General features: G+C 42.0%; 1 protein-coding gene and 1 pseudogene across 3 annotated transcripts; one reads left to right on the top strand and one right to left on the bottom strand.

The window, feature by feature from the left end:
• Nucleotides 1-65,632: 65,632 nt before the first annotated feature.
• On the bottom strand, nucleotides 65,633-72,588 carry FST (follistatin). Of its 3 annotated transcripts, none has more exons than XM_075541028.1 (6): nucleotides 72,093-72,586; nucleotides 70,028-70,219; nucleotides 69,406-69,624; nucleotides 68,624-68,848; nucleotides 67,626-67,853; nucleotides 65,633-66,844 (listed from the first exon to the last, which is right to left on the bottom strand). In XM_075541028.1, exons 1-6 carry the CDS (start codon nucleotides 72,175-72,177, stop codon nucleotides 66,762-66,764), a joined length of 1,032 nt encoding a protein of 343 aa, XP_075397143.1. In that variant the 5' UTR covers nucleotides 72,178-72,586; the 3' UTR covers nucleotides 65,633-66,761. The 3 variants fall into 3 exon arrangements, with proteins under 3 accessions (XP_075397143.1, XP_075397142.1, XP_075397144.1); XM_075541027.1 differs by having other exon boundaries at nucleotides 67,626-67,856; nucleotides 72,093-72,581; XM_075541029.1 differs by lacking the exon at nucleotides 65,633-66,844 and adding an exon at nucleotides 66,851-67,134 and having other exon boundaries at nucleotides 67,626-67,856; nucleotides 72,093-72,588.
• On the top strand, nucleotides 72,335-120,708 carry LOC142439975 (ribosomal biogenesis protein LAS1L-like; annotated as a pseudogene).
• The last annotated feature ends 23,471 nt before the right edge of the window (nucleotides 120,709-144,179 follow it).

The following is a 144,179-nucleotide window of genomic DNA, read 5'->3' as shown; positions in this document are numbered from 1 at the left end:
AGAACTGAACATATGTTTCTTGTAAGAAACCATGGAAAACCAAATCATTGGTTTCAAGGCCCCAAAATGACACTTGCAGTATCACTGTGGAGGTGTTTAGCCTTGTCTTATATCGCTGCCTCAGACACACCACCACCATCCAGTTGTTTCGGATTTATCCAAAGAAATGCCAACTTTCAACTTCTTCCATGATCGGAATTCTTTGTTTAATGGTTAATGATCTCACACCTTTTGATAGATTAGCCTCTTTGAACACGCCTCCCCACCCCCCAAATGTTGATAATGTCGATTTAGCCATAGACTTGCCAACTCAGACAAGTGCCAACCTGATTGCAATTTCTCCGTGATTTCTTGCTTTAACCCCATCGTGGCTCTCACAGTTTCCCTCGCAGCTTTATTGCTGGCATCGCGAACTTTCCTTGGAACCATGGTTACGATGTTTCACGCAAACAAAGCACACAAAACAGGCATAATTATGAACGTTTTAATGCACTAACATAATCACTATATGTTATCTTAGCGAAAGCAGTGCTTAGACTGAAGAGTCACCCCTTTGTGTCCTTGGCAAGATGCCACGTGTGACTCACACGATTTTTCAAGTCAGAATTTTGGTAGACTTTCAAGCAAAATTATGAACACCAAGCAGATTTTTTTCCCAAACTTTGCTGTTCAACTAGTGGAAAGTTCAAGCTTGGAGCCCTTTGACAACTGAGATTTCTGTGTGTGTGTGTGTGTGTGTGTGTGTGTGTGTGTGTGTGTGTGTGTGGCATGAAATGATCACTTACATGAAATATATGTCACAAATTTACCAAGTCCAAAACCGATTTCCTGATCTTCTTTTCAAATCTGTCCAACCAATAGCCTTCCCACCAAACCGGATAGAAACAATCATTTTACTGCTTCAAGGGAAAATCTCTGGACTCATCTCTGATTCCTCTTCGTCACAGTGGAGGACTAAATCTAAAATATATTGGGGACATTTCTAAAAACAATCCCATGGTACAGAGTGACCCCAAAACTTTGCTTCAATAATTTTTTACTGTAAACTTTGGAAAGACTTAAGAGAAAATCCTAAGATGTAAGCAAAGATTAGAGAAGCATTCGGAGAACAGTAAGTTAGTTCCTTCTTGTTGTCAGGTGTCACGGCGGACCCTGACTCGCAGAGACCTTCTGTACAACGGGGGAAGCGCTGCTTGCTGTCCATTGCTGTGGTGAAACTCCCTGCTGCAGGCCCTGGGTCAAATAGTGTTTAACGCCTGTCTCTTCTTCTCTGACTACCGACCAGCAAATCCTTTCCTAGGGATTGGTCTGTCCTGCTAACCAGTCCCAAGTACATGACATGAAGTCTCATCATCTTCCCTTCGATGGATCATCTTGACTGTATTTCTCTCCGACTGATTTGTTCATTGTTTTGGCAATCCGTGGTAAATTCCGTTCTTTCACACACCACAAGGGAAAGGCATCAATTCTTTCCCGGTCTTCTTCATCCATTCTCTAGCTTTCACATGCATATAAGGTGATTGGAAATATCATGGTCAGTCTTCAGAGTGAGATCTTTTTCTTTTAACATTTGGAAGAAGCCTTCTGCAGCATGTTTCTCCCTAGGTAACATTGTTGCTGGTAGATGCCATTGAGTTGATTCCAATATACTTAGGGATCCTTTGTTCAACAGAACGAAACACTCTTGTGTGCGGTCCTTACAACTGCTGTTATGTTCAAGTCCATTGGGAGTTAGTCACTGTGCCAAGACAGCTTGTTGAGAGCCTTCCTCTTTTCCTCTGCCCCTCTACTTTACCAAGCATCATGTCCCTTTTCTGGACCTGGTCCTGGAAATTCAAGTCTTCCAGTTGTTACTTTGATTATCGCCGGCGCCTTCAGGGCAGCTTAGACTTCTTCCTCCAGTACCATCAGTCCTTGTCCACATACTTTATTTTGAAATCATTGACTATCAAGCAAGTCTTTTTTTTGGGGGGGAGGGGGGTACACACAGTGTCTCTATGTATTATATTCCTGCCACTGTTTATTGATGATTCCCAAGGGTGATGCTTTGGGCTGCTAACTGCAAAGGCAGCAGAGGGAAACTGCTCATGGGTTGGGAGGAGAGAGATGAGGTTTTCTACTCCTGTAAAGATTTACATTCTCAGAGATCCACAGGGATAGTTTTATGCTGTTCTATGGGGTTGCTTTGAGTGGGAATCCCCTCTATGATGGTGAGGCTATTTTTGTTGTTGTTGTTTCTGTTAAACAGTGGCATGGTTAGCAAGGGAAGCAAAGCAATGAATACCAAAAATAGGCTTTCTGGCCAGGGCGCGGCACCTAATCAGACTCAACTGGAACAGCATACTCACATACTCCCTCAATGCAAAAACACGTGTTCTAATAACCTGGCATTCTGTGATGCTTGCCTTCCCTGACAATATCACTGAAGACAAAATGGGTGCATAAGCTGAAGAAAGCTGATGGTGCCTAGCTATCAAAAGATGTAGTGTCTGGGGTCTTAAAGGTTTGAAGATAAACAAGTGGTCATCTAGCTAAGAATCAACAAAATCCACAAGAAAGAAGCACACCATTAGGTGTGATCATGAGGTGTCAATGATATCAGGTATCAGGCATGAAAGACTGAGAACAGAAAATCATATCAATGTGTATGAGGGGGAGTGTGGAGTGGAGACCCAAAGCCAATCATCTGTAGACAATTAGACATCCACTTACAGAAGGGACACAAGGAAGAGGCAAGTCAATCAGAGTACAGTATAACACCAATGAAATATACAACATTCCTCTAGTTCCTAAATGCTTCCTCCCTCTCCTCGCCACTATCATGAACCCAATTCTACCTTACAGATGTGGCTAAACCAGAGCATATTCACAGGTACAGATAAGTGCTTGAAACACAGAGAATCCAGGACAGATAAACCCCTCTGGACCAATAATAAGAGCAGTGATATCAGGAGGGGAAGGAGAAGATGGGTGGAGAAAAGAGGAACTGATCACAACGATCTATATATATAAAACCCCCTCCCAGGGGTCCAGACAACAAAAAAGTCGGTGAATGGAGACATCGGTCAAGGTAAAACATGAAAAAAATAATAGTAATTTATCAATTATCGAGGATTTATGAGGGAGAGAGGGTGAGAAGCGGATACCCAGGGCTCAAGTAGAAAAAATGTTTTGAAAATGATGATGGCAACATATGTACAAATGTGCCTGACAGAGGATGGGCATATGAATTGTGATAAGAGCTGCACGAGCCCCCAATAAAATGATAGAAAAAGAAGGGAGAAAGACCCGTTAATACCCTAAAAAGAAGGTGGCGCTGTTGGGTAAGCATTACACTGCTATCTGCAACCAAACCAAACTTACTGCCATCGAATTCATAGATTCTCTAGGACAAGGTAGAACTGCCCCTGCGAGTTTCCAAAACTGTAACTCTTTATGGGAGCAGGAAGCTGCGTCTGAATCTTGTAGAGCCAGCTGGTGGTTTGAAACTGCTGACCGCTGACCGTTCACATGACAGCCTGATTCATAAGCACTATGCCCTCAGGGCTCCGCTAGCTGCAAAGGCCCCTGGTCAAACTGCAGCTCTTCCTTGGGAGAAAGATGAAGGTGTCTGCCCCGGTAAAGATTTACAGCCGAGGAACACGATAGGGTTGCTCTGAACTGGAACCAGCTCAGTAGCAGGCTGTGTTTGGGTTAAATCGTTTAAACATTTCACCCATCAAAATTCCAAATCACTGTCACTGAAGTCTGATCTTTTTTTTTCCCTTCAGATTTTTTGTTTTTAACTTGACAAATGGGGAGCATGGTCTTCCTGGTCTTTGCACATTTCACGATGATACTTAAGTCTCCTCAAGCTGCACTTTAAAGTCTTCTGTTCCATTCTTTTACTTTGTCATTTCTTCTCTAGGTTCAAGAACAAGTTTCAAAGCCTCTTCTGACATCCATTCTGAGTTTTTCTTTCATTCTTGTCTATTTAGAGGACCTTGATGTAGGATGTCTTTGATGTCATCTCACAACTTGTCTGGTATTTCGTTATTAGTGTTCAATGTAACAAACTATTCATGAGATAGTCTCTACATTCAGGAGAGGTATACTCAGAAAATATACTTTGGATCTTAGGAACTTGTTTTTAATATTCGTCAACTCCAACTGAAACTCGCCTATAAACATAAATGGTTAATACCAGAGTATTGCCTTTGTTCTGACTGATGATATTCAACTTTCTTCACTATTTCCATAGATGTAGTAGATTTGTTTCTTGCCAAGGTTCATATGTAAGTGCAGTCCCATTTATTTTGGTGAAGTAGGTAGTTTCATACATGATCTTAGCCAAAAGGCTGAGAAGCGATGAAGTAGATATTTTCAATGAATATAGATAATTGGTCTTGCACAATTCCATCATCTGACCTACAATGTCCTTTCTATCAGAAAAGTCATAGTTTCCGACTTCACTACATGTGTGACCAACGTCATATGGCAGAAGGTGAGAAAAAGCTTTAATACCTTGGACTATTGCATTAGTGGTTGGCACTAAATTTGAAAAATAGTCACATTAATGGGTTCTTCCTTGTAGGTGTATGCATATCATCATATTATTGACAACACTGTACTTCAAGGCAGTTCTTATGATGCTCTCTCTTTAAAGAAAAAATATGTTGGTGACATTAATTTTCCCTTTGCCATTCCTTATATATAGTAGACCGCCTGATTGTCTGATTCAAAATGGTCATACCAGTCCATTTGAGTGTGTTAATGCCTAGGACAAGGAGCCTTGGTTATGAGTGGGACCATAAGGTCAATAGTTCAAAATCACCAGCCATTACACGGAAGATAAAACCAAAACCCAAACTCACTGCCATCAAGTTGATGCTGACTCAAAGCAACCCTATAGGACAGGACAGAACTAAAGCCACAACGTGTAACCACACTGCCACCAAGGCGCCTGCACGGGACATAAGGGAGGCTTTTTGCTCCTGTGAGATGGAATTACTTGATGGTACTAAATTTGGAGTTTTTGGAATGCCTAGAGTATCGATTTTCAAGTGGCCCATTTCATGTTTTCCAACTTCCAATTTCAGATCCATCCTTTGTATATTCTCACTGTGAACATTAATGAACAGTTACAGCTGTTTCTTCTAATTTGCATCACTCCATATCAACAAATTAAGGTTCTGAAAGCTTTACTCTATGTATGTTGTTAAGGTCAATGCTTTTGAGGAGGCAACTTCTCCATCTTCTTTTGAGTGCCTTTGAACCTGAAGGGCTCCCGTCTCAGTCCTGTATTAGACAGGTGGATCGTAACAAACTATGGATAACTTTGGGAAGAATGGGAATTCCTGGATACTTCATTGTGTTCACGAGGAACTTGTACATGGATCAACAAGCGGTTGTGAGAACAGGAAAAGGGAATGCTACATGGTTTAAAATCAGGAAAGGTATGCGTCAGGGTGGTGTCCTCTCACCATACTTATTCAAACTCTATGCAAAGCAAATAATCAGAGAAGTTTCATTATATGAATTAGAAGGTGTTATCAGGAGGGGAGGATGGCTGATTACAACCTGATATACGCAGATGACACAACCTTGCTTTCCTAAAGTCAGGAGGGCTGGAAACACTTGCTTGTGAAGGTCAATGACTGCCGCACTAGTCCTCCCCAGGGTATTAAAAAGCCAGGGCGTTACTTTGAGGTCTGAGATATGCCTGACCCAAGCCATGCTACTTTCAATCACCTCATGTGCATGCAAATGTTGGGCATTGAAAGGGGAAAGCTGAATGGTGGTGCTGGAGAAGAAGATCGAAAATGTCACGAACTGCTAAAAGGACAAACAAATCTGTGTTAGAAGAAATACAGCCAGGGGGCTCCTTAGAGGCAAGAATGGTGCGACTTCGTTTTACATGCTTTGGACATGTTTTCAGGAAAGACAGGTCCCCGGAGAAGGACATGATGTTTGGAAGGGTAGAAGGGCCGTGAAAGAGAGGTAGACCGTCAACGAGCTGGATTGACGCCACGGCTGCAACAGCGAGCTCATGGATGCAAACAATTGTGAGCAGGGCTCAGATGTGGCAGTGTTGTGTTCTGTTGCGCACAGGGTCACTATGGGTTGGAACTGACTGGATGGCACCTAACAACAACGACATATCAGGCAGCGTTTTGTTGCTAGTCATAAGGTTTTCACTGGCCAATTATTGTATAAGTAGATTTCTAGGTCTTCTGAATTCTGTCTGTTTTGGTCTGGAAGCTACCCTGAAACCTGTCCAGCTGGTATTTGAAAGACCAGTGACATAGCTGTAGAATCACCACAACAGCAAACCACTGCAGTACAACAAATAGACAGATGCGGGCTGGAAATGTCTTACTATTACGCTAAGACACTTTGGATTACTAGATATATTCCCAGTTGGCTATTCACAGCATCATTGATGTCCTCCTTAACATTCTCTCTTCCTTGTCCCAATAAACTCATTTGATCTTAACTTTGAAGTATAAATAGAAGATGTTCCCTTCGTACCTCCACTTCTGCTAGGTCACTGGTCTCTGTAACCTTCTACTCTTGCTGGAATTACTGTAAGGATCTCTTAACATGTCTTCCTCCTTCCACTCTGGTCCTCTACAGTATATTCTCAATACAACTTTCAAATTGGTTGTTTTACAACATATTTCCTGCCACGCCTTGCTCCAAATCCTTCAGCATATCAGAGGGGATCTGCCCTCATTACCTCTGTTCCTTTATCTGCTTCTATGCTCTCCATCCTTCCCCTGTTTTCTTAAAAAGGCCAGGGATGGTCTTGTATTAGTGTCTTTAGATTGTTGGTTCCCTCTGTCTGGGAGACACTTCCCCCTAGATATCAACACGGACACTTCCTCCCCTGCTAAGTCTTTGATCAAGTGCCACCTTTTCAATGCGGCTTTTCCTGACATATATATCAGTCAATGTCCTGTCAGGAAAACAGAAACCACTTTAGCTATTTCACACAGAGGAAATTTAATTTAGGCACTTGTTTACACAGGTGATAGGATTGCCCAGGAGCCACACCAGGGAGATGGTGCAGATAGTAGGATCAGCAGGAAGCTGCTCTCACGCCCAGGGCTGGCGAGCCCCAGGGAGTAAGTGGTGTTTCCAGTGCCCCTACACTGGGTTTGTCCAGTGGGATCTAAAGCCACAGCACAGGCTCCTCAGTGGGGGCTGGAATCATGAAGAAAATGCAACAATGGTCAGAGCTTATTCTTGGAAGTCCTGAAAGAGGGGTGCACGGGTACCCCGACTTGCCTGCTACTCTGTCAATGTCATCCACAGCTTAACCCTATTCGGAAGTCGGCAGTCACAGGGACTCGGGAGATGCTAGTCTTTACTAAATGCAACAATAGAGGAGACGCAGGGACAGGAAAGACTGGAAATGGCTCTGAGAGGAAAACGACACAAATTAACATTGCAAGCTCCTAACCTCCATAGCCACCATCTATTTCCAACTCCAACATCATACTGTTCTTCATATCCACTATTTTGGGTTCTTTCCATCATATTGTGACATTCACTTATGCACTAAGTCAATCACCTTTGGTCCGACAGAGCTCGTGGCGAGCTTTCTCCTCTTGTCTTCATCCCAAACACCAGGAACAGTGTCTGGCACCGAATAGGTGCTGAATACGGAATGAATCTTTGAGGGCTATGATGAAGTTTGCCTTGGGACTTGTTTTACAAGAGAAAGAAATAAGCCTTTATCTTTCTGTAACCCATTTTGCTTTCCATTTTTCAACTCATGTGCGATCTAGCTGATGTTCCGCGCTCAGGGACTCAGTGGGATGTCCTCCTATCACCTGTTCTCCTTCTCGCTCCCCATTCACTTTTCACGCGTTGTTCTTATGGACTCTATTCCTTTTTTAAAAATCATTTTATTGGGGCTCATACAACTCTTATCACAATTCATACGTACATCAGTTGTGTAAAGCACATTTGTACATTTGTTGCCTCATCATTCTCAAAACATTTGCTCTCCACTTAAGCCCCTGGCATCAGGTCCTCATTTTTCCCCTCCCTCCCCACTGACCCCTCCCTCATGAGCCTTGATAATTTAAAAATTATTATTTTGCCATATCTTGCACTGTTCGACATCTCCCTTCACCACTTTTCTGTTGTCCATCCCCCGGGGAGGAAGTTATATGTAGATCCTTGTAATTGGTTCCCCTTTCCCCTCACCCTCCCTCCACCCTCCTGGCATCAACACTCACCACTGGTCCTGAAGGGATCATCGGTCCTGAATTCCCTGTGTTATTATGGACTCTTTTCTAAATTGCCCTAACTTTGGATTCTAAACCCAAGGGCAAGAGTTTAGCGTATCTCTAAGGTGGACATATGAGCACCCAAACCAAGTCACTGCCATCCCAACTCCAGCGACCCCTAAGGTGAACATATAGCATGGATTTTTTTCCTTTGATTTAATTTCTGTTACTTTGAAAATTGTCTATAAAGTAATATTGAAGTGTTGTATTACAACAACAAGTATAAGCTCCCTCAAAGGATTTTTTTTCAAAACCACGTATTTAAATTTTTAAAAAAGAAAACAACATTATCACATTCAAAGTACAGTCCATTACAATTAATACGTTTGTCAAATCTGAGATTTCATTCTTGGAAACATTTTTCAAGTTCATCTGTTTGGATGGTTGACAGCACCGCCCTCATTTTTTTTTTCTTTACCTCTTTTTTGTCATCAAATTGCTGTCCTCTCATGCCCCTCTTCATTTGTGGAAACAAAAAAGAAGGTGCACCGTGAGGCAAGAGAGGCAGGCTGCTTTTTGCTCAACACTGGCGCATTGAGATGGCTGCGTGAGCATGTGCATTGTCATGGTGGCAAAATCTGTCCTTCGTCTGCCACCCATCAGGCGGTTTCTGTTGCACATGGTTACTCAATCTTTTCAGAACCTCTAATAGAAAGCTGGATTAGCAGTCTGACCTCAGGGTGGAACAACTCCAAATGCACTGTGAGTTGACATTTTCATCCATTGATGAATGTTCAGAATGAGGCTTGTCATTAATCAATATTTCATCTGTTTTGAAATGAGAAAACCACTCATACACTTGAGTTTTTCCCATAGTGGTGTCCTTGTAAACTGTGTTCAACATTATAACAGTTTCTGTGGCATTTTTCCTGAACAGGAAACGAAATTTCACAGCCACATGTTGTTCTCTTAAATTGGCCATCACGCACAAAAAATAGAGGTTGGAGTTAAAAGTGCTTTTATGAAAAAATTCACTGTGACCACAGAACCTTCGCAGGTGACACCACTGGGTGCACTGACTCAGAGCGATTTCGTCACTGCTAACCTAGCCAGAACACTGCGCACTACGAAAGCCCTCCCAGCAGAGCTTCTTTCCATTTTGTTGTTGTTTTGGTATCTCTCGGATAATGTGGGGTGTTGTGTCAATTGTGATGTTTGGCTGCAGGAGACAAAAGACTCAAAGCAAAGGGCTCAATTTTAAGGAAGACATCATCCTATATGCAAAAAGCCACCATATAAGAGTGTTATGAGGTTGACTTACAAGATATCTAGTAAGAATGATTGTGCTGAGATTGCCAAACACGGTCACCAGGTAGATGGTTTGAAGACTGAGAAGAGGAAGACATGTGAGACTGTTAAACCCAGTCAAATAAACGCTCTCATTGCAGTGTGGTTTCTCTCTACCGGGAAATCCAGGAGACAATGTATGCAGATGACTTACAAAGCACCTGTGATGAAAAAGAGCAGTCAAGAAGTTATGAATGAAAAAAAAAGAGACATCCTCAAAGATCCAAATACTTTCCTATCTTCTGCTAATTTTTAGCTAGCAGACTTTATCTTGTATATCTTTTGCATAAAGGTAACAAGTAATAAAAAGGACACAGTCTACCTTTGAGGCCTGTGTTGTGTTGTTGTTCTTTGGTTCCTTGAAGCAATTGAGGGGTGTGTAAACAAAGAAACAAAAGACAGTGGAACAAGAAACACAAACAGAAATCCAAGCACAGGATCCTGATTGTGAAGGGGTAGTTGTGGCTGGCCAGGCATAAAATGGAGAGGAATATAGAGGTAGACCAAGAGATATATATTATTAGAAATGTTCTACATCTTGTGTTGGGTGATCAGTCACCATTTATTATTATATTGTTATAAGTAAGAAAAAATATACAGACTGATTGAAGTATGACTATAAAAGATGATCCTGCATAGATAAATAATGACGATGGATTTTAAACCAAGGATTGTGGTTCATCTAACGTATAAAAATTTTAAGAGGAAATAAAATAATAGATATAGAAGAATTTCTAGAATTTGACTTTTTAAATTATTTGGTTTTGAGGAGTACATTTAATTTATAATCTTCTGGATTATCAGCTCTTGGGCATAATCAGGAATTCTTATAAAATGAAAAAAATATTGTTACAATTATTTGTAAATATTAGTTTTAATGAGTAGTAAAGGAATCCTTGTGGCTTAGTGGTTACATGCTGGGTTGTTAACTGCAAGGTCAGCAGTTTGAAGCCACCAGCTGTGTGAAGGGAGAATCATGAGACTTTCTACTCCTGTAAAGAGCTACGGTCTTGGAGACCTTCCGAAGCAGTGCTGCCCTGTTCTATAGAGTTACTTGCTATGAGTTGAAATCTACTCAATGGCAGTGACTTTGGAGTTGGAACAAGTAGTAAATATAACATGTCACCAAGCTGATATGTTGTAAAAATTTAATTTAGTATTGATTAATTTGGATCTTCCTCTCTTTTGCTTCATAATTTGGCATGTCATTATTCTTGCTTTTGAAATTTTCTATGTTTCTGGAAAACTTATTGTTGTTAGGTGCCATCAAATCAGGTCAGACCCATAGTGACCGTATGCCCAACAGAAGGAAACACTGACCCCGGTGGTCATGCACCATCCACACAATGGTTCCTAAGTTTGAACCCATTGTTGCAGCCTCTGTGTCAGTCCATCTCCTTGAGGACCGCCTTCTTTGTTGCTGCCCCTCTACCAAGGATGAGGCCCTTCTCCCGGAGCGGACCTCTCCTGACAACATGTCCAAAGTATTGAGATGAAGGCTTGCCATCTTGCCTCTCAGGAGCACTCTGGCCGTCCTTCTGAGCAGATTTGTTTGTCCTTTTAGCTGTCCATGGCACTCCAAGAGTCTTTGCCATCATTATTACGCCTATAGAGAGTAATGGGAAACAAGCTGCCCAGACAGTGCAGCTCTTTCTCATGAGAAACTCTACTTTAACAAATGAATGAAAGAATGGACAATTTTATAAATTGGGAGAATTTTGTAAGCTGTGTAATTTTCTGTGCCATTTCTGTATCCAAACTGTCTGGTGATGTTGACTTCTGTAACTTCTTGTGATTTCAAAGTAGGCTGATGATGATGTCGGGCAGTAAAAAAAACTTAAAAGGATAAATGAATGGAGAGGAACACGAGTTTAAACACACTGAAGGCAGCCCTTCTAGACAAAGAAACTCCACGGTTATATTGCTAGGTGACTGGGAAAGCCCTGTGGTCAAAGAGGTGAAGGAATCCCAACCTATCTCCCCTGGAAACACAGCCAAGATGCAAGTGAGATGCACAGGAAAATACACTCTAAGAACATAATATAAAAATACAGATATGTGCTGAGTTCAGGACTTTGCCATCCCACATTGCTGTTGGTCATTTCTGACTCATAACCACAAGGTACAGCTACCCAGTAGGTTTGTCAACACAGTGATGGAAGCAGACTGCTACACCTCAGAGTGACGAGTGAGTCCTTGACCTTTTACTTAGAATCTGAGCGCTTTAGCTACAGCACATCTGGGCTCTAGGGATGATACAACAATCTCCTAATTGCCCACCCTAGTGCCTCTGGAATCCATCTTCTACGGTGCTATTACTCTAGTTATATCTCTGTACATAGGCCAAGAACAGGGTTTCGAACAGAACTAAGGGCTACTACTGCATGGTTTAAAAATCAAGCACGAGGTGCCTAAAGGTTGCATCCTTGCACCATACTTCTTTAATCTGCACACTGAGCAGATGATTTGAGAAGCTGGTCTATATGCAGAAAAAGGCAGCACCACTACTGGAGGAAGGCTTATTAACAGCCTGCAATATGCAGATGACACAATCTTGCTAGCTGAAAGTGACAAGTTTTTGAAGCACTTACTGATGAAGATTCAGGATGGTAAACTTCGATGTGGATTACAACTCGGTGGTAAGAAAACTAAAATCATTACAACTGGACAATAGATAATATCATGATAAAAGGAGAAAAGATTGAAGCTGTCAAGCATTTTATCTTGTTTGTAGCCCCAATCACTGTTTATGGAAGCAGCAGTCAAGAGACGAAGCGAGTCGATCCGGTCTGCACAAATGTCTTTAAAGTGTTGAAGAACGAGGATGTCACTTTGAGGACAGGTGTGTGCCTGACCCAGGCACTGGAAGTTTTAATCACTCTGTATACATTTCAAAGTTGTCAGTAATTGGGAAGAGCAACGAAGCATCCATCTTTTTTTTTTTTTTACATTTTATTAGGGGCTCATACAACTCTTATCACAATCCATACATATACATACATCAATTGTATAAAGCACATCCGTATATTCTTTGCCATAATCACTCTCAAAGCATTTGCTCTCCACTTAAGCCCTTTGCATCAGGTCCTCTTTTTTTCTCACTCCCTCATGAGCCCTTGATAATTTATAGATTGTCATTTTGTCATTTCTTGCCCTATCCGGAGTCTCCCTTCCCCCCCTTCTCTGCCGTCCCTCTCCCAGGGAGGAGGTCACATGTGGATCCTTGTAATCAGTTCCCCCTTTCCAACCCACTCACCCTCCACTCTTCCAGCATCGTCCCTCACACCCCTGGCCCTGAAGGTATCATCCACCCTGGATTCCCTGTGCCTCCAGCCCTCATATGTACCAGTGTACAACCTCTGCCCTATCCAGCCCTGCAAGGTAGAATATGGATCATGGTAGTTGGGGGGAGGAAGCATCCAGGATCTGGGGGAAAGCTGTGTTCTTCATCGGTACTACATCGCACCCTGACTGACCCATATCCTCTCCTAAACCCCTCTATGAGGGGATCTCCAGAGGCCGACAAATGGGCCTTGGGTCTCCATTCTGCATTTCCCCCTTTTTTCACTATGGTATATATATATATATTTTGCATGATGCCTTATACCTGGTCCCTTTGGCGCCTTGTGATCACACAGGCTGGTGTGCTTCTTCCATGTGGGCTTTATTGCTTCTGAGCTAGATGGCTGCTTGTTTACCTTCAAGCCTTTAAGACCCCAGACGCTGTCTCTTTTGATAGCTGGGCACCATCAGCTTTCTTCACCACATTTACTTGTTCACCCGCTTTGGCTTCAGCATCCATCATATTAATTGTGGCACTGGAGAAGAATATTGAAAGTATCATGGACTACCCAAAGAAAAATCATATCTGTTTCGGCGGAAGAAGAGCCAGAATGCTCTTAGAAGTCAGGATAGCCAGACTTACCTTCACATATTTTGGACATGTTACCGGGATCAACCAGTCAGTCTCTGGAAAATGATATCATGCTGGATAGAAGAGTAGGGGACAGGGGGAGAGGAATACATCAAACAGTTGCATCAACATAGTGGCTACAATAATGGGCTTAACTATGACAACAGTGAAGCTGGACCATAACCAGGCAGTGTTTCATCCTGTTGTACATCGGGAGCTTATATGTGGGAACTGACTAGGTGGCATCTAACAACAGCAACAACATTGGAAAACAAGGAGGCCAGGTGGTGCTGTAGTAGTGGCCTGCTGAAAGAAACCTGGCCATTCAAACCCACTCATCACTCTGGTGGAGAAAGAGGTTGTCCTTTGCTTCTGTAAAGATTTAGTCTTGGAAACTAAGTGTACCACTGCTATGAATCAAAATCCACTTGATGGCATTCAGATAAGTTGGAATGAATTCAGTGGCAGCAAGATTTTGGTTTGATATTGAAAAAATACACACATAATCTGAAAGTTATTGCCTAAAAATTTCTGTAAGGGTTTTTAATCTAATCGATCTTGGAATTTTTGATAGTTTCAGAATATATTGCATTTTTTAAAAAAAATCAGCATCACTAACTTTTATTAGTTCTGCATTTCAAGAGACTTTTCTTTTTAAATAAGGACTTCCAGGGATGAGTATTGACTATCTAAAGCCCAAACCCACTGCCATTTATGAAATATAACTCATAGTAACCCAATATAGTTTGTTGTCATTGTTAGGTGCCAGCGAGTTGGCTCCAACCCATAGCTACTGTATGCACAACAGAACAAAATACTGCATGGTCCTGTACCAACCTCACTATTGTTCCTGTGCCTGAGCCCATTGATGTAGCTGCTGTGTCTGCCTTATTGAGGGCTTTCTTCTTTTTCACCACTGTGTTAGTCTGGGTTGACTCATATGTGTATAAGAGAGAACTTTATATCAAAGAGCAATTGTACACTCAAAAAACATCCCGGCCCAGTCCAGATCAAGTCCATAAGTTTGATAATACTTCATATGTTGATACTAGTCTGTAAATCCCTCTTCAGATGCCTGTAGCCATGCAGTTTTGGCAAATGCAGGAAGAGCACAGGCCGGTCGGTGGAAAGTCTTGTGGATCCAGTGATGGTGGAAGCATTTCAGTGCAGGTGTGGGTCTCCATGTGTCTCCTCCAGCTCCAGGAGTCAAAGCAGAGCGAGAGTGTATTTGGCCTCCAGCCAGTGGTAAGGATTTTAATTTTCTTAACACTGAGTTATAATCCATAGTGAAGGTTGATCTTCATCATCGGATGCTTCAAATCCTCTTCACGTTCAGCAAGTAAGATTGTGTCATCTGCACACCACAGGTTATTAATAAGTTTCCCTCCCATCCTGATGTCGCATTTTATCATCTTACTCAATTTCTCTGATGATTCGCTCAGCATACAGATTGAACCATCATGATAATAGGATACAACGCTGACGTGCCCCTCCCCTGATTTTAAACGAGGCAGTATTCCCTGGTCTTATTTAAAGTAGAGTTTACAAGATTGCAAAGCTTTACGGGAACAGCTTCATTTTTCACTCTTGCAGTAGTTGGTGGGCTGGCAGTACTGACTCTTTGGTTAGCAACCCGGTGTCTAGTCCTCAGCATCCCCAGGGGTCCTTAAGAATGACTGGCATTTAAATATGTAAAGCAGTGGTGCTCTTAGTTTCTCTTTGCTCATCTTTCCTGAGACTCACCTTACTCAGTTATGCATTCTATGCAGTCATTAGGACATTAAAATGGCTAAGTCAGTAGAAGAATAAGATCAGCATTCATACCATCTAGTCTACACATCTCTGCGTTTGGAAATTCTACTATTGGTAAACCACCATATTTTTAACATCACAATTTACCCATCTTTGAATATATGAAAAACCAAATAACAAAACTGGAAACTCAGGGGTCTTGTAGAAACTTGGTTCATCACGAAAGGATACTTCAGTATTGGTGGGTAAACCCTTGTCTTCTAATAGTTAAGGCATAGCATTTCTTTTTCAAATTAGGAAAATGGTGTTTGTGAATTCAAGTGTTCTTAGGAAAATGCGTTTTAAGGAAAACTACATTAAGAAATTCAGGATCTGAAAGATTATTTTCTTAAAACTATGTTCTCTTTCACCTTGGAAAGTATTTTTTCAAAAATGTTTGTGATTTAGTATGAAGACCATTTACTTTTAGGTATATCTACTTTGGACATTTTGTCGGGAGAGACCAGTTCCCGGAGAAGGACTTCGTGCTTGGTAAAGGAGAGTGGCAGCAGAAAGAGCCTCCCGTCCCCAGTGAGATGGATGGACACAATGACTGCCACGGTGGACTTGCGCATACTTGTGAGGGTGGGGCAGGGCTGGACAGCTTTCATTCGGCTATGCATAGAGTTGCTGTAGGTTACAACTGACTCGCTAGCACTTTAACAAGATGCATTTCATAACAAGACATCAAAGTTCACTGTACTGTTTCCGCTGCCTATGCTAGCCACAAGGTTAGCAGTTCAAAACCACCAGCTGCTCCTTGGAAGAAAGGCTAGGTTTTCTATTCCCATAAAGACTTGCAGTCTTAGAAATCCCCAGCATCAGTTCTGCCCTACCCTACAGAGTGGCTCTGAATTGGAATTCACTTGATGGCAGTGGGGGGAGGTCTCTATACTCACGCCTAGCTGCTCTGTTCTCTTTCTCAGAGAAGCCAGTCAAAAGGTCTCTAGACATTGCAAAGCATCCCCATGGGTATCAGTATTGCCGCCACAAGCTCCAACCCCCAGTTGAGAACCATAGAGTTTCACCAAACTATCTTAAGCTCCCCAAACATACAGTATCTCTCAGCATGTTGTGATGTAAACAATAGAAAATCCCACTGTCTGATTTCTTGTCTACTAGCCTACCTAAGTACAAGTAACAGAAACCAACTGTAACTGCAGACAAGGAGTTTTTTGAAAATACATTGTGTAAGACATAAAATCACAGAATGCTGTAGAATGAAGTTTAAAAAAATGGAGAGGTTCAGTAAGAGGGGAAACTAGGCAGTAATCAAGACCAAAGCCAATTGAAGCTCTTGTGTATTTCTGTGATTAAGACACAATGCCCAATTGTTTTGTAAGATGAAGTCTCGCCATCTTTCCTTCTAAGGAGCACTTTGGACATACTTCGTCCAGGACAGCTAAATGTATCCTTTTAGCAGTCCATGGTACTTTCAAAGACGTCATCTTTCATACTTAGGACGTGTTGTCAAAAGAGATTTTGGCATGTTTGGAAAAGTCCAGGGGCAGAGTAAAGGAGGAAGCCCCTCAGTGACACAGATCGATACTGTGGCTGCAACAATACGTCAAACACAGGAACAGTTGTGAAGATGGGGAGGACAGGGCAGTGTTTCTTTCAGCCGTGCATAGCGATGGTCGGAACTGACTCAAGCCACAACTACTGCCGGCCCAGCCCATAGCGGTTTCTCCAGGGCCCTGTTTCTTGGATCAACTACGCCCTGTCAAAGTAGAGAAGAAAAGTATGTCCGATGGGCCTGGATCGCATGCCGATATCCTGGTGTCACAGGACGTTGGCAAGATATAAGTGTTATTTTCAGATTTTGTGGTCAGAGGCAATCTCATCAATATTTATTAGATGGAATCTCCCAAAATGTGAGACTACACATGCTAGGAAGCCAAATATTATACATGTTACCTGTATCATATATTTACTGAAAATGTCATCATCATTCCCACTTTGATACACTCTCTTATCCTGTTAGGGAATTCTAACATTCGCGACTCAGCTAGAGTGTTTCTTGTTTTACTTAATATCTTGCGGTGTTTTGGGAATGTGGGCTCTTTCTCATGGCTCTGCCTTCTTCCTGATTGACCTTTGAGGTTACAGACTTGCAGATGAGAAAAGCTTACTAACCCCCCTCTGACCCCCCCCCCCAAAAAAAAAACACAGAGAGGGAAATAGAGACAGACAGGGAAGCCTTTATGGGCCAGGCCTGGCAAGGAAGTACTGTACTTTTATTGACATTCAATCACAATTTTGGAAACCACATAGAATCTAGCTGTGTGTGGGGAAGAGGGAGCAGCTTTTTTGAAAGCCAGCTCCTCTCTGCTGTCCTAGGTCACAGATCTGACCAAGATTACACTCAGTTTTCGGTTATCCACCCATTAGTTTTCAGTTATGCACCCATTAGAAATAAAAGCAAAAATCGTGGATCATGTTAATGTCTCTAAATATCAAACTCAATGCGATTGAATAATGGTTATGCATTAGACTGCTAACCATAAGGACCGCAGTTGGAAACTACCAGCCACTTTGTGAGAGAAAGACGGGGCTTTCTGCTCTCATGAAGATCTACAGTCTCAGAAACCCACAGAGACAGTTCTACCTGGTCCAATAAGATTCCTATGGATGTTAAAGTTAGTTATCAAGAAAACATTGTGTATTCGATTTCAGTAGGTATTTTCTCTCTACCTATGAATATGTATACATATCTATTTTTAGAATAGCCCCGTGTTGTGGCGCAAGGAAGCGGTGGTTATACCAGATTGCTCTTCATCGGTTAATGTCAACAGGCCTCCGCAACTATAACCAAGTATCATGCACTATGGGAGACCTCCAGGAGACCTAGCGGCACAGTGGTTACAGTGCTCACTGGCTAACTGAAAGTTGGGCAATCTGAACCCAAAATCCCTTCTGTGGGGCAAAGACTTGGCTATCTTCTTCCATAAAGATATACCGTCTTGAAAACGCTGGGGCCAGTTCTACCCTGCCCTACAGAGTTATGCTAGTCTGATTCCACTCAATGGCAGGAAGTATTTTTTAGCGTATAGATCTCCTTTCTCCACTGAGTTCCTCCTTTGAAATCATTTTCAGATGAATCTAAAATCTTTCACCGATTCCTTGGAGCCAAATGTGCTGCTTCAGTAAATTTCCTTATCAGTTTTTGAGTTAAATGTAGGGTAAGAAGAAACAGAAATAAAGTAAATAATTAATCAGTACAGAATAAGAAATCATCTGGCCCACTTCCTTTAAATTACAAATGATTGTTTGGTACTTATTCCTATACCACAGATACTGGTAGTTCATAGGCATGGAAATAATGTTTTCAGGAAATGCAAAAGAAATATCAGTGCTGGGTAATAAAAAACTGACTGAAACAACCCAAAAGAGGACTAAACCTTTTTATAGGTAATTCAATTTTAAAATATTGTTTTCAAAATGTCATTCTTTGCCAATTTATTTTTAAAAGAAAAACAGGATAAATGCTGTCTGTCGGTTCTCCAAACTGACTAGACTTGCCTTTTTGTAAATACTTAAAACCTAATTAGAAATGAGTCATTCTGTCTGCTGCGTCCTTTTGTTTCTCCTTAGTCAGTAGCTCCACTAAGACTGTACCTTTTTTCAGGCGTTAAGGCATTGAGCAAAGGAGGCCATAGGTTATATTACCAAAAGGATTATTAATTTCTAGAAGACATCAAGATTCCACAGCTTGCCTTGAAATCATCAGTCCCTCACGTGACTCAATTGCAACAATTGAGGAAGGCGGGACGCAGCTATCTATGGGGCCACTAAACGGCTTAGCATACTACTGGCCCTTTGACAGGAGCAGCCATTCAGAAATCAGACTTGGTCATGCTGAAGAATAGACCACTCGCCCCCAACAGGAAGCATTGGGGAGGCAAACGTGACAGTAATTCCCTGTCAGATAAAAACTAAGCTATTGTTTTGGATTCCATCATATGTGAAAAGAATTACCCAGTCATAAACCTGAAATATTCTTTCTTTACCTTTTAGTCACCCCATGTTAGAAATAAGTATATGTGACAGGTTAAGTTCAACAATTTTTAGAATCTAGGTGTTTTTGAACAGATCACAAAAATCAGAATATGGCCACACACCATTTTTTGAATAATCTTAAGTATGGTTTAAGATGGAAAATACAGCTATGAGAGGGGAAAATCCAATCAAAATTCAAGTATGTTCTACCTTTATTAGCTAGTACATGACAGAGGTAATGTAAAGAAATAAACACAGCATTTAATAACAAATCCAGAGTTATTTTTCTCTCTATTTGCATAGCTGTAAATGACCTTGTCTTAACGTGCTGCAGAACATAGAAATAATTCAGGGAAACCCAGCATAAAAAACTCAGTAACAGTCCATGGGAAATTTTTTTAAAACCCAACTCAGTACTAGTCCATGGAAACTGGAGGGGGTGGGGGGAGGGAGGGGGAAGGGCAGGGGAGGGGAAAAGGAAGGGGTAGGGCTCACATTAACACATCAAAACTAATTTGAAGAGGATTTAATTGATCCATGTGTTGTCAAAAGAAGACTTCAGCCTGTGAATTACAAGTGGTTGTCTACTCATAATCTTTTTATTTAATTTTCCCCCTTCGAAAATCCAGTTGGAAGTAGCTTAGAGCTTTATCTGCTTCGCGTTACTTAACTTCCCACCTTAACTGTGTTTGGTACTTCCTTCTGCCCAACAAGCTTTTGTTTGTTTCATTTTTCAAAGAGGAAAATATTTATTTCAGGGAGATTGTCTCTTGCTCCATGACAGAGGAAAGAACAGGTTCAAGTCAAGGCGACGTCATCAAAGCAATTTGTAATCCCTATTGTGTCGGCGATATTCTTCCCATCAGTTCTGAGGATGTGATAAATATCTCTTTGTATCAAGCATTGGCACTTGGGTTTTTTAGGCTCCAACAATTTAAATGTGAAACAATAACTGGATATGCCGTTACAGTAACTGACTGCCAGAGTGGCTTTTTCATACCCTAAATGAGCTGTGCTGCTTTTGGAACCACCCCTGTCTGCTACCAATAGATTAAGCTTTTCTATCACTTTTATTGTACAACACTATGTTCCTTTGGGAAAATAAACATAAAACCAGACCACATTGATTGGTAACTCAACATATTTCATTGAAAGAAATTTGCGAAAGGAAAAGAAGTTGCACTGAACCTGCAGTCCTGCCCGCGGCCTTGCTTTCCAAGCGTCTTCCCTGAAAGCACAAGCGCTGCTGGGTAGGTTCCTGAGCAGCAACAGGTGGACAGCAGCCCGGCACGGTTGTTCACTTCCTCAAGATTCAAAGGTTCTTTTTTTTTTTTTTAAATTGCCATTTAGTTGTCTGGATGCTCTTGCCAACCTTCCACCTGGTTTTCATTCAATGTTCCTCGGTTGGTATCTTTATTACTCCATGCCTTCCACTTCTTAAGATGTTCTGGGTAATTTTTACCCCTTGTCTGAACAAGAAGTGTGATAAAAGACATGGCTAGGCTTTGACTTATCTAAATGCTTTAATAAACTTTTAATCCAAATTGATTGTGAGTATTGTGAGAAAAATTTCCTTAGAGAACCGCTTTAACAGATGACGTTTGGAGGGCAGATACACATAATGAATTCAGTTTTGTCGTCCTGGAAGGGGTGAAGGGAATTCTTCTTTAAAACCGAAGTTCAGTATCAAAAGTGATTTATGTACTTGTGGTGTTTCTTAATTTGCTAATAACCATTTGTACGCATTTTCATGTTTATAAAAACCCACCCCGTAGTAAAAGTATAATATTGGCATAATAAATACCAATAGGATCTGCACACATACATCATGTTCGAAAATAAAATTTAAAAACTTATTTCAGCTTTATCCCGGGTTTTCTTTTTGAAGTGCTGAAGTGCATACCTAATGATTCTTTTACTTATTCTACCAGTCCATATATGACTTTTAAAAACTGTTGTTTTCATTTTAATTGAAGAAGTGGTGTGAAATAAACAATATTTTAAAGAGACAATAAGCATCAATCAAACACTTATCCACACTTCCTTTTTCAGTTCCCTAATCTTCAGGAGTTTTCATCCACGTTGACTGTCGTAGGTTTTGAATGTGGTGACAGGCACACAGGTCACTGACACATCGAGCTTGTTTGGGGACTCTTCATCCTCAGTCCATGTTCTGGACATCTGTACACGATGCTACACATTCAGGTCCTGAGGGCTTCAGCCCAAACAGCTCTGTTTAGCCTCGAGTTGGTTCATACACTGGGTGTTCCCATCTCCTTCACGGCAACGCCTGACCCTCCTTGAGTACCCCAGGGGTACGCATCTTGAAGCTGAGCCATGGAGGCGCTTGTGGACGTTGATAGCGCCCCTGTGGGCATGACTTCGTTGAGAGCCCTGATTTGTGGGAACCCTGGTTTGCAGGGACCGGGCTGGAAAGCCCATTCACATTTTCTGCACGTGTTTTCCTTTCCTAGTCTCTGATTTCCATCAAATGCCAAGATGCCTTGTGGCAAAGTTGGAACTTATTTCACAAGAGCAAATGGTCTGAGGTACAGGCTGTGGATTTACCTTCCAAGTGTTGGAGGTTGACATGCTTCCCCACCAGCCACTCAGTACCACAGCAGCAAAGATGATCAGCTTCCTCGGATTATCATTATCGTTCTCGTTCCACAAGTAATTGTAAACTTCACTGTGGTTAAAGGTGTGCTGTAGGATAGAATGTAAAATTCTCCCAACTTTTGGATCAACTATAAGACTAAATGCAATTTGAGACTGTGGAGGCCTAGGACAGCATCTCGCAGTTAGGGGCCTCAAGCAGGAGTGTAGGAAGGGTTTCTCTCTCTCTCTCTCTCTCTCTCTCTCTCTCTCTCTCTCTCTCTGTCTCTCTCACCTAGGTAGTTCATATACCCATATCTTCAATGAGTTTTCCTCATTCACATTTTTCTTCCTCTATAAAACCACCAGGTTTGAAGCCAGAGCTTTTGAATGAGAGAAAATCTGCAACAGTTGAAATCCTAATTGAGTGATGAATTGTATTTCGAAGCTTTGCATTACTGAGCCAACTTGTAGATAGTAATTTGTGTTGATTTTTGTCCTTTTATGAAACAATGGAAGTGGTTTGTTTCCCTGTTTCCAAAATACTAAATGTAAGGTTGAGAGAAGACGCAATTCAGTCAGGTGGGTTGCAAACATCAGAGTGTATTGTTCTCCTGAGTGCAGAGGGACTGAGCCCAGGCTGAGGCCACACTAAGCATCAGCCCCGAGCTCTGGGACTGGTGCCCTTAGATCGCGTACAGAAATGGAGAATGGGCTTGGCCCCTCTGGCATGGAAAAAACAGAACATCATAAAAGCTCCACATAGTCATTTTCAGTCATCATTGTTCGTGGTTCGCTGATTCCTACATGGTCATCATTGTCCTATGTCCTCTGGTTTCGGACAAAGACAGATCCTTTCCTGTTTGTGCAGAACTTTTTACAGGTTTATAGGTCGGTTTGGGAGCAAACCTGGAGGAACGTTGTTTCTTTGCAGACTTGGTAGATTAAACCGTACGCTGAAGTTACTCATAGGGACCCTACAGGACAGGGTAGAACTGCCCCTGTGAGTTTCAGAGACTGTAACTCTTTACAGGAGTAGAAAGCCTTATTTTTCTCCCTTGGAGCACTAGTGGCTCCAAACTGCTGACCTTGCACTTAGCAGCCCACGCATAACCATTGACCATTCACTCTATAATGCCAAGTGCGACGTTTTTGTAACATTTAATGAAATGTAGATATTAATATATATACAAATATGCAAGTAAAGAATAATTTTTTCCTGAAATTAAAAATTAGGCCTCCTGATTAATAATAGAAAACACCATAGTAAAAATGGAACTAAAATTCATCTCCAATCTTATCACTCTAAGATTAACCCTCTTTGTTTAACAAAATATTCATTGAGTGTTATGTTCACTGACAAAGGCTATATATTTCAGTATTATTGATTTTTATATACCAGGGGGTAGCCCTCAAAAATAAACCAGATTTTTTTTCAAAGCTATGTATTTAATTTTTTTTTAAGAATACAGTACTATCACCTTTAACATACTCTCCATTACACTGAATACATTTTTCAAATCTGCTATTCAATTCTTGGAAATATTTTTCTTTTTTTATTTAAAATATCATTTTATTGGAGGCTCTTACAATTCTTATACATCAATCCATACATCAATAGAGTTCCTCATGTTGTGGTGACCCCCAAACATTCGTTGCTATTTCCTAACTGTAATTTTGTTACTGCTATCAATCGTCATGTAAATATCTGATATGCAGGATGTATTTTCATTGTTACAAATTAAACATCATGAAAGTGTAGTGATTCATCACAGAAAAAATATGTAATTATATAGTAAAATATTTATTTCTAATGACAAATAAGTGAAATTTTGTCTTGAAGCATGGTGTGGCATGGTTAACTGTCTTCATGCCGGGTACTAGTGTGTGGGCATATCTGCATGTGGAGGGACCTGCCTGGTGCTGGATAGAGGAGTGGGGTCTTGGTTCCTAAGACCATTGGAAATATGTGTTTGCAGATGGTCTTAGGTGACCCCTGTGAAAGGGTTCATGACCCACAGGTTGAGCACTGTTGTCCTAGCATGTAAACATACATTCTATAAAAGTAATATTAAGAGAATTATTTAAAATTCTGACAAGATCCAGACTGAAAGATACTCAAACTCACAGAATGAAGATGGTCATTCCGCTAGACAATAGATAAGAGAATTTTCTTTTACAGCAACACAAGAACTGAAACTCTAACATTATAATTGGTTGAAAGACCACCAGGAGGTCTCTAGAAGCAAGGATCTAGCTGAGGATGGTGACTCACATCGGTGGGATTTTATGATTGGTTAAGGGTGCATGCTCTTCGCTGTATTACAGGTCACGGCAGCGGCGGGACAGGTCTTTCTGGAAACCTGCTATGAAAACTCTGTCCTCAATCATGTCCATTCTGAGGGGTCCACTTTAAAGACACATCAATAATGTAGTACATCAAGAAACTTTACCTTGCATCTGGGAGTAGATTGTGAAATCCTATGTCTCCCAGACCTTAAAGAAAATGAATAGTTCCTTTACAGCTTAGTTAGTTAGAAAAGACAGCTTTAAAATGTAACATGGCTTCTAAATTCATGTCAAGATTTTAACATGGAGTTAAGGCTCTGCTTTCAGACTGCTATATTTACACACACCAAGTGCCTCTAATTTTAGACTCTCTTACAGTGCATTCGTAGATTATCTGCTTAACTATTGTCTTTAATGTTTTCGTAACTTATTATTTTTACACCATGCTCCTGAGGCTGAAGCCTTCTCAGATTTCCTTCAAGAAGGAAAATTTCATACTGTTTCAACGGAACAATGCAGAAGACAGCCTTTGTAAGCATCGATGAGTTCATCTCCCTATTTACTTAGCAGCTAGGTTAGAAATATGTATATATTTATTTTTGCCATGCTCATTCTTAAATCTAACTCTCCATTTAAAAAGAAAACCTAAATTTCTTTACCAACCCCATTAAATAAGTTATTTGTAATTCAAACCTACCTAAGTTCTCTGCTTATACTATAATATACTATTTAGAAATCAAACCTGCATCCCTGCTTTTCCCCCTGAAAGATGTCTTTTCGAGCTGTAACCACTGTCTTGAGGATGAATATGACGTTACTGGATTTTAATTCTTATCATACGTGCACAACTTCAGCACATTTCCCTGGGACATTCTAGTCCCTTTCATTGTGCTGCATCTTCTCATGGAGTTAGTCACCCAAACTGAATTTCCTCTGGGGAAACTGTATGCAAATATTCTGCATAATCTCTTGAAGTTAAAGGCTTTGAGGATCTTGGTACATAATGGAAGAGAAGAGTCCTTTGACTACAATTGTTTTAATCCTTAAGATGTTTTGTGTGTCATGAATGGGGAGCCATCATTTCTTCTAAGGCTTCTTGAGACAGGATCTGCAAGACATTTGCTCGGTAGTGCTTTTATTGAGTAATGCATTAAATAGATGAAGTTAATAATTACTAAATAAGCACATGTTAAATAAATTCTCTGTAATATTTTTAAGTTAATTGATGCCCCGTGGTTATATTTAACCATATGTGCTAACATCTCATAATGAAAATGGCATTTAAATATCCTGAACTAAGTGATTTTTTTTTTACTAAGTGATTTCTTAAGTTGATGATGAAACCTGAAATATTACTCATGGGGCATTAAAATTTTTTTATTGTAGGGGGAATTTTTATTTCTTTATAGCATGTTACAAAGCTATCGCTTTGCACACAATCGTTATTTTGTTGCCAATACTTTAATCCTAAATCAGCTTTTGTACAGGAGAGTGTTATAAATAGAAACAAAAATAGCATAGAATCAAAGGAACCATCTTTCTCTTTTTAAAAAAATAGTTCCTAAAAGAAAATTCATAATGACATACATCTTTCCTCCAGTTATTTAACCTGTAAAATGTTGCCAAATATAATTGATACATCTAAGAACAAGGAAGCCCCATGAAGATATTGGATTCTTTTTATAGATTATCTCCCCTCCCCTTCTTTTTAATTTTTTCTATCTAAAGAGACCTTTAAATTTCTCTAGCGTACTGCTTGCCTTTAGGTAATAAAATCAACAGTATGCTTTCTTAAGGTCCCTTTAACTGTATAACAGAGGATTCCACCAACTTCACTCACCTTCGAGTTCTTTTGAACCTTCTCTGGAATTTTATGAAACCAGGCACATTTGGTGTGAAGCCGGACCTCCTACAGTTTAGTGTATAGTCTATTTTCTATTCTATCTCATTTCAGTCTGGTAATATAAGCCATCTAATATTTTAAATACTTTGGAGGTCCTATTCACACCTTCTATGGCTAGTCATTTCTTTCTTTCTTTTGTAAATCCAAACCCAATTCACACATATCATTGGAACAAAGTTGAAAATAGACTATAATTGATCATTAAAAGAATGGATGATCATCATAAAATATATGGAAGCCATCAACACCGCCCCCCCCCCAATTAAAGCCATCACTATCAAGTCAATTTGGACACATAAGAACCCTCTAGGACAGAGTAGAACTGCCCCAGTGATAACAGACTGCCACATCGTTTTCCTGTAAGCACAGCTAGTAAGTTTGAACCACTGGCTTTTTGCTAAGCAGGCGAGCATTTGAACTACTGAACTACCAGGGCTCCATATGAAAGCCACGTTGTTCTTGCTGTAGCTGTGGGGTCAGTTCTGACTCCTAGCACTCTGCCCGTAACCGTCACTATGTTTGAACTCATTGTTCAATCCATTTCTTGAAGAGTCTTCACTTTCTGGCTGACCTTCTGCTTTATCCTTCTTTTACTCTCATTAAATTACTTGTAAATATATTTTAATGAGTGTATTCTAATTTATTTACTCATTCTTATACATGAAAAAGAGATTACTTCAAATATTTTATTACATAATATTTTTTCTGTAAGTGTCCATGATTACAGACATTGTCTAAGCTATAATCCTAGATATAAGATTGCTAGACAAGAGTGTGGATAGTTTAATAGTTCTTATTCATATTAGCATATGTTGAAAAAAGGTTGTACCAGGATCCAACAAAAATCAAGAACTACAGACCAATAGCCCTAATGAACACTGATGCAAAACTCCCTAACAAAATACTAGCCAACACAATACAAAAGTTTATAAAACAAATAATCCACCATGACAAAGTGGGATTCATACCCGGGATGCAGGAATGGTTCAACATGAAAGACCACTAGTATAAGTAGCCACACTGACATGAAAAACTAAAAGAACCACATGATAATATTGATAGTTGCAGAATAAAGCATTAGACAACATCAAAATGATAGGAATGGAAGGAAAATTCTTCAATATAATACAAGCTATACATGAAAAACCAACAGCCAAAGTAGTAGTCAATGGAGAAAAGACGAACGCAATCCCACTGAAAAAGGGGACCAGACAAGGATGTCCCTTGGCCCCACTCTTATTTAGCATCATACTGGAGGTCTTAGCTAACAGCACAAGACAAAGAAAAGACAGCAAAGTTATTCACAAGGGGCAGGAAGAGGTGAAACTTTTTATTTACAGATAATATGATTTTATATATGGAAAATTCCAAAAGCTCCACAAGGAGTACTGGAAGCAATAGAGTAATATGGCAGACTGGCAGGATACAAGATACAGACTGGCAGGATACAAGAAGTTTATTGGACTGCTATACACATCAGAGAAGACCACAGAAGAGGAGATCGAAAAGGTGGTACCCTGCACAATAGCAAATTGTAACATATAGGGATATACCTGACTAAAAAACAAAATATTTCATTGAGGAAAATTACAGAACACTTACAAGAAACCAAGAGTGACTTCAACAAATGGAAGAATATCCCATGCTCGTGGATTGGAAGACTCAATATAGTCAGTTCTGCCTAAGGCACGATGTAAGTTTAATACAATCCCGATACAGTTACCATCATCTTTCTTCAAAGAAATGGAAAAACTGGTTACCAATTTCATATGAAGAGGGGAAATGTCCAGAATTTGAAGAGAACTCCTCAAGAAGAAGGACAGAGTGGGAGGGCTTGCTTTACCTCACTGTAGCACATACTATACAGCCACAGTGGTCAAAACCACATGGTATTGGTATAAGGACAGATACTCAGACCAATGGGAAAGAACTGAAAACTCAGAAATAAAATTGGCAGCATACAGACAACTGATCTTTGATAAGGGCCCCCCAAATCAAATGGGAAGTGGATGCCCTCTTCAACAAGTGGTGCTAGAAAAAAATGGATATCCGCCTGCAGAAGAAAGAAGCAAGACCCTTACCTCCCTCCATGCACAAGAATAAACTCAAGGCGGATCACAGACCTTGAGGTTAACACCCAAACTATTAGGGCCATCAATGAGGGAATTGGGACAAACCTGAGAATTTGGCACAGAACCACAGGCTATCAGAAATAGGGAAGGACACAAATACAGATGAGTCACAAATTGACAAGTGGGATATACTGAAGATAAAACACCTGTGTACATCGAAAGAATTCATCCAGAGAGTAATAAGAGTCCATATACTGGGAAAATATCCCTAGCAATGACACATCGAAAATATCCCTAGCAATGACACATCAGACAAAGGCATTACTACTAATATCTACAATACTCTGCTAGCCTACCATAAGAAAAAAACTAACATCCCATTGAGGAGATGGGCAAAAGACCTGAACAGAAGCTTCACAGGGGCAGAAATCCAAATGGCCAAGACATAAGAGAAAATATTCCCAATCAGCCATACGGGAAATGCAAATTAAAACAACTTTGCGATACCATCTCAAAGATAGGCCAATTCAAAAAATCAGAAAGTAAAAAGTGTTGGAGAGGCTGTGCTGAGAGAGGAACTCACATCCACTGCTGGTGGCCCTGTAAGTATATACAGCCACTATGGAAATTGATTTGGCAATATCTAAAACAGATGGAAATGGAGCAACCATATGACCCAGTAATCCCCCTACTGGGCATATACCCAGAAGAGGCAAGAAACAAACCACGGCCAGACTTCCGTGCTCCAATGTTCATCGCAGCACAGTTCACAATTGCAAGTAGTTGGAAACAACCCAAATTTCCATAAAGAGACGAATGGATCAAAAAACTGGTACATACATACAATGGAGTACTACGCAGTGATGAACACATGAAGCACATTGCTGCATGGGAAAAACTGGAAGAAATCATACTAAGTGAAATGAGGTAGTTTGTGCCAGTGTCTCACAACTGTGTCACGGGAGTGAGTTGCACTGAGTCATTTGTACTGCTTTATAATTTAATTAACTGTTTATTTCCTTTGTTATACATCTATCTATCTTTATAAATATATATAAAATTATTAGCATTATGGTTTTGTTTCTATAGCGAACCCTGCCTTACACGTGAAGTAAGTCAAGCAAAAAGGGAGAAATATAACATGAGTCCACTGAAGTAGGCTTAAAAAAACAGGACATCGGGGACAAGCTACTATGCACATGCATCCCTGGGGTGCGGTCCAGCAAATGTGGCAGGGGCCAAACCCAATGCAGTATAAACACAGGAGCCAACTGACTAAGAAGGAGGAAAAAAGAGATAGAGGGAAAGACATGGGTAGTGGGGAGCAGAGCACTAACCCACAAGGGGATGGTATTGTTTATATCTCCACAGATGAGGGAGAGAGAGACCAGGCTTCAACCCGATGCGCCAAGACGTGAATACAGCATACCGGCACACACAAGGGAACCAATAGAGAATTCTGTGGGGCCGGCCCTGATCCCAGCTATGTGGACACCCACCCCACCCCGAGTTCCCTGCGCAGAAGAGTGCACTTCAGAGGACAGCCCTGGGGCTACAGCTTGGGGAGAGGGGTATTAGAGCACACGGGAGAGATGCAAAGAGATGGAGAGGGAGGAGAGGACATCATGGTCCACCAACCCCCCAGGATGATGTTCCTGCTTGGAGCAGACAATGCGCGGGGAGGACTGTAGGGCGGGACCCATCACTGGACACCGTGTCCCTCACTGAACCATGGAGCTGCGGGAGACAGCACTAGAGGCACAGGGTGGGAATAGTGCACGGTCTGACCCCATTACACTGAAGTGAGGCCCTGAGGGCATGCAGCAGAGCAGCACGGGGAGCAGAGCAATGACGCCCCCAGGGAATACCAAAAATAGACTGTGGCACCCCATCAGACTCAACTATAAAACACTCCTAAAGGTCAACAAACAGACCTTGAAATTTTTTCTTCTTTTTTTACATTTTATTAGGGACTCATACAACTCTTATCACAATCCATACATAGACCTTGAAATTTTACAGGTTTTTCTTTCGTTGTTGTTGTTGTTGTATTTTTGTTGTTTTCTTTTCTTTTGTTACTTTGTTTTGTTCTGCCTTGTTTTTTTGTGTGCATATTATTATCTCTGCAGGTCTATCTAGATAAGATAGGCAGGATAAACGATCTGGAGGAATAAACAACGGAAACAACAGTTCCGGGGGTGGGGGGGACAAGGGAGAGGAGGAGGCAGGGGAAGGGAAGTGGGTGTTAACAACCCCAGGGACAAGGGAACAACAAGTGATCCAAAACTAATAAAGAGGAGGGTGTAGGAGGCTGGTAGCGTTTGATCAAGGGCAATGTAACCGAGAGGAATTACTGAAACCCAAATGAAGGCTGAACATGATAGTGGAACAAGAGGAAAGTAAAAGGAAATAGAGGAAGGAACTAGGAGGCAAAGGGCATTTACAGAGGTCTAAATACAGGCATGTGCATATGTAAATATATTTATATATGATGATGGGGAAATAGATATTTATTTATAGGTTTAGTATTAAAGTAGCAGATGGACGTTGGGCCTCTACTCAAGTACTCCCTCAACACAAGACCACTTCGTTCTAATAATGCAGCATTCTATGATGCTCACTTTCCTGACACGATCGCTGAAGACAAAATTGGTACATAAGCAAATGTGGTGAAGAAAGCTGAAGGTGCCCGGCTATCAAAAGATATAGTGTCTGGGGTCTTGACGGCTTGAAGAAAACAAGCAGCCATCTAGCTGTGAAGCAACAAAGCTCACATGGGAGAAGTACACCAGCCTGTGTGATCACGAGGTGTCAATAGAATCAGGTATCAGGCATCAAAGAACAAAAAATCATATCACTGTGAATGAGGAGGAGTGTGGAGTGGGGACCCAAAGCTCATCTGTAGGCAACTGGACATCCCTGTAAATAAGGGTCATGGGAAGGAGACGAACCAGTCAGGGTGCAGTATAACACCGATGAAACATACAACTTTCCTCTAGTTCTTTAATGCTTCCTCCCTGCCCCCCCTCCCCCCCACTATCATGATCCCAATTCTACCTTACAAATCGGCCTAGACCAAAGGATGTACACTGTGTGGTAGGTATATATTCGTTTGTCAGTTTGAGGATTAAGAGTGTAGGGGTGGAGTCTAGCTTGGCAATCAGATCATAGCCACGAGGCCTCTGTGTGGGCATGGCCTTTTCTTGATAATTCTGGGAAATCCAGTCCTTCCTCCTTGGAGGCGGAGACGCTTCTATCTCTCTGCTAACCCCTGGGAGACATAGCAGCTGACAAGACACATGGACCCACCCTGAAGCAGCCCTGGGAAGCCATGCAGAGACCCCTGCCAGTGCTGAGATGTTTCTAATGCTACTGGATCCAAAGACTGCTTACCCACTAGCCTTTGATCTTCTACATTTGGTGTCATTGCATGCATTTCGTGAGTCTGAGGAGGACTTTATGGATCGGTGTTGGACATATGGGTTAATATCAGACTTATGGACTTGAATTGGACTGGGCTGGGATGTTTTCTCAATGTTCAATTGCTCTTTTATACAAATCTCTTTCTTATACACAGATGTGTGTCCATGGATTTGTTTCTCTAGTCTACCCAAACTAGCACACACTGGTACATATCTGAGCTGGAAACACAGGGAATCCAGGACAGATAAACCCCTCAGGACCAACAATGAGAACTGAAATATTAGGAGGGTCAGGGGATGGTGGGGAGAAAAGGGGGAAACAATCACAATGATCTACATATAACCCCCTCCTTGGGTGATGGGCAACAGAAAAGTGGGTGAAGGGAGACATCGGACTGTAAGACATGAAAAAAAAATTATCAAGTGTTTGTGTAGGAGGGAGGGTGGGTGAGGGAGAGGGGAAATGAGGAGCTGATACCAAGAGCTCAAGTAGAAAGAAAATGTTTTGAGAATGATGATGGCAACAAATGTACAAATGTGCTTGACACAATGGATATATATATATATATATACATATATATATATATATATGGATTGTGATAACGAGTTATAAGAACCCTCGATAAAATTATTTTTTTTATAGAAAAGAGGTTGAATTATGTGCCACTCCTCTGTGTGTAGGTATACATACATTCATACCTGCCTTTGGTCTCTCTTCCTTGTATTGATTATTAGCTCTTTGGTAGCTTATCAATTTCATAAGTAAAATTGCTCTTCATTGTTGTTTTATCTTTAATTTCCCTCACCAAAGACATATTTCTTACACTTTTAATTTTCTTTAGAATGAGGTTGAAAATAAAAGAATGAGATTGGTTGGATTAGTAATGGTCAATAATGTGGTTGGGCCCTCATTATTAATTATTAATTAGGATTCAACCAACCTTATTATTAATTCAGGCACAAGACAGAAAGGAGGGAAACCATTTAGGAGTTGTAATATGTTAGATGAGAAAAATTCTGTGGCTGAAAGTAAGATAGTAGTTGTGGCAATAAAGAGAAGGGGTCACCTGGGGAGATTGTTGAAAATTAAGGAGTAGAGAAGAGACCCGGAGAACAAGGATGGAGCCATTATATGAATGATACGCCAACTTATTGAGAAAGGGAATACTAGAGAGAAGAAGCAAGTCATGGAGTAGGGGGGAATAAAGAATTTAGTTAGAGCTGATACCAAGGGCTCAAGTACAAAGCAAATGTTTTGAGAATGATGACGTGAACATATGTACAAATGTGCTTGACACAATGGATGGATGGATGGATTGTGATAAGAGTTGTACGAGCCCCCAATAAAATGATTTACAGAAAAGAATTTAGTTAGGACAATTTCAGATGCTTATTTGGCTTCTGAGTAAAAATATCCAGTTGACTGTTGACTACAGGGTCTAGCACTTAAGACAGAGATCTTGGGCAAATTTGCAAGTCAGCAGCATGTTGAAGTTATCAATCCTACGGATGTGACTGTTTCAGATAGTGTATGTATGCAGAGTTTAAAAGAATAAGGTCTTGGCAGCACTCTGAGAAATGATTTGCATGCGATGGACAGAGACAGAGGATCTTTCAAAGATGACTGGGAGGAAGCTGTCAGCATGATAGGAGAGAATCAGAGAAGAATGAATGGGCTTTTACAAAAGCGAGAATATACACAACTCCTTTAATATGTTTAAACTATTGAATTGTATGACATGTGAATGACATGTCAATAAAAGAAAGAGTGATTAACAGTGTAAAAAGTTGTAGGAAGTTAAAAAGTGGGAAATCAAAGTATCCTTTAGCATCAAACATGAGCAGCTAGGGAAAAACACTGTTCAGATGCCCATCATGACAGAACCTAGTAGTTACCAGTGGTGGAGTGAGCTGATAATGTTCAGGCGAAGACACTGTCACAATCTGCCTCGGTTTTGAGACCGCCGTCAATCTCTTCTTAGGCAGCCAATGACAATGACAGGGCATGGGAGGGTCACTGAGCAAAGACATTTCTGTACAACATTATTCTGTCCAGTGCTCTTCCAATGGAAAGTCTTTGTCTATAGCCCCAGATCGTTATCTGGAGAGAGCAGTCCATGGAAAGAGACAGCATGCTCGGTAAAGCAGAATGGCAGCAAAGAAGACGGAAACCCGTGACAAGGTGAACTGACACAGCAGCCTCAACAATGGGCTGCAACAGAAGAACAATTGTGAGGACGGCCCGGGACTGGACGGCGTCTTGTTCTGTTGTCCAGGGGGTTGCTATGAGTTGGAATGGACTTGACAGCACCTGACAGCAGCGACAGCTGCCTGATTCCTACTGTGGCCATAACGTGATGGCCAAGAGGCTTGATTTCTGTGAGATACACATTACCTTTGTCTCGGTCAGCCAGGACTTCATTGCTTTGAACAGGTCTGATGCCCTCGGTAACACACCATGATGGTGAAGGAGATGGAAGCAAGTCCAAGAGAACTACCACTTGTCTGTCAGTTGGTCTTGCTGTGGTGGCTTGGCGCTGCTGTGCTGCTGGAAGCTGTCACTGGTACTTCAAATATCAGCAGTCATCCAAGGTGAACAGTGTTCGCCAGAGCTCCCAAACTAAGAACAGACGATGAAAAAGGAATAGACGGCCCACTTCTGAGAACTTAGCCCCTGGAGACCTTAGGAACAGTAGTGGAACATTTTTAGATACGGAAAACCTCATCCATTGCAGCAGAATATTGGCAGGAATTCTGGCCATCACATTAGGACCACAGTGGGACACTGGCTGAAACATAACAATTGTGAAGATGGGGCAAGATTGAACAATGTGTCATTCTGTGTACACAGGATCGCTGTGAATCAGAATCTACTCAACAACACCAAACGACAGCAGCAGCAATGAGAGCAAAAATACAACTTTGAATCTATTGTACCTGAATTTAAAGACCATCCCAAGAATAGATTTAATACATTGAATACTAGTGACTGCTCATAAGAAAAGGCTAACTAATTTTAACTGCGAACTTTTTTACACCACTGGTTGTGGGGACACAAGGGCAAGAGATTATTTAAATTGCATTTTTTTTGCACATTTAAATGATAGCGATACAGTTCAAATCACCGTGCATAAGTTCCAGAGTGCTTTTTACTGTAAGGGAACCTGTGAAGTCAGTCAAATAAATTTAGTTCCACTCTTGTTCCACTTCCGTTCTGATACCAGCTGTACATGAAACACAAGGACTGACTTGGACCCTAAGCACCTGGAGGGAACCAAGTCAGCTTTCATCAATGGAAGGTCATGGCCCTCTAGACGTCTGCCTAAAACCTCAGCCTCCGTATGTTGGCGCAGGGAATCCCCAGAATCCCTTACTTCTGATTAGCTGGCTCTCATTACTTCCTTGGGCTTGATAATTTACTAGAATGAAAGAGCTCACCTAAATTACTATATTAATGATTACCACTTTATTATAGCAAAAAACAAACAAACAACACCCCAAAACAAATGAAGAGGTCTGGGAGGATTTCCAAGGTGAATTTTCCTATCTCCAAAAGGACCATGCTAGCCTTCCGCCTGCATAAATGTATCAATATATTTAACTAACCCAGAAGCCCATGAAGCTTCTGGTGTGGATCCTTTACATCACACAGGAGCATTTGATAGAATCGTGTTTGTCCCGTCCTTCCCACCCCTCCACCCCTGATTCTCTACCCGCAAGTTGGTTGATATCTTGAAGTGGCCTTTCTGACCAGGTCAGCCCCTATATTAGCATAAACCCTCAGCAGTGTTCTGGAGGTCTCTGAGATAACAAAGGCACTTCAATCATGGAATAAATTCCAAGGTTTCAGACTTTATCTCTCAGAAACCAAGGACAAAGACTGAATCCTTTGGGTAAAGCTAGACACAAACCTCACAGAACTTGTTAAACATAGTCATTGAATAAGTCACTGTTTCCCACTATATTTAGGCTTAGTTATAGTTCTATGGGAGTAAAGATAAAATTGCTCTGCTCCTAAAGCAAGACTACAGAACACTAGTTATTAGAAATAAGTCATAAAGACTGGGGAAGGGGCTTCTTTGCTCGTGTGTGTGTGTGTGGGGGGGGGGGGAGTGCTGGGGTAGAGCACAAGTGGTATGACAGCACTATTGCAATTCTTCGGAAAGTTTTTATCCAAGCAATTTTTAATTACTGTACTGCACCCACCACACTCACTCCCACTTCGTCGCCTGCAGTTTTGGTATTCCCTATCTAGAACATCTTTTCCCTCCTTTCAGATAGTTGACTCTATCTGTATTTCAAGAACCACTTTTAAGTCCTGTACTAGTCATGAACTGCACCTGGATTTGTTCACTGCAGTATGATCTACATTCAATGGCTCAGTTTCTAATTATATACACGTTGGTAATTTTGTCCAGTTATTAATGTGTTTCCTAGATCATCGATTAAAAAATAAAAGTATTGGGAAATGGAAGTACAGAGTGGATTTGAGCAGTCATTCTATATTCGTGTAGAGAGAAAATGTGATTCTTAAAAAGCCCCTCAAAGCCAAACCAAATCAAAACAAATAAACAAAATTAATAATGGCTCAATGTAAGCTAGCTACATTGAAACCAATAAAGAGAAGAGGAGGGAGAAGAACAGAAAACCAACCATTAGTGAATCTTAAGGTGATTGATTGAACCCTGTACCTTTTACTAGGATCAGCTGACATCAGTTTACTAAGTCATCTTGGGACTGAAGCTGGGGCTGAGGCATTCATTTGTACAAGAATTTGGTTGTATTCCAGATCATAAAAAAGGATAAAAGGTACCTCATCTCTTGGAAAGCAAAGGAAATCACCTGAAGTTACATTCTATGCATTAGATAAACTCTGAGCCTAGCTATGATTAAACAAATATTATTTCCACTAAGGGGTTTGGAAAGATTTAGTAACTATAAATCTTGGCCTTAGTTTCCTACTATTAACAATTTTAAAGCATGGGGGAAACTCAACAAGTTAACATTGCTAAAAACAGTTTTAACAATTTTTAGTGAAAAAAAAAACTCAAACAAATTAATAGCTTTATAGATTTTATTGGGGGTGTCAACCTTTTACTGTTAAGAGAAACCCCTTAAAATCAAAGTAAGATATCTATTTTAAGTTTTATTGCATACAAGTCAACTGGCATGTTACTCATGGGAAGAAAGTTTTATGTCTTTTATATATCCAATACATTCATCAAAGTGCTGGTTGTGTGATAAATCATCCAAAGATTAATTTTAAAAAATGTTGCTTGAGCTGAATTTGATTTGAAATTTTTTGTAGCTAAATGTGTTAGTTTGGGTAGACTAGAGAAACAATTTCATAGAGACTCATATGTGTATAAGAAAGTGCTTTATATAAACAGTAATTGTACTTTAAGAAAACATCCCAGCCCAGTCCAGATCAAGTTCATAAGCCCTATATTAGCCCATATGTCCGACCAATGTATAAATTCCTCTTCAGACGCACACAACACATGCAATGATGCTGAATGCAGGAAGATCACATGCCAGTGGGTAGAAAGTCTTGTGGATCCATTGGCAGTGGAAGCATCTCAGCGATGGAGTGGGTCTCTGCTTGGCTCCTCTAGCTCAAGGGTGCTAGCGTAGCTCCTTGTGTCTTGTCAGCAGGAAGACACAGCAGAGAGTGCCAAAACAGAGAGTGTGTCTGCCCTCCAGTGAACTATTTATCTCCTTCGTGCTTCCAAGTGAGGTCATCATGGTGTGACCTGATTGACAGGCTAGACTCCACCTCTTCACACGTTGACAGGAAACTATGCAACTACCACACCAAATTAGTCATTTTAATGCAGTCACACCTTGTGCAGTGATGTGAAATTTCTTAAAATGGATCTTCTAACTGTGCCACCCCATCAAATGATTGGGTAAGGCAAGAGCCAATGGTACAGGAGGAAGAAGTTCAAGCTGCACTGAAAGCATTAGTCAAAAACAAGACTCTAGGAATCGAGAGAATACCAATTGAAATGTTTCAACAACCTGATGAAGTACTATAAGCACTCACTGTCTATTCCAAGAAATTTGGAAGACAGCTACTTGGCCACCTGATTGAAAGAGATCCATATTTGTACTCATTCCAAAGAAGGGTGACCCAACAGAATGTTCAAATGATAGAATGATATCATCAATATCACGTGTAAGGAAAATTTTGCTGAAGATCATGGTTGCAGCAGTACACTGAGAATGCCCTGCCCGAGAGTCAGGCTGATTCAGAAAAGATTGTGGGACAAGGAATTTTATTACTGAGATCAGATGGATGTTGTGTGAAAGCAGAGAATACCAGAAAAATATTTACTAGTGTTTTATAACACACTATGGATATCTTTGAAAAGAATGGCAATTCCAAAACACTTCATGTGCTCATGGGGCACGTGTGCATAGGTCAAGAAACAGTTGAGCAAACAGAACAAGGGAACACTGCTAGTGAAATATCAGGACAAGTGTGTGTCAGGGTTGTATCCTGTCACCATACTTATTCAATCTGCATGTGGAGCAAACAATCAGGAAGCTGGCCTGTGCAGAAGAATGCTGTACCAGGATTGAAGGAAGGCTTACCAACAGCTTGCAATGTGTAGATGACACAACCTTGCTTGCTGAAAGTGAGGAGGGCTTAAAGCACTTGATGAAGATCAAGGGTTGCAGCCTTCTGTAAAGAAGACTTCAATCAACCTTCAATGCAAAGAAGACTAAAATTCTCGCAACTGGACCATTAGGTAATATCACGATAAGTGGAATAAGGAATGAAGTTCCCAAGGACTTTGTCTTTCTTGGATCTATAATCAATGCTTATGGAAGCGGCAGTCAAGAGATCAAAAGGTGAATTGCATTAGGTAAATCTGCTGTTTAGCTGTTTAAACTGTTGAAAAGCAAGGATATCATTTTGAAGACTAAGGTGGCAAAATGATGGTATTTTCAATTGCCTCATAGGCAAATAAAAGTTGGACACTAAACAAGGAAGGTGGAAAGAGTATCGATGCATTTGGATTATGGTGTTGGCGAAGAATATTGAAATACCACGGACTATCTAAAGAACAAATACATCTGTCTTGGGAGCAGTATGGCCAGAATGCTCCTTAGAGGCAAGGATGGTGAGACATCTTCTCAAGTACCTTGGGCACTTGCTAGGTGAGAACAGTCCCTGGGATTGTTCACACTTGGGAAAATGGAGGGGCAATTAAAACGAGGAAGGCCTTCCTCAAGTTGGATGGACACAGTGGTGGCAACAATGTGGTCAAACATAAGAACAATATTGTGGATGGCACAGGACTGGGCAGTGTTTGCTTCTGTGGTAGCTGGGGTCTCTATGAGTCAGAACTGACTTGATGATACCTAACAACAAGAGAACAAACACAGAAGCAGAGAGGGAGGGAGGGAGGGAGAGAGAGAAAGAGAGAGAGAGAGAGAGAGAGAGAGAGAGAGAGAGAGAGAGAGAGAGAGAGAGAGAAGATCCTGAGACCATCAAGGAAGAAGAGCCAGCAAGTACTCCCCCTTCATGAAGTGGTGGAGGCAGCAACGACCATGCCACACTGAGACTAGAGGCTGAAGCAAGAGATCAAGAGACAGAATAGTCAGCAACACTGAGACTATAAGACTGAAGCAGAGCAGCATGTGGGCATCCTGGCTCACTGGGGCAGAGACCCAGGATCCATGTGGCTGAGAGGCTGAGGACCAGAGAGAAGGACTAGGCTGCTGGCAGAGGAGAGGTGTTGCTGTAAATCAATGACTGTATTCTTAATGCTTTCTAAGCCTGGCTGTGGTAACCTGTTAACTTCCTTAATAAACCTTCCTATTTGTGAATGTTGTTTGTGAGTCCTTTGTGACCTTTGGAACAAATCATTGAACCCAACCGCAAAGTAGTGCTGTGGGAAGAACAGTTGGTGTCCACATAAAGGAATATGGTAGCACGTCTTGGTCTTGGGCTCGTTTGGAGATGGACTTAGCTCCCTACTGAAGCTGGAGGTGGGCAGATGTAACCTCTATGGCATTTTGATTTCTTTTTAAAAACATTTTATTAGGGACTCATACAACTCTTATCACAATCTGTACATACATCAATTGTATAATGCACATCTGTGCATTCTTTGCCCTCATCATTTTCAAAGCATTTGCTCTCCACTTCAGGCATTTTGATTTTTAAACCTTGCTAGTATAAAACCAAAACCAAACACTCCTCTTGAGTCGATGCCGATCCACAGTGACACCCCCACCGTCCTGTGGGTTTCCTACACTGCAGCTGTTGGTGGGAGTAGAAAGCTCAATCTTTCTCCTGCGGCCGTCCTGTTACTTTTAACCTGCCGACCATGCAGATTGAGCGCAAAGCGTAGCCGCTCTACCACCAATGCATTCATAGAAGGGACAGGGAAAGTGCTTACTATTGTTAAAGTTTAAATGAACAGTGAACAATAAAAGACGAGTGCAACAGATGTGTTTACTGTGAGTAGATCTGATTGACATGGGGTAGCGCCAAGGTGAACTTACATGGCTTTCGGAAAGGTAACAACTTGGGGCTCCTCTTCGGACTTCCCCTTGTCGTGCAGCATCTCTGTCCGTCAGAATGACGTCCTCAGTCATGGACTGATGCTTACAGAGATGCAGACTCAGGCTTCCTCCCTGAGTGGCTGGCTACGTTCAAAACTCCTACCTTTGTGTGAACAACCAAGAGCTTAACCTCTGAACTACCAGGATGCAGGAAATAATACATTGATGATCTTTTTCTTATTCCATATACATTTTTAAATCACAGACAGTCTAAGTCAGATTTTATATTCCATTAGATTTAGCTCCACCACAAAGAAGAATAAAGTCTTACATTCATCATTGATTTAGGTGTTTATATGAAAGTGAAGCTATGGCTTGATGGTGTTTGTATATCATCTTTTCAGCCTAAATAACGTTTGTTTGCTTTTTGAATTCCTATGTTGGTAAGTAAAACAACATTACTGCCGAGGTTTCCATTCTTATGCACACATGTTTAAATAGAAACAGGAAAATCAAGGACGAAGAGGGGATACGTGGTGTTACATTGAGGGGATTTCAATGGATGAGTTGAAACAAAACAGGTATGAGCTGTTGAATGTAAAACTGATGATCTGTTCAGTAAACTTTCAACCAATTCACAATAAAGAGTTAAAAATTTTTAAAAAGTTTTATTGGCAATCTATCCACATATCACACAATTCAGTAGTTTAATCATATCAATTATTACCACAATTCATTTTAGAACATTTTCTTTTTCCCTGTACTCATTATTAGTGACTTTTTTTTAAAATTGTGGCAAAAATATTCACTACAAAACATTCTACAACAACTTCAACATGGAAAATTCAGTGCCGTTGATTGTATTCTTCATGTTGGGCAACCATTATTGAAATCCTTTACCAAATGATTCACTATTAACATAAAATTCAAGACCCCTAAACAAAAACTCTTCCTCCTGCTCCCATGTGAACCATTGAAGAACTTTAGCTTCTGCTTCCTTTTAAAAGTAGTTTTCTTGATTTAAAATTCACATATCATACACTTCTATAGTTAAATCGCTTTTAAAAAGAGCTGTATCTACATCATCACAATCAGTTCTAGTGCTCCCTACCCACTCCCACATAAAAGTTGTTTTTTTAATTGTATAGACTTCAAATTCACTCACTATCATCCAACTAATATCAACTCATAAGGGCCCCATGGGACAGGGTAGAACTGCCCCTGGGAGTTTCTGAGAATGTAAGTCTTTATGGGCATAGAAAGCCTCATCTTTCTCCTGCAGAGTGGCTGGTGGTTTTGAACTGCTGATCTTGCAGTTTGTAGTCTATTGTGTAACCTGTACACCATCAGGACTCTTTGTGTTTAGACCTAAATGGAGGATCGATAAAGAAATAATAGCTTCACATTTTGCTTTTGTCTATTTAATAATGCTTTCTATGAATTTATAATACTTTCTGAAAATGATGATGGTGGCATATATGAAAATGTGATTGACACACTGGATGAATGTATGGATTGTGATAAGAGATGTAAGAGTCCCCAATAAAATTATTTTTTAAATTAATTAATTAAAACTACAATACTTTCTGATGAATCTTTTTTTAACTGAAAATAACTTTTTGAAATCATTTTATTGGGGCTCATACAACTCTTATCACAATCCGTACATACATCGACTGTGTAACGCACACTTATATATTTGCTGCCCTCATTATTCTCAAAATTCGCCTTCCGCTTGGGTTCCTGGAATCAGCTCATTTTTCTTTTCTCCCTCCCCCTCCCTCCCCGCTCCCGCTCCCTCATGAACCCTTAATAATTTATAAATTATTATTTTATCTTATCTTACACTGCCCGGCGTCTCCCTTCACCCACTTTCCTATTGCCCATCCCCCAGAGAGGAGGTTCTATGTAGATCCCGAGATGGTTCCCCGTTTCTACACCCACTTCCCTCCTGGTGTCGCCACACTCACCACTGGTCCTGAGGGGTTCATCTGTCCTAGAGTCCCTGTGTTTCCAGATCCCAACTGTACTGCTGTGCATCCTCTGGTCTAACCAGGTTTGCAAGGTCAAATTGGGATCGTTGATGTTGTTAAGTGCTGTGGGGTTGCTTCTAATTCATTGCAACCCATGAACTACGGACATTGGCCAGTCGCATATCATTCTCACAACCATGCCTGTGTTTAAGTCTAGTGTTGTAGACACTGGGTTGATCCATCTCGGTGAGGGTCTTCCTATTTGTCACTGACCCTCTACTTACTTACTACGCATCATGTCTCACTCCAGAGAACCGGCCCCTCAGATTGTCCATCTGTCGGGCATGAGAGAGGCATGAGAGAAGGCTTGCCACTCTAGCTTCCAAGGAGCATTCTGGCCATATTTCTTTTCAGACATATTTATTCATTCAGGCAGAGCACGGTATACTCACGATTCTTCTCCAACACCATAGTGTAAACAGCATCTTCTTCTTCGTCTTGCTTATTCTCTTTTCATCTTTCACATACATACGAATAGGTTAAAAATATCATGGTTTGGGACAGGCAAATCTTAGTTTTTAAAGTGACACTTTTGCTTTTTCAAAAGAGGCCCAGTGCAGCAGAATTGCCCGACATAATATGTTGCTTACTTTCTTCATACTTGCTTCTGTGGGTGTTTATTGTGGATTCAGGTAAAACGAAATTTTTGACGACTTCAATATTTATTTTGTTTACGGTGATATCGCTTACCTGTCCAATTGTAAGTATTTTTGCATATTTTCTTTTGAAGTGTAAGCCATCTTGCAGTCTTCCATCGTCATCCGTAATGGTTTCAATGCCTCTTCAGTTAGCAGAGTTGTGACACGTTCTGTGTCTCACGGGTTGCTAATGAGCACCCCTCTAATCCTGGTGCATGCTTTTCGTGGGGTCCAGCTTCCAGGATTATTTTCTCAGCATACTTGATTGTGTGTAACGCTCACTCGTTTCCCACACCGAAGCCACACTGCACGCCCTTGTTCTTTTCTAGTGACTGCCTCATGGTGTATGTACAGGCTCCGCATCAGCGCAATTATGTGTTCTGCGATTCTATTCTGTACAATGTTATCCATAATGGGCTATGATCTACAAAGTCAAGTGTCTTTGTATTGTTATGAACACACAGGTAAACATCTTTCTGATACGCTCTCTTTCTGTTTAGCTCCATCTGACATCAGCAATGCCATCTCTCTTTCTACGGTCTCTTCTGAGTCCATCTTAACGTTCTGGCAGCTTTCTATGGACATTAATCGACACTAAAAGGGTTTTGTAACTCTTGCTTGAGCAGGGAAGAGGCCAAAGCACGTCTCTCTCTGGTTCTCAGGCTCTCAGCCAGGAGGCCTTTTGACCTGGAAACCTGCCACTATGTTGTCTCATGTTGTTGCCGATTTTCCGAGTAGAGACCTCGAAATCACTTTGCTCGTGGTTCTTCTTTCTTGTAGGTCCCAGGACACTCCTTTCCTGCTTCTGGTTCCCTGTATGCCCAGTGGGATGACAAAAATGACTAGTCCCCTCTTAAAAGTCTCATACGTCTAATTTCCATACTACCATCCAGTCATTTGATAAGCATTTCTTTACAGACCACAGATCGAGGAGGCATGCCAAGTAATTCAACTGTGCCACAGGAGCACAACCAGAACATGCTACCAACCTATCATTTTCTTTTAGAGAGCTGATTGTTAGACACCGATGAGCATGGGACTCAAAAATTTTCAAAGGAAGCCATTTATGAGCGCCCTCAATTTGGCAGTATTAGTATGAAGAATCTCCCACCTCCTATAGGATGAAGTAGGAGCCTTGTTGGAGTAGTGCTTATGTTGGGTTACCAACTACAAGGCCAGGAGCTTGAAACCGCCAGTCCCTGTGAGGGAGAAAGACGGGGCTGTCTTCTCCTGTGAACAGTTATTCTGAGACGCTCACAGGGGACAATTCTACCATGTCCTATAGGTTAGAATTGACTTGATAGCATGGTTTTGTTTTATTTTTGTAGAGTAGAGGTAGGAGTCCTGGTGACATAGTGGATTACATTTGGGCAACTAACCACAAGGTCAGCAGTTGGAAACCACCAATCACTCCTTTGGAGAAAGTTGAGGCTTTCTGCTCCTCTAAAGATTTATAGTGTTGGAAACCCAGAGAGGTAGTTCTACTCTGTCTTATAGGGGTTCTGTGAGTCAGAATCAACTTAATAGCAGTGAGGGTTATTTTTTGTTTAATAAAATTTAAAGTTATGTCTCTTCAGGAACATCAAAGTACTAACAATATGCACCCAAAGTTAATCATCTCTACCTGAAAAATCAAAGCCAAAAAAAAAAAATACACCAAACACTGCCATTGAGTCAATTCCCACTCACAGTAAACCCAGAAAGCAAGGTAGACCTGCTCCTTTGGGTTTCTGAGACTCTCAGTATTTATGGAAGCAGATAGACTTTTTTCCTCTAGTGGAATGTCTGGTGGGTTTGAACCACTAACTTTGTAATGAATAGCCCAACACTTATCCTACGATTCCACAAATGTAACAAACAAACAAAACCCATAAACCCCTTTCCCTCTGCTATTGAATGGATCTTGGGTTATATTGACCTGGAAGACAGAGTTGGAGCCCTGGTGCATTGTGGGTTACTGGTTCTACCAGCTATTCCTCCGAAGAAAGCATTTTCTTCCAGAGAGATTTATCGTCTCAGAAACTCTGTTCTATAGGGTCACTGGGAGTCAGAATCAACTCCATGGCAATGATTTAAAAAAATATATAAAACATAGTAGAACTGCTGCTGAGGGTTTCTGAAGCTACACATCTTTATAGGGGCAGACAGTTTCAGCATTTTCCAGAGGAGCCATAGGTGGGTTCAAACTGCTGACCTTGCGGTTAGCAGCCAAATGCTTGCCCCCACTGTACAAGCAGGACACATGTGATAAATCCATCTAAAAGAATTATCCATAGTTATTAGAGGTGTCCTGATGGCTGCCCATTCAGTAGTAAACCAGTTTCTGGAATGAAGATGCAAGTTCTTCATGTTTACTAGCAGTACTTCTTATTCCCAGTCAGGTGTTTTGAAATAAAATTTAGAGTGATTTTTCTCATGTTTTCTTTTATGGTTCCATCTTTCTGTTCTTTTCTGATTTAGCCATCTGTCAAATTCACCTCTCCTGTTTCAGTTAGAGGGTCAGGTCTCATGCTCTCTACTTTCAGATGTGTGTGTTCTGCTGTTTCTCACTTTCAGGTCTCCATAGCAGCTCTTTAATTTGCTCCACCTTTTCAGGGTATCTGTCCCCGTCCCCCAACCACTTTTTTTTTTTTTAAAAAAAGAGTGTATCTCTCCATTTCTGTCCTACCTGTTTGGGGCACATAAAGAAGTTTCGGATTTGAACGTTAAAATGGGTTTGTATATTTTTCTGAATAACTTGACACAGGCCTCACTATTTCCTACTTCATCCCACTCATGGTATGCAAATCTGAAGCTCTGCTTTTCAGTTTCTGAATCTCTATAAATCACCCTCTTCACCCATCAACACCTCTCTCCCCTGTTATGCTTTTACTATTGTAATGTAATTTGGGCTGAGAGAACAGTCTGGCCTTAGTTTCAAGAGGGTAACTATAGTCCTCTGAGAGTTGTGTGGGAGGGAACATCCTGTTTTTTTTTTAATTCCTCCATTGACCGTTTCTCACTTGCTTTCTGTCCCTGCGTAGTTAGAATTTAATCACCAGTGCCTGGAAATAACTCCAGACATCATTCCATCAGAAAGTGTCTCTACAGTTGGGAATAGAGGTTTGGATTCTTCCGCTGTTTTACATAATTTTGTTAAGTTACAATTTCAAAATAAACATACTAACTGGCTACATTGCAAAGAAGAAGGTTTGGGAGCAGTTTCTTTCATGTGCTAACTTTTCAATTTTCATTGTCATTGTAAAGTTCTATTTTTAAAAAATTTCAAAACTATTTTATTGGAAGTTAGCATATCATTCCAAAGTTCAATCACATCAAGTGGGATTGTACAATAGCTACCACAATCAGTTTCCAAACATTATTTTTCTTCATGAAGTCTTCAACATCAGCTCTCCACCACCACCACCTCTTCCCCCAGCACTGTATCCCCTAGAGACCCTTATTCTACTTGCTGCCCCTATAGGTTCATCAATCCTGGGCTTTGAATAATGAAAAACAGAAAAACATATAACAGAAATTCAAGGGGGGTGATCCCCAACAACACAACACATCTGAGATAAACTCCAATGTGAACAGACACAAAACAAAAAGAATGTTGAAAACTGGATCAGCCCTAATGTGCATCAGAGCGAGAATCAACCGACACGGTTTTAACTATTCAAGTCAGGTCTATCACTTTGATCTTCTATAGTTATATCTCCTCTGCACGCTATCTGGTAACCATTTTCCTCCTGTCCCTCTCTTATGTATAAAGGGAATCACCAGAGGCTTATTTCCTATGTAGTGCCCACAAATGTATCTTGGGCTCTCACTGCCATCCATAGCCTTCTGCAAACCAGAGTCTCACAATTTAGACTCTGATACTATTCCCTCCTTGGACTTTGGATTATATGATTTATAATCTTTGGGTCACTGTTGTTTGCTTCTCACTTAGATGACTGCTTGGTTAGAAACCAACTTTTAGACTGCAGAAGCTACTTTGTCTCATAGCCAGGCACCATCTAATTTCCTCACTACAGTTTACTATAGCACCTATATCTTCTGTGTTCCCTTCCTGAGGGCAAGTATCAACAGGGCCATGATATAAAAACTAATTGTTCTTAAATTGGAGCTAGGATTTAGTGTGAGCCCTAAACCCATTCCTGGATCTATGTGTTGTTGTTGTTGTTGTTTGTTTGTTTCATTTGACTTTGGTTCCCTTTCAACTCCCCCTTGTTAATTTATGGTAGAGGGTCTTATTGATCATCCCTCGAGGCATAATAATCTTCCATTAATATTGTCTAATCTCTGGTTTTGTCTGTATTAATCCATTAAAGTTGTCTAATCCCTAATATTGATTAACCCCTGGTATTAACTTTGACAGCCCTGCTGACAGAGGGATATTGTCAATTTACCATCAAACATCTATTTTTTTAAATTATAAGAGTAACTGGTAAAAATAAGTCTAACGTAATTTGTATCAGGAGATACAAAATGTTTATTACTTATTTTGAGTTTTAATGAGCATATCATGCAATTCAGTGGTTCAATCATATCAAGAAGAGCTGTGCATTCTTTGTCACAATCAACTTTGGAACATCCACCTGCCCTCCCTTCTTTTGTACATAGATACCGATTCCCATTCCCCCTCCTGCTCCCTTCATGTCCCCAGGTCATCATCTGTCTTGTTACTTACTATCTTTGTATTACCTTAAATCCCACTTTCCTAATGCAGATAACTATATCAGGCCAGCACAGACTTTAAGCAAGGATCCATCAGCAATGGCCATAAAAATACGATAGAGATTCCAGTGGAATAGAAAGAAGAGGATATATTTTAAAACTTTATTCTTAATATTTATAATATATTACAAAAGTAATATATTACTTTTCTACTTGCTGTCCTTATTGGTTCATCAATCCTGTCTTCATATAATGAAAAACAGAAAAACATATAACAAAAATTCAAGAGGGTGACCCCCCTCAATAACATCACATATTTCTCCATCTCCCAGCTACTTTGTAAACACTCGATAGGATCTATGTTATTAGTTTAATAATATGATTTTGAAATACTTTACCTACATTTTCACTACATTAGAAGAGATTGTGGGAACTATCCTGTAAACACTACTTGGTGACACCGTGAGTTTGGTGGTTGGTTGCTGCCCAAAGTGTCAGCAGTTCAAACCCATCAGCCACATGAGGCTCATTGCACCCATAAAGATTGATAATCTCAGAAACCCAACTGAGCAATTCTATTCTATCTAATAGAGATGATATACATTGGCATCAACTCAGTGCCAGTGGATTTGGGATCCTAGTTTTACAATCAGACAAAATCTCACTGCCTCACTTTGTTTTTCTGACCAAGCCTTGGTACTTCCAATATTCTTGCCAAGACTATCATCCAAATGCATCAATTATTCTATAGTCTTCCCTTTTCTTTGTTTAGTTTTTTTTTTTCTCCCTTCTGGTCCCTGCCTTTTCAAGGTTTCCGCTGTTTGTTTAGATTTACATGCATCTGCAGCGATTGGATACCATGACTTGGATGAAATGAGCCTCATGTCTTAAGGTGTCATCTTGGCTCTTTTAACGCTCTAAATAGGTCCCGTGCAGTAGATTTCCCAAATACAATATGTGATTTGCTTTCTAGACCCATTTCCGTGAGTGTTGATTGTGGATCCAGTAAAATGAAATCCTTGACAACTTCAATATTTGCTTGTCTTTTTATCATGATGCTTCCTTTTCCACTTGGGAAGATACTTACTTTGTTTACATTGAGTTACAGCCCCCACTGAAGGCGACAGTCTTTGATCTTCATCAATAAATGCTTCAAGTTCTCTTGGTTTTCAGTCAGCAAAGTTGTGTCATCTGTGTATTGTAAGCTGCTAATGAACCTTCCTTCCAACCGATACTGCATTTTTATGAGTCCAACTTTTCAGACAGTTTGTTCATCATAGACAGTTTGCTCATCAACTTTTCAGACAGTTTGTTGATTGAATACATGATGAAACAATACAACCCTGCACATATTTTTCCTGATTTCAAACCATACAGTAATCCCTTGTTATATTCCCAGGGTTGTCTCGGTCTATGTATAGGTTTTGCATGAGCATAATGAAATGTTTTGGAATTCCCATTATTTGCAGTATTACCCATGGTTTGCAATGATTCTCACACTTAAACACCTTTCCGTAGTCAGACATCTTTCTGATATCCTCTGCTTTTTGTCAAGCTCCATGCAAAGTCAGCAATGTTATCCTCTGTACCAAGTCTTCTTCTCAATCAGGCTTGAATTTCCGGCAGTTTTCTGTCAATGGACTGATGCATCAGATTTTGAATAGTCTTCAGCAAAATTTTACTTGCATGTGATATTAATGATATTAATGAATTATGTTCCATAATTTCTGCATTATATTGGGTTATTTTCCTTTAGAATAGGCACAGCTACGGATCTATTTTCACAAGACAGCTAGTCTTTGGTCATCAGTTGTTCAATGGATCAAATCTATTGAGGAGATTTCTTAATAGGCTTCTTGAGAAGGTCTCTAAATTCAGGTGAAATGTTCTCAAGGGCATATTTTGGCTCTCATGAACTTATCTGAATTTTCTTCAGCTCCACTTTGAACTTGTAAACGAGCAAGTGACGCTCTGTTCTTGGTGTCACCTGATTTTGTTTTGACTGACACTGTTGAGTTTCTCCATTGTCTCCTCTCACAGACACAATCAGTCTGATTCCTATGCATATGTATAGATTCATATGTATAGTTGCTGTTTCTGTTGTTGGAAAAAGGCATTTGCATTAAAGAGACCATGGGCCTCACAAAACTTTATCCTGCAATCTCCAGTTTTGTTCTACCATCAGGGCTATATTTTTTACCTAATGATCTCTGCTGTCTCTCAGCTTTCAATTTTAATCACCGATAATTAACAATGCATCTTGATTTTTGCTTGCATGACTGATCAATTTCAGACAAAATAAGTTGGTTAAATTCTTCTATTTCTTTATCATGTGCTTTGATGGCATATGGATTTGAATAGCGGTTGCCATCTTTTTTGGCAATCATATACATACTATCAAATCACAGATAGCATTGTACTTCAAGATAGATCTTCAAATGTTCTTTTTATAATGACTCAAACCTCATTCATCTTGAGTTTCTCATTCCTGCCATAGTTAACTGCCCGACTACCTCATTCCAAATGACCAATACCAGTGCATTTCAGTTCACTAATGCCCAGAATATTGATCATCGTGGGTTCCATTTCATTTTTGACAACTTTCAGCTACTCTAGTTTTATACTTTGTACATTCCACGCTCTGATTACTAATGAATGCTTCCAGCTGTTTCTTTTCATTTTGAGTAATACTCCGTTAGCAGACAAGTGTCTTCAAAGCTTACTCAAAGTTGATTGTACTTTGCGGGGATAACTCTTACCCAGCCCAAATGTATTTTGAGTGTCTTTGAACTTGAAGGGTTCATCTCCTGGCACTTTATCAAGCAATGTTCCATCATAATTTTTTTAAGGTTTTAGTGATCATTTACTTAGAAGTGGACAGCCTCCTCCTTCTTAATCATTTACTCTGCGTCTGGAAGCTCTGTTGAAACCTGTCCCCCTGGGTGACATTGCTGGTATTTGAAATGCAGGGTGTGTAGCTTCCAGTATAGCGACACATAAGCCACCTCAGTGCAACAAATAGACAGATGAATGGGGGTCTTGACTCAAACAGAGCTGGAAATGTGGAGAATGATGCTGGCATGCTCCCCTGGTTGCTTATGGACGGGGAACCTACTGCTCACAGGTGGTACTGAAACAGGCAAGAAGATGATTATCAATGTCCTACAACGCTCCTCTCTTTCCAGTACTCTGCTTAATACGAAATATTCATTCTCTGTGGCTGTGCTAGGCCAAGGTGACTAGAGAAACAAATCCAGAGACACTCAGGTATGAATAAGAAAGAACTTAACATCAAGAAGTAATTGTACACGGGTGTGAAACACCCAGGGGGTACTTCAGAGCACCAAGGGGAGCACAGCAGTGAAGCTCCTGAGGAATGCCAAAGGTGGACTGTGGGCACAGGGCATGGAACCCCAGCGGATTCGACTGGAAAACACACGCAAAGGTCAACGGACAGATCTGGAAGTGTTGGAGGGCATTTCAGTTTTTGCTGTTGGTTTTTCTTTTTTTTGTTTCGTTGTATTAGCTAGTGTTGATTTATTTTTTCTCTTCTTTTTTTGGTTATGTTTTGCTTTGACTTGTTTTTCACATATTATTGTCTATGTATGTCTATCTGGACAAGATAGGCAGGATGAGTAATCTGGAGGAGAGAATAATGAGACTGATGGTTCTGGGGGGACATGGGAGAGGGGGAGACGGGGGGAGGAAGAGGAGGATGCCAACAAACCTAGAGACAAGGGAAGAATAAGTGATCTAAAATTGATGGTGAGGAGGGCATAGGATGCTTGGAGGGTGGTGGTGGTGGGGGGGGGGCTCGATCAAGGGCAATGTAGCCGAAAGGAATTACCAAAACCCAAATGAAGGCCAAACATGATAGTGGGACAAGAGGAAAATAAAAGGAAATAGAGGAAAGAAGTGGGAGGCAAAGGACATTTATAGAGGTCTAAATACAGGCATTTATATGTAAATACATTTATATACAATGACAGGGGAATAGAGCTATGTACATATATTTATTTATAAAGTATTACGGAAGTAGATGGACATTGGGCCTCCACTCAAGTACTCCCGCAACACAAGAACAATTTGTTCTACTAACACAGTACTCTGTGATGTTCACCTTTCCCGACACAATCGCTGAAGACAGAATGGGTGCACAAGTAAACGTGGTGAAGAAAGCTGATGATGTTAGCTATTAAAAGACATAGCACCTGGGGTCTTAAAGGTTTGAAGATAAACAAGCAGTCATTTGGCTTCCATGTGAGAAGCCCACATGGATGAAGCACACCAGCTTGTGTGATCATGAGGCCTCAATGGGATCAGGTACCAGGCACCAAAGACCCAAAACAAAACAATCAAACAAAAATCATATCAATGTGAATGAGGAGGAGGGCAGAGTGGAGACCCAAAGCCCATCAGTAGTCAATTGGACAACCCTTGTTAGAAGGGTCACAAGGAAGAGAAGAGCCAGTCAGGGTGCAGTAGAGCACCGACGAAACACAACCTTCCTCAAGTTCTTTAGTGCTTCCTCTCCCCACAACTACCTTGGCCCCAATTCTATCCTACAAATGTACCTAGACCAGGACATGTGTACTTGTCCAGGTAAGAGCTCACAGCCCAGGGAATCATGAACAGATAAAGCCCTCAGGAACAATAAGGGGAGCAGAGATACTAGGAGAATAATGTGGGGTATGGGGAGCAGATCACAATGATCAATGTATAGTCTCCCTCCCAGGGGGATGGAAAGCAGGGTGAAATGAAGAAAAAAAGAGAATAATTTATAAATTATCAAGGGGACATGGGGGAGGGAGAGGGGTGGAAGGAGGGTAAAATGAGGAGCTGGTGTCTGAGGCTCAAGTAGAAAGAAAGCGTTTTTGTAAAAGATGATGACAACATATGTACAGATGTGTTTTACACAATGGATATACGTATGGATTGTGATAAGAGCTGTAAGAGGCCCCCAATTTAAAAAAAAGTAATTGTATGTAAGGAAAACATCCTAGCCCAGTCCAAGTCAAGTCCATAAGTTCGATCCTAGTCCATAAGTCTAACTTCTACTCTATAAATCTCTCTTCAGACTCACGAAGCCACCTGCAATGATGCTGGAAGATCACAGGCCGGTGGGTACAGTAGCGGTTGATGCATCTCCAGGGCTCGGGCAGGTCTCAGCATGGCTTGCAGCTCACCTGCATGAGGGTGAAGGCAGAAAGAGAGGTGGGAGTTTCCCAGGACCCTCTTTATGAGGAGGTGATGCCCATAAGGAGGCACCATCAGGCTGTGGCGTGATTGACAGGCTGTGGCCTGATTGACAGGCTGTGGCCTGATTGACAGGCTGTGGCCTGATTGACAGGCTGTGGCCTGATTGACAGGCTGTGGCCTGATTGACAGGCTGTGGCCTGATTGACAGGCTGTGGCCTGATTGACAGGCTGTGGCCTGATTGACAGGCTAGACTCCACCCCTATACTTCAAGTTGACATGAAATTAGGGAACTAGCACAATGGCTGTTCTTTCCAGAACAAGAAGCAGCACAGAGAAGGAATGAGAAGTAAGAGTACAAAACAAAACTATTTAATGTTATGTCCATTCTCCTTCTAAAATAGGTCATTAAAATCCTCTGAGCAAATTTCAAGTAGGGGGAATGTAAATGTGTTTCTCTAACAGATAAGCTTTTCGTAAGCTCAGTCTGTCTAAACCCGGACTGACTTAAGTAATTATGGGAATAATAATATGCAAGGTCTGCAGATCCCCTGGACGGTGAAACTTGTTAACATGCTCTCTGTTAACCAAAAAGTTGGAGGATCAAGTCCACGCAGAGATGACTTAGAAGGAAGGGTTGTTCTGGAAAATCAGCCTTTGACAACCCACGGAGCGCAGTTCTCAGACAGACACGAGGTCACAGTCAGGACGGACTGACTCGACGGCAAATGGTATCAAGTGAAATGAAGTTTGAAGGAAAAACTCTCTTATTGCTATAGTATGCTGCATATCATATCTTGAGATAGGTAATTAGTATTCTCAATAAAAAACAACGTGCTTGCATAAATTCTCAAGCTTTTGTGTACCAGAGGAATTAAACGATCAAATTAAAATCTGGAAAAAAGTATGTGTATTTTCTAACTTGAAAGACTAAGAATCTGAGTAACTGGAGGGCATTTTAGAAGTTCCTGATAAAGAGAAAAGACAGAGTTAACTCATTCCTACTTCTACATCCTGAAATGAAAAGCTGCGATCTTAAAGCTGTAATTTGTGCTAACAATTTAAATTAGTTAGAGAAAATTAACATTCAAATAGTAGGGTCTCATTTTCTACCTAGACAGTTTCCTAAGTGGAAAATAAAACATTTATTTTAGGCATGGAAATTTTGCTCAGAGAAGAAATCATTTGCTCTTACCAGAAAGAATGAGTGTATATAAATATATTTTGCAAAAACAATAAGACCCCCCAAATTGAAATCTACCCCAAATCCCCCAAAACTCCAAAGAAACAAACTTGTAATCTTTTCACTTTTAAGATGAATTTAATAAATAAAACCATGATACTGCTGTAGATTAAGCCTATTTTTTACTAATAATTTTCTTTTCTAGCATCACCTTATGCACAAAAGGGGAAAAATATCGTCTGTGCTCTTAGAAATTGGCAGAACTCCAATTAAAAATATGTGATAACATAATTAATTGCTTCAGACTGTTTGTGTTAATAGCTAGGTGGGACCAAAATTATTCTCTCTCCTTGGGTAAAATTCTCCTAGGACTTTTGTTGTTGTTTTAATTTTATGTTAAATGCATTTAATACAAAAGCAGCATATAAGAACACTGGGAAAGCTATTCTTTTTCTGGTTCAGATTTTTTCGCTTTTTAAAAATTCATAGTGATTCTATAAGACAGAGCAGAACAACTCTATAGGATTTCTTTTTAACTTTTCCTTGTGAATTCACTGCCATCGAGTCAATGCTGACTCAAGAGAAAACCCTGTGGGTTTCCGAGACTGTAACTGTTTGTGGGAGTAGAAAGCCTAGTCTTTCTTCCGAGGAGCTGCTGGTGGTTTTGAACTGGCGACCATGGTTTGCAGATTAATGCATAACCACTAGGTGACTGTTTACCGAGCAGATCATAGTTTTATGTTTAATAAGTCATATACATTCTAATTCAACTCATCATTGCCATCCCCAGAGTGTACCATCACTTATCCCCCTTCCTCCCCGTGTTTCTTCTTTCCACTCTGCCTTTCCTAACCCTCTGAATTTTGCCCTCAGGTAAATGCTGCTTTTAAGTGGCTGATTAATGTGGAGGTGAGTTCAGTTTCACCCCCCAAGGGTAAGGACCATAAGACTATGGGGTCCCAACCAATAACCAAACTCACTTCCATGGAGTCACTGCTGACTCATAGCAACCCCCCGCCCCCCGCAACTTTCCATGGGTTTCCAAGGCTCTAACTATTTATTGGGAGTAGAAAGCCCAGTCTTTCTTCCTCAGAGCTGCTGGTCCCACCAGTCTCTACTTGACTAATATCCGGGTTGACTAGAGAAACAAATCCGGAGACACTTGTGTGTAAGAGAGAGCTTTTTATAAAGGAGCCATTGTATATCGAGAAAATATCCCAACCCAGTCTATATCAAGTCCGTAAGTCTGATAGTGGCCCACATATCTGATCCTAATTCATAAATTCCTCTTTAGACTCATGCACATGCACTGATGCCAAATATAGGAAGATCATATGCTAGTGGGTGAAAAGAAAAGTCTTGTGGATCCAATGGTGGTGGAAGCATCTTCAGGGCTCTGGCTGCTATCAGTGTGGTTCCATGTAGCTTGTCAGCAAGAATTTGTAACAGAAGGAGAGTATGTTCAGCCTTTAGGGAGGAAGAGAGGAAGTTCCCAGAACCCTCAAGAGAAGACCATGCCCAAGGGGTGGGGGGCGGGGGGGGGGGGTTGTCATCAAGCTGGACCTGATTGACAGGCTAGACTCCACCCCTAAACTCTTCATACCCTCAAGTTGACCGGAGCTTATGTAACTACCACGACCTGTAAGCTTGATCTCCTCTGTGATTTTGAGTTCTTTTCCACATTTCCTCCCACTCTATCCAGGATCTTCTAATGTGGTCCTTTTCAGAGCAGTTGCTAGTAGTAGGCAGAGCTAGCTAGTTCTTTTACCCTCAACAAGACGGAGGCTTTCAGGATGGGCTCAAAGATAAGAATAATCGGGAGCGCATTACAGGACTGGGCAGTGCTTCGTTCTGTTGTACTTAGGGTTGCTATGAGTCGGACCTAATGGGTGGCACCTAACAACAGCAATCTAGTTCTTTCAGTCTCAGGGTTCTGGACTAATTTTTCCACAGGCCTTTTAAGTTTTGTCAATCTTCTTTCTTCTAGGAGCGCTGGTGCACAATGGTTGCATCCCAGGCGGCTGCTTGCAAGGTCAGCAGTTGGAAACTACAAGTCACCCATCCCTCCCCATCCCCCAGAGAAAGACATCGCTTTCTACTCCCTCAAAGAGTTATAGTCTTGGAAATACACAGGGGAAGTTCTATCCTGTCCTATAGGCTTTCCAGGAGTCAGAACCAACGTATTGGTAGTGAATTTAGTTTGGCTTTCTTTCCTCTGGTTGGAGAGATATCAATAGTTGCACCTGAGATGGCAGCTCACGAGCTTGGGGGTGGGTGGGGCGTGTCTCCATGGCTACTCTCCAAATAAGGATGCAGAACATTGGCTGTGCGCATTGTGCTGTGTCAGTGAGTGTTTTCGTAATGAGGCTAACGTGAACTTTACAACGGTACAATACGCTCTTCTCCCTTTAAACTATGATTCTTGTTTGCAGTTCGTACACTATTAAAACTAGTATAGATAAAAAATTTAAATTTACAAACCAGCCACTAATGCCAGGGCATATTTTTAATCATGGCATTGTTCTAATCCCGGAAAAGATTCGGTTGTGTTTTATTCCTCCTTACCGAAGCCTTAATAACTAAAATTTCTAGAGCTGTAATTTCAGAGCCTACTTAAAGTTTACTATCATAAAGCTGGTATTTAAGAGTGTACAAATCAAAATAAATATGGGTATAAAATTTGAATGTGCTCAAATGTAAATAAGGCATGCCATTATAAGTTGGTTCAATGATATTGAAACAAATTTTCTAAATGAAAATTTAAAATTTAGTGAGACTGAAATTTTCTCACTTAAACTGAGATTTTTTTTTAAGCTTTATTGAGATATAAGTGGCTGAGATAGTTAGTTTATTGTGCCAACCTGGCTGATAAAAATATGTGAGATTAATTGAAGGGTGGAGGGATAAATGACTCAGTGAACCTCCCCTTTCTAGTTCTCAGCTCTCTTGTTTCTGATGGTCGGACCAGGGTGCAGCTGCCTCACTGGTTCCCTGTTTCAGCTGGCAAGGCTCACTTCCTGCAAGACATCCCTGAGGAGAAGCCACATGGACCCACCCTGATGCAGCCCTGTGTACTGGAGCACCCATGTGGCGACCCCTGCCAGCACTGAGATGATTACACATTCACTGACTCAGCTTTCCTCCTGCAGTCGGCATCATTGCATCTGTTTTGTGAGATGGAGGAGGACTTTGTGGATTGGTGTCGGACATATGGGTTAATGTCAGACTTGTGGGCTTACGCAGCACTGGGTTGGGATGTTTTCTTGATGTGCACTTAACTTTTATATAAAACTCTCTTTTATACATGATTTTCTGTGCATTTGTTTCTCTAAAGTACCCAGACTAACACAGTGGCATACCAAACAACCTTTTAAAGCAATGGTATTGTATTAACAGAGTGGTATATTAACAGAATTCTACTATCATCTTTGCAATCAATTTTAGGTCACTTCCAAAAGAAACCTGAGACCATTTGTCTCCAAGCCTTAAGTCCCTCAGTAATTTATGTTCTGGCTCTATTGTTTTTATTAGATGCCACTAAGTTGTCTCTGACTTCTAAGGACCCCATCAAAATCTTAAGGAATTCAGCCCTGTCCTGTATCATCTACGTAAGGGTACGCATGTTTGAACCCACAGTTGCAATCATTATGTCAATACATCTTACTGAGGATCTTCTTTTTACCGTGATCCTCTGCTTTACCAAGACTGATGTCCTTCTTTAAGACCCAGTCTTTCCAGACAACATGTCCGAAATATGTGAGACAAAATTCACCATCCTTGCATCTAATGGCCATTCAGGCTATACTATACTTCTTCCAAGACAGATCTGCTCATTTTTTTGGAAGTCCATGCCATATTAAATTTTCTTTGTGTAAACTATAATTCAACACTTAAGTTCTTCTTTAGTCCTTTGAATTCATTATCCAGCTTTTGTATGCATATGAAATGATCTAAATTTAGATGATCTCAAAAATAGCTTTGAAGTACTGAACACTGATGATGAAAGATCAACGAGTTGTTCCTTGCCATCAAAACATCATACATAAAGAACGCAAAAGACCATTAAAAAGAGAGAAAAGAGCAAAAAAAAAAGTCAGAGATACTCTGAAACTAGCTCGTGTCAGAAGCTAAAGCTAAAAAGAAGACATGAAGTAAAAGCTGAGCAGAAACTTCAAAGGACAAGTCAAGAAGATGAAATAATATATCTTAATGAAGGGGGAAAGGCTTGTGTTTGAAAATAAAAGAAAAAAATATACTGAAGAAAGAACTGAAGAAAAATTCAGACCTTGAGCTGCAGTAATGAAGCCTCTGTGGGTAAAATATTGATAGACACAGGAAACATAAAAGAAAATAGAACAGTCACTGTACCAAAAAGAATTCATCAGCACGCAGTCATTTCAAAATGTATCATAGAATCAGGAATTGGTGATACTGAGGGGACAAAGGCATTATTGAAAAATAAGACTTTAGGAATTGATGGACGATCAATCGACAGGTTTCAACAAGCTGATGCAGTCCTGGACATACTCATTCTGCCAAGAGATTCGGATGACAGACAACTGGCTAATTGATCGACCAGAAGAGATTCATATATGTGCTTATTCCAAAGCAACATAATCTAAGCCCCCAATAAAATAATTTAAAAAATATTTTTGAAGGAAGACATTGATTCATGTGATGATAGTGTTTCAAAATTTTTAAGTTTTTGCAATGGTTTAATAATCATCACAGTCAGCTGGAAAACTGTGATCTGATTCTTAACAACGAAGCTAAGCAATCGATGATATGACATCAGAAGCCACATGGGACCACTTGACACATAGACTTCTATTTGCAGCACAAAGAATGGTGGTCTTCTTCATAGGTGAGACTTAGCTTATACAAACTGCTTTCTACTTTCCTTAGGCTACATTGTATTTTGCCGTCTTGCTCTAAAATAAAGCCAATTTTACCAAATGAGTTGAAGCAAATAAAAATCCACAAAAACCAAACACAATCCACTGGAATTCATAATTTTCAGACAGTGACATTATCACATGCAAATACAATTTTGTTGAAGATAAATGTTAAACATTTGCAGTAGGAGCTGCAAGAAATTCAAGCAGTTTTGGGAGGAGAACATGGAACAAGGGCTATCATTGTTGGCATCAGATGAATTGTGGCAAAAAGCAGAGCATGCTGGAGAGATAGTTATCTGTTTTTCATGGACCTTTATTTTATTGATTATGCAAAGGCATTCAACTATACGGATCATAACAATTTATGAATAACACCGGGGAGAATGGCATCCTAAACCCCTTCCGTTGGTCCACTCGGAACCTGTACACAGGCCAAGTCTTTGGAAGAGAACAAGGTAAAATCAGAAAAGGTGTTTGTCACAGAGGTGTACTGTTATTATCCTTATTCACTCTGTATCTGGGCAAGTCACCCAAGATCTGGACTCTCTGATGGAGAATAAACCATCAGGTTTGGAGAGAGACTCATTAACAACCCAACACATGCAGACGGCACCACTCTGCCTGCAGAAAGTGAAGAACACTTGAAGCACGTCCTCACGCAAAGCAAAGACTCCAGGCTTTAGTTGTCAGGGAGTTCCTTTACATGGATCCACCATCAAGGTCCATGAAAGCAGCAGTCAAGAAATCAGAGGAGGTATTGCCCTGGGCAAGTCTATTACAAATGACCTCTTTACACTGTTAAAAGGCAAAGACATGATTTTAAGGATTCACCTGGTACAAGTTTTACTGTTTTCAAAGGTCTCTGATTAAGCAAGTACAAAGGTGGACCTGTTAATCAGACTCAATGGTGCTTAACAATATTCATTTGTAACTAATTTATAGGTTTACATGGTCAAATAAAATGTACTTAAAGTCAAACACAATCCAGAAGTTGTCCATTCATGATCTCTTTGTAACAGGCCATAAGAATATTAACTTATAGACAATAGGAAATGGTGAGCTTGGAGAGGATAGGACTATAAAGCCAAGGGGATTGATAAGAGTCTGGTTACCAGTGTGCAATTCAAAGAGATTTCTGTTAGATAAGAACCAAAGCTTCCCCACTGAGTTCATCTTATCAGGCAGTTTAGAAAGTCCTTGATTATCTTGACCTAGGCTTTTCAGATTGATGGTAGAAGACAGGACCCAACTGAAGTGAGCAAGGGAGTGAGAAAGAGCAGCCAACAGTAGAGGCAGAAAGTAGAAACGACTCCTAGAATCATGCCTAAAGGAAGACGTTAGGTTTGGGGGCGTAATCACTGAGAAGGGCTTTATGCTTCAGAATGTAGAGGGTCAGTGAAAAAGCAGAAAACACTCAATGAGATGATAAGACACAGGATCTGCAACAGTGAGCTCAAGTATGGCAGTGATTGTCAGGATGGTGCAGGACTGTGGGACAGTTTGGTCCCTTCTACATACACTGCTGTTAGGAGTTGCACCTATTAAAATAACTGTACATATAACAAAATTTAACTCTGAATTTATTAACTTTATTAATTTGTTTAAATTTATACAACATTATTTTTAAAACTATGAAGCATATTTATAGGCTTAGGTTAATAAAACTATCATGTAGGGAAGTCACAACAGAAAAAGCTTGTAATAGAGAGACTTTCTGGAGCAGATGTGGTCTGGGGGCAGATGTGGTCTGGGGGCAGATGTGGTCTGGGGGCAGATGTGGTCTGGGGGCAGATGTGGTCTGGGGGCAGGGACATCTACAAAGATGAGATTCTTTGAGATTGGACGAGAGAGGACATTCGATGGAACTCAGCAAACAAATGGATGAAATAAGGCTCCCTCATCATGAGGGGAGAGAATGTAGGTGCTGCTTCAGGAGAACGGTGAAGGCTGGGAAATACAAGAGAATAACAGGAAACATGGGAAAGAAATGTCAGTAAACTGTTGCTCAGGCATTTAAAGAAGTCACGGAGTCCAGAGCTCCTATTTGTGCAGGGGCACTAATTGCTACTTGTGGAAGATTTCCCTGCTGCATGACATCATAGATGTAGCTGTTTATAGAAGGCAACATTCACAGATACACAGCAAGAATTTTGAAAGGAGTGTGTGGAGAAATGGATATGAATTTTTGGAGCTAAGGTTCTGATGAGAGAATAGCTGAGATGCTTCCGGTAGGAAAGACTAGGAGACCAGGAGCAGAAGAAAGACAGAAAAGGGAGAGAGGGGACCTCCACTCTTGGTTCCTGCTGTGTTGACCTTGGGCCCTCACCGGCTCTGAAGGCATCCCCTGGAGCAATTCACTTACCATGACCTCTAGTTTGCTCTCAGAGTGCAGCTGGTGGCTTAGGTCTCCTCCTCCTTAGAGAAGGTGGTGTGAGATGAACAACACCTTTGGCTTCACGAAGCTGGAACTCCCTCCACCTTAAGGCATTGGGCAGAGCTTCTGAAATCTGTTGCATGCAAGAGCTCAGAAATGGAAGTGGACAAAATATTAACTTTGAGGCAGGTTCAAGATCGGACTGTCATGAACTTTCATTTAGAATTTTAGATTCTGAGACCACAGAGAGACCGCGGAGGGGCATTTGGTTAAAAAGAGAGGGTCTTCTGATTCCAGCCTTTTGGAGGTCTTCTGCTGGGAGGCGTGGTCAGCGGTACCGATTGACCCCACTGGCTGAAGTAAGACCACCTGGCCTAGATTGGGCCAATCCAGGTGTACCACCCCACCTGATTCGGGTCTGAATTGGCGCAGACCCTTTAGCGTTTATGGGCTGCTAACTTCCTGTTGGGGACTCCCAGGCATGGAGAAAAACAACCCCCTATCTTGCTACCTAACAACTGCACCTTGAATAACGCAGTGCTATATTATTTTGGAGCTCCGCTGATTACATCCTGGTGCCACATGCCCAGGGAATCCAACCCTCAGTTTATTTTGGTGATTTCCCTTAGGACACAGATTTTGTGTGGAAGACCACTTCAGAAGCTCCAGGTCTCACTGGCCTTTTGAGTATGCCAACCACTCTGTTACCTGCTGTCACTGAGCCATAGACCATGGCCATCCAAAGGAACTATAATTGACCTTCACCCTCATCTTTCACTATTTATGGCTGCGATCATGAAGTCATCCTATCAATTTCCTGATGCTAGCTAGAACAGAAAAAATCCTACCAAGCTCTTTTCTTCCAAGTGGAATTGCTGGAGCAACCCCCTCTTCTGCCTCAGAATTGTAACCTCCTCTCAAACTTGGGTCTCTAGTTCTTGAGAGAGATTTATACTGCTTTTCATCTCGAGATGGAAGTCTTTGGGGGACGAATACAAGTGATTTTGGGTGGTAGTCTCTCTAGCTCCTCGCATGACCAGTTGGTTCCCTGGCCATAATCTTAAAATAGAAAAATGACAAATTATAGCTCTGCCAGCACTACACTTGATCTGATCCAGCGAATATGTTTTTAAGTGTCCGAAGGACTCAACCTCAGGAATCTTGATGGGACCAGCCAAGATCTCTGAAGTCCAAGGGTGGCAAACCCCAGGGACCTTCAAGTACTCCTGAGGGGGGGGGGGGTCCATGGAAATAGAAGCAGGGATTGAGACATGTCTGGGCAGGTCTGGTGAATATGTAGGACAGGCATGCCTGGAGTCTATTTACATGACAATTTTTGGCCGAAGAAGGATTGTGTGCTGATCTGAATGGAAAATGTCATGGGGAGAATAGAAATGCGTCAGTTTGAGGACCTTGAGGACATTGTAAACTGCGTTTAATTAAAGGAATCCATTAATTGAATAATAGTTGCAGCTTTGTATAGCTGTTGATTACACAGTTTGCATGAAAATTTAGATATTTTGGAAATTGTTTATCTGATGAATATCCTTAGGGATCTAGAGCCTTCCTAGAGGAAGTTGTTTCCAAACTGTTGTTGTGAGGTGCTCTTGAGGCGGTGCTGACTGCTAGCTGCCCTGTGGATGACAGAATGAAGAACTGCCTGATCCTGTTCTCAGGCTTGAGCCCACTGTCGTGGCAGTCATAGTATCAATCCCTCTCGTTGAGGGACGTCCTCTTTTTCGTTGCTCCTCTACTTTACATCAAGCATGATGGCCTTCTCCATGGACTGGTCTCTCCTGACAACATGTCCCAAGTACAGGAGACAAAGTCTCACCGTCTTTGCTTGTAAGGACCCTTCTGATTGTACTTCTTCCAAGAAAGCGAAGACTAATTTTATTTTGCTACCAGAGATGTAGCCGGATGTGGCATTTTCTGGCTTTGCAAATTTTGGTGGCTGAATGAGTTTCTTTCTCAATTGGCAATTTGTTGCCATCATCGCAGCCCTATGTACAACAGAGTGAAACACTACGTGATCCCACACCATCCTCACAACGAGTGTTATGTGTGAGCCCGTTGTTATAGCCACTGTGTCAAGCCATCTTGCTGTGGGGCTGCCTCTCTTTAACAAGCCTAGTGTCCTTTTCCCGAGACTGGTCTCTCTTGAAGGAGACCTGGTGGTTATAATACAAAAGGTCAGCAGTTCTAAACCACCAGCTACTCCTCAGGAGAAAGATGGGGCCTTCTACTCCCATAAAGATTTAGTCTTCAAAATGCACAGGGACTGTTCTAACCTGTCCTACAGGGTTGCTGTGCACTGACTTGATGGCAGTGAGTTTGATTTGGAGTTTTTCTGGGCTCTCCTGATAACATGTTTAAAGCACATCGTCTGGCTATCCTTGTTTCTAAGGAGCATTCTGGTTGTGGTCCGCCAATGGTTAAAAAAACATATTTAAGGAGATAATATTTTTCTTTCTAGATGATTTGAAGATAAACTAGACATTTTGGCCTCTCTCAACCAGTCAATATATTTAGCACAGACAAAATATTTTAATCCATGGACATTATTCTAGTTTTGTCAATTGTCTTAATAACACTACTTCTATTTCCCCTTGGGTACTAGATCCAGTCTAGTGTCAGGTAGTGCATTTTGCTGCCTAGTTTGAGAATTGTTTTAAGAATTATTTTTGCCACACTCCAGGAGCTAGTCCCTATAATAAACATTGTAACCTTGGTTCATATCTGATGAAAATTGGACTTCTAATAGAATTTTCCACCGAGTTGCTTTATTTTGCAATTCCTGATGATTAGGATGCACTCTATACCAATTAACAGTAGCTACTAACAACTGTTTCTATTAAGTATGTTATACACATAAGTGAATTAAGCTTGCTTGGGTCATAGTTGAAATAACAATAGCCTAATGATATTACCCTTAATTTTAAGTCTAAAAGAGACTGTTTTTTGGGGGAGGTACTAATTAGCCTAATGAAGTATTACTGGAATAACCGAAAACCCCAAAAAGGAAAATGAGATACTGTCTGATTTTTAAAAAGGAATGATCAATTGCTAACAAATATGAAAGAGTTATAAAATAATTTGGATGTGTAAAAGGCAAGCGTGGGTTTAATCACTCCTCTTTGCCAAGACACACATCGGTGCCATTGACAATCACTCTGATTGTCGATGGCAGCTTTAAAGAGTCTCTCCTATCCCAGGACCAATAACAATCATTTCCAGGAAGGGCTGTGAAACCCTATCTGCCCAGCTCTTCCCTTTTCAGAGCCCATCTCCAGTGGCAAGCCAGTAGCTCCTCTGCACTGGCAGAGCTGAGATGCCATTTTTCTGTGGTTAATGGTAGCCTGCTTTCTGTACTGCCCTTTCTTCTCTCTCTCTCTCTCAAGCTGGAAGGGTAACAAAACCTTTCAGGGACTAATCATTAAATGATGCTTACTAAAGAGACTTTTCCTCCCCACCAAGCTTTTTATTTGCTGAGCTCAATCGAGAGTCAATGTTTTCTGATAAAACATTTTTAATAATGACCCATGAGAGGGTTTTCACAAAAGGGAGACTTTTGAAAAACAATTGGGTTGTTGACTGACTTTCAATGTGTTGGTAGTATGGACTGTTGATTGTTTTGTAAGTTTCACAGCCCTGGTACTCACTTGTTAAAAATACTTTGGCTTTTGAGTATGTAGCACACAATGAATTGGAAATGTGTGTTGATGAGCTAGTGTCCTACAGAGGGATAAGCGATTGCCTCAAATTGCAATTGGGAGACTCTAATCTTGTGATTTGACCCCATGTCAATGGCAAAATATTTACCATCTCTGTGGATTAATGGACCTCGTGGGAATTTCATCAACATGGACACCATTGTAGAAATTTACCCAGTCCCAGAACATCAGCATTGTAAAGTATATTTCTATGGTCAAATATTCTGCTTTCTAGAATGTCCTTCATAAGGGTCACTTGCCAGTTCTCATTTTCCCTTGTGATGGCCTGGTTGTTAAAGCCCCAAGACTCACAGAGGCAGTTCTACCCTGTCCTATAGGATGGACAGGGCCGTGAGAGATTTCCTTGAGGGGCCCTGGATGTGTAGTGAATTAAATGTTGGGTGCTAACAAGGCTGGTGGAAGGTAGGACAGTCTACTTTCAAGATTTAAGTCTCACAAACCCAAAGGAACAGTTGTAATCTGTACTAGGTCCTTGAGTCAGAAACAACTCTATGGCAGTAGTTGGGTTTGGATTCACTGCATTCAGAAAATAGGATAAAGGGACCACAGCTAAAATGGGTAGTGTCTTTAAAGGGTTTACAGGGTGGAACCCATGGCCACCATCTGCTCCCTTCTGTTACTGACGCTTAGGCTGTCACTCCTAAAAGGCATTCCTTGCTGGACCTTAGATTCCTTGATCTTTCTAAGATTCATAATTAACCTCAATTTGGTTGGAACTTCTACCACCCTGACCACTTAATTTCACTGCAGTCTTTCTCAACAAACATATGAGGCTGGTTTTGTTGTTGTTGTTTGTTTCAAAGCCTGAACAATTTGTTTTCACATCATCAAGAGTTGAGACCATTGGCTTTTAAATTTTTTTTTATTTTTTCACTCATCATTTATTTACAAATACACATTATAACTTTTATATACATTGCACATTTACATGGTAGAAAAGTACAAAACTATATATTTAAATGAATTTATATTTAACTTGCCATGTTTGAAAATATAAAATTGCATCAGAAAAAAGTATTATGAAAAGCAAGAAACTTGAACTGATAAAGCTTTGATATAACTTTTAGTGACACGTGGATTGTAAAAGAACTAATTTAAAAGGTACAGCAGGCTAGCTTTTGCAGGAAACACCTAGTCAAGTTTGACTTTGAGAATAATGCTTTCTTTCTGCCGTCTCCAGACACCCACATCACTCAATTTCTGTGGAGCTGCAACATCTGAAAAGCACATCATTAGGATTCTAACACTACCATCATCCATCCTCGCTCACAAATGTCTTCCTCAGAAGAAGAGAACTGAATTAGGAGTTTCCTTAAAGCTGCGTCCACTATTCCTTGGGTTTGAGTCAGTTATAATGCCTTTTGGTCAGTCAAGATTCCTTGTAAACAAAACCCGAGGGATCATGTAACCATGTATGTACAGAACAGGCAGCAGAGAATCCAATAAATAAACATGACAGCAACTGACATGCAAGTTTGTTAAAGTGGAAAAGTCTAACAACAGTGAAATGAGGGGGACAGATGAGTGAGTGAATAGTAAGGAATGGATTTTAAATAGTTTACAAGGAAAAAAAAAGCTTTTACTTTACAAGCAAGAGACCTCACAATAAATAACTGCTCTTCCTTTCACGAATAAATTTCTTCTAAAACAAGGTGTACAGTCAACCAGACATTTTATGTATAAATTATAAAACATGACACAGTATAAATAAATGTCTACACGTCTCAACTACAGGCCTCATCCAGTAGACCTCACAATGACCGCCTCTCCATGTCCAATGAGTAACAAGGTGGCCTGGGAGAGAGCTGCAGGACAAAGGTCCTTTAGGTATCGTTTTTTCCCCCCAAATAAATAAGCGTACACTTATTTACAGTATGGACAATAGATTTTCTTCTTTTTTTGTTGGTTTGTTTTTGTTTGTTTGTTTGTGCCTGAAGGCTCTCTCTATCAACACTGAACATTGGTGGAGGGTTTACCACTCTAGAATGGAAGATATAGGAAAGCTGTAGTCCTGGTCTTCATCTTCCTCCTCTTCCTCGGTGTCTTCGGAAATGGCTAGATGGGGGAATACAGGGGGAGCTGTTGTTTAAACACGGACAACAACAGCGCAGAAGCAGCTCAGTGTACGTTTTCAAAGCCCTCTGATACAGCCATATTACAGCGTTGCATTTTTATGTGACTTGCAGTGAGATGCTCTTTTTTTTTTTGGCATCTGCTGTTACGCAATACTTTTAAAAATTAAAAAACAAAAACCAAAAAACCAAAAAACAACCACCATAATCTATGAAGTCAAAAACTGCAGAAAGTTCTGAAGAATCAATGGCTCAGGTTTTACGGGCAGATTCCTGAAATCAGATAAAAAGCGCTCTTGTGTTCTAGGTCATAACCGCTTTGGGTCCTTAATTCAGCGTTAGTAGAGGCAACTGCGAGCGGCAGCAGCGGCGGCGGGTGATAATACAAAGCCGCCTTTAGAAAAGAAAGAAACAACAGCGACGACGATGACGACGAAGACTCTGGAAGCGGTTAGTTTAGATTCAAGTGTTACTCAAGCAAAAAAGCAAAGCATATTACTGAAGCGACAAGAAATTAGAGCACACTACTGGCACTAGGTTTTTAGAGGCAACCCCGCTGCTGATCACTGAACTAGTCCTACAAGCCAGGAAACATTCCAGGAAATTTTTCCGTGGATCACTGGATTGCTGGTGCAATGGAGCAGCTACCTAACTTACACAGACACGGGCTTACGTGGGAGGTTTGCGTGCTTTGTAAGTCTCCATTCCCTAGTGGCTTGCCCGGGAAAGCCTGAAATTGCAGCAAGGTTAAAAATCGCACTTACAGTTGCAAGAGCCGGAGTGCTTAACTTCCAGCAGCACACCTGAGGAGCAGGCCGCCTCCTTCATGGCACACTCGCTGGCGTACGTGGCGTTGTCACTGGCACAGACAGGCTCGTCGGACTTACTCTCCGGACACAGCTCGTCACAGAGCGAACACCGGCCGCGGCCCACTTTGAAGTCCCATAAACATTTTTTTCCACCAGCGCAGCGGATATCTTCACAGGACTTTGCTTCTAGGATATAATGTATCTGTGATGAGTCAAAGTTGTTTCTCAAGTCCTGCCTTTCTCCACTTTACTCCTCCACCAGTAAATATATCGGGTATCTGGGAGTCCTTAGGAATACCCATAAGAGACTACCCATAAGAGACGTTAGCCCAGCCCACATGCCACCCCTCCCAAAAGAAAAAAGCTGGATAAATTGAAACTCATGCCCCCCCCCCACACATACCCAAACCCCTCACTTTCTTACGAAGGACATGAGAACACAGATAGAGTAATTTGGGGTTCAGGATTTCACACTATGTTTGAGTTAAACATGTATCACATGTATCTGATCATTTCCCACTAAGTGGGATTTGAAAAAGAAAACGTTCTATCAATTATTGGAATCTGATAGCAGATTCCAGGAACTGTGAAGGAACCGCCCTCCCGCCACCCCAGCCTTTTAGCAGTCTAACCCTTAAAAAAAAAATTCCAAAAGAGAAAAAAAGCAAAAATATGGAGTGGATTCTAAGTCTTTGAGACAGAAAATAGCTTTCTGCTTCCTGCTGGTATCTGAAAGCACATATCTATGCCAGCACTTTCAGAAGACAGTGCTTTCCACTAGGGCTGGTGTGGTCAAGACAGTTTATTCAACTGGAGAGTTTCTCTCTCTGGTGAAATCATGTGTTTAGGGAGGCAAATTGGCTTTTATTGATTGGCCAGTCCTGCAGCTATAACACAAGAACCAGCTCTAAGGCTGGTGCCTCTCTTTTCCTTCCTCAATCCAGAATACCTACTGATACACTTTCCCTCGTAGGCTAATCCAATCGATCTGCCCAGCAGGCAGGTAGCCTTCCTCAGGTGACAGGCGCTGGAGTAGGTCACACCATCATTCCCACAAATATACTGTTCAGAGGAGGTGGGCTCTGGGCAAATGCGATTGCACGTCACACAGTAGGCGTTATTGGTCTGGTCCACCACACACGTGGAGCTGCCTGGACAGGAAACATCCCGACAGGTCTCTGGTAGGAAAAATAAAAAGACAGACAGACACATGAATAGATAACTTCTGGTGGCATAGTGGTTACCCATTAGGTTAACCACAAGGTCAGCAGTTCAAAACCAATAGCCCCGCCAGGGGAGAATGATGGGTTTTTCTATCTCATAGAGTTAGTCTCAGAAACTCACAGGGACCATTCTACTCTGTCCTATGGGGTCACTTTGAGTCAAAATGAACTCAATGGCAGTGAGGTTGTTATTTCTCCCCTGGTCCACAGGGAGTGAACATCTAACATGATCATGAAAGTCATGATCTCAGAGCATTCAGCGTTGACAAGTTCCTTTGGGAACCCTGTGGCTGCGAGTCCACTCCTCTGGGTTGGGCCCTCCTCCTTTCTTCAAGAATTTTAAGAATTCAGCACTGGGCCCCTGTATTTGGAATCGATATTTCTCTGATGATAACGAGGTCCTTAATACGCATGCTCCCCACCGCGGGGGTGGGGGGGTGGGGGGGCGCTCCAGGGATCTACTTGAGGTTAGTGCTGGCGCTGGTGGGTGGCCTCAAGCCGCTGGGACTTACTTTTACATTTGCCTTGGTACTGGACTTCCAGTTCCGGCTGCTCTTTACATCTGGCCTTGAGGAGCGCACATTCGCTGCGGTAGGTTTTCCCGTCCAGGCCACAGACCGGGCCTTTCCAGGTGATGTTGGAGCAGTCTGGGGCGCAGACGCAGCGGGGTTTGTTCTTCTTGTTCATTCGGCATTTCTTCCCAGGTCCACAGTCCACATTTTCACACGTTTCTACGGTTGGAAAGAGGCATGGATTAGAACCAGGGCCAGGCGGTGTGCAGGGCTCCCTGACTTGCGTTAGCACGTGGGAGCCCAGGCTCTGGGAGCACGAGGTGGGAGGGAAGGAAGACTGGGCAACAGGGGGCAACAGGGGGCTGAGCCCCGGTAACCACAGCTTCCTCACACTTGGCTGAAGGGCCCGGGCCCCCGTAGACGCTATTTTGCCGGCAGCATCTAATAGAGCAGATTCGACCCGAATGGCTTTCCGGAGCTTGTGGGGGTGGGGAGGCGCAGAGGTGAAGGGGGTACCTCACAAACAAAGCTTCCCCAGTCCCAACCCTTAGAGCCAAAGGGTGAGGAAAGCGGGCAGGACGCCCTCTACTGAAGGCCTCAGGTTGGGGAGGAAGAGTCCCACCTTTACACGGGATGCAGTTGGGAGCGCCCCCGTTGAAAATCATCCACTTGAAGAGAGTGTTGTCATTCACGTCCTCCTCTGTCCACGAGGTGCTCAGGCGGCCGGTGCTGCAGCACTCCTCCTTGCTCAGCTCCGTCTTATACAGGACTTGGCAGCGGCCGTTTTTCGCCTGGCGGAGCCAGCAATTCCCAGCTGCCAAGAGACCGGGGTGGGGACGTGGGTGAGTCCCGGCGGGGGAGGGGAGGGAGGGAGGCGGCGAGGGCAGGAGAAACAGACCGAGAGGGATGGGGAGTGGGCGAGTGTGGAGGAAGGGGTGAACGAGAGCGTGCGAGACAGCGGGGTGGGGGGTGGGAGAGCAGAAAATAAATCGGAGGCGGTGGGGGTCGGGAAGAAGGGGTGGGGGCTCTGCAGCGAGAGAGCAGTGGGAGGTGGGCGAGGGGGAGGGAGGGCGAGAAGCCTGAGCGCCCGAGCCGTATCAATGTCAGTTCCCCGTGACCCAGACACAACACGTGCGGCTTGCATTGACTTTTACTAGACTGTTTACTTTTATTCGTCCCATTTCATAACCTGCAGCGACTCGAAGAGCAGATTAAAGAACCTGACAAAAACAGGATGCGACGGGTGTTTTTACATGTTGGTTTCATGTAGGCGGTATGGGTATTATTTGTGACAGGGGTTCAGAAAGTGGGAGAACCTGAGAGACAGAGACAGCCCCATGCAGGAAGAGATTAAGCAAAAGGCACTTGTGAAAAATGAAAGCAAAAAAAAAAAAGAAAGCAACCGGGCCCAGCCGGGAGCTGCCCCGCGCGGCCTCCGGGAGCCGCCCGCCCGACGGACGGGTTTGCCATCGGCTAGCTTGGGAGGACGCCCTGCGGCCACCGCGATCTTTCGAAATCCGCCAGGGCTGCGTCCCCAGGCGCCCCGGTCTCCAGCAGCTAGGCAGCGCCTAGTCGCGCAAGGCGGGCCGCCGTGGAGACGGGGAGAGGCAGTGCCCAGAGGGCCCATTCTCACCCACTCTAAAGGGTAACCTGAAAGCAGGTGAAGTCGTGGAGTGGGTCAAAAGAGCGAGCCGCTGCCCACGATTTCACGGCCACGGGGACGTATCTCACACCTACAAAGAAATCTTAGCGTGCACTTTCTCTCCCTCCTCCCGACCCCCCCTGGTTACGGTTCGGGTTTGGGTTAGGAAAAGCTCTCCCGAAATCACCAATGGCTTTCCCAATAATCGGACCGCAAGGTGTTATTAATGAGCTCTAATTATTGGAAAGAAACGGCCCCCCAACGAATGGAAATAAAGCAATGGAATGTTAGAAGGCACACGTTAGAAACGTGCTCTCAATTCCTCTCAGAATGGGAGTCAGTTGTGGGATCCTCACTGTTCTACAGAAAGTTAAGTCAAAGGAACCGGAGGCAAAGAAGAAGAACACATTGTAAAATGTGTGTCCAACACTCCACATTGGGAGTTTGAGCCTTTTTTAAATGTCTGTGTATCTGTTTGTGGGACGCCTGTCAGGGGCAGGGGTTGGAAGAAGCATCCACTAGGCAGAAAGCGACTTCCCTCTAAAATTTCAGCACCCACATTTCCAAGTTTGGGCAAAGTTTCTGAAACCACGTCCCCCCCCAGCCACCTAAGAAAACTCAGTATCTGCCCCTCTCCAATCACTTTGTTTTTTAAAGTCCCCAAGAGATGTGGGCAGGAGAAATGAAAAGATTGCAAATGCGTCCCCTGAAGCCTCCAGGCGAAGGATGCTGATCCCCCCCCACTCCAGAGCCCAACCGGGGAGAGAGCATCTGAAATCGTGATGGCAGAACGTGGAGTATCTAACCCTAACTACGGAGAGCGCCTCCAACTCACTCCCTTGGCCCCCTTTGGGAGGATAACCCAAGTCCAGGCTCCGCTCCCAGCCCCGAAGTGTCATCGCCTCCAGGCTCCCCGCTCCTCTCCATCCTGGAGTCTGAAAGTTGGTCCAACACCTTCGGAGCGCCGCGTTGCTCGCCAGCCCCGACAGAAAAGTCCCAGCCCGCGCCCGCCGCCGCCGAGACCCGGCGCATCGCCGCGGCTTACCCTGGGCGCTGCGGTCCTCCATGAACTGGCAGAGCAGCAGCAGCAGGAGGCAGAGCCCGCCGGGCGGGTGCCTCGGACGGCCCATCCTGGGGGCAGGCGCGGGGCGCGGGGCGCGGCGGCGCGGGCAGCGGGCGCGGCGGCGGGTGGCCCGGGCGAGCGGCGCGCGTCGCAGAGGCGAGCGGCGGAGGGCGCAGCGATCCCGGCGCAGCCCCGCGCTCGCCGCCGGCCGCCCGCGCGATTCAATGGACGTCAGAAGCCGGGCGCAGCCGCGCTTTAAATCGAGCCGGGGGTCTCGGAGGTTTGCGGTGGGCGGTCTCCCAGGGCGTGCGGCTGTGGGAGGGCGGCCGCGAGCGAGGGTGTGCGCGGCTCCTGGGGGGCGGGGAGCTTTGAAAAGTTCAGTGTGAATCAGGTGACATTTCCCACCTTCTGGAAACCCTTCCCTATTATCTGCTGGAGGTGCCCGCAGTCCCAGCGGCGGGAGGAGACTCGCCGAGTTCTTATTTGCGGCGGAGCGGGAGGGAAGGGGGAGGCGACCGGGGCGGGGGCTGGGGGCGACGCGTCGGGGGTGGGGAGCCGGGAAGAACACCCACTTCAAGCCCTGCACGCCGCCGTTCGCAGGCAGCGCCGGCGCGCCCAGGGTGGCGGGTGTGTGTGTGTGTGTGTGTGTGTGTGTGTGTGTGCGCGCGCGCGCGCAAGTGTGTGTGTGTGTGTGTGTGTGTGTGCGTGAGTGCAAGGGAGGGCGCGGAGGGGGCGCCGGAGGCGGCGGGAGCCGGGACTTGGGCTCCGCACTGCCACTCCTCGGCTCCAGACAGACTTTGCCGCACGGCCCGCTCTCGCGCGGCCCGGACCGCTTCGGCTTTCCCGCGCCGCCGCCCGGTGCGGGTCCCGAGCCCGGGGCGCGGGACCCGGCGAGGTTTTGTGTCTGGTCCCGGGCGAGCCTCACTTTGCTTCCGCCGCCCCCCTCCCTCCCTGCCCCCCCCCCCTCCAACAGGCGCCCCGAACCCGGGCCGGCCTCCCCCCGGGCTCCGCGCCGCCGAGACGGGGGCCCTTTTCGTCTGGACGAGTCAGGAGCGAACAAACACGTTTAACACCTCGGGCCCGGCCTCCCCCCGGCTCCGTCGCGCCCTCTCCCTTTCTTTTCTTCCCTTTCACTGCGCGGCGTCTGGAGCCCGAGCCCCCAGCGGGGGCGCCGACGTAGGCGGTCTGCCCCCCTCCCCCAGCGGCGAGACTCCCCAGTTTCTGCCCCGTGTGTCTGGTGTCTCAGGCTCCCCGTCGCCTCCATTCCCCGCTCACTCGCTCGCTCGCTCCCTTTCCCTCCCTCTCCCGGTTCGGGGAATTAAAAAAAAAGAAAGAAAGAAAGAAAAAAAGGTTGCAACATCGATAATGAACTTCTGTAGCCTCAGTTTATTAAGCACAGTGCCCGGCATTCTTCGCTGAAAGTTGGCGGGTCTCTCATTTATAACATTGTTGGCACCGCTGAATGAAAGTAAGGAGGCGATATTTCCTTTTATATAAAAATGATTACTTCATGGAAAAGACTATACTGTTGATTCCAAAGCAGCCTCTTTAATTTCGACTATTTTCGCGTCTGAAGGCCGAACGACGACAAGACAGCGAAATATGCAGACGAAATTCTTGAACATCTTGCAGGTCACTGGGATTTGTTCTCCTACGGATTGCAAATCCGCCCCTCTTCCCCGCGACTCAAGCTTTCCCCCAGCCCACCCCCGACACCCCCACCCCAGACCGGGCCTCCTCTGGCCCTCCCGCTCCCCCAGCTTCCACCAACCCTCCTCCCATCCCCTCCACAACTGCAAATAACTCAGTGATAACAGATTTTTTTCCACCAACTGCAGGAGATAGTGCTAATCTTTTAATAAAAGATCCCATTACAATGGGATCTGTCTGGACAGACTATAATAGATCCCGAAATACAGCCGTGCTAATATTAGAAGACAGTTGTTTGGGTGCCTCTCAGACGGGCCCAAGCCCCCCTTTGAAAGTGGGCATGAATCACAAAACCCGCGGCCGCCGCACCTGCACCGCGCGCCTTCGGTGCAGCAGGCTGGTAAAAACCGGTGACCTCGCCGCTGCCTTTCGCTTTATAATCACCGGCGGCAGGACGCGAGGGGAGGGGCGCGGGCGGCCCGGGGCGGCTGGCTTTCTGCTCACTTCAGACGGCTCTGGGGGGCTCCACATCCTCCTGAATCTTTCCAGATTCATTCTCTCTTTCTCCTCTTTCACCCTCGTTACCAACCGTCCGCCTAGCCCTTCCCGGCTTCTCTTTCCCTCCCTCTTCCAGGACTCTGCTGCCACTCTCTCCCCACCCCCTTCGGGCCCTCCCTTCTTTTCCCATCTTCCTTTCTCCCTTCCCTCCAACGCCGCATCAATGTGGAGTTGTTGAGTGCCCTCTAATGGCAGACGACATTAACAATTAATAGCACACTGTCCCCTTTGCAGGAGCCGCCACTCTGTGGCCGAGTTCCAAAACGGAATTTATTTGTTCTTGATTCAGGGAGATGGATATAGTTCTTATACGGTAATGTGCTGAGGCAAAGTTTGTTTGCTGCTCTTCAAGCCCGCTCCCCCAGCCCCCCTTCTCGTTCTCCCGCTCTTTCAGGGAAAACTTAGTGGAAGGAAAGGGGAAAGCCAACAATTTGATACTTGATTTCCCCCCCCCCCTTTTTTTTTTCCTTTTAAAGATATTTGTCTCCTTAAGAGCAGCCAGAGACACAGCTTCTGTTTCAGTTAGGGCCATCACACCGTGTGATCTCAGTTTTTCAAAAATAAAGGGAACTCTATAAATCCATAAAAGATCTTGGTTGCCAGGTGATTGGGTCTTCTGATAATACTAACAATGGGCATTGCAAATGCTTTAATCCCCAATTATAATTTGATGATTTTGTTGTTGTTCTTTGTTTAAATCACCTTTACTGGACAGGAGTCGGCCTGTGGCAGCTGAGAGCTGGATTCTTTTTCATAGACTTTTCACACTAGGATTATGTAGAAGGTGTACCTTTTAGTCATGCCCAGCTGTACAGGAAGCCACCTTGTTGGATGAAGAGAGGCTCACATTGTAACCCAAAGGGCCGGAACTATGCTTTCCTTCCATTTTATAACACTAAACCCCAACCCCCCTGCCATTCTGACTCATCAACTCAACTCAACTGCCATCGAGTTGATTCCAATCCACAGTGACTCTGTCTTGGGTTTCTGAGGCTGTTTATCGTTATGGGGGCTGCCAGCCTCATCTTTTTCTGGTCGGGCTTTAGTGGGTTTGAACTACTGACCTTGTGATTACTAGTCCAACGCTTGCCCAATATTACCACTGTAACAAAGAACATAGTGGTATTAACTTGTCTACTTGTCTGCTTGCATTAGACTTAAATCTTATTCATTCATAGCTATAGGTATATGGAGTTATCAAAAGGAACGCACAGCTACAGGGGGGTGAAGGTGGCTAGATGAAACTTCCAGTAGAGACAATTTTGGAGGTTTAATAAAAAAGTATTTCTCGGAGTCTTTGAGTGCTTGGTTTATCTAGATAGCTATTTCCCTTTGTGTGGACAGAAGCACCTGGTGCCATAAAAGCTTTCTGAATCAATTGAATCCTGAATGTCTTTACACAATTGGAGGATAACTGTGTTTAAAAAGTCAAAATTTGCTTTCTGCTACTTTTTTTTCTTTTTCCTTTTTTGCCTCCAGTTGACAGACACGTGATTAAATCGACTGCATTGACGGGTCGCTTTGGCATCATGTCTTGGCCGGGCCGATGGAGCTATAGTAACTCACAGTAGACCATGTGACCACTCATGAGAGTCCCTCAGCCCCACAATCAGCCCAGAGAGGGTGGTTCTGCAGGTCAGGGTTGAGGTCACTGGCAAATACGCCACGGAAAGCACAAATGATGTGTTGTTTTTGCCCATGTGAAAAAGCAGCTTGGTGTTTGTTTAATGATACAAGCTCATCCTGTTTTTCTGCTGCACCTTGGATTGTATTGATCTGTTTGGAAGGGTGTCTGCTCCAAATCCGCACAGACCAGTCATAGGGACGCTCGTCGTTTGCGCTAGGGTATTTTTCTGGGCATATCTGAGGGGATGAGACCCAGGTCAATGCTGATTCCATGTGGGCCTCCTGTGGGCATCAACCAGGCACCCAGCCGATTTCAGGGGTCTGAAACGTGGTAACACACCTGTTCAGTGACATCATGGAGGGACAGCTGCCGTTTATTTTACTGTTTTATCTCCTGTAAATGTTAAATATTGGGTTGTAGAGATCTAAAATGTCAAGGGGACATTTAAAAATAAAAATGCCTTCTTTCATTTCTGTTGTATGCCTCCAAGTTTGACTTTGTTCTTTTTTTTTCCTTTCTGCTTTGCCAAAAGAGTAAATGTAAATGATGAGAAACACAATAGGACCACTTTGTAGCTGAATTTCTGGGCAGCACACAAAAAGACTGCTGTTCTCTGATTGTTTTTTGTCGGCTTCAAACAGTTATCTTCCTTCTGAAGTTTATAAATTTAAAATATTAGAATTTTGCAAGTGATTCACTCTAGCTCCCAAGATAGTGACATGAAATCCTATGAAATTGCTGTCCAAGACTAGAATTGGCCTGGCGGAGTCTCCTGTTTCCTAAGAAGAGACTATGGAAGGGAGGTGGTAAGATTATATATGGAAATTATGAAAGTCATGCACCTAGCAGCTTCTGTCTTGCACCTCGAATCTATCTATCTATCTATCTATCTATCTATCTATCTATCTATCTATCTATCTATCTATCTATCTATCTATCTATCTAGCTATCTAGCTATCTAGCTATCTAGCTATCTAGCTATGTAGCTATTTATTTTTTAAACCAAGCTTCAGTGTACACCATTTATTTCTTGGAGAACACATGGCGCACGTGCAGGCTGCTTCCAGCATAGGAATTCACAGTGACAGCACCGCTCACATTGGGTCTGTTTCCACCACCACAGCGGCTCTCACAAACCACAACAGCAGTTTCATATCTGCCGAAAGGGAGGGAGGGAGGGAGGACCTTGGCTGTAGGGACCTTCACAAAGCTCAGAAAATCTGTTTCTAAAGCCAAACCACCAAATCCAGGTCCCACGCACCTCAAATTTAAATGCCCAAACGTTCCATTAGTTGGATGCTTGTGCAAAATGCACATCATGTCCCCAATGAAAGTCGCCGATCTTGATTAACACACAGAGGCCAAGCATTTGAGGAACAGGCTGAAATGATTTCAAAATAAGATTTTGCTCCTCAAGGTATAAAAACAATTACTAAATGCATCACTTTAGAAATGTGCACCTTCACAGAGCTGCGATGAGGATTTGAAGCGGGAGTGGGGGCAAGGTGATTGTTGGCCCGATTGTCGCAGAGCTAGAAAGTTAGGAAATGAGAGTACATAAAGGCAATATTTATCCAAGGTGTCCAACCCCCCAGGTGATTCCCACTCACTGCTATTGAGTTGATTGGGACTCACAGCCACCCTCATAGGACAGAGCAAAACTGCCCCTGCATTGACCAGACCGAGTTTTTAGGAGAGTAGAAAGCCTCATCCTTTCAGTGGCATGAAACCTGGTATCACTAGGGCTCTTACCAGATGATAAAGTGTTTCTAAAAAGTTTTCACAATCTGTTTTTTCTGTACCGTACAGAGAAATCCATTGATGAACTGAACTTTTCTCCTCTTCGTATTTCTTTGGTGCGATGCTCAGTCAGTCACGGAACCTCTTTTCATTCTGCTATTACCTGTTTCGGGGGGAAAAAGGATTTTTTTCATTCTAGTCTTAGAAATATTTTAGGTTTTCAGAAGCCACCTCTATGCGCTAAATCATCACATAAACTAGCAATACCAGCATAGTTAAGTTAACTATGAATTGAGCCATTGAAGTAACCAGCTGTCAGATCCATTGTTCTCAATATTTGACTGAAGTTTCTGTCAGTTTAACAATACTAATGATTCATATACTTGGATATGAATGAAAGTGACAGCCTGTGACCTTTAGCATTCCCAACCCTGATTCCGTTTACACTTTCCATTGCATGGAAAGTCTGAGGAGGGGAAGCCAGTGTTTGCTGTTCTCTTTCCTTCCTTTTTGATCAAACAAGGAGTCGATGAAGGTAAGCACTGCTCTTCCTGAATGCTGTCATTTATTTTCTGCCATGTCATGCTAGCTTTCCATGTAGAAGCAGTGATTTGTACCTTGTTTAATTAGATCTCTTGTCAAGTGCTTGCTTACTCAGTATTGCAATCAGCAGTTGATACAATTGCTCTTGACTCACCCATCATGTTTTCAACTTCATTTTTAAAATTTAATATGAATTCTGACTCACCTCTGAGGCCTAATTGATCCAAGAAGTGGAGTTTTATTATGTTTATGACAGGCCAAAGTTCAAGGCAGGAAGGCATGACTTTAGAAAGTCTTTTTCATGTCCTACATATTTTCATGTAGCTCTCTTTCCTGATGAAATGTGGAAAGACCTGGGGTAAGAAAACCAAAAAAGAAAGACAAGCCCAGAATACCGTAAACTGAAAAAGTAAAGAAAAAAATTTCTGCCTCTAGTGGCAATATTGAAAGATTCTATGGCCAAACTATTGAATGATTCAGGCAGCAACCAAAGAGAGTGGAAAGACTGGTATGTGAATTATATGCCAATAAAATTGTTGATAAAAAGAAAACGATGGAAAGACTACATAGTCACAGTACCAAAAAGAACTAGTTGACAATCAACATTTGAAGAGGGAGCATATGATCAAAAAGCAATGGTACTGAAAGAAGAAGTCCAAGCTGCCCTACAAGCATTAGTCAAAAACAAGGATCCAGGAATTGACGGAATACCAACTGAAATGTTTCAACAAGTTGATGAAACACTGGAAGCACTCACTTGTCTATGTCAGGAAATGTAGAAGACTGGCAAACTGACTGGAAGAGATCCATATTCACACTCATTCCAAATAAAAGCGATCCAACCGAATACTCAAATTCTAGAGAAATATCACTTATATAACACACAAGTAAGATTTTACTCAAGCTCATCCCACTGTGGTTGGAGGACCTGAGGAGTTAGCCGGCAGCTGCCAGAGATTCAGGCTGGAATCAGAAGAGGACGAGGAACAAGGGACAGCATTACTGGCGTCAGATGGATCGTGGCTGAAAGCAGAGAAGACCAAAGAGATGTTTACTTTTGTTTCATTGATTATGCAAAGACAAACGACTATGTGGATCATAACAAAGCAAGCATAGCTTCAGAAGAAAAGCTAATTGTGCTCATGTGGAACTTGTACATGGGTCAAGAGGTGATTGTGTGACTTGATGTGGGGCATCCTGCCTGGTTTAAAAGCAGGACAGGTGTGTGTCAGGCTGTGTACTCTCACCGCACGTACTCAATGTGTGTGCTGAACAACAGTCCAGAGAGGCTGAGCTGCGTGAAGAAGAATGCGGCATCAGATTTGCAGAAAGGCTTACTAACAACCTTTGGCATGTAGATGAAACAAGCTTTCTTGCCAAAAGTGAGGTGGACTTGAGACACCTGCTGATGAATATCAAGGATTGCAACCTTCAGTATGGCTTGCAACTCAATATAAAGAAGAACACACTCTTAACAACTGGACTGATAGGTAACATCATGGTAGATGGAGAAAAGATTCTAGTTACCAAGGATTTGATCTTACTTGAATCTACAACGAATGGTCATGGAAGCTGTCAGGAGATCAAGCGACATATTACGTTGGGGAAATTGGTTGCACGAGAACTCTTTAAACCAGCAGTTCTCAACCGGTGGTGTGACCCCTTTGGGGGTTGAATGACCCTTTCACAGGGGTTGCCTAAGACCATCAGGAAACACATTATTTCTGATGGTTGGGTGTCAACACAACATGAGCACCTGGATTAAAGGGCCGCGGCATTAGGAAGGTTGAGAACTACTGCCTTAAACTGTTGAAGAGCAAGGATGTTATTTTGAGGATTAAGGTGTGCCTGACCCAAGCCATGATACTTTCAATGGCCTTTGAAACATGCACGTGAAACTTAGGTGTTCCAAAAGGAAGATGGAAGGAGAACCTACCCATTTGAAGTATGGTGCTGGCAAAGAGCACGGAAAGCACCACGGGCTGTCAACAGAACGAACAAGTCTGTCTTGGAAGTAGTACAGCCAGCATGCTCCTTAAAAGGGAGGATGGGAGGCTTCATCTCATATGCTTTGGACACGTGATCAGGAGAGACCAGTCCCTGGAAGAGGCCATCATACTCGATAGAGGGGCAGCAAAAAGACCCTTGAAAAGTTGGATTGACACAGTGACTGTAACAATGTGTTGGAACAAGACAATGACTGTGAGGCTGGCCAAGCACTGGATGGTTTTCATCGTATTGTGCATGTGTGAGCTGGGCTGATTTGATGGTACCTAACACCAACTCTTTGCTCCAAGGGACTTCATTCCAGGTTAATTTTGCATTTTGCGTTTTCACCTTTGTCAAAGACCAAATGGCCTCAGAACTGTGCATCTATTTCTGGGCCCCCTACTAGGCGCCACTGCTTTATTTGTTGATCCTCGGCCAGTACTACAATATCTTGATTACTTTAGCTTTATGGTAAGTAAAGCAGTCAAACAATATGATTCTTCCAGCCGTGTTCTTTTTCAAGACCTCCTTGGGTATCAACAGCGAATTCCCCAATTGGTCAATTGGTACAAAAAACCTTGATGCGATTACGAGTGGGATCTATGGATTTGGGGGAGGATGGACATTTTAACACCATTGAGTGTTCCAACTATAAATGCGGTATACATTTCCATCGATTTGAGTTTAAAAAATATATCTGTAGATCTCTTTTGTATTCTACTTGTCATTGAAAACCATGTTGCTAGGATAGCAACTTTAGGTTTGTATCTCAGAGAAATGCAATGGGTTACAACAGTTCCTGGTGCAAGCTCATACTTGCTTTTGTCTCAAGCTCATGCTCGATTTCCACGGCCAGTCAAAAAGATTGTAGTGAGCATACTTTCCAGGAATGGCGTGTTAACTCCTCCAAACGTCTTGTGTGTCTTCTCATGGCGTTTCTTTTAGACCATAGTCACTCATCTCTAACATCCTAAAATTTATATTCATTTATTCTTTTATTTATTTATTAAAAAAATAATTTTATTGGGGGCTCGCACAAGTCTTATCACAATCCATGCATACATCCATTGTGTCAAGCACATTTTTACATTTGTCATCCTCATCATTCTCAAAACATTTTCTTTCTACTTGAGCCCTTGGTATCAGCTCCCCAGTTTTATCCCTCCTTCCCCTTCTCCCCCCTCCCCCATGAACCCTTGATAATTTATAAATTATTTTGTCATATCTTACACTGTCTGACATCTCCCTTCACCCACTTTTCTGTTGTCTGTCTCCCAGGGAGGAGGTTATATGTAGATCATTGTAATTGGTTCCCCCTTTCTCCTCTACCTTCCCTCCACCCTCCTGGTATCGCCACTCTCACCACTGGTCCTGAAGGGATCATCTGTTCTGGATTCCCTGTGTTTCTAGTTCCTATCTGTACCAGTGTACATCCTCTGGTCTAGCTGGATTTGTAAGGTAAAATTGGGATCATGATAGTGGGGGGTGGGGGGTGGGGAAGAAGCATTTAGGAACTAGAGGAAAGTTGTATGTTTCATCGTTGATACACTGCACCCTGACTGGCTTATCTCCTCCCCATGACCTTTCCATAAGGGGGTGTCCAGTTGCCTACAGATGGGCTTTGGGTCCCCAATCTGTACTTCCCCTCATTCACAATGATATGATTTTTTTGTTTTTTGATGTCTGATACCTGGTCCCTTTAACACCTCATGACCACACAGGCTGGTGTGCTTCTTTCATGTGGGCTTTGTCGCTTCTGAGATAGATGGCTGCTTGTTTATCTTCAAGCCTCAGTTAGGCCTTTAAAAAATTCTCTATTGGATAGTGTTTAGTTGAATGCATTCTTATATGAATAGGTTCCTACTAAAAACATCTGTTATTGTGGCTAAATTTCGAGAAGGGTACACATACTGTTCCCATTATGCCAATATTTGGGTGGTAGGTACTTTCTGAATTTATCTTGTATTGGAGAATTATGACATCTGTTCAGTTTTCATAGCCCTCACTAGTCAATTCATCCTCTGTGTAGTTTTCTATATCTTAACATCTCCTTTTCTATCAACCAGAATAGTAAGTATTAAGACTTATACAGTTTGCAGCATGTATTAGCTTATTTTTTTATGTAAAAGACAGACTAAAAAGTAAACTATACTTTGTGTTGTTTATCCAACAGCACTATTAAATATTTAACAATGGTTTGAGGTCAAATTGTGATGACATAGCATGTGGAAATACAGGACAGATGATGCATTAAGTGTTGAAATAAATTATTTCAACACATGGCAAGCCTTGCAATTTTGGGGGGACTAGAATAGAAATATATAAATGTATACTATGAAAACTAGTGGATGAATGACTTACAGGAAGTCTTGGTCACTGTGTGCTAATATCCCATGAATAGTTGCTCTTTAACAACATAGAAGTGTATATATGTATATATGGCTAATTTATTTGGTTTTTGAATACTGCGGATTAACGGATCCTTTTGATCTGGTTTCAGTGCAATTTCTTTGCAAATAAAGATGTGAAGATTGTCAACCCAAAGCATGTGTTAATGGCTCACATGCTGGGCAGATGCAAACAGCGTAGATGCGAACAGCGTGGAAGGACCACTGTTTGAGATTATTTTGCCCTTGAGACTATCGATCTTTGCCTGAGCAGAAAATATTGCGTTGGCCAGGCAGGTTAGATACCAACACACAGTCAATATTAAAATTTTTGCCTGAGCACCAGATTTTCTAAAGAGTCTTTTTCTGGTTCATAGAACTTCTGAGAAGCTATTGGAAGCTAAAGACCACCTCCACAAAATAGTGTGCATACACATACACTTTTGTACTATTTTAAAGGAGATCATGGACACTTTGAAGTTCATGTACAAGTTTTGCAGGGGTCCATGGACTTCAGACTCGAACTCTTAATTTTTCATGATCCAGATGGTAGCTGGGCTGATTATTTACCAGTACATATCAAGTAGTTTTCTAGCCTTTCACAATCCCTTTAGACCTCAAAGTATCCTTTGATTTTGCCACTCCCTGACCTAACTCCATAGATTAGTCTAACAAAATAAAACAATGCCATAATTATATACATTGTCTTGAGAGAGTTGAAAGCACACACATGCACCCCCACATACCATTCAACCCAGATACACATGTATCTATTATTTCTTTCTTTAACAATTACTGATATTAACTGCTGATATACTGGCCTTGTGCACAGTGAAATTAAACATTGGCTAGCCCTGCATTATCCCCATGATTCTTTGTGGGCCACACCATTGTGATCTGTAATGTTTTCTTTGGTTGATTTTGAAGTGGATCACCAGGCCTTTCTTCTTAGTTCCTCCTAGTCAAGAAACTCACCTGGAACCTGTTCAGCATCAGAATAACACTCAAGCCTTCACTGTCAGACAGGCAATGGTTGCGCATGAGATGCACTGAGGGGGGTCCCAACCTAGATCCTCCCACGGGAGGGGAGAATTCTACCACTGAACCACCAGGACCCTCTCTTTGACGATGGTTACCGCGCATCAGGTGACTAACACGTGCCAGGCACTTGGAGTATATAAACTCTATCCCTCGTAAGCACTTTGCCAGCCAGAGCATGTTCTCATTGTACCTGGGTTCCTCCAGAATGACTGAGCCATGCGAAGTCATGGAACTTTATAGCCCAGTATTTAGGAAGAAATTAAATTCCGGATTCCCGAGGAGTTAGAAACAAAAGAAACAGTTCTATAATTATTACTGTATTCTAAACAAGATACTTTAAAATGAACAAAATAGTTCTCCAGACTCTGTTCTATAGCTGGAGAAACAAAGGCGACAAACGCAGGCACAGCTTTCTTACAACTTCTAGAAGAGAACAGGCAGATATTAAACAAGTACGAGCAATGCCTTGTGATGAAGAGGACCAGGGAACATCTTTCTGACGAGGTGACATTGAGCCAATACCTTAAAAATGAGGAGGTGCTTATGCAGGAGAGATGGCGGAAGAATATTTGCAAAGCCCAGGAAGCAACAAGTGGAAGAATCCCAAGAAATGTAGTATGACCAAAGTATAGCCTTGGAAGAGTGAAAAGTGAGAGGACAAGGGAAGTTGATGGGCCAGACTCTGTAAATTCTTGTAAATCTCTGGGTTTTTCAGAGAGAGTCATGGGGCATTAAAAGTAAGAAGTGGCATGAGCTTTTGCCAGAACTATGAAGCTGGATTAGAAGGCACTAGTACTGGTGAAAGGTCCCCCTTTGGGGACGCCATTCGAGCAATAGGAGCAGAGCCTAGGCTGGACGAGATCGATAGATGGGAGAGATGATTAGGATATAGCACCGATGGAATCTGTTGATTGACTGAATGTAGGACACAGGAAAAAGACAGAGACAAGGCTGACTCCTGGGCTTTTGGCACAAATAATTGGGCGGGTGGTGCTGTCATTTCCTGAGATAGGCGATATGGGAGGAGGAGTAGGTTTCTGTTTAGGACCTGTATGCAAGGCACCTGGGGAATTAAACATTTTTTTGATGACCTAATTTATCAGACTCCTCTTTGAGTCCATAGTTCAGCTTCCATATCTCACCCTGGAAATAGATCTACCTTCACTTGGACCCAATGCATCCTAGAATTTAGAGGATGTAGGAATTGACTTAAGCCTTTTTTTTTTTCAGGGTTTGCCTTTTGAAAATGAAACACTGCTCACGGCCTTCAGGACCCATTGATGTCACCAAGTTATATTGTCTTTTCTTTACAAAGTAGACTTCTGGCTTGGTGAGGTCAAAGATTATATCTTAGAAGTTTCTTAAGATTATAGGAAACGTATAGTATGCATAGGCAAATTGAGTCAATGATAACAGAGATATCTGTAAATTCTAGGGATATAATAAATTAGCAATATCTGAGTTGGGTAACTTATGGAGGAGGGTAATAAACCCATACCTGTTATCCTTAGACTGAAAAATAAAGGAGACGAAGAGAAAGGTGAGGAGTAATGATGCACATGATTAGAGCAACAAGCAACGTCATTCATTCTCAGGTTATTTAGGCTGAGCGGTGTTTTAAGGACCCAAGGCAGTGCACCTGTGTGCACTGGTATTTCCCTCATGGCCTTTTGTACCTCGATTTTGACATTCTTTTCATGTCCCGCAGTCTTCCTGACTGATCTCAACCATTCTCCGGCTTCAGAAACTTTGTTTTTTCTGCTCCTTCTTCCTGGAATGGTTTCCTCTAGCTGCATACTTGCCTTACTTCCTCAATTCCTTCATGTCGACTCACATGCCCGCCCCCCGCCCCTTTTCGTGGTGTTAGCTGATGTTGAGTGACAAGCCCATGTGTGTGAAGTACAACTGCTTCATAGGATTCTCAACACAATGGTCTTAAGGAATCAGATTGCCAGGTCTTACTTCAGAAATGTTTCTGGGTGGATTCAAACGGAAACTTTTGGCTATCAGTTGGGTGCTCAGCCATTGTGATCTTCTCAGGAATTTCAAAAGCCTCTTTATTAGTGAGGAAGTTATCTATCTATCTATCTATCTATCTACCTACCTACCATCATCTATCTGCCTATCTCACTGGGTCATTTGGTTAATTGGTTTAACAGAGGGAAGCTATGAGAAGGTCATTAAGTAGGGGATGGCATGAGCTGCTTCTCAATTAAAAATGCTTTTTCTGCCAGAACGGTGAAGATGCCATTGGGATGCCATTCCAATAATAAGGATGTGTCAAGAAATGGCATTGGTATTGAGGAGAAGGATAGATTTCAGAGGTGATTAAGGTGTAGAATTGATAGGCTCTGTTGACTGAGTGAATGTGGGGGGTGGAGGATAAGGAGAAGACAAGGATGACTCGGGTTTGTGGTGTGAATACTTGGGTGGGTGGTGAGATAGGGAGAAAGGGAGAAAGAGCAGGTTTCTGTGTGGGACATGTACATAGGGCAGTTGTGTGATTTAAGAGATGCTGAAGGTCCTAAATTGCCAGACTTACCTTTGAATAATTCTCTTAGGACCAACACATATCAGCCTTCACTTTTGACTTTGAAAACAGACAGATTCACTGGGTATAAATCCACTATTTTCCAGAATACAGAGTACGTAGGAATTAACCAACCCAATAAAGGAAGGAGAATGCGTAGTTGTTTTTTTAACCAGTGTCAACGAAAGCACATGACCCCCTTGCATTTTGTAAGCACTATCTTTAAAGGACAGCAGCAACTCACGGTAAGCACTCCCATGACAAGAGTGAAATGGGGCACAGGTACTTTCACAAAATATATAACTGTTGAGAAACAATAATCTCCGTGTCACCAGAAGGTCTTGCCACCAGGAACCCAATGTCTGGTTTAAAGTTGGGATACTAGAAGAAGAGAAATCTATCTTCACATATCTTTAATTCACCCATTAAACATGTTTATTGAATCCTTTCAGTATTTATTGAGTACAATTGCCTATCAGTTGATATCAAAGTATTAGATGAATGATTAGTGGGGAATTAACATATGGTGGGAAAGCAACCATATAAATAATTTTCCTTTAAGGAGAAAATCACAACTACATAATGGAAGGATCAGGCTGTCATCGCTTTCATGCCGTTGCCAATTTTTGTATCAATATGACGGGATGCGACTGGGTGCACTCACTTGTCTCTGCCAAGATATTTAGATGAGAGCTGCCTACTGAGTCAACCAATGGAAAGAGATCCGTATTTATGAGCATTTCTAAGAAAGGTGATCCAACAGAATGCAAAAATTATCAAACAATACTATTAATATCATGCAAAAGTAACAATTTTCTGAAGATAATTAAAAAATGGTAAAGATCTGAAATTCAAGCTCAATTCAGAGCAGGACATAGCGTGAGAGATATAATTGCTAATGGCAAATGGATTTAGACTGTGAACAGAAAATATCAGAAAGGTGTTTTCCTGTGTTCTTTCCATTTTGCAAAGATCTCTGACTCTATGGGTCTTAGCAAATTATTGAAAAGAATGGGAATTCAAGAACATTTAATTGTGTTCATCTGAACCCTGTTTATAGTCTAAGAAGCAGTGGTTTGGGCAGAACAAGGAGTTATTGTATGTTTGACAAGCAGGAAAGGTGTGCTGTCCTTACACCCTATTCTTCAAACATGGATGCCAGGCTAATAATCTGAGGAGCTGAAGTGTGAAACGGAACCCAAGATCAGAATTGGAGGAAGACTCCTGACCACTTGCAATATGCAAATAACTTAACTTTGTTGCTGTAAGTGAAGACCTGAAGCACTTGCTCATGAAAATTAAAAGGTTTAATTACATCTCGACATGAAGAAAGCAAAAATCCTCACAAACGAGACCAATAAGCAATGTCATGATCAATGAAGAAAATATTGTAGATTTTCAGGATTTAATCTCATTTGGATCCACAATCAACTTCGATGGAAGCATCTTTCAAAAAATAAAATGTCATATTGTAACAGACAAATTTGTTATAAAATACCCCTTTATAGTGCTTAAAAGTCAAGGGGTCACTTTGAGGAGTAAGATGCTCCTGGCACCCAATATCCACCCACCCACCCAAACAAACAAACAAACAAACAACTCACTGCCATTGACTGGATACCAACTTAGAGCACCCTAGAGGGAAGCATAGAACTGCCCCTGTGAGTTTCTGAAATTGTATCTGTTTATGGCGATGGAAAGCCCAGTCTTTCTCCCTTGTTTTCGAACTGTGGACCTTGTGGATCACAGTCCAATATGTAATCACTACGCCACCAGGACTCTTCTTCTGATTCAATCTAGAGCACTTTCAATTTCTTGATAAGTTTTGGAAAGCTGGACAATCTAGGAAGACAAAACAGAAAAGAAAAGAAAAAAATGAAAGCCTTTGTATTGAAGTGTTGACAACGTATCTTAACCAGACCCAGAGCTGATAGGATAGTATCTATATACCTACCCACTAGGAAAGCTAGTTAATTGACTATTCTTCACATTTCTGCATCAACCACTAAATCAAAAAGGGAAGAATTGGAAGAATTCTACCAACTTTTTTCAGTCTGACATGGACCAAACATGCAATCAAGATGCACTGATAATCACTACGGTTGGAAGGCAAAAGTTGGACTAGGATTAAAATTTGCAAAGCTCCTTGGAGGCAAGATTTCATCTCATGTACTGTGAGTATGTTGTCAGGGGAGAACGATCCCTGGGGAAGGACATGGTGTTTGGTAATGTAGTGGGGCAGAGAAAATGAGGAAGCCCTTCAGCAAAATGGAGTGCCACAGTGGTTACACCAATGAGCTCAAACATAAGAAGCATTGTGAGGATGGTACAGGACCTGACAGGGCTTCCTTAGGTTGTTCTCAGGATCGCTACGAATCAGAACCGACTCAATGGCACCTGACACCAGGAAGTTAAGTAGAAAAGCATGACCTCGGGGAGAGAAATATGCCGAGACTCGCATGATCGAATGTTGTAACACTAATGACTTCTTTGTTGCAAAGACCCTTTTCTTCAACAACATATGCAGTGACTATACGAGTCTATCTCCCCATATGGACTGCACATGGATCAAATTGATTACGTCTGTGGGAAGAGATGGTGGGGAAGCTCAACAGCATCAGCCAAACAAAGGCCAGGCATCCAATGTGAAACAGATGATCACTTGCTTATGTCTACGTCCAGGTTGAAGCTGAAGAAAAAAATTTAAAGTCCATGGGAGCCAAAATACAGCCCTGAGTACAATGCACCTGGATTTAGAGACTATCCAAGGACAGATTCGGTGCATTGACCGCTAAGGACGGATAAAATAGATGAGTTGTGGGATCAAATCAAGAACATCAGACATAAAGAAAGCAGCTAAAAGTTCATTAAAAAGGCAGAAAAGACAGAGAAGACCAAAGTAGAGGTCCGAAGAGATTCCGAGACTCGATTTTGAATGTTGTAGCTTAAAAGATGGGAATAAAGAATGAAATAAATGCACTGTCCAGGAAATATCGATGGGGAGCACTTTAACAAGACAAAATAAGGAATTACGATGAAATGTACAAAGACCTGGAATTGGAATAGCAGAATGCAAGACACGCTCTGTATTTCTCAGCTGAAAGAACTGAAGAAAAAGCTAATCGTCAAGTGGCAATATTACAGGATCCTATGAACTGACTATTGCAGGAAGCAACAAAAGAAGAGGAAGGAATACACAGAGTTACGGTATATAAAAAGAGTCGGTTGACATTCAGTCATTTCCAGAAGCAGCATATGATCAAGAACTTATGGTATTAAGGAAGAAGTTTAAGCTGCACTGAAGGTATTAGGAAAGTACAAAGCTTAAAATGGAATGTTTCAATAAGCTGATGAAACACCGGAAACCCTCACAAGTCTATGACAAGAGCTGTGGAAATGAGTTACCTGGCGAAGCAGCTGACAGAGATTCACATTTGTGCCCATTCCACAGAAAAGTGAACCCAACAGAAGGTTGGAAGTTATCCACTGATATCATTAAAACCACACGACAGTAAAATTTTGTTGAAGATGACTAAGAAATGCTTCCAGCAGTGCATCACCAGGGAGCTATCAGAAATGCAAGCCTGATTCAGAAGTGATGTGAAATGAGTGATAGCATTTCTGATATCAAATGGAACTTGGCTGAAAGAAGAGAATATCAGAAAGATGTCTACTTGTGTTTTAACGACTATGAAAAATCATTTGATTGTGTAGATTTTAACAAAGTCTGAATAACATTGGGGAAAATGGGACGCATTATTGTGCTCACTTGGAACCTGAACACAGACCAAGAAGCAGTTTGAGCAGGACAAACTACAAGTTTGTAGTTTTAAATCAGGAAAAGGTGTTCATTAGGGTTGAATCCTCTCACCATACTATTCAATCTGAATGATGAACAAATAATCCAAGAAAGTGATTGATAAGAAGAAGAACGTGGTGACAGGATTGGAGTTTCCTCCAATTGACAGATGACACAAACTTGCTAGCTATAAGCTCAAACATTCCAACTCAATGTAAAGAAAACCAGAATTCCTACAAATGGGGCAATAGACAAAAATCATAATAAATGGAGAAAAGATTGAAGTTGGCAAGGATTTCATTTTACTTGAACTAAAAATCAACACTCATGGAAGCAAGAACCAAGAAACTAAAAGACTTATTGTATTGGACAAATCTACCACACACAACCTAGTTAAAGTGTGAAGGAATAAGATGTCCAGCTTTTACATGCGGCTGAGATTTTGTCTTGCTCAGCTGCACTATCAATGCTCATGAAGCCAGCAGTCAAGAGCTCCAATGATGCATTGCGTTGAGTAAATATGCAATACAAGACCTCTTCAGAGTGTGGCAAAGCAGGGAGGTTACTTTGGGGACTAAGGTGCACCTTACCCCCAGCCAGGGTCTTTTTAATCACCTCAAATGCATTTGAAAGCTGGACAATGAACAAGTAAGTCCACAGAAGAATTTGAGTTATGGTGTTGGCAAAGAATATGGAAGTAGCACCGACTAGCAGAAGAACAAAAAATTAGATCTTGAAAGAAATCCAGATACCTTAGAAGAAAGGATGGTAAAACGTTGTCTCACATGTTGTGCATAGGTTATCAGGAGAGACCAGTCCCTAGAAAGGACACCTTGTTTGGTAAAGTACAGGCTTAGTGGAAAGAGGAGACGCTCCATGAAATGTACGGAGCACAAACCTAATGGCCATTGTGAGCATGGCACATGGCTGTGGAGTTTTGTTGTGCCTTGAAGCATTATGACTTGGAACTGACGAGATCACCCGACTAACCACACTCAAGACAGCCACAGCATCATCCTTACCGCGTGGAAAGAGCAAACTGCTTTCTGCACTGTATTTTGAAAACTATATAAGCTATGGTTTCACATCATTGCTTCTAATGTCACAATGTCTTTCTAAAACTTACCAAAACATGCTCTTAGAATTTGTCTTTTAGATCTTGATTTCTTTGGTCAAAAGCTCTTTTTACAAGTGTAGATTGGGAAAAGAGAAGAGAGTATTTACTGAAGAAGAGGATAAGAAAGAGAAATGCTATGCTTTGGTAAAATTTTAAAGAACCCCCCCCCCCCTTTTTTTAACCTGAATCCAAAAGTAATGTGTCACTGAAGAATATTTGGGTCCAAAACTCACTGTCACTGAGTCAATTTGGCGTGACCCTATAGGACAGGGTAGAAGTACCTATGAGCATTTCTGAGAGAAATAAATACTCCTTTTTTCCTTGCCGAGCCGCTGTTGTTTTCAAACCAAGGACCTTGCTGTTAGCAACCCAATTCGTAACCACCATGCCACCACAGCTCCTGAAGATTTGGGCAGTAAAGGGTAAAATACTATCCAGAAATAATTACTATGAACACTGGTACATACCGTCTCCTTTAAGTGGATTTGACTCCTGGGAACAGACAGCCTCTTCTTTCTCTGGTGGAGCTGTTGGTGGGTTGAACCGCCGACCTCGTGGTTAGCCGCGCAACATGATAACACCAGGGCTTTTTCTTTGGTATGTAGCATCCACCTTTTTTCCCTTTACACACACGCAACGGTCCCAACAGCGCATCTATAAAGAAGGGAAAGGCATGACCTTACCTTCACAATCTGTGGGGTTGAGAATGTATCTCAGGATTCCTGTTAAACCGCTTGGACTAGCTTTGGCAAGGAAAGTTGACTGGAAGTAGAGAGGGTGTAGGGCTCCCAGCTTGCAGACAGGGTTCCAGATCTGGGTGGCAATGACAATTTAGAGGAGGGTTTGTGGAGCCTGGAAACCTGCTCAGACTGGAGAAAATGGCTCATTCTTAAGCTCTGGGAGATTGGTGGAGTTATGGCTATTGGGTACATCTTTTTTCCTATTAGGACTATCTCAACAAGAGGGCTTGACTGAGCCATCGTTGTTTACTGACCTATAATTCACATATCAGACTAGTTAATGGTTTAATTATATTTAAAGTAGTTGTGAAATAATCGCCGCAATCAGTTTTAGAGCACGTTCTTCTTTTGTGCTCATCATTACTGCCTCCCCACACCCCTCAGCATCTCCTGCCATAACCCGAAGAAACGCTGATCCCGTTACTGTCTCTGAAGATTTACCGATCCTTGAAGTCACATACAGAAACACATACAACAACAAACAACAAAGCCAATAAAATAAAAATGAAACAGAGAAAACCTCCAATTGAAAAGAAAGGAGAAAACACCAAAAACTTGAACACATTAAAAATGTGTCCAAAGGGAGAACAAATGAGAAGGTGTTACATTCTCATTGATTTTAATCGATTCACTTTCCAGTGCTCTCCGTTAGCAAGCCTAGTCACATCCCTGGACCACGGTCGGGGGGCATTTACCGGAGGTTTAATCCACGTGGGGACCCTGCCAATGGATTTTGGGTTTTCACTATCCTACAAAACCTCCTGACAAACCAATATGGAGGAAGTTAATTGGAGGCTCCAAGCCTGGGTTCGAAGGAAGAGAAAGGTAGAGAGCTAAGGCAAGGACGAACACTGCACAGGCTGGAAAGGTATCGCATATGCTCCCATCAGATTTATTTCCTGAAAGAGAATGAGAGAGTTTTAAGACTGTTTTTTTTTTTAAAACAAGATGGCTTTCATTTCCAGCCCAAGCTACTGATGAGTGCAGTTGGATGTTTAAAGAGGCTGCTGAGACCTGCGTGCCTAGAAATGAGTGCATGAAGCTAAGAAAGGTGCTTCATGGAAGGAAGCAGGGAATTGCCTTGGGGGGTGGGAAGGCAATTAGAGATATTTGAGGAATGTGCATTCTTGTTGCCTTAAAACAGTTAAACAGTGTTTAGCTTTCAGTCAAAGTATGGTTTTCTCCCCTCCCCCACCCCCTTCTTTTTTTTTTTTTTTTTTTTAAGGGAAACTTCTAAGAAAAGGCAAGCGTCACATTGGAGAGTGTCTGGACCAGTTGTGGGTGTTTAATAAATATTAAACGCCAGCAGCAATCGTTGAGGTTTCCCATGTTATGTCTGCTCCAGAAAGGACTGTGGATAGCCTGAGGCTGTAAGAAAGAGACATAGAAACTTTGCCCACAGCCCAGTCCCACACACCAATGTGCATGAACAAAAAGACCAGTGTCCGATGGTCACTCCTGCTGTCCGCCCAGCACACTGGGCTGCGCGTTCTTGTTTTTTAAGCATAAGGTGCTGAATAAGGAGTCGACTCCGCCAGTGATAAGACAACTGGGAAGTGCTGGCGCTCTGAAAAGGATCACCAGCGAATATGGTCTTGGGTTTGCCTTACGTGTTTACATCTCCCCAGGTCTAGCCGCAACTTGAGAGGAAGGCAGGAATAAGGAGATAAGCATTCTTTTGCCCAAATGAAGGGCAGAAATCAGTCTCCCCTCCGATCTGCAGTCTGGATCTCGTATCTGCGAGTGGAATCTCTACTGCATAAGGGACAAGCGGGATGGTGCAACAGAGGGGCCCTCTGTGCATCTGACAGGAGAAGTTTGTTCTGAGTGTCCTAGTGTTGTTTTCATCTTGATAGCCTAGCACCGTCTGGGTGAAGTGGGGGTGGGGGGATGGGGGTGGGGCGGGGGAGGGTGCTGGGGGAAAGGAGAAATGTCCAGGTGGTGAACAATGAAACCTCACATGCTGTATGTTCCACAGTGAAAAAGAGCCTGCAGGCGGCTTCGCGGGACCCAGGTTAGCTGAGGCAGGAGGGCACGTGGAGGGAGGGTTTGGGGAAGGTTCTTGGGAAGGCTGCAAATAGTCAAGGGGATCTGAGTGCAGACGGGGCACCGTCTCTATGAACCGCAGCCCCGCACCACCAGTCATCTTAAGTCTCCGATGAGAAAGCAGCGCTCGAGACAGACCCACCTGGGTCCGTGACTGTGCTTCGTGTTGAAGTATTTATTTTTGTCCTTAGCTGCTGCTGGCATGACGATGCGAGGTCGCATGCGTGTGTGCGCGTGTGTAGCTCCGAGCGTTCCTAGTAATGACGCATAGCCCAATCGCATCTAAGTACACATGCAGACAGGCTGTCTGTGCCTGTAGTTGGCTTTGCCACTTCGCCTCGGAGGCTGCATGGAATCACACAGTTGACCCAAAGCCCCTCCAGGTCTGAAGTATGCAGCCCCGGTCTGTTGACGCTGTGGTTTGCCAGGAGTCAGAGGCTGTGCGTTGCTAACTGCTGAGCTGTTTCTACACATTCTCTTGTGCTGATCCTGTTTCTAACCAAGCCCCTGCGGCTTGTGAGACGTGCAGCTGCTGTGCTTTAGCACACGTAGCAAGGGGCAGAGATGCGGTGGGGCAGAACTTAGATGCTGATAAGAATGACTACATTCAGGATCTTTGCTTTGGGCACTCCTATATGCCCCCTGATGTCAGTTATGGCCTGAGGCCGAAGCTATGGAGGTTGCTGGAGGAAGCGCATGGCTGTCTAAGCTACCACCATTCTCTCTTTGGATGGATACATGAAATGCATAGGTTGTATGTCTGGGTCCTTTGGGGACGATTTGCACCAGAAGGAAGCTTTTTCTTAATAACTGTCCCGTTTTCTTAGATTGTCCATGCATCTCTGAAGAACAGGCGTGGACTTAGTTCTGTCACCAAGAGATTTGTGGCTGTTTTGTTTGCGAAGGTAGTTATACCACCTCAGGATTTGGGTTATACGTTTAAGTTGGCATGAGTCTCCACTCAGTAAGGAATCTGATGAGATCTCATGTATTCTCTTGCATTTATGATGTAGCTGCATAGTCATTGGATATATAGGAATTTCTGAACGACTACACCAGGGCTCCCTTCTGTGCTGGCATGTTTTAAAAGAAGACACTGGGCAGAGTCTGAGTCTGGCATCGAGAAGCATGGTTTTGTCTAGCACATTGCACAAATAGATGTACCCAAACCCAAGTGGTGATGGAGAACAGATGTAGTGGCTTCAGCAAAGCCTGCCATCAAATCGAATATGCTTGCTTCCATAACTGTAGGAATTTAGATACATGTTCTTTTTGAGATACCTACTTGCTAAGAATCAAGTGTCAGAGTGTTGAGTTGGGCAAAGAGAAGACATTGAACCAGTAACATAAATTATCTAGAAATGAAAGTGGAACCAGACTACAACCCAGTGCCACAAGGTGTGAATAAAACATCTTGGTGTGGAGTAGGGAACCAGTGGAGAGGTCTGGGAGGCTGGCTCCAGCACCAAAAATTAAGTGGATTCCTGCCCCTCCCCCGAGAAGAATTTGTTTCAAAGAACGACATTGATTCTGCAGCTCTGGGAGATGGATATATCTGGTCAGAGCAAACAGGAACAGATGAAGGGGGAGGAGGAGAGAGTGGAGCACAGCCTGGCCCACCAAGCCGTGAGGATGATGTTCCTGATCAGAGCAGCCAGTCCACAGAGAGAACAACATGGCTGGCCCCACTATGAGAAATGATGCCCCTCAGTGACCAAGGGCGATACAGGGGACAGCACCAGAGACACAGTGTGGGAATTGCACCTGACCCGATCCCACCACACCAAGGAAAAGCACTGGGGGAGTGCAGCGTAACAGCAAGGGAATGAAGTGGCAAGGTCCCCAGGGAATGCTGAAAGTGGACTTTGGGGCCAGAGCATGGTGCACCAACAGACTGGACTGGAAAACACTCCTAAGGGCCAGCAAACGATCCTTGAACGAACTACAAAAAAAAAAAATCTAGAAATAAGACAGACTGAGATTGAATTGCAGTTTAAGACTTAAATTTTATGCTTTTGTAAAAAAAAAAAAAAAACTTCAGTGAAAGAGTTCACAACAGAACAATTTCCCAAGGAATAATTTCTATACATATCAGCTGGTGACATGGATTTCATCCTTCATACGGTGTCAATGTTCTCATTGTCTCTTCTTGTTGTTTTATTCAAATCGCCCGCTTCCCTGCCCCTTCTCATCTCTGCTTTAGATTATTTGTTGACGACTTGATTTCACAGAGATGATATTTCTAAAAGACGCTAGGATTGAGGCTGACATTCCTTACTTTGTGAGCCAACCTGCTAATTGCCTAAAAGGCATTTGAGGGGATAGTTTTGGTTCAAGGTTCAAAGGTGATCTCCAGTCTTAGTCAGTCCCGGAAATGTATTTGTTGTTAATGGGAATGTGGAATTGTGTTCCAATTTTTTCTCCCTTTCGTCAGTTGTGGCCCAATCAGAACAGGTAGTAGTTGTAGCTGACCACTATTGGGTTCTGGTCTCAGGACAGAGGAAGCCACAGGTCATGGAGACAATGAGTCCGGTAGATTGGTTCTTTTCAGTACCTTGGGTTTGCTTCTTTCTCTTTTGCTCCAGATGAATGGAGACCAATAGTTGAAGTTTTATACTCTTTTGAGGGTGGCATCTGATACCCCAGACCGTGGCCCCCTTGTTTCACCGAGGAAACACCAGAGCATGTCTGTGAAACAGATGTGGCACTTGGGTACTTGCTTTCCTTACTGCATTCCAAGCTCAAAGGACTGCTTCTTATCAAAATTGTTGCTTTCCAAAGATGTTTCAAAGGCTTGGATGAAAGAAAAAGACGATGTATAGATATAAGAAGACTTACATGAACATTTCTAAAGTTAAAATTAAACTACAGATATAAGAAAATTTCTATTAACATAAGTGGGCATTAGAAGAGTTCATCTATGAATTTATGCCTTTAAATATTAGAAAAAGCATTATTTTCAATATATGTGAAATATCGACTATGTATAGACATGATAAGGTTTAAACATGATATAATAGATTGACATAGTGGAAGATTAAGAGAATATTTGTGTTTTTGTTATTTATTCTTACTTGGATTTTTTATAATCAAATATATTCATTTCTTAAAAATGTGTTTGCGGGTAAAGTTGGCTATTTTTAGGGGTCTTAATTCCAGGTCACACAGAAAGTGAAGCCGAATTTTTCATGGCTCTTTAACAGCCTGTAAATACAAGATCACTTTAGGCAAGCTCTGGCCAGATAAGGGAATCCTCAGAATAGAGTTCAACAATCATTAGAGATAAAATCAACATAAACACTAAGCGTTCTAGTCTTTGAATAAAAAAAATGAAAGTTGCCTATGTTTGTAACTATGTGGCTGTTCAGTTTATTAGATCCAGCTACTGTGATGGATGTTTTAGACCTACGAGGAAACAAAAACACAATGGCCTATTGTCTCCCCTTAGCCAACCAACACCAACGGTGGCTTTGGAGTTAATTCCTACTCAGGGAGACGCCATTGTGCGTCGCAATAGAATTGTGCCTTGCAGGGCTTTCAATGACCGATTGTTCAGAACTAGATCACCAGTCCTTTCTTCCTGGGCGGCTTCAGAGCGCTAGACTTTTGTTAGCAGTAGAGTGCACTAAGAGTTGGCACCATTCAGAACCTCTCTCCTCCCTTGAGTGTCTCCTTAAGGTAGAAGCCAGGACACTAATCACCAGGGCCTAGTTTCAAGCAGCGTGCGACCCAGTGAGCGCCAGTGGGATAGGAATGGCGTGCATAGATTCTAAGGAGATTCAAGATAAGAAAAGATCCTATGTAGATTTAGTAGCTTAGTTTGTCAGGTCCATTATATTTCTAAGAAAGGATCATCTGAACACGGTAACTACAACTCCGTAAGTGAACAAGAGGAAGAATAAAGCGTAGCCCGTGTTCTCCTGAAGATTGTGGTTTCCATAACCTTTAAGGGTTTGAAGGATAAAATGCTAGGCAAGGATGTAGGAACTCCTAATTAATTTTCCTAAGAAGTAAGAGAAGAGGCCATTCTCTCTCTCTCTCTCTCTCTCTCTCTCTCTCTCTCTCTCTCTCTCTATATATATATATATATATATATATATATATATATATATATATATATATATATATATATATATTCATATGAAGAGGCCTTGTAAAGATGAGCACTTTTTATGATGAGCAGTATGTTGTTGTCAGTGTCTGTCAAGTAAGCTCGGACTCCTGGCCTAATGGAACAGAAAGAAACGCGGCCTGGTCCTGCCACACCTCCATGTTTGAATCCATTCAGAACAACGGGTATATGAATATTTCGGACCCTGAAAGAGTACAAGAATGAGCATAAACCTAAATATCCAAAGATCACAGGAATCCCGGGGCATGAAGTTGATGAGTCTTGGAAGATAAAATTGTGCGGGTCCTTAAATGACACATTTGGACTTGATCCTGTACAAACTGCGAGTCCACTAAATATCAGAAGATATAGCTCAGTCTAAATATCAGAAGATGTAGCTCACTCTAAATATCAGAAGATGTAGCTCACTCTGAATATCAGAAGATGTAGCTCACTCTGAATATCAGAAGATGTAGCTCACTCTGAATATCAGAAGATGTAGCTCACTCTAAATATCAGAAGATGTAGCTCACTCTGAGCTGGTAACTGTGAAATGAAAGAACAGGTCAGGCGGAGAGCCTATGGAATAACGCCAGTGGTTTTCAAACAGATGCTGTTGACATTTCGGGTTTGACTATTTAAATAAGCCCACCACATATGTGTGTGTCCTAAAAAACTACTCTAGGCTACCTTTGGCACACTGAACTATTTTATTTTTAAAAGCTCTAAAATAAGTTTTAAAAAATTTTAAAATAGATTTTGAGCTACTTCCAAGAAGGCCACACATTTTAAAAAACAAAGGTAAGTAAAAAGTAGTGCTACAAAATGATATAAACCTTTATTTAACAAAAATATCAAAACATAAAGCTGCTGTTCCTGGATATAACCACCATCTGGGTCTATGTACTTCCTAAGGCGGGGTTCCCGTGTCGCTAAACTTTCCCAGAAGAATCTGAGCTCTTCAATTTACACAAGTCAACTTGCATGTACTCAAATTATGTTCATTTTAAATGTTCTTTGACCGTTGGAACAAGAAGTCTGAAGGGCGAGATCAGGACTGTGGGATGGATGGGGTAAGGCTTTGCATTGAAATTTCCACAGCACAGCCCTTGAAGAATGAGCAGATGAACTGTGATTAAGAAAAAAACTTTTCCCCATGTGTAAAGTTTCTAGCTTTTTTTTAAATCACCAATGAAGTTTTTAATCTCCCCAACCCATCTTCTTATCAAATGCCTGTCTATTATTGAGAAAATCTGTTATCTATTTGGAATCCCAAAATGCAGCCACCATAACCTGAGCTGATCCCTCTGCCTTGAATTTAACTGGCCTGGCAGATCCCCTTGCATGCCAAAATAATCCGAGGGTGTTTTGTTTTGATTTTGAGAGCGCACTAACAAGATTAATATGTCACTGAGAGAACTTGTCTACAGCCATCCACTGACCGCAAAGATAAGTTTAAGCACATTTTATTTTGAATAAACTCCTGCATGTATGAATTATAGCCCTAATGGCAGGTCTTTTTCAAACATGTATATATTTGGGCTACAAACGTGTGATTCCATTTCTAAACTTTCCCCCAACCAAATGAAGATGAGGATGAGCTTGGCTTTGTTTGATCAATGCATTGTTTGATTCTTTCCCACAATTCTTACTCATAGAAAGTAATAAAATATGCTGAATCTATGAATCCTGATTCAATTCAAAGAAAGGTTAATGATCTCTGGATCACAATCTTGGTAATATATAGGTAGAGTCTGCATAGGGTTTTCCTTCTCGAATGAAAACACACCTTTGAGAGGATGTTGTTGCTGGATGCAGTGAAGTCAGTGACAAGTCATCGCAACTGCATGGGACAGAGGAAACTCCCCTATGGGATTTCTTAGGTTTTCATCACCGGGATCTGTCTTTCTCCTGTGGAATCACCGGCTGGGTAGATTTGAACTGCAAATCTCTCTGGTCTCTGTGGAGGTAATTTCTCCTTTAGAAAACCCTCGCATCTTTTGAAGAGAACCAATCCTACAGAATTCCTGGAGTCTGTAAAATGGACCAACAGTAGTTTCTGAAAAATTTTCCCTTTACTCTTCCTAGCAGTTACTCGGATAAGAGCTCTAACTTCCTGGATTTATAAAAAAAATAATTCTCAGAATGTTTCAGCAATATATACCATCAATGGTTATGATTTTCCTGAGAGATCGGCTGCAGACTATCAACTTGAAATAGGTTCTACTGGGAAATTATTTTAAAATGATACCTACCAGTTTTACTTCCTATTGATTATATGTGGTCACATGGTAAAATAATTAAGCAATTGTAATTGGTTATATAAAGTAGTGATACTTTTAAAAAGTACATTCTGTTTTAGAGGCAAATGCGATCATTTATGTCATATACACAATCATCAGGAGTTTTGGAAAAATAACCAAAATTTCCAAATTCAAAGCTTGGTACTTCTGTCAAGGCTGGACTAAAAATAAATCCGTTGGAATTATAACTCCCTCCCAGTTTTCCACCCCTCCTTCCATCTGATGGGATATATTTGAAAAACGGGACTAACCAATGGGAAGCAGACCTGACAGATTAATTCCAACCATGCAGGTGTCTGAAAACCTGCCCTCTAGTGGAGCTTCTAGATATTTAGGCCTTAAAAAATTCCCATAGAATCATAGAGCCAAGGGTTGACTGAAATTCTGTATCATTTTGACATTTCCCTGAGTTCATGATGGATATAGCAACTTAAAATTAAAGCATAAAGGTCAAATAAGACTTGTAGAATATGCATTTATCATTGTTTTATTCTTTTATTTTAGTTGTCAGCTCATGTTATTCAACCGTGTATTTTCAAGGCAATTATAAATATGCAAAAATGATATTTAGACCCAAAATAAAATTCACAGAACAAAACGAGTACTAACACAATAATTAACCTATGAAGAAAACTTCATGCTCATGTACTATGGGGTGATTTTAGTTTCGATGTTGGGTTTTGACTGTGACTGAGAAAAATGGTAGCATGTTTAAATTTAAACTTGTTGAATTCTTTCTTATATGTAATTATATTCTCATGTGGACATATTGGGAACATTGACACCATGTTGTGGATTTACCCTGCATTGTTATGGACTGAGTTGTGTATCCTCCAAATCATATGTTTTGCAATCTTAACCCCTGTGTCGTTGCTGGTAGGGGTGGCTGGTGAGTGCTGACTCCCAGTGAGCCTTTGCACGACAGAATGAGCCCCTGCCTGGGCCTGCATGTCCCCACAGTCATTTCTATGTTGGAACTTAGTGTGGCAGTCGCTGCATTATTCATCTCTCTCTTTGAAAGTCTCCCTGTTTTTCACCGACCGACTGGACCAAAGTAGGGATTGTCTCTACATGTCCAAAGTATGTGCAATGAAGTCTTACCATCCTTGCACCTAAGGAGCCTTCTGGATGTTCGCCTTCCAAGAAATATTTGTTTGTTCTTATGACAGCCCATGATATGTTACATATGCTTTGACAACACCATGATTTAGATGCATTAAAACTTCTTTGGTCTCCTTTATTTACTGCCCAACTTAAACATTCATATGTGACTGTTAGTAATATCATGACTTGGGTCAGATGCCCAGGAGGTCTCAAGCTTACTCTTCAACAATTTAAATTGTCTTGTGCAACAGATCTGCTCAAAGAACTGCACCAACTGATTTTCTTGACTGCTGTCTTCACGAGCACCATGGATCCAAACAAAATGAAATCCTTGACAACTCAACTTCCATCTTTTCTCCTTCTATCACAATGACTATCAGTCCAGGTGTGAGGATTTTGGCTTTCTTTCCATTGAGTTGTAATCCACACTGAACGTGGCAGTTCATCACCTTCACCAGCAAGTGCTTCAAGTCTCCTCACTTTCAGCAAGAAAGGTTGTGTCATCAGTGTATCATTCAAGATTTTGCATTTTTCCCATAGAACTTCAATATTTTAACTCAGGGTGTGAGCTTTTTTCTCAAGTTAAAAAAAAAATCATTGTATTATCACAATCCATACATACACCAATTGCATAAAGCACATTAGTTCATTTGTTGCCCTCATCATTCTCAAAACATTTGCTCTCCACATAAGTCCCTGGCATCAGCTCCTCATTTTTCCCCTCCCTCCCTATGCCCCTCCCTCATGAATCCTTGATAATTTATAAATTATCATTTTGTCATTTTATCTTACACTGTCCGACATCTCCCTTCACCCATTTTTCTGTTGCCTATCCCCCAGGGAGGAGGTCACATGTAGATCCTTATAATCAGTTCTCCCTCTCTACCCAACCCTCCTTTCACCCTCTTGGTATCGCCACTCTCACTACTGGTCCTGAAGGGATCACCCATCCTGGATTCCCTGTGTCTCCAGTTTCTATCTGTACCAGTGTACATCCTCTGGTCTAGCCAGATTTGTAAGGTAGAATCAGGATCATGATAGTGGGGGTGGGGTGGGGAGGAAGCATTTAGGAACTAGAGGAAAGTTGTATGTTTCATCATTGCTACCCTGCACTCTGACTGGCTCGTCTCCTCCCTGTGATCCTTCCTTAAGGGGATGTCCAGTTGCCTACAGATGGGCTTTGGGTCTCCACTCTACATTCACTCTCATTTACAATGATATGATTTTTTTTGTTCTTTGATGCCTGATACTTCATCCCGTTGACACCTCGTGATCACATAGGTTGGTGTGTTTCTTCCTTGTGGGTTTTGTTGCTTTTCAGCTAGATGACCACTTGTTTACCTTCAAGACTTTAAGACTCAAGACGCTATATCTTTTGATAGCCAGGCACCATCAGCTTTCTTCACATTTACTTATGCACCCATTTGTCTTCAGTGATTGCATTGGGGAGGTGAGCACAGGCTGGTGTGCTTCTTGCATGTGGGCTTTTTTGCTTGTGAGCTAGATGGCCACTTGTTTACCTTCAAGCCATTAAGACCTCATACGCTATATCTTTTGATAGCTGAGTACCATCAGCTTCCTTCACCACATTTGGTCATGCACGTGCTTTGTCTTCAGCGATCATGTCGGGAAGGTGAGCATCATGGAATGCCAGTTTAATAGAACAAAGTATTCTTACATTGAGGGAATACTTGAGTGGAGGCCCAATGTCCTTCTGCTACCTTAATACTAAACTTATAAATATATGCACATAAATCTATTTCCCCATCCCCATATATAAATATACTTACATATGTACATGCCTTTATTTAGACCTCTATAAATGCCCTTTGCCTTCCACTTCTTTCCTCTATTTCCTTTTTTGACAAATGTATCAAGTATAATGGAGAGTACTTTGAAGGTGATAAGGTTGTTTTGTAAAAAAAAAATCAAGGGGTACTCCTTCATATACATCAGAGTCTTTTCACAATGTGAATTGCCTTCTTTGCTGTCTCCATCAACCATCACATGCAACTTTTCACTCCACAGCTTCCCGAGACTCTAATCTGTGATGCCATCAGCAATATTCTTACCTTCCTCTTGGTCCCCTTCATCTGATTCTTCCTTGTCCTCTAATTCCCAATACTCTCTCAGTTTGTTCGCCAACTGATGGCATTGCCTGGTCTTCTGGAGTCAATTCAGACAAAGTAGCAGCCTCTGCAACAGTCATTTATGTGGGGAGTTTCCTGGGGGGTGGGGGGTCAACTCATGACAAAGTTCAACAATTCAATCCTCAATGTTCAGCTCTTGAGCCAGGAACCTGAGAGGAAGCATGACAAACGTTGTCTCCTCTCTGACATAAGATTCACAAACCTGACCAATAAAGCGGACTGAGTTCATCAGTGCCCAAGCCAACCCGCTTCTCTACACAGAGATACAGTTCAGAGAATACCGCTGCAAAGTATGGTCCTCACAGAACAGATACATCATCCCCTGGTCTCAGTTGGCCCTGTTGAGTCAGGCAACCAAGATATCCTGAGCCCAAAGGGGTGACAATCTTTTCTCTAGGGTACACTTGCAGCACCACACACTCCACCCAGGAAGCATCCCCAGGGACCACACCTCACCTGGTCTCAGAAACCCATACAGACTCTGGAAATGATCAAAGCCCATACTGTCTTGAAGCGACTATTGGCAGATGAGCGCCATAAAAGGAAATTATGGTAGTAGCTCAGAAGGAAGGTAGGAGAACTATAGAAAATGTACATCTCATCTTAAAGAATGTATATGGCACTAACAGGATGTTGCTAGAAATGTAGAAGTTAAGTGTGTTTCCGGTGATGCTTTAAAAGAAAACGATTAACAAGTGATTGGATGATGGGGAAAGGTGATGTCTTAATGTGGGAGGAAAGGATTTGTCTGAATTATGCTCACACATTAGGTGAAAAATAGGACTTACAAGTGATAAACTTGGATAGCTGACTGGTGAGATTTCTAAGCATGATCTTTTTTTTTAATGTATTTTTTCAATTAATAAATAATCTTTATTGGTGGCTCTTAGATCTCTGGTAGCAATCCATACATCAGTTGTATCAAACACATTTGTACATATGTTGCCATCATTATTTTCAAAACATTTTCTTTCTGCTTGAGGCCTTGATATCAGATCCTCTTTTTACCCTCCCTCTCCTACTCTACCATCCTCGTAGAGCCTTGATAAATGATAATTATTTTCTCATGTCTTGCACAGTCCACTGATGTTTCTGTTGTTCTTCCTCCTGGGCTGGGGGTTTATACGTCGATTTTTGCTGTCTGTTCCCTGTTTTTCTCCCCATTTTCCCCTTAACTTCCCCCTACCCTCATGGTATCATTACTCCCATTACTGTTCCTGAGGGGTTTATCTGTCCTGGATTCCATGTGTCAAGACCTCTTCTCTGTACTGGTGTGCATGCTCTGGTCTAGACAGATTTGTACGGTAGAACTGGGGTCATGATAGTGGGGGGAAAGGAAGCATTAAAGAACTAGAGGAACTAGTGGTATGCTGCACTCTGACTGACTCGTTCCATACTTGTGACCCTTCTGTGAGGGAATATCCAATTGTATACAGATGGGCTTTGAGTCTCCACTCCAATCCCCATCATTTGCATCAATAAGTGTGTTTGTTTTGGGTCTTCTGTGGCCTGATATCTGATCCCATCAACACCTTGTGATCACACAGGCTGGTGTGCTTCTTCCATGTGGGCTTGTTGCTTCCCTGCTAGATGGCTGTTTGTTTAACTTCAAGCCTTTAAGACTCCAGGTGCCATATCTTTTAATAGCCAGGCACCATCAGTTTTCTTTACCGCATTTGCTTATGCACCCATTTTGACTTCAGCGATAATGTCAGGAAGGTGAGCATCACAGAATGCCAGGTTATTAGAACAATGTGTTCTTGCATTGAGGGAATACTTGGGTAGAGACCCAAAGCCCATCTGCTACCTTAACATTTACCATTTAAATCTATGTACATACAGTTATATCCCTATCAATATATATTAATATATTTACCTATGTGCATGCCTATATTTATACCTTTGCCTGCTAGTTATTTCCTCTATTTCTTTTTACTTTCCTCCTGTCCCACTATCATGCTCCACATTTCCTCCAACTCTTCCCATGAGACAATGTGCTTCATGCTTTTAGGGATGCGTAGTACTCCATTGCATGTATCAACTAGAGTTTTTAAATCCATTCGTTGGTTGATGTAAATTTTAGGCTGTTTCCAATTCTTTGCGATTGTGAGCTGTGCTGTGATGAACACTGCAGAACAGATGTGTGGTCCTGGTCTGTTTCTTACTTCTTCTGGGCATATGCCCAGTAGGGGGATTGCTGGGTTCTATGGTAGTTTGATTTCCATTTGTTTTCGGTATTGCCAAATTGATTTTTTATAATGGCTGCACATAACCATAGAGCCACCAACAGTGGATGAAAATTCCTATCTCACCACATCGCCTCCAACACCTGTTTAATTTTTTGAATTGGGCTATCTTTGAGGGTGTTAGGTGATATCACATAGTTGTTTTAATTTGCATTTCCCTTATGGCTGATTGGGAAGATTTTCTCATTTGTTTCTTGGCCATTTGGATTTCTGCCCCTGTGAAACTTCTGTTTAGGTCTTTTGCTCATCCCATCAAGGTTTTTTCTTCTTCTTCATATGTAGGCTAGCAGAGCATTGTAGCTATTAATAATAAGGTCTTTGTCTGGTATGTCATTGATAAAGATGTTTCTCCACGAGCTCTCTTATTACTCTTTTTTGGTGCATTCTTTTGATGTACACAGGTGTTTAATCTTGAGTATACCCCTCTTGTCAATTTGTGCCTCATCTTTGTATTTATGTCCTCACCTATTTCTGATAGCCTATGTGTTCCCTTTGCCAAAGTTAGGTATGTCCCAATTTCCTCACTGATGGCCCTAATATATGGGGTTTTACCTTGAGGTCTGTGATCCGCCTTGAGTTTATTCTTGTACATGGAGTGAGGTAAGGGTCTTGGTTCAATTTTCTGCAGGTAGATATCCATTTTCCCCCCAGCACCACTTGTTGAAGAGGGCATCCACTTCCCATTTGATATTTTTGGGACCCTTATCAAAGATCAGTTTTCTGTATGCTGATGATTTCATATCTGGGCTTTGAGTTCTTTTCTATTGGTCTGAATATCTGTCATTATACCAGTAATATACTCTTTGACTATGTGGCTGTATAGTAGGTGCTAAAGTCAGGTAAAGCAAGCCCTCAGACCTATCCTTCTTCTTGAGGAGTTCTCTGCTAATTCTGGGCTTCTTTCATCTCTATATGAAGTTGTTAGTTTTAACAGTTCTTTGAGGAAGCATGCTGGTATATGTATCAGGATAGCATTAAACTTCTATAGTACCTTGGGCAGGACCGAGATCTTTCCAATGTTAAGTCTTCTGATCCATGCGCATGGGATATCCTTCTCTCTTTGGAGGTCACTCTTGGTTTACTGTAATAGTGTTTTGTAGTTCTTCTCGTACACATCTTTTGTTCTTTTGCTTAGGTATATCCCTAGATATTACAATTTGTGTCTAAGTTCAATCTTCAAGGAGCGTCAAGGTTTCTCCTTGCCACTACAATGAAATGTAAGAGGAAACAAAGTAAGTAGGGACACGTATTCTAGAATGTTCGCAAAGGGCAGGGCGATACAATCTTTTGTTTAAGAAATTAAACCTATCCTTTATGGATCTAACTAATTCCCATAATATACAGCCCATTAGTTTAGACTGAAGAAGACAAAGAAAGATTGAAAGGGGAGAAGAATGCTGTCTGCCCCTTAGAAATCCTCAGGCAGGGGGTGGGTGGTGGGGTGGGTGGGAAACAGCAGCGGCAGCATTAGCAGCAGCAGCTACATCTTCTGTCCTCCAAGAAAAGAAGAGGACCACCTGGGAGCATCGCAGAGACCAGCTGCTTGTTCAGGAAGCAGGGTCTTCTTGGTTTCAAAGGCTAGGGCAACAGTATGCTAATTTTCAAAGGGTGGGCATTCGGAGCTCCATTCCAAAGTGCAGGGGTGCGGTTAGGCAATGGAGCTGCCAGTGGGATGAGCCCACTGCACCAAACTGAGGGAGTGGGGCCACCATGCCCAAGAGGCAGAATGGGGCTTGCCAAGACAGAGGGGTTGATTTTGCCACTCAGATGGAGTAGGAAAGGGGGCCCACCCAAAGCAGGAGGAAAAGAGCTATCCCAATGGGCCTGAAGACACAGATGAAAGTAAGCCCTAAAAGGTCTCCACTCAGAATCCAAAGGATATGGCCAAACAACTAAAGTCTGGCGGACAGAGTCCATGTGCACATGGTCTCAGAGCACAGAGGGTTGTTTTCAAGCCTTGAAAGCTAGTGTAAACTTTTCTGCTGGCGTTGGACTTGCTTGGTGCCTGTTACCCCTTCTTTCCTTACAATCTCTCCCGTTTCTCAAAGTGTACAAATCGTACACTTTGTGTTGTTTCCACTCTTGTATTTTGGAAGCAGATGACTGGTATTCTAGATTTCACAGGTTGAATTATGCCTAAAGTCTCACCCATATTTGATTTAGATCACTCCAAAAATGAGATTTTAGGATCAGAGTTGATTTAAGACTGAATCAGAGTTGATTTACGACTTTGAATGAAGTCATGAGGTGCATGGATTTGAAGGTGTGCTAAATGGTGGATTATTATGGAATGAATTATCCGCCCCCCCCCAAAAAATGTATGCTGTAAATCCCAATCTCGAGGGCTGTGGTTATAATCTTATTTGGGAATGAGTTGTCAGTGTTATGTGAATAAGGCAAAATGAGTACAGGGTATATCTAGAGTCTTTTGAGATATAAACAAGATTAAACAAAAACTGAAAAGGAAAAATGGAGGAAGAAAGATGCCAGGCTACATAAAAATTGTCAGCAACAGAAACTCAGAGAGCCAGGGACCCAGAGCCAAGAAAGAAAGAACGTGAACACCTAAATGCAAACTTCCAGCCTCATAAACTTGTGTTGAAACACACATTTCTGTTTGTTAAATCTACCCATTTGTGGTATTTATGTTATTATAATAACTCTACTTAACGAAGAGGATGTGATTTTTCCTTACTCCTTGAATGTACAATGGAAAAAAAGGGCTCTGCATACAAAATATAATAACATCATCTACTTCAAAGGACACATGTCAGAGAAATTACATCACATGTATAAAGTGTAACCAACCATAGGATCAGGTGCATAAGCAAAAAAAAAAAAAACAAAAAAAAAACAGCCACAATGGATCGTTCCCTTTCCACTCTTTATCTAAATCCCACAAGAACAGAATCCATATTAACCAGGAATTAATTCATTCAAAAATATTTGCCAGATATTTACGAGGCATTGGCTATACAGTGATGAATAGGACAAAAATAATCACATCTCCTACCAGGGAGTTGGGCACAGCCCAGATGCTTAATAAATATTTATTCACTGACAAGGCAAATTCCTAGTTGTCCCGTCTCCGATAGCTCTCTACTCGAACCCTTATACTCCAGAGAGCTCTAAGCAGGATTTGCTGCCACAGAAAGCAGTTAATGTTGACTTTATGCTTAAGAATAATCAAGACATGGAAATAAAAACAGGTGTCCGGAGGCAAAAGAGATATCTGAGAGACCTAGCTAGAAAATTAATGGCTAAAATGTGTACACCCATCAATGGGAAGAAAATATGGCAAATTCTAGGAGGGATAATATCAATATTTTACTAACTTAGACTTTGCCAAAACCCATCATAAATCAAAGTGGGAAAGGATCAAATGAAAGTTTTACTGCTGAGATTTATCATCACTGTGTGCGCATCATTCAGATAATACAAATTGACCTTCTTTATTAATAATAAACTTTATTAAGGGTCAGTTTATAATTGGAATCTGTGACAGGTTTATCGTGCCAACTAGGCCAACAGGAACATGTGGGTGGCATTTGGTTAGGTCACAGCTTGATTGGAGGATGGGTGAGATAAATGAAGAGGGCCCACATCCCATATCTCTTTTGCTCCCTGGTGATCAGACCACTGTGCTGCTGCTTTAATTCGTTTTCTGCCTCAACCTGTGTGCTACACTACCTCTGGGCCAAGCCAACCCATGGATTATGTTGCTAGAACTTGAGGATCCTTCAAAACCTGCTTCACCATACTGCTGGTGCATCCATCACTTCAGCTTGAGGCTCGTGGATTCCATTGCTGTGCATTGTTTGAGTTCCATATCCCAACTGAGCCTACTTCCATAAGCTCCTGAGCTGCTGACTGTTGCTGACCCACTCTTCTGTCTGCTGCCTTCAGGCAGACTCTGTTTATCTTGCCTGAGGGAAGACTGCTGTCTGCTTCCTTGACCTTGGACCAGGTGAGTGAAGGACTTCTAGCATATTGACTGTTCCATGAAAGTGATTTGAACTGAGCCCTCTGTACCACTGTGTGGATTAATTAGCTGTTATATTTTGTCTCGCTGTTAAATTCCGTTGCTGTTCATCAGTGTATGCAATCTGAACAAGTATGTTCTTTGCAATGGAAAAAGATCCATGTGTACCCTAAAAATCTCCGACCAGAACTGAGGAATGAATGAACACCCTACTATAAGGAACTGTAGTAAAAAAAAAAAAAAAGGAACTGTAGTAGATTGACATTGAGAGTAGAAATGGTTAAGTGCTTGACTACTAGCCAAAGGTCGATGGTTAGAACCCACGTGGAGGCACATCAAAGAACAGCTTTTTGATGTTTTTTGAGACATCACAGCCTAGGAGACTCTTTGGAGCCAGTTCTGTTGTGCAGCATAGCAGGGTTCCCGAGTGGAAATCCACTTGACCGCAAATGGAACCAAAAGCAGCAATCACCGAGCAGGTCCTTACAGTCTGGGTTGAATGCAATTTGATCTTAGATGCCGAAGAGCAGAGTTGGCCTATGTAGCCATGCTACTTTATAGACAGCTGGCTCCTGATAATGCCTTGATCCATAGAAGTTATTAAATATTTTGAATGTAACCGCCTTGCTAAGGAAGTGATGGTGGAGAAGGAAAGAGGAGCATGAATTTCAAAAATTTCCAGGATGTGAAATTGATACCCCCATCCCACCCCCACCCCAACTGGCTGTCTCTGAAAGAGCAAACGCATTTAGCAGTAGAAAAGGCCAGCCGGGAACTTCCCGGCTCCTTCCTTGTCCCTCATTCCTTCACTGGCACTTGTCTGTCCCCAAGGACAGCCCCACTTAGCTTTTAGATTTATCAGTGAGGATAACTGGGCAATTAGGAAGTAAAGAATGTTCCTATCCGAGTTCCAATTTATCATAAAGCTAATTGTCAGATGCTTGTTTGTCCACAGAAAAAAAGTCCAAAGACTGGTTCACTGTTGGGCTTAACACATTTTGCTCTGTGGCCAACCTGACTAGACAAAAGCTGACTGTCTGTCCAGCACCTTCGCTTCTTCTTCACCCTGACATGCATTCCTCATGCCATTCACAGTAGCCCAAACAAGCAGAGCGAATGAAACACACCAATTTGTTGCTTATTAGTTCAGATGAAAGGCTCGGTTGATAGGGGGATAATTAGCGCTTTGTTCTAAATGAGCTTACAGGATTATCTCTGGGTTTTAGTTCTCCATGCCATCTTTGTCCCCAGGTGCCACACATAATCCCATGTTGGCTAGAAGCAGGGCTTGGCAAGCGGGGCATTTGTGGAGGTGTACCAAGGCAGAAAGGATCGGCCAGTCAGTCATTGCTATTTTCATTATTCAGCAGCTACTTTGGGGAGGTCATCGCGCTGTCTCTTACAGAGGGTCAAGGTGCTATGCCGTCAAGTGGCGTACAAACTTGCCAATAGCCACTAGGCCATGTATGATCTGTCTCAGATGAAGTCCCAACTTCTTTGGTTTTGTTTTGAGGTCCTAAGAAGATGGAGAATTGGCAAGGTGAGCAGGAACACAGGGATGGAGTCGTCGGCAGTGAGTAGGATGGAGATCTAGTCCAAGGGTGGGAGCACCCAGGATGGAACAGATTATTTGGCACAGATGATTGGACAGGGCCACTTGGCTTTGAAGGAACTGAGGAGAGAGGGGAGATGTTGGTCCTTGGGTTGGTGAGGGTGTTTTATTGGTTGATTGGTTTGCTTTGGTTTGGTGCTCACATATGTTTTTATTCGCTTACCTAAAAATACAGTGCTTCAGGGAGGTGTGAGAAGTAGAATGGAAAGGGCCACACTCCTATTTTCTACCCTGGCGGATATTTGAGAAATTTAAAAAATTCCATCTAAGAATTATAATCAATATTTGTTTCTACCCAAAGAATACCAGAGGGTCTCCACCTTTTATTGAAAGAGTGACAATAAAGCAGAACGGCAGGATTTTACAAAGAAACGTTCTACTCTGTGGCACCACTTCGAGAACCCCTGGATAAGAACACAGCGGGGCCGGGGGGGCGGCGGCGGTGGTGGTGGTGCGCTGACTTTTCAGGTTAAACCATTCGGAGATTCCTAAGGCACAAGATACTTGCCACGCGTGCCGTAATGTGAAAGCTCTAAAGGGAGGGAAGTACCTTCTCATCCAGAGAGATCTGTATCAGCAGCTGCTGACTCTTCCCATACAACCACACTGCCCCTCGTGCCTTCTACTTTACATTTAGGCCTCTGCTTATCTGTAAATGCTATGTCAGATTGGCAAAAAGGCAAGAAATCGATGGCAGGTTGGGAAAAATCATAAAACACCAAGAATTAATACATGGAAATGTTCTATTAGGCCACAATAATTAGTTGTGCCATGATGGTAATAATAGAAATATTTTACTGTCTTAAAAATAATATAGTTCTTGATCAGATACACTAAATTACTGCCTGTAGTAGTAGCAACACTACCATAATAAATCTAGCTTTTATTTTAGTCTTATATAGGTATATGTTATAATTAAAACAGACTCTCAACTGGTTCTTCCAGGGTAGACCCCTGCTGAAGATCTGCATGTTCTGATTGCTGATTCTGAGACACTAAGTCAGAATTTACAGTTTAATAAGATCCCAAGTGCTCTTTATACACATGCATCCATAAGAATTAATCAACTAGGGATCTTACTAAAGTGTAGATCCTGAATCAGTATGTCTGAGGTGGATCAAACCAGAGTGAACCAGTTCAAACCCTGGTTTACAGTATCAACTAACATAGGTTATTTGGGGGTTTTCAAACCAGATAGCTACCCAGCATTCCTACAGAAGAGCACATGAGAGAAAATTTAAAGTAACAATTAAAAAGTCAATGCCCAAACAGTACATGATGAGAAATGTTCCTCCTACAGAATGTTGATGCTTCATAACACGGTCAAGGGTACATATGTAATTATTAACTGGTTCATTAATACACAATGGACCAACATGACTCTAAGTTGCTCATTTTAACAACCAAGCTATCAAAATATAGTCAGTCCTGAAAGGGCTGAATCACATCGAATGATCAGAGCACCTCTGTATGAGAAAGGCTGTCCTCTAAGCCAACCTCCCATTCAGTACATGACACTCTTTATAATATCCCTACCACATTTGTCACCTGCCTGCATGAAACCTGATACCTACAGTGACAGGGACTTCACTGCATCCCCCGGGAGACTTCCCCTTCCATCTCTACATAACTCTGATGCGTCCATGATGAATGTGAACATTGGACTAAACTAATCAGAGATTGACCTTGGCAGGGAAAGCTGGGGGAGGAAGAAAAATGTGGACCATATCAAGATCTCATTCCTAGGAGTCCAAGAGATTACATAAGTCTGGGACATCATTGTCTGTATATCTGATCTAGAGAATTCTTGCATGGCACCAAATAGCAGAGATTGAGCTCAATCGGGAAGCAGGTCAGAAAGCTGATAAATTCTGATGGAACCAAAGGCAAGACAGCAAAGTTCTATAACATGAAGGAGTCTCCATGATGTCACTGGGAAAAACTTAACTCTTACATTCTACCACCAGGGAACCATGTACCATCTAGCAAGCAAATTGTCCTTGGGATAGCTTGCACGTATTGAAGGAATTGCGTCAGCATTGAGATGAAAAACACCAGGGACTCGCCATGTGAGGAATCTCTACCCGTTTGTAGGTGTGATGGCATCTTACAGTCCCCTCCTCTTGAGCCAAGATGTGGGCTTAAAGGGCTAAACACCCTGGTACTTCACTTCTCTTAGACCCTCAACCCCATGAAGACCTACAGAAGTACAAAGGAAGAAAAAGAACATTGTGGGCAGCCAGCTGGGAAGTTTTTCACCTAAAAATAATATGAATGATAAGAACTTGGCTGCCAGATGAAAGACCAGTGGTTCAAAGCCACCAGCTGCCCCACGGGAGAAAGTGTTGGTGTTTCAGTTGAGGGGAACCATTGACGTTGATACTGACTGACTGCCATCTGGTTGATTCCAATTCCCAGAGGCTCTAGCGGGCAGAGCAGAACTCACTCTGAGGGGTCCCCAGGCTGTCAGCTTTACAGAAAAGAAGACGACTCCGCCTTTCTTCTATGGAGCGGCTGGTGGGTTCAAACCACTATTTGGTTGATAGTCACATCCTTAAAGGCCACTGCACAGTAAGTGCTCCTGTTGAAGCACTTAGTATGACTTCATATGAAAAATAACGAGGAGAGAAGGACTTGCAAAGGTGACTGAATGGAAAAGCACAAGGGAAATGCAAGATGACGAACAAAACCACAATAGAAGCGAGCCTTCAAGGTTAGCTGGCAGTCCTTGGGCACCCACAATAGAGCGAACAGGACACGTTGGTCACCGTGTGAATGGGCTGGCAGGCTTTGGGAAGATAAGGAAGAGTGGAAACATCGTCAAGGGAGATACGAACACAAAGAGAAGTTGGGGAGTGTCCCAGGGCTGGGTGCCAACATGACAGGCATTCTTGGCTTGACAAACCGGAAAGTGCCAGAGAGAAGAGAGCCTGGGTGAAGATGAAAGAAAAGAAACAGACACACCCACCTGCCGGAAAACAGAAACGGACCTAGAGCCAGAGCAGCTGATCCCCCGCATTTGCAAACGGGCTCAGCTCTAACCCACAGGAGTGACAGATTGTCAGCAACTGCTTTCAAAAGAAAGGCTGTGATCTCAAGACACAGAACATCTCTGGCTCTACACCACATGTCCCAGGGGTCCGCACAGCCGAAAAGCCTCTTCTATGGGGGGCTCAGTTAAGTGAGAGAGTTTAGCGCTGGGAATTCGTGGTTTTCAGGCAGGCTGTGCTCGAGCACGACTGTCTCCAAAAGAAGGCTTCTTGGTCTCACATCTTCCTGGAAGGAGAGCTTCACTGTGGAGATTTTGATCAGAGCAACTCTACTTTCCTAGGGACTGGGACTGGCGCTGGCCGAATTGTTGCAGGACGCAAACTCCATTTTGTCACCTGCCACTCACCGTCTCTCTCCTTTGCCTTGGCCCCTTCGCCCTCCCTCCACAAGTGTCTACCCTACTGTCTCAAGAGGTTTCTTCTCAGCTAACTCTCAACTGATCATTTGAGTTAGGCCAGAACCTCACAGAACGTAAGTCATTCATAATTCCATTGGTTGTAAAGAATTCGTGACCAGAAGTCCATAGAGTTGACCTATCTCCAACAGTGGAATGCTTACTATAGAACGAATACTTGAAAGCAAAAGATTATTTCTGGTTCTTATTCAACATTATTCATCTCATAAACAAACTATAGATCACACTTCCAAACACTAAGCTATATGTGTACCTATAAAAGCTGGCTCTTCTCTTTGGCGTTTTCACCATTACCACCTCCTCCACCACCATCACCATTACCACCCCCCCCCCACCATCATCACCATTACCACCACCACCACCACCACCACCACCACCACCACCACTACTACCACCTCCACCTCCACCTCCACCATCACCACCACCATCACCATTACCACCACCTCCACCACCACCACCACCACCACCACTACCACCTCCTCCACCACCACCATCACCATTACCACCACCATTACCTCCACCACCCTACTACCACCTCCACCACTACCTCCACCACCACCACCACCACCACTACTACCACCTCCACCACCACCACCATCACCTCCACCACCACCATCACCACCATCACCACCACCACTACCACTACCACTACCACCTCCTCCACCACCACCACCTCCACCACCACCACCACCAACTCCTCCACCACCACCATCACCATCACCATTACCACCACCACCACCACCACCTCTTCCACCACCACCATCACCATTACCACCACCACCACCACCACCACCACCACCTCCACCACCACCATCACCATTACCATCACCATTACCACCACCACCACCACCTCCACCACCACCACCACCTCCTCCACCACCACCATCACCACCACCACCACCACCACCACCACCACCACCACCACCACCACCACCACCACCACCACCACCATCATCATTACTACCATCACCACCACCATCACCATTACCACACCACCTCCACCACCACCACCTCCACCACCACCACCACCATCAACATCACCACCACCTCTACCTCCACCACCACCTCCTCCACCACCATCATCATTACCACCACCACCATCACCACCACCACCACCTCCACCACCACCTCCTCCTCCACCACCACCACCACCACCACCATCACCACCACCACCACCACCACCACCACCATTCCAGTACCTCTCCTGGTGCCTATATTCATTATCGAGTGCTGCTATAGCAGAAATTCATCATGTGGGTTGCTTTAACAAACAGACATTTATTTTCTCATAGTTGTTGTTGGTGTTAGATGTTATCAAGTTGGTTCCAACTCATAGTAGCTCAGTGAACAACAAAACAAAATATACCCGGATCGGCACCATTCTCAAAATAGTCACGTTTGTGTTCATTGTTGCAGCCACTGTGTCAATCCAACTTCCTGACTTCCTCTGCTTCATTGGCCTTCTACTTTACCAAGCATGACGTCCTTTCCAGGGCCTGCGTCTCCTGAAAACATGTTCAAAGTATTTGGGATGCAGTTCAGCTGTACTTGCTTCTAAGGAGCATTCTGGCTATACTCCCAAGACAGATTTATTCGTTCTTCTGGAAGCCTATTGTACTTTCAATATTCTTTGCCAACACTGAAAGTCAAATGCATCAATTCAGCTACTGTTTTTTTATTCATCGACTAGTTTTCACATGTGTGTGAGGCAATTGAAAACGCCATGGCTTACATCAGCTGCCCTTTAGTCCTCAAAGTGACATCTTTGCTCTTCACCTTAAAAAGCTCTTATGTAGCAGATCTGCCCAGTGCAATATCTTGTTTCATTTCTAGACCGGTGCTTCTGTGAGTGTTGATTTTGGATCCAAGTGAGATAAAATTTCTTACAACTTCAAGCTTGTCTCCATTTGTCATGATTTAACCTATAGGTCCAGTTGTGGGAATTTTTATTTTCTTTACAATGAGTTGTAATTCACACTGAGGTCTGCGGTGTTTGATCTCAATTAGGAAGTGCCTCCAGTCCTTCTCACTTTCAGCTGGCAATGTGTGTCATCTGCATGTCTCAAATTGTTAATAAAACATTTCCTCTTATCCTAATGTCACGTTCTTCTTGTGTAGTCCAGTTTCTTGGATTGACTAAGTACAGTAAATGGACACAACCTTGTCACACACCTTTTCTGATTTTAAACCAAGCAGGATTCCCTTGTTCTGTTTCAACAACTGCTTCCTGGGCTATGTTCAGATTCTTCGTAAGCATAATTGTTTTTGGAATTCCCATTTTAAGCAATATTATCCATAATTTATTTTGATCCTCACAGTCAAATGCCTTTTCATAGTCAACAAAACACAGGTAAACATTTTTGGGGTACTCTGTGCTTTCAGCCAAGATCAAAGTTATGTCTTCTTTGAGTCCACTGTTGCATAAGCAATGAGTTTGAATCCATCTGATGTAAGTGGTGATCTCCCTCATGCCATGTCCTCTGAGGCAGGCTTGCGTTTCTGGCAGCTCCTCCTCGATGTACTCTGTTCCTGTGTTTTAAAATTATTTTCAGCAACAATTATCACAGGAGATTAGAAGTTCAACTTCAGATTGCATTGCTTCACAAGAAATGTGTGTGTGTGTGTCTGTGTGTGTGTGTCTGTGTGGTGTGTGTGTGGTGTGTGTGTGTGGTGTGTGTGGTGTGTGTGTGTGTGTTGTGTGTGTGTGGTGTGTGTTGTGTGTGTGTGGTGTGTGGTGTGTGTGTGTGGTGTGTGTGTGTGGTGTGTGTGTGTGGTGTGTGTGTGTGGTGTATGTGTGTGTATGTGTGGTGTGTGTGTGTGGTGTGTGTGTGTGGTGTGTGTGTGTGTGTATGTGTGTGTGGTGTGTGTGTGTATGTGTGGTGTGTGTGTGTGGTGTGTGTGTGTGTGGTGTGTGTGTGTGGTGTGTGTGTGTGGTGTGTGTGTATGTGTGTGTGGTGTGTGTGTGGTGTGTGTGTGGTGTGTGTGGTGTGTGTGTGGTGTGTGTGTGTGTGGTGTGTGTGTGTGTGTGTGTGTGTGTTGGCTCTGGGGCAGTCTGTTTCTTCCGCTATTCCTGTGTCCTGGTTATCTCCTCATGGCATACTTAGCATCTATCTTCCCTCTTCTCTGCGCCTAAATGGTTCTTTATATGTATATCAAAAGAGATGAACTCCGACACATCATACAGTAACATTGCTTCATGCGCTCACAAAGAAAGCCCATTGCCAATGGGATTGTAACCACACTTGTCTGTCAGTGGTGGCTTGCTTATTGCTGCGCTGCTAGACAGTATGTCACCTGTATTCTAAATACCAGCAGGGTCAATGACATTGGACAGGTTTCAAAGGAGTTTCCAGACGAAGAACACATTATGAACAAGGAAAAGGTTGTCTATGTTTGAAGAATTATCAATGGACTGAATACTGTATGAGCACCAACACTGTGAAAGACAGCACCAGAAGATGAGCCCCTCCAGCTGGAAGGCACCCAAAATACAACTGGAGGGGAGCTGCCTTCTCTGAGTAAATTTGACCGGAATGATGTGGGTGGAAAAAGCATCCAGAGCCTTCATTTACTGTTGGGGCACAAGTTCAAAGGAGAAGTATCCATTAATAATAAGAACGTCAAATGTACAAAGTGTGACTCTAGGAAAATGAGAAGGCATCAACAATGAAATGGAACCCATACAGAGTGATGTCCTAGCTATTAGTGAACAGAAATGGACTGGTTTGGGCCATTTTGAATCAGACAATCATATTGCCAGGAGAAACAAATTCAAGAGAATTAACACTTCATTCATCATCAAAAAGAACTTTCATAATCTATCTTGAAATAGACTGCTGTCTGTGATAGGCTAATATCTATATGCCTACAAGGAAGTCTAGTGAATACACCTATTATTCAAATTGATATATGAACCACTAAAGCTAGTGGTGAAGGAATTAAATAATTCTACCAACATCTTCAGTCTGTACTTGATCAAACATGAAATCAAGATGCATCGATGATTATTGGTGATTGAAATAGAAAACTAGGAGACATAGAGGAAGGAGCAGTAGTTTGAAAATGCAGACCTCGTGACAGAAATAAAGCTAAGGGGTGGGGATGTTTCACATGGTAGAATTTTGTAAAACCAACAACTTTTCCATTGCAGATTTCTTTTTTCTATTGCAAATATCTATGTCTGTATATCAGCCATATATTCAATGACTGTATACATAGATCACACTATATATATAACTCATACACTTGAGTTTTTCCCATAGTACTGTCCCTGTAAGCTGTGTTCAACATCACAACAGTTTTTTGTGGCATTTTTCCTTAGCACAATTTCATAGCCGCATGCTGTTCTGCTAAATCGCTCATCACAGAAACGAAGTTCGAGCAAAACTGCTTTGATGAAAAGATTCACTGTGACCAGAGAGAACCTTCCTAGGTGATGCCACTGGGTGCACTAACTCAGAGTGAGTTGCTCAATGCTTGCTCAGCAGGAAAAATGTGTGCTACAAAAGCTCCACTTAGTGGAGGTTTTTCCCATTTTGGGGGGAGCAGGGAGGGGTACCTCCTTATAAACCGCTATATAAAAGAGTCTGAAAACTGCTTGTGTTTTATGAACAGGAGTAGTTTCAGATGCTGGAGGAATTTAGGCATTTATCCCAGGCTATTAAAGTGTGGAATATCCTGTTCCCATGTGTAGAATGCCTTCTGCCAGAGCTCAAGAGCAATTCATGGGAGAAGAGTAGGCTATGCTGGATACTTTCTGGATGGTGGCTGGCTCATCCTCACATTTGAGCAGTTGGCAGCCTCGCAGTGGATATGAAGAAAACATTGATTTGTATGGCACCCTAATGCCAAAGCTGTTTACTCAATTCTGGCAGCTTCTGCCTAGGGGCCTCTATTCCCAGGCCTTCACATAGACCTTGCTAGAGCAGATGCTCTCTGAGCTGCCAGACTGGGGGGACAGTGGAATCTGGCCAACCTCCATCCTCACGAGGATCATTGAACTGATGTGCTCCTGTTCTGCAAGCCACAGTGAAGCGAGAAAGAGCTGGAACCTGTTCAGCAGCCCTGCCTCCATTGACTGACTTTGGGCGGTTGAGTACTGCTTAGGCTCACCTTACTGGGTCAGCTCCCAACTCCTTCAGCTCATCTTCAAACTGGCGACCATCAGGGGAAGCTGCTGCACATGTGCTCCATTTATACTCACAGTAGAGGAAACAGCCTGGCTCAGGAGGGTTCACAAGCCCCCTGCCATTGAGAAGTCTCCATATACACTGGACAGCTTATATAGGAACCTCAACCCAGTTGGTTCCAGCTTTGGGGGTGAAGGAAAATCCCAGAGGCAGGATATACTTAATGACGACAGGCAAGATGAGAGGGTGAGAAAGAGATCTTGGGAGTCGAGGGGGAGGAGGAGGGAGAAATATAGAAGGAGGAAGAGGAGGAGGAAGATCCTAAGGAGTATGAGGAGGAGGAGGAAGACAGCATGGCAGTGGAGACTTTCTCTAAATGGAAGGAGTCCTGGTCCAGGAAAAGGGGAACTTTGCAGGACTCTGTGTTATAAGTTAGCTTGGAAAAATATATGATGGGGCACATTCTCCTTAGGTCAAATGCCAAGTCAAAGTGAGGATCCAGTGGGACTCATGCTGAGGATTCTGGATCAGCATGTGCCCTAGCCCTGGCTGGAACCCTCAGTGTAAAAGGCCTCTCCAGGACTCAGCTGTGGTGTTGGCAGTGCCAACTGCAGCCATGGCAGCAGAACTTCCAGGACCTTCTCTGGAGCCAAGGACAGCTTGGAGGGCTCAAATCAAATCGAGCGTGCAGCTCTTCTGACGAAGCCCTGATGCAGGTGTGCACCTAAACCTGCCAGGGCAATAGCCTGTCCCCCAGTGTGCCTGATGGTCCACGAAACAACCTGGATGACAGCCAGCATCGGCTCCTATTGCCACTAACATGGGATTTTTTTTTCATTTGAAAAGCTTATTGATTTATAAAACATTTTTGTTGGGACATAATTCACATGTCCTACAATTCAACAGTTCAATCATATCCAGAAGAGTTGTACTCTCCTCACCACAATAAATTTTTAGAACAATTCTCTCTTGTACTCCTTGTACTACATTTACTCCATCACCCCCACCCCCTGCCAGTCTTCCCGGCATTACTCCCACCAAACCCCTTAATCTAGTTACCATCTCTATAGATTCACCCATCTTGATTTCCTCTACTGGAAGACATATAAAAACACAAAAGAAACAACAACAAAAAAACTAACAACAATAACAAATTGGAGAGCATCCTCAAATGAAAGGAAAGCAGAAAATAGTAAAACCTAGAACAAATTTTAAATGGGTTAAAAGGGAGAGTAAATGATAAGGTGTTGAATTTTAACCTACACATATGTATTAGTCTGGGTACTTTAGAGAAAAAAATCCACAGAAACTCATGGATAACAGAGAGTTTTATATAAAGGTTAAGTACACATCCAGAAAACATCCCAACCCAGCGCTGCCCACGCCCACAAGTCCAACATTAACCCATATGTCCGACACCAATCCACAAAGTCCTCCTCCATCTCACAAAATACACTATGATGCCAACTGCAGGAGGAAAGCCAAATCAGTGAGTGTGTAAGCATCTCAGCACTGGCAGGGCTCTCCACACGGGTGCTCCAGCACCCAGGGCTGCATCGGGGTAGGTCCCTGCGGCTTCTCCTTGGGGATGTCTTGCAGGAAGTGAGCCTTGCCAGCTGAAGCAGGGAACTTGGTAAGGCAACTGCACCCTGGTCCAACCATCAGAAAGCAAGAGACCCGAGAACTAGAAATGCGAGACTCACTGAACCATTTATGTCTCCACTCTTCAATTAACCGCACATGTGCTTATCGACCAAGCTGGCACAATAAACTTTAACTCTCCCACCATATCTGCCATAATCCACTTTCCAGTGCATTCTGCATAATAGCAAGGCTATTCACAGCCCAGGTCTATGCTCACAGGGAATTCACCAGAAGCTTAATCCACACGCATTTGCCATTCTACAGTGAGATTTTTAATGTGCTTCAGAGTTTTTGGTTTGTTTTGAATAAGAAACAGGAAACTGTAAAAAGAAAAGAAAAATATAAGTACAGGCTTTTATACTAGACATCTTAAAACAGCTGCAAGAACGTTTTAGTTATCGAATAGAGTAGCATGGCATTCTTCTTGTATCAAATTCTGTCTTCATTATCTAACATTGCTATAGAGAAATATCAGAACTGGGTGGTTTCAACAACCACAAATTTATCTTCTCAAAGTTTAGGAGGCTCTATGTCTTCATGCTGGGTACTGGCTGCTTTCCCTTTCTGTTGGCTGTGGAGAAAGGTCCTTATTTCTGAATTTCTGCTCCTGCGTGACCTTCCTGTCACTCGTCATCGTTTGCCCCATTTCTGCTGGCTAGCTTGCATTTAACCTCTTTGATATCTCCAAGGAGATGGACTCAAGATACAAACTGCACTAATCCTGCCTCATTCACATTGCAGACACAACCCATTCTCAAGTGGGATTAAGACCACAGGCATCAAGATCAGGATTTCCAGACCCCTCCCCTTTATTTGGGGAGTGGTGGTGTAAATTAATCCATGGCACTCGTACAAAGTATTATTGCTTTTCTACTTCTTCACTCACACTGCCTCTGTTATCAAAATCTCAGCTCTCCCAAGGTCCTCCTTAATTATTACGGGGGCATCCCCTATGTACTTCAGAAGATGGCCTTTCCATTTAGCACAGCCTGTTTGCTTACCACACTGAGTCTCCATTTGCCTCCTCTCAGGGTCTTCGGTTTCCTTCCTTGGCTGGTTTCAGAGTTGGACTGTGGAACTCGGTCCCCGCACCGCTCCACTGTGGCTGGTTTGCTTCACAGATGCAGCTGGATCAGAGAGCTGTTCCAATTGCAACTTGGTGAGTAGCTTCTCTTTTTCTGGCGGAGGACAAAGCACCTGGGAGGATGGGCTGATTGCAGCAGAACACCCCTCTGATGCTCTCCTTTTCATGGCTACAATCAGAGGCATGCAACTGACGCTCTGCTGAGACTAGGAGGAGCATGGCTAGAGAGTCTGCTCTGATGCACTTCATAAGAATGCTTTTCCTTAAGACAAATATTCCAACTTCACAGCAAACAGAGAAAGGAAGCAGCACTTTGGCGTATGATAGGAGATGCTCCTAGAGGCATGTTCTACTTTGCAGAAGTTCACACAATTTTACCTGATGGAAAAATAGGACAGAAGTTCAAAACAAGTGAACTGGAAAGTACTCACAGTATTCTTTTCTTTCTCTACTCTTCAAGGAAAAAGACTTTTCTCTGTTGAGCAATCCCAGAATCTTAAGAATTTGTTCTTAGCAATGCATAGGGTCTACAACTACAGGAGAAGCCCATCAGCAGAAAGATATTTTAAAGTGAGTTTTTGACTGAAGGTTTTGTTAATTATAGCACGGATTTTAGACTGGCCACGAGAACGGTGAAGCTTTATTTGCTTGATTATTTTATTGGAAAACCAAGATAATGACATGCCACGATTTGGCAATGGTAGTTCAGGACCATAGTCTTAGGGGACATGAAAGTCAATCGGCATAACATAGTCTATAAACACAAGATTCTACATTATTTTGGTGAATAGTAATTGGAACCTTAAAAAGCTTGTAAGCGTCCATCTATTGTTCTTGCCTCAAATAAAGCAAAGAAGAATAAGGATGCTCAAAGAATCAAGGAAATGAGTAGTCTAAAGGACTGATGGACCACACTAACCTCCTCTTCCACAGCCCTGAGACCAGAAGACCCTGACAGTGCCCAGCTACCGCTATCAAAGGAGCTCTTATGGCATAGTGATTACATATTGGCCTACAAACTACAAAGTCAGCAGTTTGAAACCACCAGCTGCTTCTTGGGAGAAAGATGAGGCTTTCTAGTCCCATAAAGATTCACAGTTTTTACCCTGTCTTATATGGTCACTGTGAGTTGGAATCAACTTTGGTTTTGGACTATGAATGACCACTTTGAAAGGGTTTGAAAGAGAAGGTCCTGGATAGAGTGGTAGAAAATGTGGGGAAAAAAACTCAACATCTTAAGAAAACAAACAAGCAGGGTTATTGGTGTGATGGCGACTAGTGGAACTCCAGGAGCTATGGTGCTTAGTCAGCCTTCAGTGTTGGAACCGAACTCATTCCTGTAGCTCGACGTTCACCCAATAGATAGGCCTATAGAGGCCTGTACAGTGTACGACAACAGCAGGAAACGGTATTAAATCAAAAGAGCAGCATTTGCCCAAGGACAAAGCTCACAAAGCAAGAAGTGATAATAAAGAAGGACGGGTGGAAACAGGAAACACAGGGAGGAAATGGGGAGCACGGTTCTATTGTGGGAACTGCAATCAGTATCATAAATCAAAATGCATAGGACTACTCTTTTGATCTCCCATGTCAACCATTTACAAATTGTTTCTGTTAAAAGAAATTGGAGGGGAAATAGAAATGGATCACGCCGCCAATGAATTCCCTCTGACTGCAGACCAGGGATGTGAGCGGCCCTGCAATCACGCGGAGTGTGGTGGAAAGTGGATGATCGCAGATGCCAGTGGGCTAAACTCCATCCTCTTATCATTTGATCTCCATTTTGACCCATTTAAAATTTGTTCTAGTTTCTAATATTTTCTGCTTCCTTTTCAAATGTGATTTTTTTTCCTGTTTTACTTTGTTATTGTGGTTAGTTTTCTTTTTTTTTTTTGGTATGTTTTTCTGTATATAAAATCCAGGATAGGTAAATCTATAGAGACAGTAACTGGACAGTAATTGGATTCATGGTTTCTAGGGGCTATGGCAGGGGATATTGGGGGAAATGAGGAACTCATAACAATAAGTACAAGAAAGAAGAAAATGTTTTATACTTGATTGTGGTGGTAATTGCACAATCCTTAATATGATTAAACTATTGTATTGTATATGTCAATTATATGCCAATAAAACTTTTGAAAAACAAACCAAAACCCAAAATGTAGATGACTTATGGAATGAAAATCTTATTTGCTTTGTAAACTTGTACCCAAATTACAGTAACAAACATGAAAAAAGAAAATAATTTAAAAAATAATTTTATTGGGAGAGCTCTTAAGGATATTATAACAATCCATAATTCAATTAGATCTAATGTAATTGTACAATAGCTGCCTCCATCAGTTTCAAAACATTTTCTTACTTCTTGAACCCTTTGATATCAGTTCCTCCCTCCCCCCACCCTTTATCCGAGGAGCCCTTACTATTATTTATTTTTACTCCTTTATCCGAGTAGCCCTTACAATTATGTTCTAATTATTATTACTATTGCCATCACCTCCTCCATCCAGGGTATCAATTCCGCTACAATTCTGTTATTCGTTCTCCTCAAGTGGGGTAATACTGTCATCATTGCTATTGGGCCCCCTTTCACTCCCCCCTTCCCATACCCTCAAGGAATTATTGCTATTTATGCAGGGTTTGTCTATCTTGGATTCCATGCATAATCTTGAACATGCAAATGAACATACGCAGGTCCAACAAGATTAACGATGTAAAACTAAGACCATAATAGTCAGGGGAGGAAGTGTTAAAAGCTAGAGGAAATTTATGTTTTTCAGCAGTGTTGTATTGCAGCCGGATACATCATCCGTCCATGTGGCCCTTCTGTGGGGGACTGTCCAATTAGTTTTGGCCTCCACGTTGTCTGTGATCCTTCACGTCAATCTGATTACTTGTTTTTTAACTTCTGAAACCTATCCCTGTTGATATTGCATGAAAAAAAAAGAAAATTTAACTACAAAAAATTAAGATGAAGAAGAAGCAGAAAGAAAGAAACCATAGGCAAACAGCAAGGGATTGTGAGATTTAGACAAGAGACCAAGCAAACAGGAATTAACATATGTGATGTTTTCAAGGTGTTAAATGGAACATCACAAAATTGGATCTCAAGAAATATATAAGGTTTGAATCAAGGGGAAGAAAAAAGGTCATTGAAAATATGCTAAGTAAAGGCCTCAAGGTAGGAATGAATCTTGTATCTAATGGGGCTAATTAGAAGTTCATTCTAAAAAAGGAAGAGAAAGAGGAGTGAATATTAATTGGGAATTAGACTGCATCAGTAAAGGCTAGTCCGACTACAGAGGGTTTTGGAAACTAGACAAAGGGGTTTGTGTGCAATTTCCAAAAGACAACAAGTAAATTCTGTAGAGTGGTGAAAATTAAGGTTTTAGAAAAATTTATCTGGAGGAAGTGATTGAAACTCAAGAAACTGGAGAACTTTGTTTTAGATCCATGTATGAGAAATTGTTTCTGGTTTGGACTTGGTGGACAGAAAATGCTGAATGGAAAAATCATAGAATTTGATTATTTGTGTAGGTCTAAGGTGAGGTTGTATTAAAATATTGTTTTGGGTAGGTGTTTTAGACAATTGTGCCTCATTTATTTATTTTTACTCACTAAACTATTTTGGTGATCTACTTGATTTACATGGCATTGTGGATTACATGTTGGGCCCAACCTCAATGCTGGCAATTTAAATTCACAAGCCAAGCCTCAGGAGAAAGACAGAACGCTCCCTGTTCCTGTAAAGACTTACAGTCTTGGAAACCCACACAGACAGTTCTGCTTTGTCCTATAGACTCACTATGAGTTGGAATTGACTTAATGGGAGCGAGTTTGGTTTGACTATATTTTTGCTGCAGAGATCTCATAAACAGATACATGGAAAATCTGACCTCATGGAATGTACAGTCAAGTGGGAAAGAAACAGGCAATAAAACATAGCAAGTAAAATATGTAGCATGTAATATAGCAATGACTTCTCTGAAGAAAAGAGGATAATGAATTAATGTAAGTCAGGAATTACAGTGATAGGAATCTGAACTAAGGGGCTTGGAAAAGGAGGTAGATGTCAGGAGGAGACGGGACTTAGATAGATCAATGGTAGTATTTTCTTGGAAAATGGAATGAGAAAGTTTTATGGTATTTTAGGTAAATTAGAAATATGGATTTGGGAATTACCAGCACAGTTGTGGTAATTTACACTTTTATCTCGGGAGAGCCTGTAAGGAAGCAAGAATTGATGAAAATCTGAGAACTTACTCCTGGAAATCACTCAATATTGGGAGGATTTAAACATTTAAAAAAAAATTAATGAATCATTATACTGGGGGTTCTTACAAATCTTATAACAATACTGTATCAAACACATATGTTGCCATCAACATTTCCAAAACATTTTCTTTCTGCTCCCCCTTTCTCCCCTTCTCCCCACATCTTCTCCACCTTTGCCCTACCCTCATGGTATCACTACTCTAATTTTTCGTCCTGAGGAGGTTATCTGTCCTGGATTCTGTGCGTCGAGAGCTCTTATCTGTACCAGGGCACATGCTCTGGTCTAGCCAGATTTGTAAGATAGAACTGGGTCTTGCTGGTTGGTGGGAGGAATCACTAAAGCAGTAGAGGGGTGCTTTGTGTTTTGTTGGTGCCATACTGCACCCTGGCTGGCTCGTCCCTTCCTGGTGATCCTTCTGTACAGGGATGTAGGAGAATTTCTTGAGAGGATGAAGACATTCTGGAATCCATGGAATCCAGATGTTGTGGAGCCATAAAGGCTAGAGAAATCTCTGAAAGAATTGCTCTGAGATCACCTTTAAACTCCGAACCAAAATATTGCCCTAAAACTTCTTAAAACCAAACTAAAATAATATCTCTAGAAATAGAATGGCTTTAAATCATAGGTTGAAGGTTTAGGATGTAACATGAAAGTGATGTCCCCAAAAAAATCATACAAGGAACTTATAGAAACAACAGTTATCAGAATGAATCTCGAGTTATCACTTGATCATAGCCCCAATATAAGTACAAGTAGTTCTTATAACATGGCTCTGCCTGGGACTTGCTCCCATGAAGAAGTCACTGAAGACATAGGTGACATAGCAAAGTGTGGCAAGGAAACTAGATGGTGCCCAGCTTTCATGAATTATAGTATCTGTGACCTTAGACAATTAAACCAGTAGCCGGCTAAGGGAAGAGTCAGCTAAGGCCACATGGAAGAATCATGCCGACCTGTGTGATCCAAAGATAGCGAATAATAAGGTCCCAACATGGAAAAGGAAACCAAACTGTGTCCAAACCCTAAGTAGGAGAGGGTACCCCAACAAAAAATTGGAAAATAGTTCTGCTGGGCGGAGTTTTCATAATATGCGTTCCCCTCCCCCTGCTATGCAAACCTTGAGCAACTCACTCTGGGTGACATAGTGCAACCAGCGGTGGCACCTGGGAAGGTTCTCTCTGGCACAGTGAATTTTTTTTGTGAAAGCAGTTTTGCTCGGACCTCATAAAATGCCACAGAAACTGGTGTAATGTTGAAACACAGCATACAAGTACAGTGCTATAGGTAAAACTCAAGTGTATGAGTGGTTTTCTCATTTCAAAAAAAGTGAAATGCTGATTGATGACAAACCTCATTCTGGATGTCCATTAAATGTCGACTTGTAATGCATTGGGGGTCATGCCACCAGATCAGACTGTGAATCAAGTTTTCTATTTAGAGATTTAGGAAAGGTTGTGTAACAGTGTGAAAAAAAAGGCCTAATTTGTGGCAGATGAGGGACTGGTTTACCACCATGACAGTGCACCTGCTCCTGCAGTCATCTCAGTGTGCCCGGTTTTTGGCAAAAAACAGCATGACTCTCTTGCCCCATTACTGACCTGACCTCCTGCCATTGTTTCCGCGAATAAAGGGGGACATACAAGGACAGCGATTTGATGATGTAGACGAGGTGAAGAAAAAAACGAGGGAGGTGCTGTCAGCCATCCAAACAGATGAGTGTGAAAAAATGTTTCCAAGAATGGAATCACAGATTTGACAAATGTATTAAGTGTCATGGAGAGTACTTATGAAGGTGATAGGCTATTTTGTTTAAAAAAAAAGAGAGAAAAATGAAATATGTAACTTTGAAAAAAATCCAGTTTTTTGGATGGTGCCTCTTGTACCTGGATTGCAGAAGCCTATAGATGGCAGTGGTAGTTCAAAATCCATTCACCACGTCACTGCTCGGGATGAGCCTCAGTCATTCCCCAGTGCATATTCCATAGAAATGACAACAACCCACATATCAGTTGTTGAGCATTGTAAAAGGGCTTTTAGCAACTGTACTCAGGCTGTAATGTAATGCTCTGTGGTTTGATCTCCCCATGGACTCAGTGTAAAACAAACAAACCCCCCAAACAAAATCAAATGTATTGCCATGAGGTTGAGTCCCACTCACAGTGAACCTGTGGAGCAGAGTACAATTACCCCATAACATTTGCAAGGCTATAGATCTTTGTGCAGCAAACTGCCATCTCTTTCTCCTGTGAAGTGGGCTTGGTAGGTTTGAACTACCAACCTTTCAGTTAGCAGGGGTCCTTAAGCCAAATAATCCAAGGAAAAACAGAAACAACAAGTCAAACACAAGGTCACTGATGTTGAGTCAATTCTGACTCATAGAAACCCTATAGGACAGAATAGAATTGCCCTATGTAAAGATGGTCATTAGGTAAATCTTCAAGAGAACAAAAATCTTACCTACCTGTTTCCTGGCTGGTAGGTTAGAAATGCTGAGTGCCCTTAGAAGCCCAAGTCATATCTTACTACATCAAGACACCTTAAACTAAATAACAGTTTACCTTTACTAGTGAAGATTATTGGCCTTGAGCAGGATGCTATTTTAAGCTACTTCTATGGGGTCAAATTGACAACAGCCCTTCATAGGTTATATAGAAAACTGAGGGTCAATAGTTTATGTTCATGTGGGAGGAGCAACTTAGAAGAGGAGTGTGAGAATGTCATCCAACTCCGAGAATAATTCATCTTGCCGAATTGTCCTTATGGAAATGGCTGACTTGGTGCATGTTCAGTGGTGTACACTTTGAACAAGCACAACCATGGCAACACAGAGGAAATGAATTGTATGTATTTTTAAAAGGAGGAAAGAGCTGGTTTCCCAATGCCACCAGGATGATAAAGGGAAGCAGCGTAAGAAAGGAACTTGGTTCTTACAGATATGTTCACCGTTCCTGTGTAGGTGATAACGGAAAGCAATATCTGGAGGATGGCTAATTGAAAGGGCAACGCCCCACTTTGTTATAATGAAAAAGTATCTGTTTCCCCCTTAGCTCCAAAATGCCCAAAGCCAGATGCACTGCCATCATATCAATTCTGACTCATAGCAACCATAGAGGACAGGGTAGAATGCCCCTGTCGGTTTCAGAGACTGCAACTCTTCTTGGGAGTAGAAAGTCTCGTCTTCTCTCCCGTTTAGCTCCAAACAAATGCTGAAATGGTAGTGCAACTCTTAAACTAGTAAGTACCTTGTTGCACTATGAGTACCAAAGACAGTAGAAATACTTAGGTCACAACTCACCCATTCATGCACCCTTTGTAAAGCAGTTACAGAAGCTCTCTGTCTATTGCTATAGCCTTACATCTTGAGGTTTTACAATGTAGCATGAGCAGCATCAAGATAGCAGGGAACCACTACTATTTAGACAGGGTAAAATCAGTAAACAAATATACTGCATTCAGTAAAATGTAACTAAATGGATGACTAAGTTTTTTATTTAAAGGGATGGTTTACCAATTAGGTAAGACTTCTCATTATGTTACTAGGTAATGCTATGAAACCCAGCCTATAAAAGACGGCTAATATATATGCTTTTTGTGTCCTCTGTATTAAAATGTTATTTATTTATCTATTAATTTATTTATTTTTAAATCGTTTTATTAGGGGCTCATACAACTCTTATCACAATCCATACAGACATTGATTGTGGACAGCACATCTGTACATTCATTGCCCTCATCATTCTCAAAACATTTGTTCTCCACTAAAGTCCTTGGCATCAGGCCCACACTTTCCCCCTCCCTCCCCGCTCCCCCCTCTCTCATGAGCCCTTGATAATTTATAAATTCTAATTTTGTCATAGCTTGCCCTGTCCGACGTCTCCCTTCACTCACTTTTCTGTTGCCTGTCCCCCAGGGAGGAGGTCACATGTAGATCCTTGTAATCGGTTCCTTCTTTCCAAATCACTCTCCCTCTACCCTCCCAGTATCGCCACTCACACCGTTGGCCCTGAATGTATCATCTGCCCTGGATTCCCTGTGTTTCCAGTTCCTATCTGTACCAGTGTACATCCTCTGGTCTAGCCAGACTTGCCAGGTAGAATTCGGATCATAATCGTGAGGGGTTGGGGGTGGAGGAAGAATTTAGGAACTAGAGGAAAGTTGTATTTTTCATCATTGCAACATCGCACCTTGACTGGCTAGTCTCCTCCCCTAGACCCCTCTGCAAGGGGATCTCCAGTGGCTGACAAATGGACTTTGGGTCTCCACTCTACACTCCCCTCCTCATTCACTATGGTAAGATTTTTTTCTTTTTTGTTCTGATGATGCCTTATACCTGATCCCTTTGCCACCTCGTGATCGATCGCACAGGCTGGTGTACTTCTTCCATGTGGGCTTTGTTGCTTCTGAACTAGATCGCCGCTGTTTACCTTCAAGCCTTTAAGACCCCAGACGCTATACCTTTTGATAGCCAGGCACCATCAGCTTTCTTTGCCACATTTGCTTATGCACTCATTTGTCTTCAGCTATTGTGTCATGGAGGTGTGCCCCCAATGATATGATTTTTTGTTCTTTGATACCTGATCCCTTTGGTACCTTGTGATCACACAGGCTGGTGTGTTCTTCCTTGTGGGCTTTGTTGCTTCTGAGCTAAATGGCCGCTTGTTTACCTTCAAGCCTTTAAGACCCCAGATGCTATACCTTTTGATAGCCAGGCGCCATCAGCTTTCTTCACCACATTTGCTTATTCACCCGCTTTGTCTTTAGTGGTTGTGTCAGGAAGGTGAGCATCATAGAATTCCAATTTAATAGAAGAAAGTATTCTTGCATTGAGGGAGTACTTAAGTGGAGGACTAATGTCCTTCTGCTACCTTAATACTTAACCTATAAATATAGGCACATAGATATATTTCCCAATCCTCATATTTAAATATATTTGCATATGTACATATCTTTATTTAGACCTCTATAAATGCCCTTTGCCTCCTAGCTCTTTCCTCTATTTCCCTTGACTTTCCTCCTGTCCCAATATCATGCTCAGTCCCCACCTGGGTTTCAGCAATACCAGTCCTCTGTATTAAAATGTTATTTTTTTAATTTAAAAAATTTGCCAACATACATAAATGAAGGAAAGAATGTTTGAGGGCTCAGAGGATTTGAATTATGAGTCCTATCCTGTGACTTGTAGAAGGCACATGGAGCACTGGGGATACCGAGGCTAAATGCTCAGATAGTAATGAAAAAGTTGGTGTTTCAAACACATGAGCTGAAAGACAGACATGTCAATCTACTTCCATAAAGATTTACAGACTTGGAAAACCTACAGGGAAGTTCTACTCTTCCTTATAGGGCTGTGCTGAGCAGGATTCACAGCCTGGCAGTGGGATTTGACATGCAGAGACATCCCATTTTCTAAACACTTGTCTAAATTTACAGGCTGATATGATAAACAACAGACACCGCAACAACATAACTCAGCGAGTTTAAAAATTACCATGACCTACCTCTCACATTAGACAGGATATTCGTATTAATAATTTCCTATAATAAAATCAATGTGCGCTGTATTGCATGGAAATTTAGCAAGAATATTGGCGTTTGCAGGGTCCCCACGTGGATTACCGACTCCCCTCTGCCCATAGCTGAGGGACTTGAATAGCTTTGCTATCCGACCGAGAATATTGTAAGCGAGACCATGGCAGCTGTGATTCGGTGAAAATGTGATGCTGATCATTTGATCTCCCTTTTGACCTATTTAAAATTTGTTCTCGTTTTTAATACTCCCTGCTTTTTCCTCAGTTGGGATTTTTCCTACAGTTTGTTTTGTTATTAGTGTGGGTCATTTATTATTATTTTGGGGGTATGTTTTCCACTGTATGAAGACTGGAATGGGTGGAACTATAGAGTGAGTAGCTGGATTAGGGCTTTTGGGGGATATGGAGTGGGGATTGGAGTGAAATGGTGAGCTAATAATGAATACAAGAGGGAAGAAAATGCTCTGAAACTGATTCTTGAGATGGTTATACAACTCTTTTTTTTTTAACATGATTGAACTATGGAGGTATATGATATGTGAGTTATATTGTCAATAAAACGATATTAAGCCCGTGAGTTTTTAACTCCTTTACAAGGTAAAGTAAAACAAAACAAACATTGTTACAAAAAATCATAGAAACCTTGATTAAACAAATATTAAAACATGAAAAAAAGGAAAAAAATAGAATGGCATTTAATATTGATCAAAAAAATTTTTTTTCTGGTATCATCCACCCTGGATTCCCTGTGCCTCCAGCCCTCATATGTAGCAGTGTACAACCTCTGCCCTATCCAGCCCTGCAAGGTAGAATTAGGATCATTGTAGTTGGGGGGAGGAAGCATCCAGGATCTGGGGGAAAGCTGTGCTCTTCATCGGTACTACCTCGCACCCTGACTGACCCATCTCCTCTCCTAAACCCCTCTATGAGGAGATCTCCAGTGGCCGACACTTGGGCCTTGGGTCTCCACTCTGCACTTCCCCCTTCATTCAATATGGTATATATATATATATATATATATATATATATATATATATACACACACACCCACATATTCTTTTTTTTTTTGCATGATGCCATATACCTGGTCCCTTTGGCACCTCATGATCGCACTGGCTGGTGTGCTTCTTCCATGTGGCCTTTTTTGCTTCTGAGCTAGATGGCCGCTTGTTTATCTTCAAGCTGGTCAAAAGTTTTTAAGACACTAATTTAAAAATTAATTTGCTACTTCTTTTCTCCATTCAAAGAGCTCCAAAGGAGTGGTGATTAAAGTGCCTCGCTGTTAATGGAACTGTTGCCCATTCAACAAACCAGTTGATAAGAGCGAGAGAAAGATGTGAAAGTCTGCTTCCATAAAGATTACAGCCTAAAACTGTGAGGCATAATGGTTGTGTTCTAAAGGGTCAATATGCTTTGGAATTGATTCCATCACCAAGGGCTATCCCTTGCCCAATTCACTAAGCCCACGTCCTGGTCCGGCAGTAAGCTATGTGTCGGGTTGCTTACCTCAAGGTCTGTGGTTTGCAAACACCAGCTGTTCCACAGAAGAAAGATGAACGTTTCTACTCTTTTAAAGTTCCAGTCACAGAAATCCCTGGGGCAGTTGTATCTCACTTGCAGGGTTGTTAAGAGTCAGAATTGACTTGATGACAGTGAATTACTTTATGGTTCTAATTGTTAGCTATAAAGGAACTTTGGCAGCACTGTTGGGTAAACTTTGGACTACAAACCACAAGGTTGGTGGTTTAAATCCATCATTTCCTTCACAGGAGAAAGTTGAAGATATCTGTTACCATAAACATTTACAGCCTTGTAGACTCTGTATAGGGTTGTTATGAATCAGAATCCACCACTCATCAGAATCCACGCACTGTCATCTGTCAGTTAGTCTCAGTGTGCTGTCATGTGTGTTGAGATGCTGAAGGCTACTTCACTGGCAGTTCAAACACCAGAAGGGTCACTCAAAATAAACAGGTTTCAGCAGAGCTTCCAGACTAAGAACAGACTACAAAAAGGGAATAGATGACCTATTCAGAGGAATTCGACACCAAAAACCCTACAGAGGAAAGCATCCAGACACTGTCCTCATGAATAGAAGCAACACTTTATTAGCGGTAGTTTCAGAAGATGAGCCCTTCAGGTTGGAGGGTATTCAAATTATGACTGAGGAATAGCTTGTAGTGGCATCAATGGAGTCACACCTTTTGGTGTGCCAAGATGTATGGCATTGTATTCATCATAAAAAGGAGATTTCAGGAGCTATTACCAAGTACAATGTTTTTATGATATGATGATGTTTATTCCCATACAAGGAAATCAAGTCCATACAACTATTGCTCAAATTTATGCACCAACAGTAAAGCTGGTGATGAAGAAATTGAAGAATTCTACTAATATCTTCAGTGTAAAACTGATCAAAGATGCATTGCAATTATTGCGATCAGAATGCAAAAGTTGGGAACAAAGAATAAGGAACCGTAGTTGAAAATATGGCCTTGATGACAGAAATGAAGCTGGAGATTGCATGATAGAAATTTTCAAGACCAAGGACTTCTTCATTGAAAGTATCTTTTTCTAACAACACAAAAGACCACTGTACACGTGGACTTCTACAGATGGAAGACACAGAAATCAAATTGGCTACATCTGTGGGAAAGCAAGATGGAGAATTTCAACATCAGCAGCTAACACCAGGCTAGGGGCCGACTGTGGAACACACCATCAATTGCTTGCATGTAGCCTACGCTGAAGTTGAAGAAAATGAAAATAAGTCAATGAGAGCCAAAATAAGACCTTGAGGGTATCCCTCCCGCAATGGAGAACATTTTAAGAACAGATTGGATGCATTAACACTAAGGACAGAAGTTCTGATGAACTGTGGAATGACATCAAGAACACCATACATGAAGAAAGCAAAAAGTCATGATGTCAGAAACTTTGTTCATAATTGTAGAGCAATTGGAAATTGCAAATGGAAGAAATGATGAAGTATTAGAGTTGAATGAAGCTATCACAGGACAGCTGAAGAAGACAAAGTACAATATTGTAATGAAATGTGCAAAGACATGTTCAGCATGTCTGAAGAACTCAAGAAAAAATTCAGGCCTTGAGTTGAGATATTGAAAGATAATATAGACAAAAAATTGAATTATGCAGGAAGCATCAAAAGAAAATGGAAAGAATACAGAGTCACTGTACCCAAAAGGAAATTGGGTACAATGGGTACAACATTCAGCCATTTCAAGATGTAGCATATGAGCAAGAACCAATAATACTTAAGGAAGAAATCCAAGTTGCACAGAAAGCATTACCTATAAACAAGGCTCCAGGAATTGATGGAATCCCAATTGAAATACTTCAACAAGCTGATGAAGAACTGGAAGTACTCATCTATGCCAAGACATTTGGAATAAGCTACTTACTGGCCAACTTACTGGAAGAGATCAATGCTTGTATCAAAGAAAGGGGATCCAATTAGAATGCTCAAATTATAGAAGAACAGTATTGATATGACATGCAAGTAAAATTTTGCTGAAGATCATCCAACAACAATGGTTGCAACAAGCTGTCAGAGGTTCAGACCGGATTCAGAAAAACACATGGAATAAGGGAATTCATTGCTGATGTCAAATGAATTTCTTGGCTGGAAACGGTGAATGCCAGAAAGACGTTTAATTTTCTTTTACTGACCATACAAAGGCATTAAATTGTGTAGATCACAATAAACAATGTATAACTTTGAGAAGAATGGGAATTCCAGAACACTGCCCGGTGCTCTATGGAAACTGTACGTGGATCAATAGACAGTTGTGCAAGCAGAACAACATCTCTTCTAGCAATTGGCATAGACAAGTGATTGCTTCCTGTGCTTCAGCAGCTCATGCAGAATCCGTACATGGATCAAGAAGCAGCTGTGCATGGTTTAAAAGATAATCTGTGTGGTTTAAAATTAAGAAGTTGTCTGTGAGCAGATAATCAGAGAAGCTGGGTTACATGGAGAATAATGCAGTATTAAGGCTTATTAACAACCTGTGATATGCAGATGATACAACTCTGCTTATTGAAAGTGAGGAGGACTTCAAGAACTCGCTAACGAAGGTCAAAGATTGCAGCCTTCAGTGTGGATTACAGCTCATTGTAATGAAAACAAAACCCTCACCACGGGACAAGTAAGTAACATCATGATAAATGGAAAAAAGATGGAAATTGTCAAGGATTTAGTTTTGCTCGCCTTCACAATTAATGCTCAGGGAAGCAGCAGTCAAAAGATCCGACAGCACATTGTGTTGGGTAAATCCGCTACACCACGTCTCTGTGATAGTTTGATGAGTAATGATGTTGCTTCGAGGACTAAGGTATGCCTCCCCGAAGCCATGGTATTTTCAATAACCTCTCATGTGTGTGAAAGTGGAACATTGAATAAGAAAGACCGGAAAATAATTGACGTGCTTGAATGATGGTGCTGGAGAAGAATGTGGCAAGTCCCATGGCTTGCCAAAAGGACAGACAGCTCTGTCTTGGAAGACGTACACACAGAATGCTCCTTAGAGGCCAGCAGGATGAGCCTTCACGTTCTGTCTTTTGGTTTTGTTGTCAGGAGAGACCAGTCCCTGGAGAAGGCATCATGCTTGGTAGAGTGGAAAGGGCAGCGGAAAAGAGGAAGGTCCTTGACAAGAGAGACCGCGACGCTGTGGCTGCAGGGATGGGCTTTTCAGTCCCAAACCTAAGAACTCTTGTGAGGATGATGCCCACTGGCTGCCGGTGTGTTGTTTTGTTGTTCACAGGGACCCTATGAGTCAGAATAGGCTGATGGCACCTAACAACAATTCCCAATGGATTTGATGGCCATGGCTTTTGTGTGGAGTTTGATTTGCATGATAGGGCACGAAAATCACAAATGGTGGCAGTGGCTGCAACAACAATTCCTTAACCTATAAGAGCACAGCAATTCTTAAGAGATCGAGAGTGTTTGTGTCTAGCCTCGCATTAGAAATCCCAGCTTTCAGCAATGGAAAGAAGCAGGTGATCTTGTTTGCTTTGGTTGTGCAAGAATTATGACACATCTCCAGCAGGGGAACCCAGAGTTGTGGAACAAACCTGTATGTGTAAACGGAATTTTTGCTCTTTGCAGCAAATGCCCCCATTCTCACCCTCTCCCTGGCCATTTTCCTCTAAAGTAAGGATTCTCCATTTTGGCTAGTTGCTGTCGAGTTGAGCTAGACTCCTGGTGACCTCATGTGCATGAGAGTAGCACTGTGCTGTGTAGGATTTCCAATGCCCGAGTTTCCAGAAGCAGATTGGTTATCAGATATTTTTCCCTCCGAGGTTCTTGTTGTTGATCTTAAAATTCCAATTAGACATGTTAACATATAAGCACCTTAACTGCTTGGTCCTATGACCAACATAAGGACTAAAATGGAGAAATGTTCTTTATAACATAGACATTGTTTATTTTCATTTCTTAAATATATGGTGAAGACACGGTCCCCATTCTTCAGTTATTAATGATAGACCCTTGGGAACCATGTGATGTCATCTATTTTAGTTGACCATGGCTGTTTTAATGAGCTTCAAGGTCAGCATTTCAAGACCGCAGGTCTCGCTGAGAAGAAAGGCGAGGCCTTCCATCCCATAATGATTTATACTCTTGGAAACCCACAGGGGCAGTTCTAGTCTGTCCTAGAGGGTCTTGATGAGTCACAATCGATTTGATGGCAGTGAATTTGAATTTGAGAGCTTTTGAAAGGCAAAAAAATATAGGAATATGTATGTTAGTGAAATGGATTCAATTTTGTGTTGTGATATCAGAATGATTATATTAATAAAATATGAGGAAATGAATATTAAGAAATAAATAAATCTAATACAAGCTACAGTGTAATATTTAACACAGTTTAGATTTTATTTTGGTCATGAAATTCTGTGCCCTGAACAAAACAGAGTGAAGGAAAGAGTACTTAAATTTATTTTTATAATCTTTCTTCCATTGGGTCATCTGGGATACATTAAACATGTCTTTCCATTATTTTACCATAAGATATAAGGGGAAATAAATATTTTTATCAAAGTTAATAATTTACAATTGAATTTATAGGGCATACTTGGGTAACTTTCTTTGTTAAAGATACTTTGCTGCATATTCTAGCCCAGACAAATACCAAGAAAACTTGAGACCAAAATTCAATGAAAGTATGTGTAATATATAATATTGATGCTGGAAAATGTTTTGAAAGACTCAGGAAAAAAACTCCAATTTTACATATAACCTGACATATCACATATCCTTATGTATAATTACCATCTACATGTTGTTACCATCTTGGAGGCTGGACATAAAATGAGGTGTGTCAAAGCCAACATATGTCATGAGGAGCAGAGAGGAGGAGAAGCAGACATTATATACTTTCTTATATGCTTTACCAGGATTCCCCCAAATCAACTAGAATGTGGCTTGTAGCCATAGATGTAGATTATAAATTAACTTGGAAGCAGGTGTTTCCCTGCTTGTGGGAGAGACAATGCTGACCGAATATTTCCATAGTACGAGTAATAAAAGAGCAGACTAGGATTATGCTCACAACAGTCAAGAGAAAGAAATCATATCATAATGCTGGAACCCAGTCCTCACTTTCTGAAACAAAACCTGGAGTCCTAACTGCTGCAGCTGGAAGCATTTTGTAGGAGTTTTGATCTTGGTGAGTGAATTTTGCATTAACATCTTTAACTCAGATGCATAGCTTGCAGTAAAACCCATACCCACAAGGAATTTTTTATTCCCAGCTGTGAACTTTCTGGTCTTTCTTTTTTTAAAAAAAGAAGAAATAAACGAAGACCCAAAATTATTATATATGTTAAAATTCAATTTGTCATTTCTTGGCACAAGTAACAATGCAAGACAGAAATTCTCAAGCCAGCCCCAGATATAGCTATCATATTATTATAGTTTATACTCAGTGGCACAGAATACTAGTCCATCAAGGAGCCATGTTGAATAATAACAATGATTATTCTTCCATGGGCAATGTTTTTCTCAGATAGGCATTGTGTTTCTATTTGATTTCAGATATCTCCTAATCCTATAAATTCCCTGTGACCCATATTTTCAGTTTACAACCAGGAAAAGAGATTTGACTTATTTACTGATTAAGTTGTCACTTTACCCCATGGTTTAGGGTTGAAGACAACTGTGTCGTCTTTTCTTTCCTGCTCTTCATAGACCTTGAACAGTCTGTGGGATACATATACATATAAACTGAAACAAAAGTTTTCTGTCCCTCCTGATAGTCACTTGCTTGTTAGCAAACAGGATAGTTACATAGTATGTCGAGTTCGTAATTACAATATGCATATATTTAATATAAAATATATTTTGAATAAGCCCAAAGCTAACCTTGCTGCCATAGAGTTGATGCCTTTAGGACAGTGAGTTTCTGAGACTGTAACACTTTATGGGAGTAGAAAGGCCAATTTTTCTCCCGAGGAGGAGTTAGTTGTTTTTGAACTGTTGACCTTGCAGTTAGCAACCCAATGCATAACCAATATACAACCATGGTTCCTATATCTTGATACTAATGATAAGAAAAACCCTGCTGAGTTTTTATGTCGCCATGATTCCTCTAAACTCAGCTTGTATTTCCATTAGAGTAACACTGATAGGAAACAATAAGTAAATGAATCATATATCAAACAATTATGTTCCACCATCCTCCTCAAATTGAGTAATCATCCACTTAACTGTCTGGTTAATTAGGCATATAGTTAAAGCATATGCTATGATTGTTTTCATCGATGAAAAGCTGTCTTCGGCAATGCTGCATGGCTCCATTGAACAGACTCAGGTTCAACCACCATGCTTCCCTTTACTGATTCCCACGGGAAGTGTTCAGGCCAGTCATCTTTCCCCATGCGCTGCTAGGGGAGGGTTCAGCACCCCAGCACCCCCCAATCTACCACATGCCCTTACTTGCTCTTCCACATGCCCATTTTTTTCACTGTTCCAGACGTTTTTCTCTGCCCTTCCTTGTTGTTCTTTCATCTACCTTTTCTGAACTGATGTCTTCTCTGTACATCTTTACCTTTTTTCTATAACTGACAACTTTTCAATTCTTGAAACTAATCCTATTAAACAAAATAATAGAATTTAGGACACTTCCCTTTTTATGTGGTAGCCAGTTAACATCATTTACTAACTGGCTCCAACACATTATAGTGACCGGACTACATTTAAGAAATTAACTGAAGAGTATCAATGAGATAGTATTCAAAATAAAAAGGGCAAGCTGAGTAGGTCAGTTTTAGGGGACTAAGAAGCTTTCAGGTACAATGAAGAAGATATAAGTGATCATGGAAGCATCCCAGGGTTGACATTGATATTGAAAATAATTTTGATTGGGTCCACAAGGATGATTCAAAAATTTCATGGGAAAAATTGCATCATCTCTTAATTCAAATTTCCCAAGAACCTATTTAGCTATTTTTATTATTTAAGAATGTATATATTGTTATTATTATTATATATTTTTAATGTGTATATTTAAAAAAATTAAAGCCCCTTTGAACTATTAGCAACTGGATATTTCAATCCGTTTGTCCTATGTTATAGTTAGCTGCCATTGAGTCCTTGCTTTGACTCACAGTGATCTCATGAGCAATGAAATGAAACACTACCAGGCCCCGTGCCATCCTCATGATCTGTTAAGAATTTGACTACTTAAAACTTACTGCTATTGAGTTGATTCCTGCCCATAGTGATCCTATAGAAGAAGTAAAACTGCCCCTGTAGGTTTCCACGACTGTAACTCTTTATGGGAGAAGAAAGCCCTCAAAGAGCATCTGATGGTTTGAACTGCTGACCTTGAAGACTGCAACCCAATGAGAAACAACTACACCACCAGGGCTCCTAGACTATTATTATCCACAGGGTTTTCATGGGCTGATTTTGGAAGTAGGTCTCCAGGCCATCTTAGCCTGGAAGCTCCAGTGAAACCTATTCAGCTTTATGCTGTTGTTAGCTGGCGTTGAATTGAAATTTGACTCATAGTGACCCCAAGTAATACCATGGACTTGCCCCATAAAATTTTTATAATTAAAACATTCATACATTTAATATAAATCATATTTTGAACACATCAAAAGCTAATGCAACATTGGATTTTCTAGACTAATGGCAGTTTCATCTTTTTGCCAGGACTTATTTAAGCCCAATATTTCCATCTGTACTAATAACAATACTATAATCAGAGAACTCCCTCTAATTCGTTAGAAGCCTTAGTGGGCCTTGTGTGGTTGGGTTGAGTGGAAAAGACTTCTCAAGAAAGGCAGGTGCAAAGCCAAAGAGGATTCTCATAGGATTGATAGAAATGGACTTCGTCTAAGCCGTTAGGGGAAGGATGAGGAGAGTTAGAAGTGAGGATGGGTCATGGCATGATGGAGAACTGAGGGCCAAAGAGTCAATAGACCTTGTCATCCCTTAACCTTTTCCTTGAGGGAGAACTAATTGATTAAGCTGTGAAAGATTCCAAACACTATGCTTCTTACCATCAATTAGATGGTGTAGTACAGTGAATTGCCTTTTTATGACTCTTGGAACCATGGTCTTTGAAATTCCACCAAATTATTAAAGAGGACTATGCAATTAAGGTGTCTGAACCCTTGTGGGGTGGGCATTCTTGTAGAGGATTGGTCAGTTTTATCATCCTGTTTGCTTTAAAAAAAAGAGTCAGTCCCAGTGGTTAAGGGGACCCCTCATTAAAATCAAGATGAAAACCTAGGAGCAGAACACATTATTTGTCCCCAGTTCCTGTGCTGAGAACATCCTAGACCCAGGAGACAGTGATGCAACACTGGGGAGTTGTAACGTCAGAGGTGACAGCATAATGAAATGAGAATGGCTGGGGATTAGCAGATGACTGAAGTTGGCTAGCTAACCCACAGAGGGAGCTGAGTGCCTTCAGGCAGGAGGCTTCATGGTAGAGTGGGGGTGCTTTAGGGAACTTATTGGTGGAGCTAAAAACAACAACACTGTAACACTTGTCCAGGCAAGGCAGAGGGTAGGCCCTGAGCAGGGTGCAGTGGCAGCAAGGCCCTGAATTGGGAAGAAGCAGTCTTGATCAAAGAACTGTATGGTGATTTGTTCCTGTACTTCTGAGTTAATCTTTACCCTGACTTGTAACCTGCTATTTGACTAATAGTCTCCATAATTGAGTATTTGGTCTATGAGGTTGTGTGGTCTCTGCAATGAATCCAATATAGGAATAAGCCTTGGGCAATTATGTGTCGCCTCACTCATGCATTCAGATGGATGCTGACACTACTTCCAGTAGTTTATGGATGGAGACAGATGGAGAAAATTGAATTCACCAGAGTCACTTAAATGGGCAGATGTCCTGTTTGGTAAAGTATTGGGGATAAATAATCATGTTCGGGTAAGAATGGAAACATTTTGGATCAGCAAAGCAAAGATTTTTCTCACTTTTTTTGTGTGAGATAAAAAGGTGAATCCATTTAGATGATGGAAGGTCATGTGCTCTACAATGTAGTTTTTTCATGACTGTTTCAGTTTTTTGACCAAATGTGTTGTCTGGGTAGACTAGAGAAATAAATTCATAGACACTCCTTATGTATATAGGAAAGAGCTTTATATAAAGAGTAATTGTTCATTAAGAAAACATCCCAGCCCAGTCCAGATCAAGTCCATAAGTCTGATATTAGCCCATATGTCTGATACTAGTCCATACATTCTTTAGACTTATACAACACATGCAATGACACTAAGTGCATGAAGATCACAGGCCAGTGGGTGGAAAGTCTTGTGGATCCAGTGGCAGTGGAAGCATCTTAGTGCTGGTGTGGATCTCCACGTGGCTCCTCCAACTCCAAGGCTCTGGTTGCCATCAGCATAGCTCCATGTGGCTTGCCAATACGAATGTCTCGCAGGGAGTGAGTGTGTGTCCTGCCTCCGGTGAGCTATTTATCTCCTTAACACCTCCAAATGAGGTCATCAAGCTACAACCTGATTGACAGGCTAAACTCCACCCCTTCACTCATCATAGTCTCAAGTTGACCACAGATTATGTAACTACCACACCAAGGTAATCCAATAAGGAGGCTCTGTATAGAATTATAGGGGGACAAGAATGGAAGTGTATGAAGTCAGAGAAATGGAGTAGAGCTTCAGATATCATGGGGAAGGCTCTGAATTTCTGGTTCATCAATAGACTTTGAGGTATGTGAAAAGAAATTATGTCTTCCTGGGAATCTTTCTGGGAATTAGAACCACTTGTTTTAATGGTTACCAAAGTGAAGATTGAACATTTTCCTAGAACTTTCTGTTCCTGTGGCAGCACTTTACAAACTGTATTGTAATCATAGGCCTTCCAACCACTTAATTCTTTTTCCCGAAAGACATTTACAACCCACTAAGCTGTCACTGTTCTTTTATTCCAAGGCACCTCTCTCTGTTTCCATAAAAGTCTATATAGAAGAAGAAAAATTAATTCAAATAATTCTAATGTCTTCGTTAGATGGCCAAATGAAAGGGAAGAAAAATATGGAATTTCGTGTTACTGTCATGCTCTTATCTGCTTTCATATCTTTGTTTGACCTCATGCCTAAATGCTTGTTTTTCACTAAAACCCGAATCTGTCCTTGAAGACCCACCTAAAGGAA

Source organism: Tenrec ecaudatus, chromosome 2, assembly GCF_050624435.1.
Source record: "Tenrec ecaudatus isolate mTenEca1 chromosome 2, mTenEca1.hap1, whole genome shotgun sequence".
NCBI classification, from domain to species: domain Eukaryota; kingdom Metazoa; phylum Chordata; class Mammalia; order Afrosoricida; family Tenrecidae; genus Tenrec; species Tenrec ecaudatus.
Note: the sequence above shows the minus strand (reverse complement) of the source record. Positions and strands in the feature narration are given on the sequence as shown.

What these genes read in the sequence shown, in the direction of transcription:
- FST (XM_075541027.1), bottom strand. Translation starts at nt 72,177, where the DNA reads ATGGGCCGTCCGAGGCACCCGCCCGGCGGGCTCTGCCTCCTGCTGCTG. An exon ending in GTACCAAGGCAAATGTAAAA is followed by an intron (nt 68,849 to 69,405) that starts GTAAGTCCCAGC and finishes TTTTCCTACCAG; the next exon opens with AGACCTGTCGGGATGTTTCC. An exon ending in GCACTCCGGCTCTTGCAACT is followed by an intron (nt 66,845 to 67,625) that starts GTAAGTGCGATT and finishes TCCCCCATCTAG; the next exon opens with CCATTTCCGAAGACACCGAG.